At 43.6% G+C, this 144,179-nt stretch overlaps 5 protein-coding genes and 3 long non-coding RNA genes across 15 annotated transcripts in view; 3 read left to right on the top strand and 5 right to left on the bottom strand.

Moving 5' to 3' along the window:
* Positions 1–20,073: 20,073 nt before the first annotated feature.
* LOC121319040 lies at positions 20,074–35,178 on the bottom strand. The gene is made up of 7 exons (XR_005950642.1): positions 35,001–35,178; positions 30,949–30,973; positions 28,686–28,694; positions 27,839–27,874; positions 27,439–27,518; positions 24,584–24,628; positions 20,074–21,705 (listed from the first exon to the last, which is right to left on the bottom strand). It is a non-coding gene; the product is annotated as an uncharacterized LOC121319040 (long non-coding RNA).
* A 4,866-nt stretch (positions 35,179–40,044) lies between these two features.
* LOC121318015 (DCC-interacting protein 13-beta-like) lies at positions 40,045–58,028 on the top strand. 3 transcript variants are annotated; one of them, XM_041254185.1, is made up of 22 exons: positions 40,045–40,305; positions 46,000–46,098; positions 46,572–46,631; positions 47,617–47,688; positions 48,284–48,371; positions 48,860–48,901; positions 49,980–50,038; positions 50,605–50,751; positions 50,962–51,044; positions 51,517–51,675; positions 51,793–51,981; positions 52,077–52,130; positions 52,779–52,821; positions 53,146–53,202; positions 54,268–54,356; positions 55,094–55,243; positions 55,510–55,562; positions 55,653–55,827; positions 56,231–56,267; positions 56,455–56,601; positions 57,114–57,161; positions 57,431–58,028. In XM_041254185.1, the coding sequence occupies exons 1-22, from the start codon at positions 40,252–40,254 to the stop codon at positions 57,560–57,562; spliced, it is 2,037 nt and encodes a 678-aa protein (XP_041110119.1). In that variant the 5' UTR covers positions 40,045–40,251; the 3' UTR covers positions 57,563–58,028. The 3 variants fall into 3 exon arrangements, with proteins under 3 accessions (XP_041110119.1, XP_041110120.1, XP_041110121.1); XM_041254187.1 differs by lacking the exon at positions 40,045–40,305 and adding an exon at positions 44,530–44,771; XM_041254186.1 differs by lacking the exon at positions 52,077–52,130.
* Positions 58,029–60,163: 2,135 nt separating this feature from the next.
* LOC121318014 lies at positions 60,164–61,190 on the bottom strand. The gene is made up of 2 exons (XR_005950567.1): positions 61,106–61,190; positions 60,164–61,025 (listed from the first exon to the last, which is right to left on the bottom strand). It is a non-coding gene; the product is annotated as an uncharacterized LOC121318014 (long non-coding RNA).
* Positions 60,936–83,514, top strand: LOC121318011 (beta-parvin). Of its 4 annotated transcripts, XM_041254182.1 has the most exons (14): positions 63,640–63,728; positions 65,275–65,399; positions 70,178–70,267; positions 71,270–71,340; positions 71,653–71,755; positions 73,993–74,133; positions 76,640–76,755; positions 77,687–77,745; positions 78,384–78,403; positions 78,630–78,691; positions 79,784–79,852; positions 80,902–81,003; positions 81,180–81,252; positions 81,545–83,514. In XM_041254182.1, coding segments are annotated over exons 2-14 (984 nt in total). In that variant the 5' UTR covers positions 63,640–63,728; positions 65,275–65,398; the 3' UTR covers positions 81,622–83,514. The 4 variants fall into 4 exon arrangements, with proteins under 4 accessions (XP_041110113.1, XP_041110116.1, XP_041110114.1 ...); XM_041254179.1 differs by lacking the exons at positions 63,640–63,728; positions 65,275–65,399 and adding an exon at positions 60,936–61,323; XM_041254180.1 differs by lacking the exons at positions 63,640–63,728; positions 65,275–65,399 and adding an exon at positions 67,286–67,392.
* On the bottom strand, positions 63,727–84,697 carry LOC121318013. The gene is made up of 3 exons (XR_005950566.1): positions 84,269–84,697; positions 67,107–67,364; positions 63,727–64,798 (listed from the first exon to the last, which is right to left on the bottom strand). It is a non-coding gene; the product is annotated as an uncharacterized LOC121318013 (long non-coding RNA).
* A 155-nt stretch (positions 84,698–84,852) lies between these two features.
* LOC121318012 (gamma-parvin-like) lies at positions 84,853–112,261 on the top strand. The gene is made up of 13 exons (XM_041254184.1): positions 84,853–84,999; positions 85,949–86,038; positions 86,586–86,650; positions 87,964–88,066; positions 88,489–88,632; positions 103,814–103,929; positions 105,319–105,374; positions 105,538–105,560; positions 106,336–106,391; positions 106,509–106,577; positions 106,771–106,872; positions 107,451–107,523; positions 111,743–112,261. The coding sequence occupies exons 2-13, from the start codon at positions 85,960–85,962 to the stop codon at positions 111,814–111,816; spliced, it is 960 nt and encodes a 319-aa protein (XP_041110118.1). The 5' UTR covers positions 84,853–84,999; positions 85,949–85,959; the 3' UTR covers positions 111,817–112,261.
* Positions 112,262–118,015: 5,754 nt separating this feature from the next.
* Positions 118,016–126,825, bottom strand: LOC121318992 (adenylate cyclase, terminal-differentiation specific-like). The gene is made up of 4 exons (XM_041256229.1): positions 126,818–126,825; positions 118,889–119,113; positions 118,412–118,499; positions 118,016–118,336 (listed from the first exon to the last, which is right to left on the bottom strand). Exons 1-4 carry the CDS (start codon positions 126,823–126,825, stop codon positions 118,016–118,018), a joined length of 642 nt encoding a protein of 213 aa, XP_041112163.1.
* A 234-nt stretch (positions 126,826–127,059) lies between these two features.
* The window catches only part of LOC121318010 (protein shisa-like-1a), an 85,644-nt gene continuing 68,524 nt past the window's right edge, over positions 127,060–144,179 (bottom strand). For 2 of the 3 annotated variants that reach the window (XM_041254177.1, XM_041254176.1), the window contains exon 4: positions 139,435–139,729. In XM_041254177.1, coding sequence (XP_041110111.1) covers positions 139,435–139,729 — 295 coding nt within the window. Of the gene's footprint in view, positions 131,131–139,434; positions 139,730–144,179 lie in introns of those variants that run through there. The other variant, XM_041254178.1, reaches the window with a different exon arrangement.

Genomic DNA, 144,179 nt, shown 5'->3' with positions numbered 1-144,179 from the left:
CTTGATTTTTTTGAGGATGCAACATCGATAATGGATAATTGCAAAGCATATGACATGGTTTATTTAGATTTCCAGAAAGCTTTTGACAAAGTCCCGCACAAAAGATTAATTCTCAAACTGAACGCAGTTGGGATTCAAGGAAACACATGTACATGGATTAGGGAGTGGTTAACATGTAGAAAACAGAAAGTACTGATTAGAGGAAAAACCTCAGAATGGAGTGTGGTAACCAGCGGTGTACCACAGGGATCAGTATTAGGTCCTCTGCTATTCCTAATCTACATTAATGATTTAGATTCTGGTATAGTAAGCAAACTTGTTAAATTTGCAGACGACACAAAAGTAGGAGGAGTGGCAAACACTGTTGCAGCAGCAAAGGTCATTCAAAATGATCTAGACAAGATTCAGAACTGGGCAGACACATGGCAAATGACATTTAATAGAGAAAAGTGTAAGGTACTGCACGCAGGAAATAAAAATGTACATTATAAATATCATATGGGAGATATTGAAATTGGAGAAGGAATCTATGAAAAAGACCTAGGAGTTTTTGTTGACTCAGAAATGTCTTCATCTAGGCAATGTGGGGAAGCTATAAAAAAGGCTAACAAGATGCTCGGATACATTGTGAAAAGTATTGAATTTAAATCAAGGGAAGTAATGTTAAAACTGTACAATGCACTTGTAAGACCTCATCTTGAATATTGTGTGCAGTTCTGGTCACCTCGCTATAAAAAAGATATTGCTGCTCTAGAAAGAGTGCAAAGAAGAGCGACCAGAATTATTCCGGGCTTAAAAGGCATGTCATATGCAGACAGGCTAAAAGAATTGAATCTGTTCAGTCTTGAACAAAGAAGACTACGTGGCGACCTAATTCAAGCATTCAAAATTCTAAAAGGTATTGACAGTGTCGACCCAAGGGACTTTTTCAGCCTGAAAAAAGAAACAAGGACCAGGGGTCACAAATGGAGTTTAGAAAAAGGGGCATTCAGAACAGAAAATAGGAGACACTTTTTTACACAGAGAATTGTGAGGGTCTGGAATCAACTCCCCAGTAATGTTGTTGAAGCTGACACCCTGGGATCCTTCAAGAAGCTGCTTGATGAGATTTTGGGATCAATAAGCTACTAACAACCAAACGAGCAAGATGGGCCGAATGGCCTCCTCTCGTTTGTAAACTTTCTTATGTTCTTTAACTAGTTTCTTGCAAAACTGCCCTAATGAGACCTGGTGTACGTAGAGAACTGACATGCACAGCATAAAATGCAACAGACTTTATCTAAGTTTGTGAATAGGGCCTATTAGTTCTGTTGGAACTTCACTTTGACATGACTAGAATTGAATTAGAAGTGCAGTTCAGACTTGCTCTTAGATTTGACCCACGGCTCTCTTTCCTATGGGACTGTGAGCCATTTAATCAATCACGTTATTTCAGGGCCTGTATTTACCCAGCCCACAGAGATAGGATAAGACATGCCACAGTTCTATCAACGTGGTGTGTACGAGACCACTGTGCTCTGGAAATATAAAGCTGAGTACATTGCAGAAGAAAGATTGCGCTGTATCTGGAGAGCAGAAGCACACACAGCAGCCCAGGTGTGCAATGCCAGACATTCCCGCATCGGAGGAAGAAATACTCTAGAGCAAATCTGTCATTCATGCTCATTGAGAATAAGCAGGCATGATCAAAGTAATGCTTTGAACAGTAGAAGAAGCAGTATCAAATATGAACACATTTGCAACTGAAACAACTGAACTAAAAGCATGGGGTATGTCTGGGTAGAGATAGGGGATGCTGCTACTTGAAATAAAACACAAGTTCACGTACAACCAGGGCCTTTTTCAAGCTCTTGACAATAAAACAACACCCAAAAATCATTCCTGTTCTCCTGCAGACTGATTGTGACACACGCAGCTGCTGTACAGCACAAGAACTGCAGCTGTGATAACCCTGCCAGCACTGCTTACCCAGGCTTTGACCCCCTGACCCTTTGTCAGAGTTACACACGGGCTGCTCGGGTGGGGGGGCTGGGTGGTGCCTTAGAATTCTGCCAGTGTTCGCACAGCCATTGTTCCAAGGGATTCCACGGGCCAAAAGGTCTGCTTGCATAATAAATCTAACAGACAGCAGACTTGCCCATTTAACCATGGCCATCCTGATGCAAACTGAGAGTCCTACTGTCCAAGCTCCTGGAATGATGGAAAGGGAGGTGGGACCCCTGAGCTGAAGAATGGGAAAAGATGTAAGGATAAGGAAACAGAATGATGTCAGCTGGATTATTGAGGCTGATGACTCTTTATAAATGCTTATTTGTTCTTATTAAAACACTGGAGACAACAGGATGAATGCAGATCAGATAAGGTTAGGGTTAGGGTTAGGGTTAGGGTTAGGGTTAGGGTTAGGGTTAGGGTTAGGGTTAGGGTTAGGGTTAGGGTTAGGGTTAGGGTTAGGGTTAGGGTTAGGGTTAGGGTTAGGGTTAGGGTTTGGGTTAGGATTAGGGTTAGGGTTAGATCTGCAGTAGTAAAGTTATAGAAACGCATTTCAGAAGCAGACACAGCCCACTCTGATCTGCAGTAGTAAAGCTGGTAGAAAGGTATTTCAGAAGCAGACACAGTCCACTCTGATCTACAGTAGTAAAGCTAGTAGAAAGGTATTTCAGAAGCAGACACAGTCCACTCTGATCTACAGTAGTAAAGTTATAGAAAGGTATTTCAGAAGCAGACACAGTCCACTCTGATCTACAGTAGTAAAGCTAGTAGAAAGGTATTTCAGAAGCAGACACAGTCCACTCTGATCTACAGTAGTAAAGCTATAGAAAGGTATTTCAGAAGCAGACACTCTCCACTCTGATCTACAGTAGTAAAGCTAGTAGAAAGGTATTTCATAAGCAGACACAGTCCACTCTGATCTACAGTAGTAAAGTTATAGAAAGGTATTTCAGAAGCAGACACAGTCCACTCTGATCTGCAGTAGTAAAGCTAGTAGAAAGGTATTTCAGAAGCAGACACAGTCCACTCTGATCTACAGTAGTAAAGCTATAGAAAGGTATTTCAGAAGCAGACACAGTCCACTCTGATCTGCAGTAGTAAAGTTTGTAGAAAGGTATTTCAGAAGCAGACACAGTCCACGCTGATCTACAGTAGTAAAGCTATAGAAAGGTATTTCAGAAGCAGACACAGTCCAGGCTGATCTACAGTAGTAAAGCTATAGAAAGGTATTTCAGAAGCAGACACAGCCCACTCTGAGCTACAGTAGTAAAGCTAATAGAAAGGTACAGCGTCTTCTATATCCAGCACTTGTGCTCGAAGGCTGCTGCTTGAGGGCATGCTGGATAGACTGAAATTTGTGGGGAATGTCTGGCATGTCAGAGAAACAGGAGGCTTCTCAGAGGAGCCACTTCCTTTTGTAACCAAAGATTTGGAGGGAATGTCTATTAAAACCAATCAGGTCCCGAGCACAAACAATGGATTCTTTGTACTGAAAACTTTTTTTCTAAACCAGGATGCTCTGCCTGGGATAGCACCTCTTAAGCTCAGTGTAGTCAAGCCGGGGGGAGGCTGACACAGCTGCTTGTTGTATTATCCTCAGAAAACAAGACAATGGTGAACCAGGTGACAAGGTGTGCTGTTCCTCTCTGTGTACAGAAGGTCCAGTCACTATCCCCACAAGGTCGCCAAGGTAAAGAGTGTGGAGGTTGGGAATCAGTTTATAGTTTGAAGCACATTAAGCCACCTCCTCGGTACAGCAGGCGCCAGGCATCCTACTCTGGCAGCATAATGTCCCCAGTCAAGTCTAAGGCTAATCAGAGAAATGTAGCAGTCTACCATGCTATACAATGCATGCTTTCCCATGCTATACAATGCATGCTTTCCCATGCTATACAATGCATGCTTTCCCATGCTATACAATGCATGCTTTCCCATGCTATACAATGCATGCTTTCCCATGCTATACAATGCATGCCTTCCCATGCTATACAATGCATGGTTTACCGTGCTTTACAATGCATGCCTTCCCATGCTATACAATGCATGGTTTACCGTGCTTTACAATGCATGTTTTCCCATGCAATACAATTCATGGTTTTCCATGCTATACAATGCATGCTTTTGACTTGCTGTTGTTACTGTGCTTTACCACACTGTTACCACGCATACTGGATATATAGTATACATATGATATCCCTTTAAACTTCAAATGTTACTGTAACTGCAAAGAGGTTTATGAACAAAAGCTCAAGAAACTTAAAGCATGTTATTGTCAGCGATTGATATAATCCAGCCACCTCTCCCAGCCAGGATTTATCTCTTCTACTGCCTGGGAGGTAGAATTGGACATTGAAAAGTGGGTCATCTGGTGAGGCAGCCATCCCTGCTACGAGATTAATGACTCGTTCAGATGTATTCTATTAAAAAGATCACAGCTCACTGACTCAATAAAGGAAAAATGTGCTCTTTGAGGTTTTTTTTTTTTGGTCTTTTTTTCTTTGCACAGTTTCCCGACCTGAATGGATTTGAAAAAGCAAGTGCATTCCATCTCCCTGATTACATCATCCAAAAATTCACTTGGTTTTCATTTTCCTTAAACCATCCTGCGGCTCACCAGTGCTGAGAGTGGGTGTATACATACACTGCTCTTAATCCTCTTAATGCTAGCCAGTCACCACGGCAGAAACCCATTTGTCACATGTAAAATAAAGAACAATATTTGGGTACCACTGCAAATTTTGGGACGTATTGCTTGTTAAATCCTTTGTATTTTTCATTCAAGGATCCCAAGATATGTATTAAGCAATGGATTTGAAACAGGACTCGGCTGCCACACTCTGTCTCAATATCTGTTGCAAGGGTAGCTTACGTCATCTAGTAGTGTGCTCTATGGGGTTCTAGCCATTTGTAATAAATGTTTGTACCAGCCCTTTGGAGACTGCTTTACACCGAGGTTGCATATCACAGGGATTGCATCAACAACCCCATGGTAGATACCTGGATTTCAGAACTAGAAAGCAAATCACAGGATGGTGGGAGAGCTGGGAGCTCTCAGTGGGTCCAGGGCAGGCTGGGACTTGGAGAGGTTGGTTGAACCCAGAACACATTGATGATGGATTTGAATGAGCCCCTGCATTGAAGCACACAGTAATAAAAGGGTCCCAATACAAAGGCATTTGGAAACTCCCAAGCTGCAGTGACGCTGCTTCCAAACCCAAGAATTTGAGACAGTGCAACAAACGTACAGTGTATGTAACTGTTCTCTGTTTTTAGGTCTACTGCCATGCACCTTAGTAATGATTACTGTAACACTCCGCACTCCGCTCTCCAGTACTGTTACCCTGCACTACAGGTAATAGGCTGAAGTTTGCTTTTTTTAGCATTTCTGACTTCACACTGGTTTCATAGACCCTGATGCACTAATCTTGGACTACCTTACCTGAGATAACAGTATCTAGTCCAAGATTAGTGCTGATCAGGCTCTATGAAAACCAGCCAATTGTGTTTAAAGTTTAGGAACAGAATGAATATGATTTAGTTACAGCCTCTCCAGTTTATTCCCATTGCACTGTGGTCTCTAACCAGCAGCACAGAAATGAACCTACATGCTGAACTATACTATGAGGAATGCACAGGAATTCCGTGTGAAATCCAATATGCTTTCCATTGTAACCCATCATGTTAACAATTAAGGAAGTTACCCCCCCTGGAAAAAAAAAAACAAAGAAGAAGAAATTCCAATGATTCACGCAAGCCATTGTCTTGTGCGGTTCCCAGCCTTTGTTAAACCAACATATCTGCCAGATTAATGGGACCTGAGATTCACATCAATTACTGAGGTCAGAATCAACAGGGAGTCGAGTCTCACTCTGCCTTAATAAATATCAGAGTGCACAGCTCCTCTGAAAAATCAATAGGGCTGCATTAAATATCAAAGTGTGCAGCTCCTCCTGCTCTGATCAAATAAAACACTGTAATTGAGCACTCCCTCACCAAACTGCTGCAATTAGATGAGGGGGAAAGAGGGAATACAAAATGTGTTTACTCTAAAAAGAGAATCTCATCTGTAACTAAACCCTGATACTGTCTCTGAGTCAGGCTCTTCTCCAGCATACCTACCTGTAACTGCTCATTGAAGAGTCCTTACCCTAAAACATTGACAGTACAGCCTGTTAAATGCTGTCTTTAAAAGTTTAGCATTTTAGGCTTGTGAACCTAAAGTTCAACCAATAGAAAAACTGTCCCAACACACTTTAGGCACTAAACGTACTGTCATTTTGTTTTTGTAAAGAAGTTGGTTGCCCATATACCAATGCTGCAATGGATGTTCTGTAATAATGATATACAGTTCTTTGGAATAGCTTGCTAAAATCTCTACCAGTGCGTGCTTCTCTTTGGTGTAGCTTTCCACTGTGAAACAGGCAAACCCTTTAGAAGTGGGGGCTGTTTCTCAGTAGACTGCCACTGTGTGCAGTTTTTGTTCAGGTCGAGCAGCTCAGAACTTGACTAATAGATTGGTGAATGAACACATTTATATATAAGCCAGGACAGAGGCTAGAGCACAGAATGATGGACCTCTGTAACCAACCACCCCTAAACTTAGCCATGTAGCTCTGTAGAGACTATCCCCCGTCCACTCAACCCACAGGACCGCTGCGCTACACAGTGAACCCAGTTCTGTGAATCCTCTGCCCGAGCAAAAACCCAAACATCTCTCAATATTCCTCTTTAAGTGGCAAGTCAAAGGGTCTCTTGAGTTTTAATGCATCTTTCCAGTAATAACAAGTCTGAACTTCTTCTGGACTGTAGAGTGTGATTGATTTGTTTGATTTGAGCTGCACGCTGCAGTCTTTATTATTCTGCTGGGTGATCTGCAAGGGTGTGTGCTGATATCCACTTGTGTCTGCTGCTTCCCTGCCAGGACCTCCTTGCACTGTATATGCAATCTAACCCTCTGGCTGAGCACACTTGGAGTGGACTGTAGGTGGTGGAGGTCTGGATGTTAAGCATGGTAGGAGAAGCTTCACCTCATGGTACCCCTGTAGGATGTCACATTGTTAAGGGTTGAATGTACTGTACTGTACGTTGGTGGTAACTTGCAATATAGGTTGGTGGAAATGAAGAGACTTTCATCATATCTCCGACTACTTGAAACATGCCTCTTACTGTAGGGAATGCAGACAACCTGCTTCCCAGGCCCAATGCCCTTCCTTCGGCCCTTCTATCGAGAGTCCTCATCAGACTCTGTGGAGCGGGGGACTGGGTGCATTGGGGATTTGTAAAGACGGTTCACAATATATCAGGAAACAAGCTACTGTAAACCCTGGACCAGTCCAGTGCATTCATTTTGAAATAATGCAAATATGAATACATTAAAAAATGAATAATTTGCTGTTTATTCTCTGTGTATTCTCAGTGTATTTTAAACGCTTCATTAAGCCAATATGATCTTGTTGAAGAGCAGGACCTGTAAATAATGCTGAACTGGCAAATTGTTTCCTGTCGTGCCTCAACGAAAAGCTTTTAATAATTTCCAAATTACATTTTCATGTACAGGCATGAGACACAAACACACACACACACACACACACACACACACACACACACACACACACACACACACACACACACATCAAACCGTTTTCATAAGATCCTACAAGAGAGGTGTTTTAGAACATTTCCACTCAGTTTGGTACCCTCTCCATATCATGAGAGGTGAGGTTTTTATCTGTAAACCTTGTTTATGTACCTTACTCCAAAGCTCGCCCTTTATAAGATGGTTCTTCATACCACAGAAGCAGAGTGTCTGATGCTGTCATTAGCCCCATAATGCCGTCCCGCTAGCACTATCATTCTCGTCAGAAGGCGAAACACAAATAGCGTTATAAAGGGGGAGTCCTGCCTTACCTTTTTTGCCATTGTCCTAAGTTGAGGACAGGCTACTTTGCAGCATTTTTAACTGGCAGCTTCTACCTATCATTTAAATTTTTTCTTTAACTACATTGTGATGATAACTTTCATTTTCCCAACCACAAAAGTTAACTCTAAATGTAACTGTTAATTCTGCAAATTAAGCCCTTTAAATGCTTTAAATAAGAAAATGAAGCTTGAAAAGGATACATTTCTTAGGGTTTCTTTTTACCCACATTGATGATAAAGCTCCATTTCTATGTTGAGCTCCATAGCCCGGGTGAAATGTCACTGTTCAGGACAGGACGCAGCAGTTTGTAGCCAAAATGAAGGATTTATATTTTTCTGTGAAGAAATATTGATTTAGAATGGAGCAAATTACGTAAATACAGCTGGTGTTCTGATGTTTTCAAAGAAAAAAAAAGTTACTTAAGGACAGTGCCGGAGAGCTGATAGTGTATTGCTTTAGTGCTCTTTATAATGCAGTCCAGACCCACGCTTTGAGAATGTATTGCTTTAGTGCTCTTTATAATGTAGTCCAGACCCACGCTTTGAGAATGTATTGCTTTAGTGCTCATTATATTGTAGCCCAGACCCACGCTTTGAGAATGTATTGCTTTAGTGCTCTTTATAATGCAGTCCAGACCCACTCTTCGAGAATGTATTGCTTTAGTGCTCTTTATAATGTAGTCCAGACCCACGCTTTGAGAATGTATTGCTTTAGTGCTCATTATATTGTAGCCCAGACCCACGCTTTGAGAATGTATTGCTTTAGTGCACATTATAATGCAGTCCAGACCCACGCTTTGAGAATGTATTGCTTTAGTGCTCATTATATTGTAGCCCAGACCCACGCTTTGAGAATTTATTGCTTTAGTGCTCATTATAATGTAGTCCAGACCCACGCTTTGAGAATGAATTGCTTTAGTGCTCATTATAATGCAGTCCAGACCCACGCTTTGAGAATGAATTGCTTTAGTGAATATTATATTGTAGCCCAGACCCACGCTTTGAGAATGTATTGCTTTAGTGCTCATTATATTGTAGCCCAGACCCATGCTTTGAGAATTTATTGCTTTAGTGCTCATTATAATGTAGTCCAGACCCACGCTTTGAGATATAAATATAAATGCATTAGTCTGGCTTTGGGTGAGTGATTAAACTGGACTGTAAGAAACACTTTGGGTATTTGTCATTGTCAGAAAAGAATAACAATGTACAATCTTGTGTTTCCTGATATTAGCTCCTTCCAAACAATTCACTGCAAACCACATATTCAACTGTTTAGAATCTCATTACAGAAAACCCACACAGCACTGCTCTCCAATGCTTTATAAACACAGTGCTTCTTCCTGTTTGTATCTGCCTGTTCAACCTACAGCAGGACAGCAGGGGACCTAATAAAAGCATGTGGAATGTGCATTCTGCCCAATGCATTTATACACTACAAGAAAAATCTATCACGAATGCAAACTTAAATGGTAATTCTATTAATAACAATAACTTCAAAAATGAAAGGGAAACAGAACCACCAGCATGCCAGTCTCCGGTGGATATTAACTTAGCTGCCACATTTATAACAACAAGATACAGTTTCTTTTGGCAGCCCGTTCCTGTAATGATTCTGTCTGGGCTCTGGGCTTTAGTTTGTGCTTCTCATTATGCTGTCTGAACATACGGATAAGCTCATATATTTAAACAGTGTAAGAATAATCACTGTTGTATGCTTAATCCTTTCACGCATCCACAGAGTTAGAATATGAGGGTAATCTTACTGAGAATTACTTCTCAGTAAGATTACCCTCGTTTTACTTCTGTTTGCTTCTCCAGATTTTACACTGCCTTAAAAGAGCAAGTAAAACAATACAGAGTTGTATAGGAGGAAAAACAGAAGAGGAGAAGTGCCAGAGCCAACGTGACACTCCCTCCCGAATCCTCAACAAAGACTTTGCACAGCCAGGATGCGAACCTGCACTCCCCTGCCTGCTTGACTCAACCTGCACACCACGTGGCGGTTCCTTTACCAGGGGAGCCCTAGCACTTTGTGTGATTATCTTGTGTAAGTAGGGGGAAGCATCAGAGAGCAGGTTAATGATGTCAGTCAATAGGGGAAGCAGCAGAGAGCTGGTTAATGATGTCAGTCAATAGGGGAAGCAGCAGAGAGCTGGTTAATGATGTCAGTCAATAGGGGAAGCAGCAGAGAGCTGGTTAATGATGTCAGTCAATAGGGGAAGCAGCAGAGAGCTGGTTAATGATGTCAGTCAATAGGGGAAGCAGCAGAGAGCTGGTTAATGATGTCAGTCAATAGGAGAAGCAGCAGAGAGCTGGTTAATGATGTCAGTCAATAGGGGAAGCAGCAGATAGCTGGTTAATGATGTCAGTCAATAGGGGAAGCAGCAGAGAGCTGGTTAATGATGTCAGTCAATAGGGGAAGCAGCAGAGAGCTGGTTAATGATGTCAGTCAATAGGGGAAGCAGCAGAGAGCTGGTTAATGATGTCAGTCAATAGGAGAAGCAGCAGAGAGCTGGTTAATGACAGGGAATAAGCCATTGAGGGGGTGTGGACAAGCTCAACCTCCAGGTGAAATGACCAAACAGGTACAAACCTAACTGAAACCAAGGCTGACTTCTTGAACCAGCAGTACCACACTGTGCTTTAAAATAAAATAACGAATATGTGTTTGCAATAGCAGCAGTGTCTTTCAAACCTGGGCATGAGAGATCTCTGTAACGAGTAGAAAGAAGTGCACAGCAGGTGACATGTATGGAATGATTGTGTTCTCTATAATTGCTTTAAACTGCAATATTAATATTATAGGAGGCCCCTGCAGAACAACTTGTTAACCCTGCCGCCAAAGGATCTGTGTTGATTTAGCCGGCTCCTTGCTGGGAGACGGAATGTAGCCGAACACGGACATATTTTTCGGCATTGTTTCACCTGCTCTAAGTGGGAGCACATGTCTCTTTGCAGCTTTTCTTTTGTCTTTAATGCAAACCACATTGCTGATAACTTACACCAAACCTGAGAAGGATTCCATGCAGTGCTCGGGTGACCTCCGAGGTTGCTCCAGAGAACAAAGGTATTGTTATTTCTAACTAAATCTTTTCCAGCTTATCCTCTTATGCTAAAAATCCGTTCTCAGGATTTTGAGGTTGGAGGGTCCAGTCCCCTCCATCCCAATTTTTAGGGGAAAAATCAGAGTTGTGCTATTTTTCAAAGTTATGTTATTAATTGTTAATATTGGCAAGCTGCAGAAGGTGTCTAAGTAGCGAGCTTACTGTAAATAGAAGACAGCATTCCGCTGTCTGTTCCACCAGATTCTAAGTAAGGCTTTTGCTGTTCGGCCCATCAATGCTCGTCCGGTTCCTAGCAACTGATTAATCCAAGGACTCTGTCTATCAGCTCTGAAAGGATCCCAATAACTCAGCAGCAACAATGAGGCATGGTAACCCAACCCATACCCTCAGTACTCTCTGTGTATGAAAGGGTTTCATTCCCTCTGTCCTGAGTCTCTCTCTGATTAATTCCCAACTGTGATTAAAGCTTGTATTCATTTGTTGTGAATTGTGCATTGATAATTTATTGATAATTCATTGACAATTCATTTGGTATGCATTTCTGCTTAGAGACTATCATGTTTTTACCTTTTTTGCCCTCTTTAATTTTCAGCATTTTAAAGTGCATAGGACAGAGCGAACCACATAAGTGAACAGCATTCTCATTGTTGAATCAAGACTGCCCTCTGGTGCACACAGACCACATTTCAGGCTTATTTCCATCCAGACACTGGGTGATTTCTAACCCTCTGCACTAGTTGGAAGCACAGCGCTCAGAGACAGCGTCACTATAATATTTACATGGAATCCACTTAAAGTAGGAAAAGCTTTTTTGAGAAGGAAAAATTGAGTTCAGTTAGAGCTATAATAAACCCCTCGGTCTGTGGAATGTGAACGTGATCTCTGAGAGCACTGAGATGAGGTGCTGCACTTTACAAGTACAGAACACCAGTTTATATTTCTACACAATTTGAAATGTGTAATTCGATGTCACCTCACAACCCACTGTCACCCTCTTACTGCTCAGGAGGAGTGAAGATCAATGGGCCTGACTAGCGGGGGTCGCTAAAGCAGGAAGAGGTGCACTATGCATAGTATCATTTTAAGATGAGGTGCACTGTGCATTGTATCATTTTAAGATGAGGTGCACTGTGCATTGCATCATTTTAAGACGTGTTTTCCATTAAGAGAAAGCTTCACATGTGTCGCATGGCATGTTGCTTCGATGCAGGACTGTTTCAGTGTATCGTTTTCTATAATTACTTAAGCAGCTCCTCACAAATGTCTTTTTATATCCAGAAACATCACAGACTAGGAACAAGACGTACCTGCCTCTTGCTGTTCACAGGTACCCCCAGCAGGACAGAGCTGAGAGATGTGCTCCCCAGGCAGGTATTAATAACAGGGCCTGTAGAAATTCACACACTGTTATGCACATAGTGTGCTTGTATTGCATTATTAACATTAGGGTTTTAACTGATTAGGACTTATAAAACACAACAGAAACCAAGGAAAGAAAGAAAGAAACCACTGGTTATCCTATAAGCACACCGGAGCCGGTCATTTCCTGTAACGATTTCCATATTTCAATTACAGTGTGAATTGCTTTTTTATTTGTTTTTTTAAATCCTTCATAATATATAAAGGCAGCAACGCCTTACCCTTTAGCTCATCCCCTGCAGGGATGTGCGCCAAAAGAGGTTGAGTGGTTTCCAAAAATGTGTCCCGAGTACTGAAGCATTGGTTGCAGACCCCACAAGAGTGGAAAGGAGGTGAAGCTGCATGCGCTGCGGCTGTGACATCATGGAACACACAGCAGCACAAGCGCAGAAACAATGGCAGTGCAGGAGCTGCCCCATTGAAACGGGACCGGAGTGTATCTGTGGTGAAAGACGCCTCTCTCACATTTCTTCTTTCATAATGTGCTGCTTTCAACACCTCCCACGGGTTGAAAGAGGGCTTACACAGGCCAGGTCATGCAATATTGGAGGCCCAATAGAATCAACTTTACTGCAGCACAAACCTAGCACAATTCATAGGGCTAGATGTACTGTATAAATATGTTTGTGACTTTGCATTGTGTCTCTAATTATTATGTATTTACAAATTAGTTACTTAGTAAATACAAGTGTAATTAAGCCTATTTAGACTATACTTAATGTGTAAATCTTTTTGCACAATATAACCCTAACCCTAACCCTATCCCTATTCCTACCCCTAACCTTAACCCTTTTCTGATACAATTATGTACTTACATATATTGTGCAAGTAACTTAGTAACTACTTTGTAAATACACAGTAATTAGAGACACTTCAAGTAAAGTGCTACCCCATTTTTGTATTGTTTTATTGTTAATAGATTGTAGAGATACAGTATGTTTCAAGACTGTTGGTGAGTAAGATTATTTTTGTCGAAGTGTAGCTGTGTTTCACAAGAGATTATTATTCTCTTTGCACCATTCCCAGATGTTTGTGATTGTAGGCAGTGGATCAGAAAAAGTAACAATACACTTTGTATGAGTGTGACAGAAATACAATGATTCTTGGTATGATTCTCAATGATTCTCCCTCCCGACCTGTGAGGGCGCTAAGCAGCAAGAACAACGTTCCTTGGAAGGGTTGGCCTGACAGTTGTGAGATTCCCTTTGCAATAACGCATTGACCCGGAAGGGGAACAACGTGGCAGCCGCAGATTGGAGAGGTGGTTGCACTCGTTTACCAAGGGGTCATGTGTAACAGCATAAAAGGGGACTGAGAATCGTAATCTGTTCCTTCCCATTGGTTTGTTTGGATAGAACCGAGAAGACTGTGAAAGGCCCCGTAAAAACCTTGAAACAGTGTGTGAGTGTTCTGTGATCGTCTTATTTGTAACACTAAACTAGACGGCTAATACAACTCCGGAGCTGTCGCTGAGGGCCAGCGCTAAAGCCGTCACTGCACTACTGTCACAAACATAAACTGCAACACCCACCACTAGCACTACTGCACTCACTCAACCCACCACGAGCACTACTGCACTCACTCAACCCACCACGAGCACTACTGCACTCACTCAACCCACCACGAGCACTACTACTGCACTCACCCAACCCACCACGAGCGCTACTGCACTCACTCAACCCACCACGAGCACTACTGCACTCACTCAACCCACCACGAGCACTACTGCACTCACTCAACCCACCACGAACACTACTACTGCACTCACCCAACCCACCACGAGCGCTACTGCACTCACTCAACCCACCACGAGCACTACTGCACTCACTCAACCCACCACGAACACTAATACTGCACTCACCCAACCCACCACGAGCACTACTACTGCACTCACTCAACCCACCACGAGCACTACTGCACTCACTCAACCCACCACGAGCACTACTGCACTCACTCAACCCACCACGAGCACTACTACTGCACTCACCCAACCCACCACGAGCACTACTGCACTCACTCAACCCACCACGAACACTACTACTGCACTCACTCAACCCACCACGAGCACTACTGCACTCACTCAACCCACCACGAGCGCTACTGCACTCACTCAACCCACCACGAGCACTACTGCACTCACTGCACTCACTCAACCCACCACGAGCACTACTGCACTCACTCAACCCACCACGAGCGCTACTGCACTCACTCAACCCACCACGAGCACTACTGCACTCACTCAACCCACCACGAGCGCTACTGCACTCACTCAACCCACCACGAGCACTACTGCACTCACTCAACCCACCACGAGCGCTACTGCACTCACTCAACCCACCACGAGCACTACTGCACTCACCCAACCCACCACGAGCACTACTGCACTCACTCAACCCACCACGAGCACTACTGCACTCACTCAACCCACCACGAGCGCTACTGCACTCACTCAACCCACCACGAGCGCTACTGCACTCACTCAACCCACCACGAGCACTACTGCACTCACTCAACCCACCACGAGCACTCACTCAACCCACCACAAGCGCTACTGCACTCACCCAACCCACCACAAGCACTACTACTCACTGCACTCACCACAACCCACCACTCACCCAACCCACCACAAGCACTACTACTCACCCAACCCACCACAAGCACTACTGCACTCACCCAACCCACCACGAGCGCTACTGCACTCACCCAACCCACCACGAGCGCTACTGCACTCACTCAACCCACCACGAGCGCTACTGCACTCACTCAACCCACCACGAGCACTACTGCACTCACCCAACCCACCACGAGCACTACTGCACTCACTCAACCCACCACGAGCGATACTACTCACTCAACCCACCACGAGCGCTACTGCACTCACTCACTCACCACAGCGCCCACCACTCAACCCACCACGAGCTCTACTGCACTCACTACTGCACTCACTACTGCAACCCACCACGAGCGCTACTGCACTACTGCACTCACTCAACCCACCACGAGCTACTACTGCACTCACTCAACCCACCACGAGCGCTACTGCACTCACTCAACCCACCACGAGCACTACTGCACTCACTCAACCCACCACGAGCACTACTGCACTCACTCAACCCACCACGAGCGCTACTGCACTCACTACTGCACTCACCCAACCCACCACGAGCGCTACTGCACTCACTCAACCCACCACGAGCGCTACTGCACTCACTCAACCCACCACCACTACTGCACTCACCCAACCCACCACGAGCGCTACTGCACTCACTCAACCCACCACGAGCACTACTGCACTCACCCAACCCACCCTCACTCAACCCACCACAAGCACTACTACTGCACTCACCCAACCCACCACAAGCACTACTACTGCACTCACCCAACCCACCACGAGCACTACTGCACTCACTCAACCCACCACGAGCACTACTGCACTCACTCAACCCACCACGAGCACTACTGCACTCACCCAACCCACCACGAGCACTACTGCACTCACCCAACCCACCACGAGCACTACTGCACTCACTGCACTACTGCACTCACTCAACCCACCACGAGCACTACTGCACTGCACTCACTCACAACCCACCACGAGCACTACTGCACTCACTCAACCCACCACGAGCACTACTGCACTCACCCAACCCACCCACCACTCACTCAACGCCACGACTGCACTCACTCAACCCACCACGAGCACTACTGCACTCACCCAACCCACCACGAGCGCTACTGCACTCACTCAACCCACCACGAGCGCTACTGCACTCACTCAACCCACCACGAGCACTACTGCACTCACTCAACCCACCACGAGCACTACTGCACTCACTCAACCCACCACGAGCACTACTGCACTCACCCAACCCACCACGAGCACTACTACTCACTCAACCCACCACGCACTCACTCACTCAACCCACCACGAGCACTACTACTGCACTCACTCAACCCACCACGAACACTACTACTGCACTCACTCAACCCACCACGAGCACTGCACTCACTCAACCCACCACGAGCACTACTGCACTCACCCAACCCACCACGAGCGCTACTGCACTCACTCAACCCACCACGAGCACTACTGCACTCACCCAACCCACCACGAGCGCTACTGCACTCACTCAACCCACCACGAGCACTACTACTGCACTCACCCAACCCACCACGAGCGCTACTGCACTCACTCAACCCACCACGAGCACTACTGCACTCACCCACCACCCACCACGAGCCCACTACTACTGCACTCACTCAACCCACCACGAGCACTACTGCACTCACTCAACCCACCACGAGCACTGCACTCACTCAACCCACCACAAGCACTACTGCACTCACTCAACCCACCACGAGCTCTACTGCACTCACTCAACCCACCACGAGCGCTACTGCACTCACTCAACCCACCACGAGCGCTACTGCACTCACTCAACCCACCACGAGCACTACTACTGCACTCACTCAACCTACCACAAGCTCTACTACTGCACTCACTCAACCCACCACGAGCACTACTACTGCACTCACTCAACCCACCACAAGCTCTACTGCACTCACTCAACCCACCACGAGCGCTACTGCACTCACTCAACCCACCACGAGCACTACTGCACTCACTCAACCCACCACGAGCACTACTGCACTCACTCAACCCACCACAAGCACTACTACTGCACTCACTCAACCCACCACAAGCTCTACTGCACTCACCCAGGACTGTGTGTATCATTGTGGGGCGTATACGTGTTGTTTATTGTTATTGCTTGGATCTGCAAACTCATTATTGTTTATTATTATTGTTACTGGTCACTAGACCTGGATTCAAAACAATTTCCGAACTGAATTATACGGCTCTGGTTGTCCACTGCTGCACTGCATCACTCCTGCACCTGTTTCCACTCAGCCACTCTGTCACAATGAGTTTGACACAACTCCTCCGTGTTTACCTCCACTGTCCACAAAGCTCTTATTGCAAACATAACAGATACACAATTATAACAGCTATACAATTATACAGCACAGGGTCTTCTTCTTACTGTAACTGAGACCTGCCCTTGAGAGTGTGTGTGTGCAAGCATGTGTGTGTGTGTGCACGTGTGTGTGTGTGTATGTGTGTGTGAGCGTCTGTGTATGTGTGAGTGTGTGTGTGTGTGTGTGTGTGTGTGCGTGTGTGTGTGTGTGTGTGTGTGTGTGTGTGTGTGTGTGTGTGTGTGTGTGTGTGTGTGTGTGTGTGCGTGTGTGTGTGTGTGTGTGTGTGCGAGTGTGTGTGTGTGTGTGTGTGTGTGTGTGTGTGTGTGTGTGTGTGTGTGTGTGTGTGTGTGCAAGTGTGTGTGTGTGTGTGTGTGTGTGTGTGTGTGTGTGTAGGCGTGTCTGTGCGTGTGTCTGGAAAATGTTCCTTCAATTATTGGTACAAAAAAGGTCAGTTATCCATATTCTTAATTTATTTAGCAGTTAATAAATTAGCATCAGACAGTGAGGAAGGATGAATAAAAATGTGTTTAATCAGAAATATATTTATTTATACTGTATATTTACATAACAGGGTGAACATTTAAAAATCGTGATTGATTATCAAAGCTTTGTGAGAGAAGAGCAATTAACATTGTAAATGTAACATCGATGGAAGTGATAGTAACTCATAATGCATGTGAACTACAGTACCATTGAACAGTGAAAAAGCTGTACTGGATCTGAAGAGTCCTTAGCAGCAAACAGCTATGATAAGAACTGAGTGGGCTGCTTCTGAGACAGACTGGATTACTCTGCCTTTCCTTATAACATAGCACATCTGCACTCTCATTTTGCAGTTATCCCATGCGTTTCATTGGTCATTTACTGTGGTACAGTATATCTTTATTTTTACCACACCTCTGTGCTCTCCAATGCTTACCTATGTTTTACCATGCTTTCACTATGCTTAGTTTATACTAATTCAATGAAAAGGGAATTCTGGATCTTTTTAGGATAATTCAGATTTTAACATTAGAAATTCTTGACAGATACACCCATACTGTGTATCCAAATCCAGGCCAGGATTTCAATGAAAGGTTATGGCACCGCCTTATTTCACTTAATCCAGGCCAGTTAAAGGACTCCAGGTTCTCCTGAAAGTACCAGTTGTTGTGAAATATGGGACCATAACTGGACCTCACCGCTTGCCTGGTTGATAACTATGGAAAACAATGCACTGCTAAGCTGCCACTGGGCTCAATTTGTAGCATTCCCCATTCAAAACATGCCAACAACTGTCATCCTTTAGTGTTAATTGCCAATAGCTGGTAAGGCTATCCTGTGTGAATGCTAAAGAAAGAAACAGCTGTGCAAAACATCAGACAATGCGAGCCGACTGCTGGTGTTAGAATCCCATATTCAGCAGATTATGCTGTACAGTCAATGCTGTGCCAGTAATTATATTAGAAACACTGTACAAAGTGGTGCTTGCTTGTGGATTTATTATCCTTCTTTTACAATTATGATCAAGCAAATACCAGAACATGACAGTCCTGTGTAATAGCAACCTGCTTCTTTAGCAGATCAATGGTAACACTTCCGATGGAGCAGAACTGTCATCATGAATATTAATGGAGGATATTAAATCAGGGGATCAATGACATGCTTATTTATAAAGAAGCCATGCAAAGTGTGGGCAGGATGTATCTTTGGTACATCATGGCCCTTTCCAGAGAAGCCCTGCCAAGTGTGGGCAGGATGTATCTTTGCTGTATACTGGCTGTACAGAAATGTGCTAAACATGAATGAATCTGAACATCTTCAACCAGGTATGCTGTTGTTGTGTGTGAAACAGTAAAAAAATACATTCATGAGAACAAAGACGCGCTCACATTGAGTCTTCATCCCACTATCCTTCTGCAGATGCTGCCATTGCATCCTGTAGCTTTCCTCTGCTTCCTCAAACTGCAGTCAGTTTAACTACTGTCTAGTATTCCTCTCACTGTTAAAACACTTGTTCAGCAAATATCCCAGACTCCACATGGCAGATGTGCTTATATTCTATGAATCACGTGAAGAATAAAGTCTAATTCAGCCCTGTAAGCGATACCTGTGTTAATAAAAAGGCCTCGAAACTGTACAGCGTTTTGCGTTTGGTGTGACACAGATCATACATTTTCCAACATTGCATCTCGTATCTTTAGAGATCTGAAACGCATGAGTGTGTCATATTGATTAGTGAGTTACACTAGTTAATAACTGTATGCAGCTTCATCTGGGTTTTTATCTATTTATTTATTTTTTTTAGAATCTCCAATTATTTTTACCCCCGATTTTCTCCCAATTTGGAATGCCCAATTATTATTATTATTATTATTATTATTATTCTCCTTCACCGCAGTGATTCCCCACACAGCTCAGGGACCAGAGGCTCAGTGGATGTCCTTCGATCCCACAAGCTAATTGGCATCTTTTTACACCGAGAAACTTAAGAGCAGATGTCCGCAGGCTACCAGCCTCTGGAGAACAAAGACCAGCCCAGCAAATCTCCACCCCCAAGCTCACTTGGCCTATGGGGTCATTGCAGAATGGTTAGGCGAAACAGTCTAAGCCTGATCCCAACTCCCCAACACAGGGAGCACCAAAGCCAATACAGTTCCCCCACAGAAACCCCAGTGAGGACCAGCTGCCTCACAAAACCAGGATTGGAACCTGTGATCTCTGGTTGTACGACTCACACTGCACACCACGAGGCAATGCTTTTACAAGGTGAGCCATTTGGGGACCCCCTTCATTTGGGTTCTTAAAATTAGGGTCTTGAGTCAGATTAGATATTTATTTAGTTTAGGATTAGCAAGGCGCTCTGTGCTAGGCTAGGCAATAGTGTTACACTAAGCAACTATTTTGTAGAGCACATTATTCACCAAATATTAGTACAATCCAGGCGCCTCCGTACTCAGTATTAATGATATGGAATTAGAGATATTTACTCTCAATAAGTGGGATGCAGGAAGAATGACTACTTCATATCCTTAAAACAGACTGCAATATAAAAGCCCCCTCATTGCATACTCAGTATTAATGATATGGAATTAGAGATGTTTACTCTCATGAAGTGAGATGCGGGAAGGATTTCTATTTTTGGTTCTTAATGCAGATCCTGCAGGAAAGCCCTCTGCCTCAAGACGTTTCACAGATATAGAATGACACTATTAGCAAAGTTAGAAAAAAAAACTTTGCTCTTTACGATATTACAATAAAAAAAAAAAATGTTCTTGATGGATGTGTAGTGTCCCGTCCGATATGAAGCAGCTCAGTAAGCATGGCATGAATTGTCATGGTGCTGGATTTAATAGGCAGGATTGATGTCATGACCCTAACCTCCATTTCCCCCCCCGTGCCCCAGAAATAAGTATTCTAAACATATCTGTCTTAAACACTACCTCAGAGTTGTAACATCTTGAGAATAAACAAAATGTTAATAGTTGGCTTTTTTCCTATGCGTTTGGTGAATAAATGAGTGTCCAAAGACCACAACACCACTAACCTGAAACTTCAAGTTTGTGTCAAGCTTGTTTGCGATGTGCTTCGCTCCATAGCAATGTGGATTCAGAGATAGAATAACATTGTGATCAAGCTTTATATTACCCAAGCAATAACCAATAGGAGTTAAACAGTAATTAATACAGTAATGACCTGGTTCCTGAGTAATAGATGTTTAAGCCAGGTCTGGGATAATAAACTGAATGAATAGATAACCTTGATTATGTGCTAGTTTAAGAATCCATTTCTAAAATGTCTTGTCATGTTATTACATGTTTTGATGACGTAATAACATGTGAAGAACACATTACTAGAGTAAAGCTTTGTGTCATAAAGCAAGGACATGGTTTCCTTTAAAATGCCTCAGTTAGATGTTCTTATAACCATGTATTGCTTTGGTCTGTTATGCAGTAATTATCAATGTTAATATGAATTTCTAACATCCTTTATAACACATTTATCAATACACTGCTGCATATTTACTGCTAATGGTTTAGTAACTATTATAATAATTGGTGATCATTAAAGCCTTTAAAGTTACTCCTGGGAATTCAATGAAACTCTGCAGTTTCTTTTCATAACTATCAACTACTGAAGCACTCGAACGCATGGCTTCTGGTTTCTGTGTCGTGTTCACGTTTTTAAATCTGCCTATGAGAGCCCTGATGGTTTGTTACAGTTGTGTATGTTCTGTCTGTCTCAGCACCCCCTGCTGGAGGTGGATCTGACTGCAGGGATACCGTCGCGGTTGGAATATCTCCAGTGGACTTGGAACACTCAGGAGAGCAGGATTCTCATTGGACGAGGTCTGGGGGAGAAATAAAAAAAAAAACCATCACATAAGAAACATTGTCATTACAAACACTGAGCACTAACATCCCTCCATCTGTCACACAAACACTGAGCACTAACACTCATTCTCATCCCTGCAGCTCTGTCATTACAAACACTGAGCACTAACACACATTCTCATCCCTGCAGCGCTGTCATTACAAACACTGAGCACTAACACACATTCTCATCCCTGCAGCGCTGTCATTACAAACACTGAGCACTAACACACATTCTCATCCCTGCAGCGCTGTCATTACAAACACTGAGCACTAACACACATTCTCATCCCTGCAGCGCTGTCATTACAAACACTGAGCACTAACACACATTCTCATCCCTGCAGCGCTGTCATTACAAACACTGAGCACTAACACACATTCTCATCCCTGCAGCGCTGTCATTACAAACACTGAGCACTAACACACATTCTCATCCCTGCAGCGCTGTCATTACAAACACTGAGCACTAACACACATTCTCATCCCTGCAGCGCTGTCATTACAAACACTGAGCACTAACACACATTCTCATCCCTGCAGCGCTGTCATTACAAACACTGAGCACTAACACACATTCTCATCCCTGCAGCGCTGTCATTACAAACACTGAGCACTAACACACATTCTCATCCCTGCAGCGCTGTCATTACAAACACTGAGCACTAACACACATTCTCATCCCTGCAGCGCTGTCATTACAAACACTGAGCACTAACACACATTCTCATCCCTGCAGCACTAACACACATTCTCATCCCTGCAGCGCTGTCATTACAAACACTGAGCACTAACACACATTCTCATCCCTGCAGCGCTGTCATTACAAACACTGAGCACTAACACACATTCTCATCCCTGCAGCGCTGTCATTACAAACACTGAGAGCACTAACACACATTCTCATCCCTCCAGCGCTGTCATTACAAACACTGAGCACTAACACACATTCTCATCCCTGCAGCGCTGTCATTACAAACACTGAGCACTAACACACATTCTCATCCCTGCAGCGCTGTCATTACAAACACTGAGCACTAACACACATTCTCATCCCTGCAGCGCTGTCATTACAAACACTGAGCACTAACACACATTCTCATCCCTGCAGCGCTGTCATTACAAACACTGAGCACTAACACACATTCTCATCCCTGCAGCGCTGTCATTACAAACACTGAGCACTAACACACATTCTCATCCCTGCAGCGCTGTCATTACAAACACTGAGCACTAACACACATTCTCATCCCTGCAGCGCTGTCATTACAAACACTGAGCACTAACACACATTCTCATCCCTCATGCACTAACACACATTCTCATCCCTGCAGCGCTGTCATTACAAACACTGAGCACTAGCGCTGTCATTACAAACACTGAGCACTAACACACATTCTCATCCCTGCAGCGCTGTCATTACAAACACTGAGCACTAACACACATTCTCATCCCTCCAGCGCTGTCATTACAAACACTGAGCACTAACACACATTCTCATCCCTGCAGCGCTGTCATTACAAACACTGAGCACTAACACACATTCTCATCCCTCCAGCGCTGTCATTACAAACACTGAGCACTAACACACATTCTCATCCCTGCAGCGCTGTCATTACAAACACTGAGCACTAACACACATTCTCATCCCTGCAGCGCTGTCATTACAAACACTGAGCACTAACACACATTCTCATCCCTGCAGCGCTGTCATTACAAACACTGAGCACTAACACACATTCTCATCCCTGCAGCGCTGTCATTACAAACACTGAGCACTAACACACATTCTCATCCCTGCAGCGCTGTCATTACAAACACTGAGCACTAACACACATTCTCATCCCTGCAGCGCAAACACTGAGCACTAACACACATTCTCATCCCTGCAGCGCTGTCATTACAAACACTGAGCACTAACACACATTCTCATCCCTCCAGCGCTGTCATTACAAACACTGAGCACTAACACACATTCTCATCCCTCCAGCGCTGTCATTACAAACACATGAGCGCTGTCATTACAAACACTAGCACTAACACACATTCTCATCCCTGCAGCGCTGTCATTACAAACACTGAGCACTAACACACATTCTCATCCCTCCAGCGCTGTCATTACAAACACTGAGCACTAACACACATTCTCATCCCTGCATTACAAACACTGAGCACTAACACACATTCTCATCCCTGCAGCGTGTCATTACAAACACTGAGCACTAACACACATTCTCATCCCTGCAGCGCTGTCATTACAAACACTGAGCACTAACACACATTCTCATCCCTGCAGCGCTGTCATTACAAACACTGAGCACTAACACACATTCTCATCCCTGCAGCGCTGTCATTACAAACACTGAGCACTAACACACATTCTCATCCCTCCAGCGCTGTCATTACAAACACTGAGCACTAACACACATTCTCATCCCTGCAGCGCTGTCATTACAAACACTGAGCACTAACACACATTCTCATCCCTGCAGCGCTGTCATTACAAACACTGAGCACTAACACACATTCTCATCCCTGCAGCGCTGTCATAAACACTGAGCACTAACACACATTCTCATCCCTTTGTCATTACAAACACTGAGCACTAACACACATTCTCATCCCTGCAGCGCTGTCATTACAAACACTGAGCACTAACACACATTCTCATCCCTCCAGCGCTGTCATTACAAACACTGAGCACTAACACACATTCTCATCCCTTAGTGTCATTACAAACACTGAGCACTAACACACATTCTCATCCCTGCAGCGCTGTCATTACAAACACTGAGCACTAACACACATTCTCATCCCTGCAGCGCTGTCATTACAAACACATGGTGCTAGTCATACCTTTTCATGTTGAGTACTTCTGTTTATTCTTTATTGTCTTCTAGTCTTTAGGGTGAAAAAAGAAATGCAATTCAAGCAAACTGGTTTGCATGTGTATCAAAGGTGATGTTGTACTGTTGTAATTCCTTGTCTGCAGTGAATGCAAATGCACTTTGCAGTAACACTTAACACTAAGTGTCTCTAATTTAAATAGTAGTTACTTAGTAAATGCATGTGCACTTACACAGTTATAATGTTATTATGTATAGTTCCAATGCACTTAATGTTGCATAATGTAACCCAAATCCTAACCTTAACCCTAAATCTAACCCTTTTCTGATACAATTGTGTACTTGCATATATCGTGCATATAAGTGCAATGTAACTGTGCATAATAACAGTGTATTTATGCGTAGGCACACATATATTTACTTTACTGCTGTTTTACTTTCCAGGCGAAGCAGCTACCAGGCTATTTAAGATCACAAGTTCACAACGGATTGCTTGAAGTGGTTTAAAGGTTCACAGTTGGTTCAGCAGCAGGGTATTATAGAGCTCTTTCATGCTTTGAAAGTGCTGTGCTGTAATAATAATCCCTGTATAGATATTTACATGCACTTGTCGGTATCGTCAATATAGCACAAGAAAGTGAACTGCAAGGTGAAGAAGCTTGCGGTGTTCATCTCCATAGACAGCGGTCCACATGCTTTGCTCTGATAGCTCTGCACTTCATTTGATCTCCAGGTGGGTTTCACCAGTGGTGGCTGGTGGACAAAATTGTTGGGTGTTCACACTTCAGATGCAGGTGAAGGGGTGGGGTCTAGAGGGGTGTGGTCCAGGGGGCCAACCTCAGTGGAAGCACTGTCCAGTGCAGGGTCGCTGGAACTAGGGGTGCTGGGGGGTGCAGCAGCATATACAGGGGTTACTGTTTTATGGCTTTCAGCACCCCCACTTTAAAAATTGTTCCAGCACCTCTGGTCTTGTTGGAAGCGACAAAAAAAGTTTGCTCTGCAATGTCTTAGTTTGCTCTGCTGTGTTTTAGTTTGCTCTGCTGTGTTTTAGTTTGCTGTCCTATGTTTTAGTTTGCTCTGCAATGTCTTAGTTTGCTCTGCTGTGTTTTAGTTTGCTCTGCTGTGTTTTAGTTTGCTGTCCTATGTTTTAGTTTGCTCTGCAATGTCTTAGTTTGCTCTGCTGTGTTTTAGTTTGCTCTGCTGTGTGTTAGTTTGCTCTGCTGTGTATTAGTTTGCTCTGCAATGTTTTAGTTTGCTCTGCAATGTCTTAGTTTGCTCTGCTGTGTTTTAGTTTGCTCTGCAATGTTTTAGTTTGCTCTGCAATGTCTTAGTTTGCTCTGCTGTGTTTTAGTTTGCTCTGCTGTGTGTTAGTTTGCTCTGCTGTGTATTAGTTTGCTCTGCTGTATGTTAGTTTGCTAAAACACTGCAAATTCAAAGACCAAGAACAGGAAAAAATAAGACCTTAAATGGAAGTTATAATTAAGGCCAAAGGAAAAAAAAAAAACAAAACACTGTAAATAACAGTGAAGCAGATTTTTTAAATTTATTTTCATGAACCAGCAGATAATTTATATACACCTAAAAGACTGATCAGCTACAAAACAAAAAGCCTGACGCAGCTATCAACAAGATTAAAAAATAACAACATTAAATATGATTTAAATAATATTAAAATAATACAAATATACTGTATGATATATTTAATAACCGATTACCCCAAACGGGCAGTAGTGGTCGGTAAATTAACAAAAAAATATAAAAGAAAAATTGCCGAATACAGCAAGATATTACTGAGCTTAAGTTAAAGCACTGCTGAAGTTGAACAAATAAGAGAAATATCATTAATGTAAAGCTAGATGAAGCAAGACAAAATTTTACTTGTGAATTTTATTATAATATCTATAATATCTAAACAGCTAAATAACTGAGAAGAGCCGAAGTCACGCTGCTCATATTTACAGCCTTTGAGTTCTTGGCACATGTGCGCTGATCACCTGATCACCGTGTTCACTAACCGGCTGCGCGCCATCCTGACATTTGTAAGCCATTTTTAAGTCAATCATAGCTAGTCCTGGCTGGCGGCTGGCTGCTACTGCGCGTGTGCACGGTGGATTTGGGTGCATTTCTGAGTGAATATTGCCTGGCTTCAGCACATTAAACAGATGGGACGAACAGCATTGTTGATGTGCCAGTGTCATGAAATGAAACCCACATCACCCAGATGAAAAGCACAATTCATTAATAAGAGACTGGGGGTTCGGCGAGCAAGCGCACACTGATAACCGACCGCCCCTGGATTTTACGACACCCTGCTCATTAGGAATTCCCTTTAACACATGGCTTGCATTGTTAAGCCTCCTCATTACCCCCCCCCCCCCCCCTGCTGAGCTGGGAGCTCCCAGCCCAGAGCAGGATCTCCCTGCTCCTGGTCCTCAGCTCAGCCCCCTTGCCTGTGGGGTTAAATGCTAGGCAAAGACTTCAATTATAAAAAAGAAAAGAAGAAACAAACACAAAAACAAGGTTGCTGAGTGGTATGCAGTAATACTACTGGGAAATTAAACGAAGCAGGCCTATTATTTTTACCTATTATTTACAGTTGAACTGCGTTTTACACAACTCCATTACACCGCAGCGCAGGGACCGCAGCGCAGGAACCACAGTAAGGACAGCACTGATCAGCACACCTTCCATAGCAGAGCTGCCGCTGGGTTATTGTTTATTATCATTTTAAAAGATGAGCGGCTATATTCACGAAACGTCAGCTCTGATTGTGATCCCTAGAAACCTAAAATAAGAGTCACTTAAAGACGTTCTATTTGTTTGTGCTGTGCATGTGTTGTTTTTTAATATCTGGCTGTAACCTACCTGTCCCACTTGACTTGGCTTGGCTGGCAGCTACTGTGGCAGGGTCCGCTGGCAGCCCCACATATACCCCGCCGTAATTCCTTCAGCAAGCGAACCGACAACAAAATGTAAAGAATTACATTCACATTATCACTACGTTACTGTACTGAGCATCACTGTTTTGTCAGGATTTGTTGAAATCACATAGCAAAATAACAAGGGGACACACCAGCCTTGTAAATCGCACCCACTTCCCAAGGGGGTGGCTACAGAAATGAGCATTGCTAATGAAAATGTGGTCCGACTAAGTCAACCCCAAATTATCTAGGTAGCAGTGACTGTCCTGGAAGCAGTACCAGTGGTATACCATTGAAAATTCTGGCAGGAAACAACAGCCTGTGAAAAGTTTCATGCCACTAACCTTTTTTTTTCATCATCTGACATGGACTCTTCTGTCCTGTAATGTGCAAAGATGTTACATGTTAACAAATGCAGTACCTGTTGTCTAGAAAAAAAACTGGCTTTAAATATCAAACTCGAGCTGGGAGTATCATGAAAAGAGGGTCATACAGACGGACATACCTCCGCATTCAAGGGAGCCCACTGTATAGAAATAACTTCATAACGTAACAAGACGCTAAAAAGACTGCTGTTCAATGCAGAGGAATACAACACTGCACTTGTATTATTTTATAAAGTATTGCACTTGTATTATTTTATAAAGTATTGCACTTGGATTCTTTTATAAAGTACTGCACTTGTATTATTTTATAAAGTATTGCACTTGTATTATTTTATAAAGTACTGCACTTGGATTATTTTATAAAGTACTGCACTTGGATTATTTTATAAAGTACTGCACTTGAATTATTTTCTCAGTGCATGTCTTGTTTCAGTTTATAATGCATTGAACACAGACAGCTAACACAGGACAAAGACTTGAGCTCATGCTTCAGACACTAACACAGGCACCCTCTTACTCACATGACATTGAAAACATAAAATTCATATTTTATACAAAACAGGTGTTTCATGCAATCATAATTTATCCAAATCAATTTTATAAGTGACATGAACAATTCAGTTGAGTTGGCAGTGCCCTAGCACATTATTCCAGATATTCTTTGATTGCACCCCCTAATTAGTTGTAGAGAATTATGTTTAATCAGCATTCTCTTCTGTGTTAAGACAGGCACTGTTGTTACTCTGCATTTTTCATGAAATTGACATCATCTTGAGATATCATCATAAATCAAAAAATGATTTACCTTTCTTCCCTGTCCGCAAGCAGGAATGCAAAGCAAAAGAAAACACAAGGCAAGCATTAACAGAATATATTCAAATTGCACATCGTGTCCAGGGCCTTGGTTGCAGTTTCTCGTTTTGGTTCCACAGAAATGCCTCTAAAGAGGTACCTTTGAAGCTGCCTTTCTAAAGCACTTGTGTTGGTTTTTTTTGCGGAACTTGATTTCTCCTCACCCACACACTGGGTCCGTGTCTGTGTGGGGAGAGATGGAGTAGGTGGAGGTTATCCCCCCGTACCGACAACACAACACTCTTCATTACCTGATAGAACTAATAGCTGGACTGGCTGCCTGTCAGAGGAGGGTAGAAGAGCAGGCTGGGGCAGGGGGGAGCTCCTGTAGAGGGCCCATTATGCTACCGAGCTCTTAAAGCATTTGTACTGTTGCTAACAAAGTAATTCCATGGAACTAACCTGCTAGTCTCACATGTACAGTGTTGAAACACATTTGATATCGTGACCATGCATTATTATTTAAAAACATGGTATCTGGTACTACACAGGGTTAAATAAATCTGTGTTTGCAAGCCATGCTTTCAGATGGTGTTGCACTTCCTTTTTATAATACAATAAAATAATGCATATGCCTTTAATTGTTTGTGTAATGAAAAACATTCATGTTAAAATAAATAGAAAAGAATTTACTAAACATGTGGTTTACTTCACAGGACAACAATCTGGAACAAATGGCTGTCAGAATATATTATGAGGAAAGAGCAGCAGGCTGTGCATAATGTTATTAGTTGACTAAAGCAAGGACATTGCGCAGGCTGTGTAAACGAGTTTCTGTTCTGTTAGAAGCTTAGTAATACTACCCTCAAACAACAGGAAACAATGAGAGGGTAAAACAAACAATGTGCAGGTCAAACAAACACATATCTAACAATGTGCAGGTCAAACAAACACATATCTAAACAATGTGCAGGTCAAACAAACACATCCAACAATATGCAGGTCAAACAAACACACATCAGGTCAAACAAACACACATCTAAAAATGTGAGGGTCAAACAAACACACATCTAACAATGTGCAGGTCAAACAAACACAAATCTAACAATGTACAGGTCAAACAGACACATCTAACAATGTGCAGGTCAAACAAACACACATCAAACAATGTGAGGGTCAAACAAACACACATCTAACAATGTGCAGGTCAAACAAACACACATCTAACAATGTGCAGGTCAAACAAACACACATCTAACAATGTGCAGGTCAAACAAACACACATCTAACAATCTAACAATGTGCAGGTCAAACAAACACACATCTAACAATGTGCAGGTCAAACAAACACACATCTAACAATGTGCAGGTCAAACAAACACACATCTAACAATGTGCAGGTCAAACAAACACATCTAACAATGTGCAGGTCAAACAAACACACATCTAACAATGTGCAGGTCAAACAAACACACATCTAACAATGTGCAGGTCAAACAAACACACATCTAACAATGTGCAGGTCAAACAAACACACATCTAAAACAAACACACATCTAACAATGTGCAGGTCAAACACACATCTAACAATGTGCAGGTCAACACACATCTAACAATGTGCAGGTCAAACAAACACATCTAACAATGTGCAGGTCAAACAAACACATCTAACAATGTGCAGGTCAAACAAACACACATCTAACAATGTGCAGGTCAAACAAACACATCTAACAATGTGCAGGTCAAACACACACATCTAACAATGTGCAGGTCAAACAGTACACAGACACATCTAACAATGTGCAGGTCAAACAGACACATCTAACAATGTGCAGTTCAAACAAACACACATCTAACAATGTGCAGGTCAAACAGACACATCTAACAATGTGCAGGTCAAACAGACACATCTAACATGCATAAGTGCTACTACAGTGAGATGAATTCATATGGACACCATTCGCCTCAAGGAATGATTCCACCACTGAGTTTACATGAAGAGCTGAACACAGTATTGCTGAGTTTACATGAAGAGCTGAACACAGCATTGCTCACACGGTCACACAATACTCATATGTTTCCAATGCAGACTGGTTATAGTGGTACAGCACTAGCATTCTAAAACCATGGTAAAACACACTGGATAGAGCGCACTGTATAGGCATTGGAAAAGGGACTGTGCAGATTTACCAAGGCAAGCATTATTAATGGCAGCTTCTCATATGCAATGCAATGTTACAACTCACAGCACATCAGTGGAGACCCTGGGTACTTACTCCTCGTTCGCAGCTCCAGCGGGACCTGGAATTAAAAGAAACAAGAGTTTGAGAGGGACAGTAATGCTGGAGTATGTGAAGTCCCCTGAGGTGCAGGGAAGCAGAGTTTGAGAGGGACAGTAATGCTGGAGTATGTGAAGTCCCCTGAGGTGCAGGGAAGCAGAGTTTGAGAGGGACAGTAATGCTGGAGTATGTGAAGTCCCCTGAGGTGCAGGGAAGCAGAGTTTGAGAGGGACAGTAATGCTGGAGTATGTGAAGTCCCCTGAGGTGCAGGGAAGCAGAGTTTGAGAGGGACAGTAATGCTGGAGTATGTGAAGTCCCCTGAGGTGCAGGGAAGCAGAGTTTGAGAGGGACAGTAATGCTGGAGTATGTGAAGTCCCCTGAGGTGCAGGGAAGCAGAGTTTGAGAGGGACAGTAATGCTGGAGTATGTGAAGTCCCCTGAGGTGCAGGGAAGCAGAGTTTGAGAGGGACAGTAATGCTGGAGTATGTGAAGTCCCCTGAGGTGCAGGGAAGCAGAGTTTGAGAGGGACAGTAATGCTGGAGTATGTGAAGTCCCCTGAGGTGCAGGGAAGCAGAGTTTGAGAGGGACAGTAATGCTGGAGTATGTGAAGTCCCCTGAGGTGCAGGGAAGCAGAGTTTGAGAGGGACAGTAATGCTGGAGTATGTGAAGTCCCCTGAGGTGCAGAGAAGCAGAGTTTGAGAGGGACAGTAATGCTGGAGTATGTGAAGTCCCCTGAGGTGCAGAGAAGCAGAAAATCCTCCAGGGCTGTGAGGTCAAACACAGCCCAGAAACAGCTCCACAATGTTCCCTTCATTTTCCTAAGATGTGGTTGTGTACTGTAAAGGGTCATTTTAAAATCCATAAACCCATTCTCTTACCTCTCATTAGCACAAGGAACCTTATCACTGCTTCCCTTTAAAAGATTTTGATCATTCTGATCATTCTTTGCTTGTTTCATTTTATGTAGATATGTATTGTCTGTTCCTTTATTGTACTGAAGGTCAGATGGTCTGATTGCTGCTGGACCATTGATCAGGGAGCTCAGGCAGTGATTTGGTACCCAGAAGCATCATCCAGTTTATGCTAAGTGTATATCTCCAATTCAATTATAACAAACAACAATCAAAGAACCAAACTAATTTAATATACTGTACAGTGACTCCCCATAGTGCTGTCTGATTCAATACACTGTACAGTGACTCCCCACAGTGCTGTCTGATATAATATACTGTACAGTGACTCCCCACAGTGCTGTCTGATTCAATACACTGTACAGTGACTCCCCACAGTGCTGTTTGATTCAATACACTGTACAGTGACTCCCCACAGTCTGACTGATCCAATACACTGTACAGTCACTCCCCACAGTGCTGTCTGATTCAATACACTGTACAGTGACTCCCCACAGTGCTGTCTGATTCAATACACTGTACAGTGACTCCCCACAGTGCTGTCTGATTCAATACACTGTACAGTGACTCCCCACAGTGCTGTCTGATTCAATATACTGTACAGTGACTCCCCACAGTCTGACTGATTCAATACACTGTACAGTGACTCCCCACATGCTGTCTGATTCAATACACTGTACAGTGACTCCCCACAGTGCTGTCTGATACAATATACTGTACAGTCACTCCCCACAGTGCTGTCTGATTCAATACACTGTACAGTGACTCCCCACAGTGCTGTCTGATTCAATACACTGTAGAGTGACTCCCCACAGTCCTGTCTGATTCAATACACTGTACAGTGACTCACCACAGTGCTGTCTGATTCAATACACTGTACAGTGACTCCCCACAGTGCTGTCTGATTCAATATACTGTACAGTGACTCCCCACAGTGCTGTCTGATTCAATACACTGTAGAGTGACTCCCCACAGTCTGACTGATTCAATATACCTTAATAACATGGTAGTTAGCCTTGTAGGCAACATCTTGTTACCTGATGTAATCACACACATGTTGTAAGTCGTTGTCATGTAAGAGCAGGAATGTCAGTAGTTACCCGGTTGTTACCATGGTAGCACAAGGTTATGCACGCCGTTTCTAAACATATTACCTAATTATTAACAATGAAATGTTAGTCAGATCAATTTTACATTTAATTGACTAAAAGAATGAGATCACTAAAGTATGTCTGAGTCTTGAATGTGGACAGTATTGGTAAATAAATTAGGTATCAATTCAAACTCTTAAGCTGGTGTCTCATCTAAGTTTTCTGTAGGCACAGGTTTCACTTTGATTTATAGGATGAAAGCCCTTCCGGTTTTTTATCTCCCTGTCTACTGTCTCGGATAAAATCTCAGATACATCTTTGAAATCCCCCCTGAAACGACTAATTGAACTAATCTCAATGTGAATCAACACAGACCCGGCACGCTGAGAGAGTCGGCTAATCTGACCGCTAAACTGGTTCCTTTGTATCGTTAACTTCTTGCAGACGGCTTCTGTTAGAATATCTCACTGCGCTAATGCTTTATGTTGAGTGGCATGAATACATATTTAATTACGATACAATTCACCATGTGCTGAGGTTTAGTTGCATGTTGATAAACAGTCAAGCTATCATCAGACTGAAATTGGAGCTCATATTTCATATGAACGTTGACTATGTTCTTACTACTTATTAAAAGTTAACTGAAAAGGTGATGAAGTAAAGAGTGATTTTCACAGCCCAAGGCAGCGCACAGGAAGCTGCTCATTGCCGGAAACATCATGATTAAATAAAAGTGACTCCCCACAGTGACTCCCCACAGCAGAGCAGCTATTACTGAATGAGAGCTGCAGTGTCTGAGGACGCTAACAAAGGATTGAAAGCTCTCTGGGGCACTCAAGCTGGTCTCTAATGACACCTGACTAGTTTTTGTTTTTAATTTCCAACACAGATCAGTGTAATGATGTATTGTGCAGCTGTTCCTTTGCACTGACTCATCACCGAAGGGAAGAATCTAACTGAGAAGCGAGCCCCTCGGAGACAGTGCCCAGGTACCCAGGTGCCCCAGTGTCACATTAAGGCCTCATCAGTGACAGGTGGCGTGAGGACGCTTGTGTGGTTCAGGCTGATCTCAGCGCTCTGGTCTGAAGCATGCAGTGGATTCTTCTCTCCGATGGGTTCTATTTATTAATTACGGTCGCTGCTCAACATCAGGAGGGCAGCGTGTGGAGAGCACTGCGGCAGCCAGGTGGCACAGACAGCAGGTTAAACCGCTGCTGTTCTTTGTTCATTTAGCCTAAAACAGAGCATTACTGACTTCATAATCTACTGTATGATTCAGTTAAGGTGATATGCATCACTGCTAATGTACTGCTGTTGCGGGAGCCATAGTTGAGAGACTGCACTCTTTGTGTTCAGCATCAGAGGGGCGATGCAGGTGCAAGCCATGTGCTCATATCATCTTAAAACTGGTTGTGTGATATTAAGGGACAAGATAGCACTGTCTAATTCATTAGGAAGGTGGTTGATAAAGAAAACACACACAATAATTCTTTGCCCTCAAGGGAGAGCACTTCTGTGCACTCAGTCTGTCTAGTTTGTTGGTTATGTTGGTTATGAAAAGGATCACTAAACGCATTCCCTTTAAACAATGCTGTTTAAAACACGGCACACCCTGGCAATACTCCGCGCTGTTAGCGAATAAGGGCAGCACATGATTGGCCTGCAGCTGGATCATGAGAAAGGCACTGGGAATTAAAAAACGCAAAGTGGACGATAAATTTTAAAATGGGTGGAAACACATGACCTCGTCTGCAAATTGTGTGTGTGTGTGTGTGTTTGGGAGAGAGAGAGTGTATGTGTGTGTGTGCGTGTGTAAGAGAGATAGACAGTGTGTGTGTGTGTGTGTGTGTGTGTGTGTGTGAGAGAGAGTGTGTGTCTGTGTTTGTATGTGTGTATGTATGTATGTGTGTATGTATGTATGCAGTTATATGTTTTTTTTCTAGAAGGTCAGGCATGGTTGTGGGGGCCCCTTCACTCACTTCATGAGGATACAGGGAACGAACAAACCACATCACCCAAAAGCATGCTGAAATGAAAAGGACACTTACCCCCACTAGAGGTGGTGGTGGCTGTTGAGTTTCCGCAGCCCATCTGGTGTGCACCTGTCAGTCAGAGAATGAGATTTAGATTCCAGATCGAGGAAGAGTGAGGGACGGAGGGTTAGGATCCCAGACTGATCCCTCTATTTTATAGTCTCTCTGTGTCTCTGCTTCTCTGGTATGGAAGGGTGAGTGCAGCTATGGAGGAGAGAGTGTGAGCGACTGAAAAGGATGATGAGGGCAGACCATCCTTCTCTCCACCCCGGGAGAGTTGCCTAGGTAACGGGACTCAGCCAATGGCGTGTGGCTGCTGCAGCAAGGACCCAGAGAGCCAGTGGCTATTGTACCGAGCGGGAGTTTGAATTCCTCCTCAGATTTAAATGCACACTCAAATGCACAAGAATGAATGCACAGATGCACACAGAACACAAACACAGAGACCCAGAAGCAAACAATCACATCATGCGTTTCTGACATGCCTGAAAAACACAGACAAACTTAAAAAGGCACAGAGTGTTTACATTGCAGTGACCACACACTCAGCCACAGGTATCGGCACACAGAGGAGCTGATTCAATTACCCTTAACTGGAGGAAAAAAGAAAAGACAGCCTACATTAATGCAATTAACACAGCCAATGTAGAGCAATATGTATTCATCTAGAAATTAACAGATACGTTACTAACTCAACACACTTGCTCTGACAAACCCCAAACTATTATTATATAACAATTGGTAACTTTATGAGGTGCTGTTTTTTTTATTAGTCACTAGCAGAGTGAGGTGGGCTTCTCTAAAGTTTCTGATTAGTTTTAGCAGCAATTGTTTGCCTGTTTGTGAGAGTAAGGGAAAATTGTGTCAACATTGAACATTCTCTGTCCCAAAAGCATCATGATTGAAAAAAAACAGGCAGTTATTGGACCAGTTCTGCTGCCAGATTGCCATATCCCAGTAAACATTTCAGTTACATACTGTAGCTACTGCTACATTAAAAACATAGCGACACATGTCATTTTATATATCTTTACAGTACCAGGTAAGGAGATCAGATTACTCTTAATTTCTGATCATTGAAAACAGTGAACGCCATGCATGGGCTTTACAAGAACAGCCAGGGTACGAATGCAGTTTAACTTTATTTTATCCATCTGAATGCATCTCAACAGATTTGATACACACTTACAACCTTGAGTTAAATTTGATGCATTTCACCTGCTTTCCCCAAAGAATGCCATTTTGTGTCAAATATAACCCTATGAACATTAACTGCTAAACAAGCACCACATTGCTGTGAAGGTCAAAAGTTGAACTATGTAGCAGTTTTATATGTTTACTCGGCTAATCACATCTTGCATCTCGCTTTCGTCTTGGCAAAAGTGTCAACACGCCTATATGTTTTTGCTTTTGTCAGGTTGGCTCGCAATAATAACCAAAATATCATTCAATCTCTCATCAACAGTAGCTGTATGCAGGTATGTTTTGACCCTTTCCATGCACGAAAAAAAAACCTTTCATTTGCCTAACTAATACCAACAATTGCATAAGCCAAAAATATGTCAGGAAAATAAATCCATTGATTTTTATGTAGCATTTCCAAATCAGTCTGCACCTGCCCCACAACAAAAGAGAGCCTGTTTAAAAGTAATTTGTAATAAACTGTTCCAGGCAATGCCCAACCCCTTTGACCCCCCCGGAAGCAGGGAGTGAGCAGCGTGGCTGCTAATGCTCCTGCAATCAGCTCCAGTGATGCCTGGCTGTGGAAACAGAACCTCAGCTATAAATACCCCTGTGACCGGGAGAAGCGCGATGTGTCTGTCATTCAGGGATAACATTAAACAGATTGCATCAAGGGGACACAAAAACCTGCTTTCAGCACAGAAACTGCAAGTATGCTAATCACAGCAGCATGCGCTACAATAGTGAGAGTGTCTGTCTTCAGCTGTACACATTGATGAGCTGGCAGTCCTCCACCTGATATTCACTGTAAAGAAACCAAGGAAAAGCGATTGTTAACACCAAATAATTTTAAATGTTCATTTCTTAGCTGCTTAATAGCATCATATTACATGTGCTCTCAATCATTCTCTAGTGCTGTTTCTTACAGCTGAATGCCTGGTAAGGTGTTTAAAATGATCACTCACGCTGTGTTAAAATGATCACCTGATCTGTGTTAAAATGATCACTCACGCTGTGTTAAAATGATCACCTGCACTGTGTTAAAATGATCACTCATGCTGTGTTAAAATGATCACCTGCACTGTGTTAAAATGATCACTCACGCTGTGTTAAAATGATCACCTGCACTGTGTTAAAATGATCACCTGCACTGTGTTAAAATGATCACCTGCACTGTGTTAAAATGATCACTTGCGCTGTGTTAAAATGATCACCTGCACTGTGTTAAAATGATCACCTGCACTGTGTTAAAATGATCACTTGCGCTGTGTTAAAATGATCACCTGCACTGTGTTAAAATGATCACCTGCAAAATGATCACCTGTGTTGTGTTAAAATGATCACCTGCACTGTGTTAAAATGATCACTCACGCTGTGTTAAAATGATCACCTGCACTGTGTTAAAATGATCACCTGCACTGTGTTAAAATGATCACTCACGCTGTGTTAAAATGATCACATCATTGGTGATGTGTTAAAATGATCACCTGCGCTGTGTTAACATTATCACCTGCACTGTGTTAAAATTATCACCTGTGCTGTGTTAAAATGATCACCTGCACTGTGTTAAAATGATCACCTGTGTAAAATGATCACCTGCACTGTGTTAAAATGATCACCTGCACTGTGTTAAAATGATCACCTTGTGTTAAAATGATCACCTGCACTGTGTTAAAATGATCACCTGCGCTGTGTTAAAATGATCACCTGCACTGTGTTAAAATGATCACCTGCGCTGTGTTAAAATGATCACCTGTGTGTTAAAATGATCACCTGCACTGTGTTAAAATGATCACCTGCGCTGTGTTAAAATGATCACCTGTGCTGTGTTAAAATGATCACCTGTGTGTTAAAATGATCACCTGCTGTGTTAAAATGATCACCTGCTGTGTTAAAATGATCACCTGCGCTGTGTTAAAATGATCACCTGCGCTGTGTTAAAATGATCACCTGTGTGTTAAAATGATCAGCTGCACTGTGTTAAAATGATCACCTGCACTGTGTTAAAATGATCACCTGCACTGTGTTAAAATGATCACCTGCGCTGTGTTAAAATGATCACCTGCACTGTGTTAAAATGATCACCTGCGCTGTGTTAAAATGATCACCTGCACTGTGTTAAAATGATCACCTGCACTGTGTTAAAATGATCACCTGCAAAATGATCTGTGTTAAAATGATCACCTGCGCTGTGTTAACATTATCACCTGCTGTGTTAAAATGATCACCTGCACTGTGTTAAAATGATCACCTGTGCTGTGTTAAAATGATCACCTGCACTGTGTTAAAATGATCACCTGCACTGTGTTAAAATGATCACCTGCGCTGTGTTAAAATGATCACCTGCACTGTGTTAAAATGATCACCTGCGCTGTGTTAAAATGATCACATGCACTGTGTTAAAATGATCACCTGCACTGTGTTAAAATGATCACCTGCGCTATGCCTGTTCTTATTAGCCAGCTGAAAGGGGGAAGGGCTGTCTGAAGAGGACTGATATCAGTTCTCTACCAGCAGGGATCACTGGAGTACATAATAATGCTCTTCCATTTCTGCTGGTGACATAGTGGATATGTGACGCTTTTTCAATCAGTACACAGCAGGAGACTGACTGCCGGTGTTTCTCTCATTGCCAGTAGAGGTCCCTGTGGAGTGAAGTCTCCTTAATAAAAAACATGCAAGAGGTTTGCACTCGGGGAATCCACCATGAACTTCATCATTCCTAGGGTAACCCATAGAGGGATAAGGCTTAATCCTCCAGACACTGCAAGCAAATAAACCTGCATTCACAAACTTCCACACTTTCCCATTAGGATCTCTAGGCTGGGTCTTTGTACTGTGCAATGCTTTTAGCCTCTTTACCTCCCTGGGAAGAAACCCCCTCTGTTGCATTCTGGTTTTATTCAGCTGTATAATAATTAACACAAAGCTCCTCTTTTGTTTCCTGTCTTTAATGTGTTTACTGTGCCCTGGTAAAAGCCAATGAGCTGTGCACCCAGCAATGCAAACAGCCCCCCCCCCCATTCACAGAGCAGCAGGGCGTTACACAGAAACAGTGTTTGATAGCAGCACAAGGGAGCCACGCACACACTACAGCCAGCACTGCATCAAACACCATTAAACAACAAATGCACAGAATGCAAAAAGGCTTTTTCAACAACTTCCCTGAAATATATCTTGTTGTGGTCACGGGGTGTTGTCATGTGCAATGTGATTGATGTATACTTGTGTGCTGCTGTAGTTATTGCACCTGTGTCAATTTGTGCTTGGTAGGGTTGCCATTGGAAATGAAATCTCAGACACAGCGTATTATTGTCTGGGCATATAAACCATTACATAAGTACAGGCCCTATGTGATACTGACATGCTATATACACACACACACACACACATTGGTATGAACCCTGGGGGTGCTTTGTTCACAAAAGCTCCAATTTCTAATTTTGAAAGAACGTTTTCACTGAAACGCATGACCATTCGAAGATCATTTATAATCGCTAAATTCTGCCCTTTTTCAGTTCACCACACACTTACTGTGGTTTATATAGGGTTTCACCACACTTCCGCCTAGGTTAGCTCGCTTCTCTATACATAACCAAGCTTTCCTGCGCTGTTCTGCGCTTTATCCAAGGTGTGGTCCAGCACTGGAAACTTTACAGGAGAAAGGGGAGCAAATCAATATCCATTCATTACAGTATATCCAGTGTTTCAAGATTAGTTTAATAAACATTATCATTAGCTGGAAAGCGTAGGGGACTCCATTTAATTGGCCACATCTGGTGATCTGGCATATTCGTGTGCGTACAGCTTTCACAAACACCTTTGCTGTCGCGTTACGACAGTCGTTGTACACGCTGCAGGTGTGGCGGAAGAGAGTAATAAAATAAAAGCGGGTGCTAGAAATGAACGTGTGTGTTTTTGTTGCGCCAGTGTAGGTGCTGTACAGTTGAGAGGCAGGCGGGGTACGCGGGTGTAGCTTGTTGCTGGCACTCAGTGCACTGGGCTGCAGACAGACCGAGTCCTGATACAATACGTGTCGTCCGTTCAGAACATCTAAATAATCAAAGAATCTGTAGTGATCAAGATGCCGGCCGTCCACAGACTGCTGCTGGAAGACGCGTTACAGGACAGTCCTCAGGTAATGGGAGAACAATGCCACGTTTAATATCTGCTTTTTCTTTCATTACATATTAGTTAAAACTTTGGTACCCGCAGTATTGCAGGGCTTACTAACTATAGTCTACCGAGGCTCTGTGCAGCGCCGTGAAGTGTTTTCATTTGTATAGCGTTTTTACAAAGATATCGCGATTGTCACGGTCTGTTCTGTGTTATTGCGGTAAAGGTTATTACTTGCGTTTGTTGTTAACATACATGAGATTTGGAAACCTTGCCTTGTTTCAGTGCTCTGTTTGCATCCATGTTATGCACTAACATGGACTCGTGGAGAAAAAAGGAGTTTAAACACGTCGCCTATCCTTTATTTTTTTGCAACCTAATTATGTTTTACGTCGAATAAAAATGAGTATTAAAACCCAAACATACTATATTTTAAACAAAATCTGTCTGTGTGCTGGAATGCTAGGCCGTGAGAGGAGGGGAATCGTTTTGTAATTACTGACGGAATCCGAAAACGCGTCAGTGCAGTTTCCTGGGAGTGCAGGCCTCTGCCTGACTACAGTACAACTCTCTTCTGATAGAAAAAGTAGCAACTTCAAAAATGATTGTCAACGCTCTTTCAGAAGCGCCTAGCGTTACTTTGTTGCGAATGATCCCACAATCCACACAGCTGCAAAAACATAGCATCCCACTCCCAACGTTTAGGGATAGAATATAGAGTCTATAGTGAAACACACCTTACTGCTGACTCGCAGGAAGATTGCATTGCGCATGATTCATTGCTGTGTTTTTATTTTTATAGACAATTGAATCTTACATACATATGGGACAAAGCAAAAATATTTAGCACATACAATATTGTTTTTAATGCACATATGGGGACAGCATCTCTAGGACACATACAATCTGTAATGTGATACTTTGTATTGGGATATTTTGTAATGTGATACTTTGTATTGGGATATTTTGTAATGTGATACTTTGTATTGGGATATTTTGTAACAACTGTAAGCCACCCTGGATAAGGGTATCTGCTAAGAAATAAATAAATAAATCATTGCCTCTATGCATCAGTTTTCCAAACACACAAATTATGTTCTTATCAGTCTTTTATTGAGCAGTTTATTTGTGGTAAATGGGTTTTAATAATAGGCTACGAATGTTTGTTTATTTTGTAATGTATCACACCCTAATGTAGAAGATTTTATATTCAGTATTATGCTTTGCATGTTTCGCACGGAAACACCTTGGCATTCCTCTGAAGCAGTAGACTGGGTTAAGCCCTTGAAACAACCCTGGGAGTGGTGCTGAGGTTATAGTCCAGGACTAGGTCATCCTCCACAGCAGGGCTGGATTAACCTATATCTCTGAGTCTCTCGCGCAAGCCTGCTAATGTACAATACCAAATTTCCCATGGCCTCTACCTGGGAGAGATCCGTCCCTAGTCCTACTACTACAGTGTGCAGGATAAAATGTATGAATTGGGCTCAATTTACATATTCCTTTATTTCAGTTTTAGGACCCTGCTGTAGCAGCTCCCCCGCTCCACTCCTCTGCTACTCCACTCCCCCGCTCCGCTGCCCTGCTCCACTCCTCTGCTGCTCCGCTCCCCCGCTCCGCTCCCCTGCTCCCTCCACTGCTGCTCCGCTCCCCCGCTCCACTCCCTCTGCTCCACTCCTCTGCTGCTCCGCTCCCCCGCTCCACTCCCCCGCTCCGCTCCCCTGCTCCACTCCTCCTCTGCTGCTCCGCTCCCCTGCTCCGCTCCCCTGCTCTCCGCTGCTCCACTCCCCTGCTGCTCCGCTCCCCTGCTGCTCCGCTCCCCTGCTCCACTCCCCTGCTGCTCCGCTCCCCCGCTCCACTCACTTGCTCCTCTCCCCTGCTGCTCCGCTCCCCCGCTCCACTCACTTGCTCCGCTCCCCTGCTGCTCCGCTCCCCCGCTCCGCTCCCCTGCTGCTCCGCTCCCCTGCTGCTCCGCTCCCCTGCTCCACTCACTTGCTCCACTCCTCTGCTGTTCCGCTCCCCCGCTCCAGCCCCCCCACTCTACTCACCCACTCCAGTCCCCCATTTCGCTCCCCTTCTCCACTCCCCCGTTCCGCTCCCCTTCTTCCCTCTTTCACTCACTCCTCTTCCCTGTTCTGCTCCACCCACTCCACTCCCCCTGCTGCAGACCCCCACTGCTCCCTTGATCCAGTCCCCCGCTCTGCTCCCCCGCTCCCCTGCTCCTGTGCTCCACTCCCCCGCTCCATATACAATTAGCTCACTCCGCTCTGCTCACACTGTCCCCAGCGCAGGGCCGGATTAACCAATATGCCAATAATACCATTCGCCATAATATGCATTGGCCCTCAAAATATGGGTTAGCGTAGGCCCCCAGGTCCTTCAATCCAGCCCTGCTCCACAGAGAGAACAATGAGGTCATGGGAATGGGCATTCACCATATGGGGCTGGAGCTCCACACATGGAAGGACAAAACGGCTTTCTTCATGTGGGGCAGGAGTTCCGCAGCTCCACACCTGGGTGGACACAAGGGCTTTGTTCATCACACGTGGCGTGTGGAAAGATTGTGGAACTCATTCCCCTTTTTCTCCTTGCAAATATAACCATTATATCTTAGAAGGATTATTCTGGTGAAATGTGCATAATGCATACAGTGCTGCCTTGTGAAGAAACAGACTCTTAATATCTTCGGGGGAGGCTGTGTGATGTTTTGCTTTCGTGTTTCTCAGCTATTAAACTGGTATGTAAGTCACACCATGGGTGTGGAAAAATGAACTCCCCAAACTGTTTTTTTTTTTTTTTTTTTTTTTTTTTTTTTTTTAATAGTGGAAACTATGCATTTTACCATCTGTATCACGGAAGATATGCGCATTCTCCTCTCTCTCCTCTAGAACAGTGTGTGTATATACTTCATTACGTCAGTGTCCTTCACATTGAGGCAATGGCCCAAGGCATTGTACATGATGCGAAATGAAAACGATCGGAAACACGTTGTTGTCAGACAGGCAGGTTATACAATGGGATACAGCATCGTTAATATCCCTGAGCTAGGAATCCCAGTAAGAAGGAGCTCAGTAAATAAAGGCACACACTCTCAATATGTGAATTCGGTGTGAGCTGCCCTTCTGCCTCACTGTCCTGGGACAATGGGGGGTGAATCACAGTTAGACACGCTAACCTTGAGGGCGATTCGGTAAGTGAAGGTGAGTAAGATGTATGGAAGCACTGTGCCCTGGAAACTGTACCGATGGAGGAGTGTCTCGCTCACTTAATTAAAACCATTTAATTACAGAGAGTATTAGCTCACCCAGGGCCAAAGCAGAAATACTGTATTCAGACTACCACAATGTTAGCTGTTTGGAGGAAGCAATCTTCCTGCGAGTCCCACTGGCACTTCCGACCCGTGAGGGCTCGGGACGGTACGGGCACAGGTGGTTCTCCACTGGCTATTTGTCGAGTTGAGTGAGAATCAAACCGTGAAACTCCGGCTGTGAGCTGAGCCCAGCTGGGCCAGGGGCCACGAGTGTGAGGAGAGAAAAATACAGCCTTGGGATGCCGAGGAAGTGCAGGCTCTAGTTTCTCTGTGGGCAGGTAGAAATGTTCAGGAAGATCTGCAGTCATGTGTCAGAAACAAGAAAAGTTTATGCATGAATTTCTGATGATTTGAAGCAAATGGGAATAAACCGTGGGTATGGTACACTTAAACAAAACATGGGTTCGGACACACACTGAAACACAAAATTCAGCCAAACTTCTGATCCTTGACCGTTATTGTATTAATAATATAAAGAAAATAAATGTGAAAAATAAAACCATTCTAAACTTATTTATAAAAAGAATAGTCAAAGTACTGTACAGCTGTACCGTGCACACAACTACAGCTCTCTCTACGCTCACTCACGCAGCTGCTTGTTTTTCACCACCTAAACAAAAAACAACTATCCTTAAACGGGATATCTTTGGCAAATCATTTTTTTAAAACCTTCTGTTTTGCCCTTCAACCGAACTAACTGAACGTTAGTAAGCTGATATTATTAGTAAAATATGTGGATTATGTTAGTTTTATAAAGACATTCCTAAATATATTTACAAAATATAGCGACACAAGGTACAGCTGTACCGTTTGTCTATTAATTTATGATTTTATTTATTTTGCGCATCTTTTGGCAAACTGATTTAGTTAGTAACAACTGTGTTTCATTGTGTGTGACATCAGTAACACGGCTCGGCTCTGCAGTGGAAAACCAACCCAGGCTCCCCTTAACCGCACTGTTAGGGCACAGACCCAGCGCGGCTCTGCTGTACAGTGGAAAAGAGGCAAAGGTGTCCTGCAGACAGCATGTCTTCCTCTGAGGTACAACCAGACCTGCCCGACATGCCGAGTAGCACTGGACCTAACGAGCTCCCAATGGACTTTTCATCAGAAATCAGTGAGAAACCTTTGGGGTAAAAACGTTCTGCAAAAAGAAGAGGAAGTGCGCGTGCCCTGCAGTGAGTGCACACTTGTAGCTCAGTGTTAGTAGTGACATGTCAGTTGACCAGTGTGGAAATGCAGTTTGGAATGCTGTTGTCTGGATGCAGTTCAACGTGATGCCCTGCTTGGATTATAGGACAGTTCAGCTTCGTGAGTGCAGAGAGCCTGCTGTACATTACTAGCCATGCTTTTCCTGTTCTTCATTCTGTTTGTGCTCACTGACAGCAGTTTCCTGTATGCAGGTGGTTTGTGTGTAAGCTTAAGCATGCTAATTGTTTTCAGATTGTATGCACAGGCTTTGATTGTGAGGAATAACATGCCAGATTGTTTTCTCACTCCCAACCACAAAGTGGTGTGCATCATAATTCAGGATGACTGATCTAGTATTTGCGTAGTGTGTGTCTCTGCGTGTGTGTCTGTGTGTCTCTGCGTGTGTGTCTGTGGGTGTCTCTGCGTGTGTGTCTCTGCGTGTGTGTCTGTGTCTCTGCGTGTGTGTCTGTGGGTGTCTCTGCGTGTGTGTCTCTGCGTGTGTGTCTGTGTCTCTGCGTGTGTGTCTGTGGGTGTCTCTGCGTGTGTGTCTGTGCGTGTGTGTCTGTGTGTCTCTGCGTGTGTGTCTGTGGGTGTCTCTGCGTGTGTGTCTCTGCGTGTGTGTCTGTGTGTCTCTGCGTGTGTGTCTGTGTGTCTCTGCGTGTGTGTCTGTGTGTGTGTGTCTCTGCGTGTGTGTCTGTGCGTGTGTGTCTGTGTCTCTGCGTGTGTGTCTGTGGGTGTCTGTGTGTGTCTGCGTGTGTGTGTCTCTGCGTGTGTGTCTCTGCGTGTGTGTCTGTGTGTGTCTCTGCGTGTGTGTCTGTGTCTCTGCGTGTGTGTCTGTGGGTGTCTCTGCGTGTGTGTCTGTGTCTCTGCGTGTGTGTCTGTGGGTGTCTCTGCGTGTGTGTCTGTGGGTGTCTCTGCGTGTGTGTCTGTGTGTCTCTGCGTGTGTGTCTGTGGGTGTCTCTGCGTGTGTGTCTCTGCGTGTGTGTCTGTGGGTGTCTGCGTGTGCGTGTGTGTCTGCGTGTGTGTCTGTGTGTCTGCGTGTGTGTCTGTGTGTCTCTGCGTGTGTGTCTGTGTCTCTGCGTGTGTGTCTGTGTGTGTGTGTGTGTGTCTCTGCGTGTGTGTCTGTGGGTGCTTGTATGTCTTCGCACTGTTTTGTGCATATTGAATCTTCTCAGAGAAGTCAAGCCTCTGCTTCCTCTTGTGTTTCCTGGGCAGACTCGCTCCTTGCTCAGCGTGTTTGAAGAGGATGCTGGGACGCTCACTGATTACACCAACCAGCTGCTCCAGTCCTTGCAGCGTGTCTTCGGGGCTCAGGTAAGGAGGGAATGGTCAGACTCTGCAGCTGAGGTGGGACCTCTCGCAGACACTGCTCCTGGGGCTTACCACCAAAATATCTTTTCAGTCTGAAAACAAATAATATACAGAGTTAACATACAGTACCAGACCCAGTCAGTGCTTCTGAACCTGGGCACTGAGCCCACACACTGACCTCAGTCAGTGCCTCTGATGTCTGCACACTGGGACACTACCTCTGATCAGGTAAAGAGCACCCCACCATGACTGCCTGTGTGTGGAAGACAGAAACGGGAACCTGCTGAAGCGAAGACAGGGTGTAACAGCTCCCTCTTAGCAGCTTGAAGGAGTGCTCTGTGTAATGCTCAATTCTGCGCAGTGTGCTGTCATCAAAGGAGACAGCAGCATCGTGCCATGTTTGGGACTGTACGATAGTGTTCTTGACTGCGGTTTTGGAATTTAATCCGACTGTATTGACTTTTGTGTTTTTACAGAATGAGATGAGTTTAGCCACCCAGCAGCTATCGAAGCAGCTTCTGGAGTATGAGAAGCAGGTGAGGGCAAAGCAGGGCAGAGCGCAGAGCAATTCATTATTTCAACACTCTCCATGAGCAGCTGTTTGGACTCCTGTGCGCATGATGTCAGCTGCACCAGCGCAGTGTTACAGGCAGCTGTTTGGACTCCTGTGTGCATGATGTCAGCTGCACCAGCGCAGTGTTACAGGCAGCTGTTTGGACTCCTGTGTGCATGATGTCAGCTGCACCAGCGCAGTGTTACAGGCAGCTGTTTGGACTCCTGTGTGCATGATGTCAGCTGCACCAGCGCAGTGTTACAGGCAGCTGTTTGGACTCCTGTGTGCATGATGTCAGCTGCACCAGCGCAGTGTTACAGGCAGCTGTTTGGACTCCTGTGTGCATGATGTCAGCTGCACCAGCGCAGTGTTACAGGCAGCTGTTTGGACTCCTGTGTGCATGATGTCAGCTGCACCAGCGCAGTGTTGCAGGCAGCTGTTTGGACTCCTGTGTGCATGATGTCAGCTGCACCAGCGCAGTGTTACAGGCATCTGTTTGGACTCCTGTGTGCATGGTGTCAGCTGCACCAGCGCAGTGTTACAGGCAGCTGTTTGGACTCCTGTGTGCATGGTGTCAGCTGCACCAGCGCAGTGTTACAGGCAGCTGTTTGGACTCCTGTGTGCATGGTGTCAGCTGCACCAGCGCAGTGTTACAGGCAGCTGTTTGGACTCCTGTGTGCATGAACCAGCGCAGTGTCAGCTGCACCAGCGCAGTGTTACAGGCAGCTGTTTGTTCTCCTGTGTGCATGATGTCAGCTGCACCAGCGCAGTGTTACAGGCATCTGTTTGGTTCCTTCTAACAGTACTTGAAATGAAAAGTTCCACTTGCTTCCTGAGAGGAATAAAACAACCAGAACACCAGAGATTGTAATATCTGGTTCTGATCTTTGAGAACCATGACACTGTCAAGTATGCTGTGGTCTGGACTCACATAATTAAGCTGTTTTATTTGTTTATTTATTTTTTAGAATTTTGCCCTGGGGAAAGGGGATGAAGAAGTCATTAGCACTCTGCAAAGCTTTTCAAAAGTGGTAGACGAGGTAAAGTATCACACCTCTTGACCTTCTCAGAGAGAACACAGTACTGACAACCGATTCAGCTCCCTGTGGGTTTAAAAGACCTGGTTGAAATTGCAGCTGCACATGTTTGTTCACGATGTTGACAGTTCATTTCATGGTTCCTGTACCTCTCATGAGTTATTTATAGGACACCTTGGCAGGGGAGACCTATTTTATTGCAGTGCTTTGTTTTGAAACTGTTTGCTTTGAAACTTTGTGTACTTTTGTTATCATCAGTAGCCTAGTTCAAGAAAATAATTTTTATTTTAATTAGTTAAGAAACTGACAAAATTCGGGGCCAGTTTTTAATCGATTTCGTCTGCAGTTTGGTAAACTTGTGAATGGAGACAGACTTTGAGAGACAGGCGGTTGAAGATGCATACACTGTTCCTCAGCTCTCTCTCAAATTTTTCATTTAAATGAGCTTTATTGGCACGGCTATTCACGTTTTTACCAAATTAGTTTACTGTCCAGTTAACAAGAACTCACTGCATGTTATCATGCATCATTGCTGTGCTTTTCAGTTTGCAATATTGTTCATCTCTCTTTCTTTTCTCTCCCCCCCTTCTATCATCAGCTGAACACTCTGCACACAGAGCTAGCTCACCAGCTGGCTGACAGGATGGTGTTCCCCATGATCCAGTTCAGGGAGAAGGACCTCACAGGTACTGTCGGGTGTCTGGTTTTATTTCACAAGTAATGTGAGAGTGTCTTCTGGTGAGCACTTTGGTCGGGTACAGAGTGCAAAATGAGAAGGCTTTCTTTAGAGACAGGGTCTAACTGTACATGTTAACTTGGCATAAACAATGTTTTAATTTAACATCAAACAATACAAACGCCACACACACACACACACACACACACACACACACAAACATATCGCGCACGAAAACATAGGTGTTTGAGCAATCTCAAGAACAGTGTCTGAGGGTTGTCTGCAGCGCACAAGAGGACACTTCCAGCAAAACAAGATGTACGGAATGGTGTGGTGTGATCGGCTGAGATTGGCCAAGGACATGGGGTGAACCCCGGCGAGCCCTGCAATTATATTCAGCAGTTTTTTTTGTTTTTTTAAGTTTACTACCTTCAATTGAAATAGAAGATTCTTCTGAATCATTTTTTCTTTTTTTTTTCTTTTTTTTTTGTATTTCAGAAATAAGCACTCTGAAAGACATTTTCGCTATTGCCAGCAATGGTATGTATGTATTCTTTCTTTACAGTATATAACTGATAGAGTAGATTTTATTTTGTAGGTTTTCTAGCTTGAATACAGTTTGTTTTGCGTTATTCCTTTGCGTTTTTTCTACCACAAATGTATACTTGTAGCATGGAGTGGTACTGAAATAAACATTAGAGTAAAAAAGGTTTTCTTCTCTGGTTAATGTAACCAAGTTGTTTTACTTAGTTTCTCCCAGTATAGTTTTCAGTGCAGAAATCTGAAAGTTTCAGGTTGCTGCAAACCAACTGTATTTAAGAATGGTCCCACGCAAGTGAGGTGCTCTCTCATGGAGAGCTGCTGCTTGCACTGCAGCCAGTCCCATCGCCCTCCCTGTCAGTGTAGAGAGAGCTGCTGCTTGCACTGCAGCCAGTCCCATCCCCCTCCCTGTCAGTGTAGAGAGAGCTGCTGCTTGCACTGCAGCCAGTCCCATCCCCTTCCCTGTCAGTGTAGAGAGAGCTGCTGCTTGCACTGCAGCCAGTCCCATCCCCTTCCCTGTCAGTGTAGAGAGAGCTGCTGCTTGCACTGCAGCCAGTCCCATCCCCCTCCCTGTCAGTGTAGAGAGAGCTGCTGCTTGCACTGCAGCCAGTCCCATCCCCCTCCCTGTCAGTGTAGAGAGAGCTGCTGCTTGCACTGCAGCCAGTCCCATCCCCCTCCCTGTCAGTGTAGAGAGAGCTGCTGCTTGCACTGCAGCCAGTCCCATCCCCCTCCCTGTCAGTGTAGAGAGAGCTGCTGCTTGCACTGCAGCCAGTCCCATCCCCCTCCCTGTCAGTGTAGAGAGAGCTGCTGCTTGCACTGCAGCCAGTCCCATCCCCCTCCCTGTCAGTGTAGAGAGAGCTGCTGCTTGCACTGCAGCCAGTCCCATCCCCCTCCCCGTCAGTACAGAGAGCTGCTGCTTGCACTGCAGCCAGTCCCATCCCCCTCCCCGTCAGTACAGAGAGAGCTGCTACTTGCACTGCAGCCAGTCCCATCCCCTTCCCTGTCAGTGTAGGGGGAGCTGCTGCTGCTGCTGAAACCGCTGTAGTGACCCTGTTTCCTGCTGGTCTCTTGCTTGTAGAGCACGACGCTTCTATGGCAAAGTACAGCAGGCTGTCCAAGAGGAGAGAAAATGAGAAGGTAGGCAATTCTTTCACTACTGACAGTCACATGCAGCTCAGCCACAGAGCGATGCTGTAGTAAACACATCATTCATTTATCTCTCCGTTTCTTTCTGTGTTTGTCTGTAATCCTGTATTTAACAAATTGCTTTTCAAGATGTAAAAGAAAAATTGTGGAGAAACCGCAGAGTTACTAAATCCTTTTATTCATCTTCCTTTTTTTATTGCAGTCTTTATATTCCACACAGCTAACATCCCATAAACATTTTGTATTGTGAAAAAAACAATTAGTTCCAAAGTTTCTTCATGGTGGTCTATTCTAGCAACTCGATTGACAATTGGAAATTTGTTGACAACAAAAATTGCTTGTCTATCTCCTGCCTTACGCTAATATGTACTCTAAAGAGACTCCTGCACATTGCTAAAGGTTATCGTTCCCATAACTATGGCAGGTGATAAATAAGCGGATAGGGGATCGTGAAGTAGGTGTGGTAAAGGAGAGGCTGTTGGATAAACAGATGGCTCTCTCTCTTTGCTTGTGTGTCTGTGAATCCTGCTCTGATTCTTCTCCCTGCATGTTTCCAGTTGAAGACAGATGTGGTCGGAGAGGTTGCCTATTCCAGGAGGAAGCAGCACCAGGCCTCCATGCAGTATTACTGTGCTCTGAACGCGCTGCAGTACAGGAAGAGGGTGGCCATGCTGCAACCCATGCTAGGCTACACACAGGCACAGGCAAGTACCTGCTCTCTGATGAATGTGCTCAACCCTGCTTCGGGATAAAAATACCCTTTCTTTCTCAAGCACCGTCTTTAGTACTATGTTTGTGGGTGTTTCAATGGCCCAGTTGCAGCCATGGTTATTTATGGTACGCACTGTGGGCAGCCCGCTTAGAACCATCGTGTGTCCTCTCTGTACTCAGCTTCATATTCTTAATTGTTTCAGGTGAACTTTTTCAAGAAAGGAATGGATATGGCTTCAAAGAAAATGGAGAGCTTTTTAACTTCAGTCACTAGTATGAATCGGAGGTAAAGGATTGCTGGTGTTTGTGTATAATGTTCCTCAGAAGTCTTGGATCTTTCAGTGCAATTTTATTCCCCTGCAAATGGGGTTGTGAGGCGGTCGTGCGCACCTCTGTCATGCCGCACACCTCTCTGTATGTATATGGAGAGCTGCTTCCCAGCGAGGTTATTGAGAATAGCACATTCTGTGGATAGGAGGGGGGCTGTCTGGACATGCATCCAGCTGTGTTCCACAACTACAGTTTTGCTAATTCATGTTAAAAAAGTGCTGCTTTGTTGTCTACAGTGATGCTATTGTAAAATACCAAATTCATTCAGCTTTCCAGAGTAGTCAAGGGACCCAGGGTATACCAAGAAAACACAATCAGTGATGCTATTGCAAAAAAGCCTTTTCAGGATTATTTGATAACATCAGTTCTCTTCATACAGTGTGCACTGTGTTTGGTTACCTGTGCCCCCCCCCCCCCCCCCCCCCCAGTATACAGACCCAGCTGGACTCGGAGGCAGAAGCGATGAGGCAGGCCCAGAGAGAGCTGCTGTCTGTGGAGGACTCGATCTACATGCCAGACCAGGACGCCGCCAACCCCCTCATCAACAGGAACCTTGTGCAGAAGGCTGGCTACCTGAACATCCGGAAGTAAGGACACTTTATCGGCTCTAAACTCAGATTTGTTCAGACACGAAATCTGCCTGCATGTTAATGATGGAAAAGTACTTTTTATTTGTTGTTGCTTTTCTTCATTTGTCTTGCCAGTAAAACGGGCCTGGTGACAACGACCTGGGACCGGCTGTACTTCTTCACCCAGGGAGGGAACCTGATGTGCCAGCCGAGGGGAGCAGTGGCTGGGGGGATGGTCCTGGACCTTGACAACAGCTCTGTGATGGGGGTGGACTGTGAGGACCGGAGATACTGCTTCCAGATCACCTCCCCGGACGGTAAAATGTACGCTGAACCCTGCTGCTCATTCATTCGTTCATTCATTCATTCATTTGTGTATTCATCTATTCATTCACACGTGCGTATTTATTGTCATCCAGGCATGTGTCTTTTGATTGGATCAGTGACTGGAGCTCTGGGCTGCAGTCTGGAAGGTAGTGTGTTTTCAGTGGCTTGGTGGCTGGAACGCTTGGAAGCTGTCATAGAAACTCATTTTAAATGGGCTGATACATTTAAACATGCTTTACGCCTTTGCAAATTTGCTGTTCCTTCAACAGGGTATGTCTCTAAACCTTTCCCCTTACAGACCTCATATCTTCAGTCTTATGGAAGCAAGCAAAATGCCAGTGCTTGAAGCTAGTGTTTTTTTAGTAGCTTAGTGGTTAGTGCTGAGCTGCAGTGTGAAAAGTTGTGGGTTTGAGTAGCTCGGTGGTTTATGTGCTGTGCTGGGATGTGGAAGGGAGTGGGCTGAATGAATGGTGTACCTTGATGTAATGGGAGTAGAAAGTTAATCTTGCCAGTTTGCGATCGTGTACTAGTGGTAATCAGTAACACATGAGACTGCGTGGTTGCACTGATACAACCCAAGTCTGAGATACATTTTGAAGCACAAGGTACCACTTATACAATGGCTTGTGATGTATGAGATATGGAACTGTGATTTTCCTGTTTGGAATGAGAACCGGAATGTCGGCAGCCAATCGGGAATGCTGATTTTATAGTCAGTATTAATTGTTCACTATTAATTCTAGCCAGAAATTTAAAATAAAGGACATTTAAAATCAAATGCTTTTTTATTTCAGGTGTATAACCCTCCAGGCTGAAAGTAAAAAGGAATATGAAGAGGTATCCTTTTTCTTTTTTTCTTTTTATTTTTTTTAACCTGGACAGTAAAGATGTTTCAGATGGGATTTTCCTTTAGAGAAATTCCTATTCCAATAAAAAAATGGTACAGTTTCAAGATAAACTCTAGGAAATAGAGATCTGCTGAACAAGCTTTTTAAAACCAGTTTTCTTACCATATAAGCAAGTTCTTCACATACTCTGAGCAACTCTCATCGTGGAGCATTCCCTTTGGTATAGAGCATGATTAGAGTCTGGTTGTGATCGGGATGCACAGCCATGGACTGATCCCATTGTCTAAACTCTGTGCTGCTTTTCTCTCCACAGTGGATCTGTTCTCTCAACAACATCTCCAGACAGATTTACCTGACAGACAACCCAAAGGTGCGTGTCCTTATCTATACTGCCATGGTCCCTCTGACTGGCTTGAATGCACTTGAGGGTTTATCCTGTTTGCAGAGTGAAATACAGCACTTGGTATTGGTGAAAGCAAGGTTTCTTTAACACAAGAGGAGAATATGGCGCAATCTTTTTGCATGAAGTTGTTTTGAGTAAAGGCTTTGGCTAATCTGAAGTAATACTACCCCCCTAGTGTGTGTTTTTTTCTTTATAAATGTATCTGTTATTAATTTTAATGATTTTTATTTATTTCAACAACTTTTAGTTGTGGAACAGTTAATACTGTGTATTAAAACACACACAGTCATTTAAGTACAACATAAAAAAAGAAATCCAAACATTTTGCACTAAACAGAGCAGGACCAGTTGTCTAGAAATGTTGTATTAAAAGCAAGCTGGACCATTCCAACACGGCAGAACCCTCAAGCAAGCTGGACCATTCCAACACGGCAGAACCCTCAAGCAAGCTGGACCATTCCAACACGGCAGAACCCTCAAGCAAGCTGGACCATTCCAACACGGCAGAACCCTCAAGCAGTCTAGTAAAAATAACTGCCCTCAACACTGCAGACCAGTTAACTGCTCCCAGTGCTGGATAGGCTTCTACTGAGTTTCTGTGTGATATCTTTCCATAAAGACACTGATATTCAGTTATTGTAAGGCTGGCTTTTTGCAAAGTGGTGTAAACAGCTGAATAGTGCCTTTATTGGGAGTGTTTCTCCTTATAATAGTGCCTTTATTGGGAGTGTTTCTCCTTTGTAAAAAAGTTGTGCTAATGAACATGATTGCCCACTTTAACAAACCCTGTGGAAACGGTGTACTGTGGAAATGCTATCCTTGGCAAAACCGCAAATTATCTTCATAAATTGCTAATTACCTCCGATAGTGCATATAATCTTAGATCTCGGTCTGTTCTACGTTTTCTCGGTTCTATACCAGCAAACTTACATGGCCCCTTTTCAGCTTGGATTCTTTCTCTCTCTGTCACAGGAACTTTTCAGGTTTAATAAAGGTTGAATAAATACTAATAACCCATCTCTTGCTCCTTAGGCTGTTGCTATCAGGCTCAATCAAACTGCAATACAGGCAGTTACCCCGATAACCAGCTTTGAGAAGAGACACGACACCTGTGCTGAGAGGTAAGAAACAGACGCAGTATAAACACTGCTTGTAAAGACAGTGCTGTGTGATGCTCTGCCGTTAGAGTCAGTCTCCTGCCGGTGAGATGAGGTTAAAAGCTCTATAACCACTAATGCAGACAAGCCCAGCTCTTTTGCACAGTGATGAAGACGTGGATGCGGTGGATAGCTGGTAGTACAAGTTTACATGGAGGGCACTACAACTGCCCAAGTCAATTGTCTTCTTACATAATATCATTTCCCCAGGATTAAGATGGAAGTTAATTATAATAGGTAATCCTTTGTGTATTCGATGGTTGATGATTGATACAGTAGGATGCCTTTCAACAGCAGTTTCCAAGTCTCCTTCCCTTTGTCACCCTTGAATGTGTTAAATTGCCACTTGTTCAGCACTAAAGCAGGATGTTAACACTTCAGTTTAAATGTTGTCCAAGTTGCAAATGTTTTGAATATGCAGGCCAGGTGCAGGTGTTAGTTAGGCTCAGTGTTTCTGTACAGCAGTACTTCTACACTGTAGGTCAGTTGATGACCTGTTCCACATGTGCTCACTGTCTTTTCCATATAGAAATATGTGTTGCAGTAATTTATAAAAACATTGATGGAGGGCTTCTTCTCATGGCTTGTCTGGCTGGTTACAAACATTCCCCATGTGTTCAAGTTCAAATGTTTAATAAGGGAATTGCATAGAAACTAACAAATGTAGTGTTGAGTTCTCGTGTGTGTCCGTGGTGCGGCAGGGCGAAGCCAGTAGCAGCGGAGCCCTCCGGCGCGGCCCTCCAGGACACCCCTGACTCGCTGGAGATGATCACGCCTGGGACCCCCATCCAGTTTGACATCATGCTGCCAGCCTCCGAGTTCCTGGATCAGAACCGAGCGGGAGGAGGGAGGTACGAAGCTCTGACTCTGGGTTTCTAGACTGAGCGAATCACTGGACTGGATTAGTGTTTTTTTTCCCTTAGACTTTTACAAACAGAACTCTACCCTCCCCCCACACCCCCGTAGCATTGAAGACAAAATATTGTCACAGCATTTTACAGCACGTGCAGAGTTGTTATTATGGTTGTTGTTTATTATTATTATTATTATGTTTAAAGAATGAAATGTAAAGTGTTGTAATGTCTGCTTGTCAGTAAGTGTTCCTTTTTTCCTCCAGGCGCACAAATCCCTTTGGAGAATCTGAAGATGACTACGCTGTGCAATCTGAAGGTCAGCTTCCTTCAGGGCTGATTGTTAGGTTGTCGTCTTGTGTTTAATATGACTTGAAAGAGAAAGAGCCTACTTGCTTTTCTGTTACAGACTCCCTCCTGCACCAGATGTTCATGGTGCGGTTCCTGGGGTCCATGGCGGTCCGCTCGCATCGCTCCACGGAGGTGATATACGAAGCCATGCGGCAGGTACTAGCGGCCCGAGCCATCCACAACATCTTCCGCACAGCGGAGTCGCACCTCGTCGTGACCAGCAAGAGCCTGCAGTAAGGACGGCTCCTCCTTTCATCAGCTCTCTCCTCTCTCCATGCATTTCCATTCAGTTGTATAGTATGGAATGGAAACAAATACGGCACTCTCTAAGGCTAATACTTCACACTACTGTGGAAAGCCTTAACCCTTTTCAACATGCAACATACCTCTTCTTTCATAGCATCCTATTCGCTTAAGTTATTTCTAGGCTGCTGTTAAAGAAACAAACAGTCTAGAACAGTCACATGAGTATCTTCATTTTTGTTGAAATCATCAGGTTTATCATCATCAAAACAGATCTTTAAATAACTCTTGAGTTAAAGGTTTGAGAACGGGGTCCTGAGCCCTTTGTGAATCATATTTAGAAAATCATAACTCTGAATACCTGCTCTTATTTTTCTCCCTTTGTCTTTGTAGCTTGATTGACCCTCAAACACAGGTTACAAGAATAAGTGTAAGTACACAATCTTCCTTGGTCGTGTCATTTTTTCATTAGATGTGCATTGAAATGAATCCTTGCATCAGTGCAGTACAACTCTCCTGCCTCTGGCGTGCTGTGCTCTTTTGTTGATATGAATGCTGGTGTCCTATTGCAGTGTGTGGTGATGCCTGCTAAGAGCAGCCTCTCTCCGTCTCTGCAGTTCCAGCTGAGGGATGTCGTCCAGTTCGCAGCGCACCTGGAAAACAGACGGCTCATTGGCTTCGTGGTGGAGGGACCCGAGATCTCTGAGGAGATGGAGCCGTCGCTGAGCGCCTACGTCTTTGAGAGCAACACGGAGGGGGAGAAGGTGCTGCGCTAGTGACTGAGACTCAGCCCTACTGTACCTCTGTGCACTCTGTACTTGCAAGCCTCGCAGTTCAGTTGTGCATCCTGGCTGTGCAGAGTTCTTCCCTTGGGATTCCACAGGGAACGTCACATTGACTGTGGGCTATATCGGCTGAATCACCTGGCTGTGCGACAGCGGCCTCTACAGGCCAGCTCAAAGTAGACGGCTTTGTCTTTCAGGGTCCGGTAGCTTGTCAGTATGTCAAAAGGCAGTTGGCTTGCTCATGGGAATGGAGGATGCCCGCTGACCTTCAGCTGTCCTGGGCTGTTTTAAGGAGAAACACGTGGGGGGATAAAATAATTGGGTTACACACAAATATAAAGACAAACCAACCTGGAACTTCTTTGAACCTAGACTCCTAGAAAGAGTTTCTGTGGATTCTTGCTGTTGCTGTAGTGAGGTCCCTGTGACTTTGCGACTGTACAGTAAAAAACACTGTATAGTTTTGTAATTCTTTGTTTCATCTTTCACAGATATGTTACACTATAAGCTTGGGGAAGGAACTAATGGAGGCAGAAAAGGTAAAAGACAACGTACTGTATTTGTTTCAGTCCTATCTTCTTGACAATAAATACAGAACCTTTAAGGACAGAGAATGAAAACTGAAAGCAGATCTGCAGTCATTCCAATGGCCCAGCCACAATCGGTGAATGAGCTGGTTTCTGGATTGTTCATTCTAGCTCTGTGTGTGTTTGGGGTGAATGACCTGGTTTCTAGTTTGTTGTTTATTGTTTATTTCTTAGCAGACGCCCTTACCCATTCTCACTCTGTTCTCGCTTTGTGCCTGCAGGACCCGGAGTCCCTGGCTCTGTTGATGAAGTCGATGCCTCTCACCAGTGACGGGAAGTTCCTCGTGCTGGAGAGCGAGACGGTGGGCGCTGCACAGAATGGAGCTGAGGAGGGGCTGGAGTCTGAGGCCTAGTGGAGTAAAGGGGGACTTTACTGCTGGGGTTCACAGCACTGATGCAGGGTACTGGGGGGGGGGGGGGAGGCAGGGAGCAGGGAGCACAACACCATGTAAAGAGAAGGGCAGGGCAGAGGTTCACAGCTGTGTTCTATTTGGGTGCTTCTGGGAATTTCAGTGTCGAGTCTTGTTAGAGTGGTTGAGTGAGTGTGTCTTGAAGGGGGTTGGGAAAGATTATAAAGGCATTCACATAATGATCTGTGCTTCAGAGGCAGTGCTGGTGGTCAGAGATAATCTGGACCTGCCCCACCTACAAGGTCTATAGAATGGTGTGTGAGGCCACTGTGTCTTTTTAGTAATGACTTCAATCCATTTAATCTACCAGCAAGATGTGTGTGCATCGACTTTAATAGAATTTTATATATATATATATATATATATATATATATATATATATATATATATATATATATATATATATATATATATATATATAAAAATATACCCTATGTTATAACCAAACATAAAATAGATTAAATATATATTTTTTGTTTGGTCATTAATTTTAAGCACTACAAAATATTCCCATGATAGTTATGGTACTGCAAAGAAGCAAACTGTTTTGTAAACCCCAGAAGTGAAACAAGCTTACCAGCAATGAAGCCGTCCCTGCTGTTATACCTCCCTCTGGTATAAAAGCACAGGGCTTGTTTTTAGGGAAGAAGAACAGCATGATGATAAGATAACTGTGTTCTGCTATGTCTTACTGTTTACAAGTCACATTGTGGGAGAGCTTTGTTTTCCTAGGGATGTTTGTGGTCTTCTGAAGTAATCTGAACACATGCTGTATAGTTTGGAAACAGATCAAGGATCTTTTTTTATTTTTGGTCATAAATGAACGACTGAAAATGTAACAGCAAAACTCCTTTAAAAGAAAGAGCAGCCCTTTGTGTTTACCCCGTTTACACAAGCTGGAGTGCTGGTGCTAACAATGAAGAGTGCTCGGGTTACATAGGCATCAAGGTGTGGGTGCAGTACAGTAAATGTAGCATGAGGAAAGCTGACACGACAGTGAAGTAAAACAGTAACTCCAGTCAATCCTGTGGTAATGTACTACCTGAGCCGTGTATTTCTGGGTGAGCAGTACGATTAGGAACACTCCCCTGGGCTTCTCTGTGTGTCTTCGGCTCCATTGTGTTTAACTGCAATGAAGGAGGTCCAGCATTTTTTTCAGCACCAAAGCTCAGCAGTCCAGCATTTTGATACATCGAAGAAACAGACCTTTCTCACCCCCAGGTTTCCTCCACTGTGCTCGCTTTTAAAGAGGGTTGGCTGTATTTAATAGGCACTAATTCCATTTTCTGTAAAGCTTTGCACATAAATAAATATTTTCTATTGTCATTAAACTCAATACCTTTAATAAAACTACATTGGACTTTGCATTTTTTTTATTTTCACTTGCATGGACCCATACACTGTGTCAGTGGACTGCATTGTGCATAGTTGTATTTTCTGTACTATCGAAGATGGTTAACAAACGTAAAGGTGTTATAATAACATAAGAACATTTTGGAGCGAGAGGAGGCCATTTGGCCCATCTATGCTGGTCCGGATCCTAGTAGCTCAATGTGCTTGGAGGAACACTATGTCTTTGCCATCTGGTGGGAATTGCATGGTTATAATTCTGTGGCTTCTCACAAGGTTGGTTAGCAAAAACAAAATGAAAACGGTTGTAGAGATTAACTTTAGCAACAAACATGTTATGACCTTTAACATATAAATTAGAGGTTTGCTGCATAATGACCCATGCAATCCCTTTCTAGAGAATGAATTGTGCAGATGTTCATTTTATTAAAGATTCTAAATATAAATCTGTGTAAAGCCAGTAAATCAAAGCAATGTGTTTACAATTTAAAATATAAAACGTCTTTGAACTGGAGCTTCTGAGTGACCTCCTAGACACATTGTTTAAAAGAGGATCTGGCCAATGTGAGACCCATTCTTTAAACAACATAATGTTTCAAAAGAATCAATGAATGTTAGTTTGACCCTGTTCTAATGAAGGTGTCCTCCCATACCAGAGTCAGTTGTAATGTCAAAACCTTTTCTTTATTAAAAAGTAATGTGCAATGTATAGGGAACACTGTTACCAGGGAAGAGGTTTTCCCTTCTGAGCTGCAGGGTTGCGTTTCTGCTCAGGGCAATCTGGAGGTTTTTTAAAGGGACATTTTTAATTTTAGAGGATTTTAGTTTTTTTTTTCTCTGCCTGAAAACATTACTTTCCCTAAGATATGTATTCCTAATGCACAAGTCCTTCCTTTACTAAGAGTGTGGATGTGCTGTGAAATCATGCCTGTTGGCATTCCGGACCACTGATCTCTAGAACTCCTCCAGACTCCAGATCTACTTTAACTGTCACAACATGACAAGATCCTTTCATGTGCAGCTGGCATTGGGGCCCACAGGTCCACAGAGTCTGTGCTGCTTTGAGTCTGAGTGAAGGGCACAAGTGGGGGTCTAATGCCTGTTGCAGAGAAAGTTCATTTAAGTTGAAGAACATTGTTTAGGTGTTGTGCCAGTCAGTGAATAAATATATATACACTGGGAAATGAAGAAACACAACATTTACAGATTTATTTAAATTTTTTACAGTGTATCTGGTGTACCTATATGATATTACTGTAGGTTAATTTTAGAGGATTAAGAATGATAAAAGTACAGTGTATTCCAATCAATTGCATACATGATAAATGCATATTCCTGTTAACTTAAAAAAAAAATCATCAGGTATAAAATTAAATGTATTACATTTTTACTGGTACTTGCACACCCTGGTTAATTGCATACAACTGTTACAGTAGGCACCCGGGCTATGCAATTAACAAGAATCTACTGTAATAGGGCTTCGTTGAATAAGCTTCTGGCGTTATTTAAATGTGGATTTCAGTGTTACTTGCATGAATAGTCTATTAACAAAACCAGCATATATTAAACATTTCACCAGCCTAATTGTTTGTGCAATTTTTTCAGAGGTATTATGGGCAAAAAAACTAGCCATGGTTCTTGAAGTTAAACAGAACATAAATTATAAACACATAATGAAAATGATTTAACAAGTAATCTCTAAATGTCTTTTTTATAAAATAAATTACCGTGCTGTCAAAATGCTGAACACACTGCTACAGTTTCGAACTTAAACAAAATTGCAAAGCTTGAGCGATTCAAACTGGGCAACCCTATTGAAATGATTTCGGATGAACTACAAAGTGTTCCAAACCGCAAGGGACTGTTAGTAATGTGTGTTTGTTATTGGAAAGCACTCATTTAAATGGTTTGAACGATTCATTTGAATCAACTGCGGTGACTCCTGGTTTAGTGTCGTGAGTTTTGCATGGGGTCATCACAAGTCCCTGTGTACTGTTTTCATGCAGACATCCAATCCGGCGGCTGGCGCTATGAGGAAAGCGGGGTGCTTTGTTTCCTGTGGTATATGGAAAGCAATCTTTGTTTTTTTTTCTGCGTCGTTTTTCCCTGTTCTTTAATTCACTTTATTTGTCTTACCTTTGTGGTGTGCGGCATCCTCTTCCTGCCACTCGGGGAGGCTTCTTTACAAAACGGATTTGGTATTATTATTGTTTTGGTTGGGTTGAAACAAGACATGTCGAGTACGAATCCAATACGGTCACCGACCTTGCAGTCTAACAACAAGATGAAAAAGGAGGAGTCGTTCCTGGGCAAGCTGGGAGGCACCTTAGTGAGGAAGAAAAAATACAAAGAAGGTCAGTTTGATATATTAAATACTACTACGACTACACAGCTGCTAACCCTATTCCTGCCCTGTAGATGTGTATTTACTGCTGCGTCTCCGGCTTTACTAATGTGTTCTGATTTAATGAAACATTCAGATTTGGACCTTTGGGGTAGGAGACACAAAAACGTACTACTAATACGTTTGCAATTAGTTACGAATGTTGCTGGTACGAGTTCTGCTATTATTAGAACAGGGTCAGGTTATTTCTTGATGAAAACTGTGTGAAGATGTCAGTTCGTAAAGAGACGTGAAATAAATGCTGTATGATTCATTCATCTTAATTAATAGCTTCAGTGTGTGTGCAGACTATATTTGGTGTAGTTATCGATTTACTCTGCTGTTGTATCTGCTATGTTATGCTATTGTATACACTCAGTGTCTAGTGAATGGGGTTGACTTTTTTATATGCGGGGGGGGGGGGGGGGGATATATACCTGTAAGGCAGTACAGCAGAAGTGGGATAGGTAACGCATACTAAAAATTGTATTTATCGATCGTAATATCCTGCCTGCAATAAACATTTTCTTCAACCTGTTTGCCGATTCATTCATTCGTGTGTAATTGCTATGGCGGAGCATTCAAGTTGTTTTGACAGGTGGATATTCGAGACAGTATGTACATCACGGTATGGATTTTGTTGTTCACGTTGTATCATCGGGTCTGCTCCAGCTGTATTTGCTGCTCTAACGTCCCAGACTGTGTTTGCTGTAGCGGCTGCTCTGACGCCGTGGTGTGTTGGCGATAGCGGCTGCTCTGACGCCGTGGTGTGCTGGCGATAGCGGCTGCTCTGACGCCGTGGTGTGCTGGCGATAGCGGCTGCTCTGACGCCGTGGTGTGCTGGCGATAGCGGCTGCTCTGACGCCGTGGTGTGCTGGCGATAGCGGCTGCTCTGACGCCGTGGTGTGCTGGCGATAGCGGCTGCTCTGACGCCGTGGTGTGCTGGCGATAGCGGCTGCTCTGACGCCGTGGTGTGTTGGCGATAGCGGCTGCTCTGACGCCGTGGTGTGCTGGCGATAGCGGCTGCTCTGACGCCGTGGTGTGCTGGCGATAGCGGCTGCTCTGACGCCGTGGTGTGCTGGCGATAGCGGCTGCTCTGACGCCGTGGTGTGCTGGCGATAGCGGCTGCTCTGACGCCGTGGTGTGCTGGCGATAGCGGCTGCTCTGACGCCGTGGTGTGCTGGCGATAGCGGCTGCTCTGACGCCGTGGTGTGCTGGCGATAGCGGCTGCTCTGACGCCGTGGTGTGCTGGCGATAGCGGCTGCTCTGACGCCGTGGTGTGCTGGCGATAGCGGCTGCTCTGACGCCGTGGTGTGTTGGCGATAGCGGCTGCTCTGACGCCGTGGTGTGTGTCATACTGCTGTATATGGCAGTAGAGGGAGGAGGAGGAGGGTGTGTGCCGGACTAGCAATTACAAAGGATTGTCACTGAGGTTATTTTTACACCTCTGCATGCAGGGCTGATTACAGGAGCAGCCAATGTGTTAGCTTGCCGTCTGAAACACTGCCCCAAATAAGCAGGCGATAGCGGCTGCTCTGTTCGATAGCTGCTCTGACGCCGTGTGTGCTGGCGATTAATGCGGCTGCTCTGACGCCGTGGTGTGCTGGCAATGCTGTAAAAAAAGGGTGTGTGCCGGACTAGCAATTACAAAGGATTGTCACTGAGGTTATTTTTACACCTCTGCATGCAGGGCTGATTACAGGAGCAGCCAATGTGTTAGCTTGCCGTCTGAAACACTGCCCCAAATAAGCAGATGAGTTCACTGCACTGTCGTTAATGTGACTGACAAATTCCTAGAAAAAAAAAAAAAACAACAAAAACAAAAGAAACCCTGCTCCTTAGCAATATAAAATACTGTGGATTTCATGGGTGGAAATAAGACTCCAATAAGACACAGCCAGCCGTGTCCCCTGTACACACGGGGGCTAATCAAGCTCATAGTAAAACCTGTAATGGGTGAAGATGCTATGCAATGGGACACTTATTTCCATCTCTGAACTGAAACTAGTACTTCATTGCTGCTGTTTCAGTTGTGATAACAGTGCAATAAATACATTCCAAAACCAATAATAGTAAGAATTATTAGACCACGTACAAATTGTTTATTTCTGCTTTGGTAACTTTATTGCTGTGTTTTTCCTTTCTGAAACACAATGATTTGGAGTTTGTCATTGAGAATCCAGTGCTGTGTCTTTTTGTTTGCTTTAGATACAGTGCAATGTTTCCTGGAATCGTATCTGTTTATCAACAACAGTTAAATGAAGAAGACAGAAGATCTTTGGTTACATTCCAATCAGACCACACCCATTCCTTCCATTGAAATGGAAATGCAGACTATTGTATGTTTGTTTACAGTGTCATTTCCAACAATTACAGGTTTGTAGGATTCATACTTCAATTTAGAAATGTATTAATTAACTGAATGTTTGGGACGGTGACTGGCAACTGACCCCTCCATAGTGTTTGATTCATTCGCACCCCTCCGCCTCCCCCTGCTGCACCCTCACAGTAAGGTTAAGACGCTAGTCTAAATAAAGTGTGCGTACTCTTCTGCTCACCTGTTCATACCCAGCATCCTCTGTGTACTCCTGCTGTTTCTCCCTGCTCGCTCTCCTCGATTGGGGATTGGATACTCCTGCTGTTTCTCCCTGCTCGCTCTCCTCGATTGGATACTCCTTCTGTTTCTCCCTGCTCGCTCTCCTCGATTGGGGATTGGATACTCCTGCTGTTTCTCCCTGCTGGCTCTCCTCGATTGGGGATTGGATACTCCTGCTGTTTCTCCCTGCTCGCTCTACTCGATTGGGGATTGGATACTCCTGCTGTTTCTCCCTGCTCGCTCTCTTCGATTGGGGATTGGATACTCCTGCTGTTTCTCCCTGCTAGCTCTCCTCGATTGGATACTCCTGCTGTTTCTCCCTGCTCGCTCTCCTCGATTGGGGATTGGATACTCCTGCTGTTTCTCCCTGCTCGCTCTACTCGATTGGGGATTGGATACTCCTGCTGTTTCTCCCTGCTCACTCTCTTCGATTGGGGATTGGATACTCCTGCTGTTTCTCCCTGCTTGCTCTCCTCGATTGGGGATTGGATACTCCTGCTGTTTCTCCCTGCTCGCTCTCCTTGATTGGGTATTCCTGCTGTTTCTCCCTGCTCGCTCGCCTCGATTGGGGATGGGATACTCCTGCTGTTTCTCTCTGCTCGCTCTCTTCGATTGGGGATTGGATACTCCTGCTGTTTCTCCCTGCTCGCTCTCCTCGATTGGGGATTGGATACTTCTGCTGTTTCTCCCTGCTCGCTCTCTTCGATTGGGTATTCCTGCTGTTTCTCCCTGCTCGCTCTCCTCGATTGGGGATTAGGTATTCCTGCTGTTTCTCCCTGCTCGCTCTCCTCGATTGGGGATTGGATACTCCTGCTGTTTCTCCCTGCTCGCTCTCCTCGATTGGGGATGCCTATAATGATAGAGCAATGATGTGCAGAACAGTCTCAGATTGCAATGCACAGGGTGTCGGTAGAGGTTCATGTTGATCCTCAGATCTTCAAGTACAGCAGCTTAAATCTGGATAAGCAGCCTCATGCCAAATGTCTCCCTGTTCATCAACAGCTTGCAGTACTAATCAGTAGGAAACACTTCAAAGCTTGCAATTAGTGCATCTCCTGGTGACTGAACACCACTAAACCCATGATGTCTGCATGACTCTGGTCACAGCGATGCAAAGCACAGTATTTGTTACTGTAGTTTAAATAAATAAAAATAAATGATTGTATAGCTTGTGGATTAGATCCCCTTTTAAAAAATGCATTTTCACTGCTATAACCTTGATAACCTATCTAGGGGGAAATGTGTTTGTAGTGTATTTCCTGGCTGTCACATTAGCGGCAATCTTTAAAGACCAGATCATGACATTGCAAGTCATCATTTTTGCAGCAATGAAGAGGCTATTTGTTATTTTTTCTGCAAACTGGCCAAAGCCCCATCAAAACCTTTTTGAAAGAAGACGGAACACATCCAGTTCATCCACTGAGGAGAAGGCTAATCCCATGCGACTGCAAGTAAGTTCTTTGCTACAACTTTGTGTTGTACATGTAAACAGGGTCACAGAGAGCTTTTGCATTCAATGAGAGGTGGTTTTATAGTACTGTTTAAACCTTGAATTCAATACTGCAGCTGTGTGCTTAAAGCAGTTTAGTTTACAATGTATGCTGACTGGTGCGTTTAAGTTGTGGGTTTTAAAAAGTCACCAGGATGTGATGGCTCTGGTTGTAGCTGACAGACTCGTCACTTTCTATAGTGCTGGTGTTACGTGTCTTAGTCACAGAGGGCAAGTGGACAGCCAGAAATAACCAGGGCTACAACTGTATTTATATCTGGGCTGCAGTAAATCATAGCGGTTACCCAAACAGGGGTAAGCAGCTTTACTGGATTAAAAAAAAGAGACCCAATACAAGCAATGCTTACAAAATGCTGTTTTGTGAAATACTATGTCGGGGTTAGAAACTTCCACTAGTCCTGTGAAATATTATATCGGGGTTAGAAACTTCCACTAGTCCCGCACCCAGCATTTCTGAACTCCCCTTGTTTAGGTATATTATTGAAATCGGCATGTGCCGGGTGTTCAGACCCCTGCTAAATCTGCTCTCAGCTGATCACACTTGATCACTTGCATCTGTAGGTTGACTGTTTACAGTAGGAACTTTCATGCAACTGTAAGGGAAGCAAAACTATGTTTTAAAAGGGGTTGTTCAAACTCCTGGCTGATGAATCGTTTAAATGATATACTTAATTGATGGTAGCTTGCAAGCACAGCACTGGGTGCAGAGCTAGTGTGAGTTTCTAACCCAGCTGTATATATGGTACAGTACGCTATCATAGGTTCTTCCTTTTAATGTTAAAAAGTAAACACATCTTTTACTTTTTAACATGTCATAAGGCTTGTCATAAAGTTCAAACTTGGGGTTAGAAATAGGAAAGCACTGTTGCTTCAGAACTATAGCGACGTGTCTGGAAGCAAAACCTTACTGGAATCGAAGCAAGACGGGCAGTGAAGGCTGTGAATTGGACTTTGTGTCTCAGCTGGGATCCGTACCATTGCCTCTCTCACGTCCTCCTTCACCAGAGCACCAGGCAGTGGTGAGGATCCCTCACTGGCACACAGGCTATGGTATCTGCTTCTTGTAGAATGATGCAGCTGCCCTCCCCATCGGTAATGAAAGTCTACATCGCATTGTCTGCCTGACAGCTCTTGGAATGAACACAATAGCACCGTCAGAAAACCATCCAACTGGAGCTTCTTTGCATCGTTTAACCACAAGACGTTATCATTTAAGAAGCTTCACGTGTCTTTTAGGACCCTGACAGGGACTATATAGTGCATTACCCTATACTGTAGTATGACTTTCCAAGGACCAAGTAAGAGACTTTTTATGACTAAGCTTGCAGTATATTAGGAAAGAACACATATAATAGAACTTGACAAGAACTTGTTTTTTCTATCCCCAGCTAATAGACTTAACATGCCCAACAGCTTAAGCACCCTTACCTTTTCTTTCGTTAGTTATCATGCTAAACCTCAACCCAAGCCTGATGAAGACTTGAAGCCAAAGTTCTGAGTGAGTATCGTAAGATACAGTTCATAGTCGCTGGTATCGAAATACATTTCGAAAGCAATAAAGATACTGGATTCATTCATTACTTTTTTCCTGCAACACATGAAGTATATAAGCTAATATTTTGAAAAACAAAGCTAGAACCACACATACCACTGCAGTTCGGAGAACACAGCCGCTGTTTCAGCCGGTGCTGCTGCGTTCAAGCTCCTCTGGTATCTGTTGGTGGGCTGTCTCCTGTTCCCTTTCCTGAACTGTGGTGTAACTGGACCAGTGCTGTGTCACAAATAGCACGCTTCACAAATAGCATGCCAGCATGCCACGTACACTCCAGCTGCCACCTGGTTTACAGCACCAGAGCCCCTGTCACATTCACTGCTGGAGATCTGCACCAGAGACATGGCAGGCCTGCTGTGTGGGACCAAAAGGAAAAAGCAAGGTACTGTGGGTTAGAGTAACAAGGCAAGACGATGTGGATATGCAACACTGTAGCAGGATCTTTTACTGGATTCATGCCAACGTCGCCACCTCCTGTTCTACCCGATCTCTTCAAAGGTTGCACATTGTGGGTGTGCTATTTACAGAAGGGGCCAGTGGGGTTATCTTTTACAATCCACTGTAGCTAGTGAAAATGGAAAAAGTCTTCTAATTTGTTTTATTTGCTGAAGAAGCGAAATGTGGCAAAGTCGTTGGCATTCATAACTAAGGTTTTGTGGACTACTAAATGTTGCCTTAGGTACGGTGGACCAAGATAAGTGCTAATTGAAGTGGTTTGGAGTGGCTTTAATGCTAAGTTAGGAGATTTCTGGGTGGGTTCACGGCTGTGTGTTGTTGTGGGCGAGTCACATGGACTGTCACTGCGTCAGACCCATTGAGCTGTGACACAGGACGCCAGTGCTGCAGTAACCCAGCCTAAATGACACACTCCATCTCGGCTGTGCAGCTGGTAAGGTCGTTTACATTCACCAGTAATTAGATGCTTAATGAAAGGTTCCTTGGGAACAACAAGGATTAGCTAAATGAAAAGACTTCCATGGTTACGCTGAGTTTATACTTGATGTGCAGAAGCTAAAGGATGTTGTGTTGATTATTAGTTGTCTTATTGTAGTGGAACGCTCCAATTAACACTATTCTTTGACTGCCTACAGTGCTGTACCTTTTTTTTTTTTTTTTGGTAAAGTAGTCCAAGATTAATGCCAGTTCAGGTCTGTGTAACCAGCAAAATGTGTGCGTTATTGAGTTCATTATTGGGTTAAAAGTCTTGCAGATGACAATAGGTAGTGAAGTTCTTTGAGAATCTAGCCCCTAACATTTCCTCCTCACTACCTCTTATGGGAGCTTTGCCACTCTGATGGTACAGTTGGGCTGCTGATGATTTGCATTGAGGTTCATGAGAGCTGCTGGTGTTGAGCTTTGGCAGCTTTATAAGGTAGAGGTGGCAGTGGAGCTGTCTCTATACAGCACGTTTGAACCAGAATAACAGAGAGGGGAAGAACCAAATGTAATAAATGTTAGATAACTTTGCACATGGAATATAAAATATGCACAGACAATTTCTGTAAATGCAACAGCTAAAGCATACAAGATAAAAAGCTGTCAATATTGGTCATAATGGTGGTGAGATTTAAATTCACTGGCCATGCTAATAATGACCTTCCAGATGGACTGTGTTAAGTCAGCGAGCTGTTTTAAGGGTGGGGTTGAAATGAGTGACCCATACAGTTGGGCGTCTTGCTTGTTGGTGAATTGAATCTTCGTGATGCTTCTTCTGTAGATGCCTAGCCAGACCCAGTCATTGAGATTGGCGCCAGAGCTGAGCGTGGCTGCTGGTCTCGCAAGCTCTTCATGGGCAGCTGTTTGTAAACGGTGTTGAACACAGTCTTGTCTTTGTACAGGCCAGGAATTTTTGTATTCAATGTGAATGAGTCTGCTTTGTTTGCTGCTGCGTTGGCTCATTGCAGTTCATGATCTGCTACAGAACATGCACTGTATGCAGTAGCTATATACAGGGTGCTGGGATTTCTGATTGGTGGCACGCATTCCCTGTATGGTAATGTTTAAATGCATTCAATACTAAAGTGTAAATTGAAGGGAAAATACAGTAGCAGCCCTAGTAGAAGTGACTGGTACACTTTGAATATTTACAGTAGATGTTTGTTTTGTTTAATTCGTTATGGCTTTGTGATTGCGTTGAATTACTTCATGGGTGTTGTCTTTATGGGAGTTGCTTTGGTTGAAGTACAGGGCCTCTGTTTGGGTGTGGGGTGTGATTCGTACTGCTGAATAATAATGATTTACAGTCTCATGTCTGAGTGACTACAGTGTTTGTAAGCAGCACTGGATGCCTCATGATACAGAGAGAGAGAGAGATTATCCCTGTTTCATGTAACCCTTTACAGCCTTAGTAATGTTTAAACTGTAACTGAAAATAAAAATGTCACAGTATTTTACTGAACCTTTTATTCAGAAATGTACTGGTTTTAATGAGGATCTTGTTTGTTTTCATTTTTCAAATATATTTTTCAAAGTTTAATCATTTCCAGTATATTCATTCATTGTGAAAACAAGTGTAAAATGTGAAATAATAAATTCAGAAGCAAAATAGAAGAGGTGACTATAAATACTACACCTACTTTTTCATAGAAATCGTGTGACAGGTTAAATGGTTGACAATTTACACAAAAGGATTCCATGTATACTCGAGGTCAGCTTGGTGAATTGACCCCACTGGCTTGGGGTCAAGGTTAGGGATATGGTTTTAATTACCCACTAGGATCCCAAGCTGAAATGTGAGCCGGTCAGCTTGGTGGATTGACACCACTGGCTTGGGGTCAAGGTTAGGGATAGGGTTTTAATTACCCACTAGGATCCCCAAGCTGATGGTGCATGTTTCTCTCTTTGTGCTTTGGTTTACAAATTGCAGGCATGGAATAGATGCATGGAAGTGGAAACATTGAAAACACAAGCGACCATAAAAAAAAAAACAATTCAATTCTACCCTGTTAAATGAGATCTCTTTAGTACGTGTGAATGGTGTGCTGAGAGTGAACCAGCCTTGATGGGCTGAACAGCCTCTTCTCGTTCAAGAACTTCTCGTATGTTCTTATTTAGGTACAGCACACGGAGAAGGTGTGGGTTGTAACCTGTAAGTTAATACATGCAAAGACGTGGTGATAAAATCAATGCATTCTGATTTTTGTCTTTTGTTTCCCCTCTTTGTTTAGTGAGCGACCTGCGCGAAGAGGGGAAGAATGCCATCAACTCTCCTCTCCAGCCCTCCAGCATAGACATCCACCCAGAAGACACCATGCTCGGTACATGCAGCTGTCATCTCCCCTCAGTGCCCTCCTTTAAACCGCTTCACGCAGGCAAAAACACATGCATGGGCTGGGGCCGCGAGACAATGGGTTCAGGTGGCCGCAGAGCATACAAACACGTGCTTATAGTCACTCTCTGGAACAAATGAATTTCAGTATCTTGTTAGAAGACTTTCTGTTCCCTTCAGTCAGTGCATTTTATAACTGTACCATGCAAAGTTTCCTATCCGTGCTCTACTTGGCACACATGGTAGGGCATCTTCACGTACCCCACAGAGTTCACAGAAACAGTCTCATACAATTACCAGGAAAGCAGAGTGTGTTCTTGGTACTGCATTGCACTGTACTGTATGGGTACCGCTAGTATGTGTTCGTCTGTGTGTATTCAGTTTCTGTTTGTATTTGGTGCCATTTAGGATTTGATAATCATGTCAAGTACTGTGTTGAACTGTGCAACAAGATAACATTTCAGTTTGACACTCATGTATGCCTTCATCTGAAAGAGAATTTCATGAACTGTGTGCATAAGGGAGGGAGTGGGTGGAGGAGGAAGGGAGGGAGGTGAATCACTTGATGACTCTCCAGGGATTGTTTCTACTGCAGCAGTTTAAACCGGTTCGGTATTGTTGTTATATTTATTGCCATATTTCAGTTAATTCAAATAATTCCGCTGATCTGTGGACTTAAAAAAATAAAATAAAAGCATTTTCATGATTTAAAGTTATTTAACAAAAATCATGAATCCCGCGAATAAACTATTTGAGTCACGCCTTTTAAATGTTACAGATATAAAGAGACTTGTATATTTAAACAAATATTTTAATAACTAGCTGGAAGTCTCAATATCTTCCCCAAAGCCTATGATACTGGATGCACAGTCCTGTAACGAGTTTGTAAAATAGGAACAGCCTCTTGATCAGCTGATACAGTGTGTCACCCGCATGGTCAGGAGTTTACTTCATCCCAGCTTGTCTCTCAAACCTGGTGTCTTTCTTACAGAAGAGAACGCAGAAAGAAGTATGATTGACCCCACCTCAAAAGAAGATCCCAAGTTTAAAGAACTGCTTCGGGTAATGTCTATTTATTTTATTTATTTATTTACTTATTTATTTATGTACTTTATCTTGTCTTTTCAGTTCTTTGTAATCCATAGTAATTACTATAACTTGTGTTTGTATAAAATATACTCTGTCTATCTGTCTAGTATAGGACTGAGCTGGCATAATATGCATTTTGTCTATTTTCAAACCTGATCTAAATGTATTGTCTACTTTTTTGTGAAACTTCAAACCTGATGGAATGAAACAAGTAAAATACTGGATGTAATGTACAGTGTATGACACATGCTGTCTGACCCTTGCTTGCATTATTACTGTTTCAAGGTTTTGATTGACTGGATTAATAACGAGCTGGAGGAAGACAGAATCATCGTGAAGGACCTGGAGGAGGATCTGTACGATGGGCAGGTGTTGCAGAAGCTGTTTGGTGAGTGCAGTAGAAGGGTGTAGCAGCACTGGTTTGAGTGCAGGAGAAGGGAGGGGAGCAGCACTAGGTGTTTGGTGAGTGCAGTAGAAGGGAGGGGAGCAGCACTAGGTGTTTGGTGAGTGCAGTAGAAGGGAGGGGAGCAGCACTAGGTGTTTGAGTGCAGTAGAAGGGAGGGGAGCAGCACTAGGTGTTTGAGTGCAGTAGAAGGGAGGGGAGCAGCACTAGGTGTTTGAGTGCAGTAGAAGGGAGGGGAGCAGCACTAGGTGTTTGAGTGCAGTAGAAGGGAGGGGAGCAGCACTAGGTGTTTGAGTGCAGTAGAAGGGAGGGGAGCAGCACTAGGTGTTTGGTGAGTGCAGTAGAAGGGAGGGGAGCAGCACTAGGTGTTTGGTGAGTGCAGTAGGCTACCCTGACCTCCTACAGACGGTTGGACCCCTCAAGGAGCCACCAGACACCTGGTCCCGACACGGAACGGCACACCCCTAAAACCGGGGCACCACCGACGGGATGGCTCTTCCCTCCTCCGAACGGCCGCGCACCCCCCGCTCCTTCCAACCTCCACGCTCTTCCCCTTGTCTTTGCCCACCGTCTACGTACGTCCCAGGGGCGACATGCGGTTGTCGTCGGGTCAGAGCGACGTTCCCTCATCTCGGAGTGGTCAGCGGGCTCGTTCACTACTATCGGCGTGGCAGGGGACATAGTTACCCTACGCGACTCCGGTGGCGAGGGTGGAGTGGCCCGTCCCAGTCTCGGTGTCCCCCGCGACGCAGAATGTGCGTGATTGCGGCTCCCTTCATCGAGGCGGTGGTAGGTGGCCGGTACCCATAGTCGTCCCACCGTCACGACTGGACGGTCTTTTTTTTTGTAGGTCGGTGGGAGGTGGCCGTCCCCCTCTCCGTACGTATGAACCCGTACGACGGAGGGTGGTAGGTGGCGTCCCCACTCTCGTAGTCCCTCTGACGGCCAGACGGAGGCGCGTGGAGGGGTTTGCTGTACAACTCTCGTCGTCTCGACGCGCAGACTGAGGCGTGGACAGGTGGCCTCCAGCTCTCTCGTCGTCTAGCAGGAGAGGAGGCGTGGGGCGGCAGTTCAGAAGGGAGGGGAGCAGCACTAGGTGTTTGAGTGCAGTAGAAGGGAGGGGAGCAGCACTAGGTGTTTGAGTGCAGTAGAAGGGAGGGGAGCAGCACTAGGTGTTTGAGTGCAGTAGAAGGGAGGGGAGCAGCACTAGGTGTTTGGTGAGTGCAGTAGAAGGGAGGGGAGCAGCACTAGGTGTTTGAGTGCAGTAGAAGGGAGGGGAGCAGCACTAGGTGTTTGGTGAGTGCAGTAGAAGGGAGGGGAGCAGCACTAGGTGTTTGGTGAGTGCAGTAGAAGGGAGCGGAGCAGCATCGCAGCAGGGAATGGTGGCTGGAGTCCACTGATGCTGTGGCTCCTTTTTAAAACCCGCTAAAGTCATCTGCCTCCGCCACGGCCACCGTTTAGCCCCATGTCTGCTGGGTCCCTGTCTACCAGCAGAGGGTTGCAAGCACTTCACGGCATTGCCTGCTGGTAATATGTGTATTGCACTTTATTGATTCACGTGCCTGTAGGCTGCATGTTAAGGAGTAAGCAGCTTCAAACATCATGTGGTGTGTTGTTATTTATTTATTTAATAAATATGGTTCGAGCAGCAGGAGCTGCTTCGGCCTCCGTCACTGTGACCCATAATATATTCTGATGTTTGCAATAATTGTGAGGGTTCTGCGTTCTATTGCTCCAATATTGAGCTATTCTAAATTTTCACTTAATGTGCCTTTACCTGGCTTTTAATTTGCTTTGAGTTTGTCTGGAGAACCATATATTGTGTTTAAGGGGAAATGTAAAAATGACATTCAAAGATACTTGCTCTGCTAGACTATAGACCTCAATCCTGACTTCTCTGGCTAAGAGTACGTCATTCTTTTTTCTTTTGCAGCTTTATTTTTATCTATTACTGTTTATTATTACTCTAATATTATTACTTATAAAAGTAAACAACATTGTTCTACTTTTCATTTACTGTAGTTTACGCTGGTTTGCCATGTTTCTCAGCATGTTTTACTATACTTCACTGGGTTTTACAGTGCTTACCTGTCCATGCTTTCACCATGCTGGGCTTAAGCTCTGGTAAACCTGTAGAAAGGGGTGTTTTTTGTGTCACTTCTGTTTGTCACACTGCACTGACATGCTCAGTGTGCTTGTATTTATTTTGCCTCCTCCTGCAGAGAAGCTCTCTGGGTGCAGGCTGAATGTAGCTGAAGTGACCCAGTCGGAAATCGGTCAGAAGCAGAAGCTGCAAACGGTTCTGGAGGCTGTGAACGAGCTGCTGCGTCCCAACGGCTGGTGCATCGAGTGGAGCGTGGATTGTGAGTAGAAGCACGTTCGTTCCCCTTAGAAACCCTTCCCACGGTGTGTTTGCAGTTTACCCCCATGATTTACCATAGTTTACAATCTTTAATATGCTTTACCGTACCTCTCCGTGCTTTACAATGCTTCACTATGTTTTACAATTTTTCTGCCCAAGGATGCCAGCCTCGCTACTTCAACCGGCAGGAGAATGCTTCTCCCAAACCGGCGTTTATACCATACTGGCGTACCTATCTCGTGTCCTCGACGAGATGGGGTTGCCATAGAGTGCATCGGCCTCTGCGTGCCCGCCGCTCCCCATCTTGTGGTGTTTTTAATGCTTTTTATATGTTTACCGTGCCGCTACAATCTCGTAATATGCTTACCGTACATCGCCTGGGGTTACAATGCTCTCTATGCCTCTGCCCGGAGACGGGATAGTTGCCATAAAAATCGGAAGTACTTATACTTACCCACAATATGCTTTACGTACCTAGCTGCAGCCGGGTCCCGGTCCACCAGGAGGAGGTGTGGAACCGTATGCTTTACCGGGGGACCTGGTCTGGGTTCCGTGCAACCACCAGCAGCAGTTTCGCTGCCGGAGGAGGGGGATGCTTCCTGCTGCATGCTGTAGACTGCTCCCTTGGGTTTCTTCCCTGCAGGAGAACGGTGTTACAATGCTTCTCTATGCTTTTACCATAGTTTACAATCTTTAATATGCTTTACCGTACCTCTCCGTGCTTTACAATGCTTCACTATGTTTTACAATTTTTAATAATAATACTGCGTTACCATACCTCACAATGCTTCTCTATGCTTTTACCATAGTTTAGGGGGGAAATGCAAAAATGGGATTGCATCTTTAATATGCTTTACCGTACCTCTCCGTGCTTTACAATGCTTCACTATGCTTTTACAATTTTTAATAATGTTTGCGCATACTTTTATTTCGGTAAACCGGCGCAAGCATTGTTACCTGTGTTCTGTACCTCACACATGCTTCTCTATGCTTTTACCATAGTTTACAATCTTTTTTGTGTCTTTACCTGCACCATACAATGCTTTACCGTACCTTTACAATTCTTTACCGTAACCTGCTCAATGCTTTAGAATGCTTTGTGACTATGCTTTTACAATTTTTAATATGCTTTACCGTACCTCTCCGTGCTTTACAATGCTTCTCTATGTTTTTACCGTAGTTTACAATCTTTAATAATATGCTTTACCGTACCTCTCCGTGCTTTACAATGCTTCACTATGCTTTACACTTTATTAATGTGCACGTGCTGGGATGTCAGTGAATGTGCTTTACAATGCTTCACTATGTATTTATAGATGCACCTTGGCACATACTCTGTGGTTGGGTGTTCGGTGAGCTGAGAATGCTTGGACCCTATGAAATTACCATAGTTTACAATCTTTAATATGCTTTACCGTACCTCTCCGTGCTTTACAATGCTGTCGTCCACTATGTTTTACCGTTTTTGTTTGTCTACTTTATTTTGGCTACCAGTGCCGTGTCCTTTTTCTGTTTGCTTGTTCAACCATAGTTTATTTTCAATTAACCGGCGCAAGCAAGTACCATCATCCGTTCTTTTCAATGCTTCACTACAGGATTCTTATTTTAATAAATTTAGATATTATACTGACATACTGACACAAGGCTCTCGATGCTTTTACCACTACCATGCTTTAAAAATATGCTTTACCGTACCTCTCCGTGCTTTACAATGCTTCACTATGCTTTTACAATGGTTTAATAATCACAAGTGATACGACAATGCTTTAATGAGGGTTCTGCGTTCTATTGCTCCAATATTGAGCTATTCTAAATTTTCACTTAATGTGCCTTTACCTGGCTTTTAATTTGCTTTGAGTTTGTCTGGAGAACCATATATTGTGTTTAAGGGGAAATTAAAAATGACATTCCTTTCTGTGCTTTACAATGCTTCTCTATGCTTTTACCGTAATTTACAATCTTTAATATGCTTTACCGTACCTCTCCGTGCTTTACCATGCTTTCACTCTGCTTCAATACACTTCTCATTTTTGTTTTGGATGCTTTGATATTTTACTCTATAGTGTGTTATTTGTAATTTGATAGTGGCCTCGCTTGAGTGCTTGAAGGGTATTTGTGAGACGATTCATCCACTCTTACATTGGTTATGTACTGCACCCCCTTACCCGGGAGATTTTCAATCCAATATAATAAAGGGTTATAGGAAAAGGAACATCAATGTATGCTACTATGCAAGTCGCAGACGCTCTCCATCCTGCACAGGAACATCTGTCATATACATGGCTTACTATTCACAAAGTTTGTGATGAATTGATGGGATACCAGCTCATTGTGGGACTGTAGATGTCATGAATGGGTTAGTTTCTGATATACTAAGGCATACAGGGCACACGCTTGCACTCCATTTAGCTCCTAGCAGTGTTTAATTTAAATAAATCCGTCTCTGAATACAGTTTCATTCATTGCTGCTTGTGTTTTTTTTTTTTTTTTTTTTTTTTTTTTTCCAGCTATCCACTGTAAAAACCTGATCTCTATTGTGTACCTCCTGGTGGGTCTGGCCATGCATTTCCAGGCTCCCATCCGACTCCCAGAGCATGTGTCTGTGCAGCTGGTCGTTGTGAAGGTGAGAGCGTGCGCCTGTGCAGCTGCTCGTTGCGAAGGGGAGAGCGTGCGCCTGTGCAGCTGCTCGTTGCGAAGGGGAGAGCGTGCGCCTGTGCAGCTGCTCGTTGCGAAGGGGAGAGCGTGCGCCTGTGCAGCTGCTCGTTGCGAAGGGGAGAGCGTGCGCCTGTGCAGCTGCTCGTTGCGAAGGGGAGAGCGTGCGCCTGTGCAGCTGCTCGTTGCGAAGGGGAGAGCGTGCGCCTGTGCAGCTGCTCGTTGCGAAGGGGAGAGCGTGCGCCTGTGCAGCTGCTCGTTGCGAAGGGGTGAGCGTGCGCCTGTGCAGCTGCTCGTTGCGAAGGGGTGAGCGTGCGCCTGTGCAGCTGCTCGTTGCGAAGGGGTGAGCGTGCGCCTGTGCAGCTGCTCGTTGCGAAGGGGTGAGCGTGCGCCTGTGCAGCTGCTCGTTGCGAAGGGGAGAGCGTGCGCCTGTGCAGCTGCTCGTTGCGAAGGGGAGAGCGTGCGCCTGTGCAGCTGCTCGTTGCGAAGGGGAGAGCGTGCGCCTGTGCAGCTGCTCGTTGCGAAGGGGAGAGCGTGCGCCTGTGCAGCTGCTCGTTGCGAAGGGGAGAGCGTGCGCCTGTGCAGCTGCTCGTTGCGAAGGGGAGAGCGTGCGCCTGTGCAGCTGCTCGTTGCGAAGGGGAGAGCGTGCGCCTGTGCAGCTGCTCGTTGCGAAGGGGAGAGCGTGCGCCTGTGCAGGTAAGTGTGAGCGCAAGACTGTTATGCAGCTTAATAAGAACATGCAGTCTGTTTCTTCGGTCCAGCCGTTTCAAGGTGCCTCAGTGCCTAATTCAGGGGCATTGCCGGTCCTTGAGGCCCTTCCACCTGGGTAACATGGATTGAGGAAGTCCTTTAGGAGGACAATAGCAGCTAAAGCTAAACGTTTTTCTTTTGTCCTGATGCAGAAGAGAGAAGGCCTGCTTCAGTCATCGCATGTCACCAAGGAGCTCACCACCACTACAGAGTGAGTATTTTATTCTTTTTGTTCACGTTTTCTTTCATCCTGTGTTTTGCATGGTTTTGAAAAGCAGTGTGAAGGCAGTGCTCCTGCACACTAGTGTATTAACTGAGGGATCTTCTGTAAGACACGGTAACACAACCTTTTACCTTTTCGTGAAGCTTTTTATATTGAGGAGGTTCTGGTTCTATCTGCATTGTACAGTACAGTAATAAAAGGGCCTTGCTATGTGCTAGTCTGCCGCTAGGTGTGTCTGTTGGGCTGCAGTGAAAAATAAGAATGCCAATGAAAACTACAGTAAAACTGAAGCTGACCTTCTCTGTGCTGCTGCCCTCTAGTGTTAATATGTTATAATACATTAGGGTTAAGTGCTCTGAGATTCTAATACTTGTACAAAATAGGGAGGTATAGACCTTTCCAAACGGAGCAGTGCAAGACAGGAAGGGAGAGGAGACCAATGAAGAGCAGGTTTCACAGACCCTGATTAACACTAATCTTGGACTACCTTACCTAAGATAACATTAGCTAATCCAGTCCCATCTTGCCAGGCATTCAAACTGCCCTCTGTGCCACCAGTGTTCTTTAGCATACACGCACACTTTATTTCTCTAATAACAAGAGGTTCATGTTTATTTGTTTTATAGGATGATGCTGGGGAGATTTGGTGAGTACTTCATTTCAATTGAATCCAGAAACGCCATGCTGTTTTAGATTCAGACTTTAGCCCAAGTGTTCTGTCTATCTTCTGAAGTGAGCTGAGCTACACCTGCATGGCATTGTTGTCATTCGATTCTTTCAAAGAATTCCCAGGAGGTGAATAAAACAAGCTAACGTTTTGAAACTGCAGCTGATTTTCTTTTTCTTTGTTGTTTCTATGGATCTCTTTTCAGAAAGAGATGCTTTTGATACTCTGCTGGACCATGCTCCTGATAAACTCAGCGTTGTTAAAAAGGTAAAGAAACATCCATTTGTTATTGAGTGTGTTTAGCAGCCCTGTTAAAAACACACTGCGGGTCACAGCCCTGTTAGAAACACACTGCGGGTTTACAGCACAGCCCTGTTAGAAACACACTGCGGGTTTACAGCACAGCCCTGTTAGAAACACACTGCGGGTTTACAGCACAGCCCTGTTAGAAACACACTGCGGGTTTACAGCACAGCCCTGTTAGAAACACACTGGGTTTACAGCACAGCCCTGTTAGAAACACACTGCGGGTTTACAGCACAGCCCTGTTAGAAACACACTGCGGGTTTACAGCACAGCCCTGTTAGAAACACACTACGGGTTTACAGCACAGCCCTGTTAGAAACACACTGCGGGTTTACAGCACAGCCCTGTTAGAAACACACTGCGGGTTTACAGCACAGCCCTGTTAGAAACACACTGCGGGTTTACAGCACAGCCCTGTTAGAAACACACTGCGGGTTTACAGCACAGCCCTGTTAGAAACACACTGCGGGTTTACAGCACAGCCCTGTTAGAAACACACTGCGGGTTTACAGCACAGCCCTGTTAGAAACACACTGCGGGTTTACAGCACAGCCCTGTTAGAAACACACTGCACAGCCCTGTTAGAAACACACTGTGGGGTTACAGCAGAAACACACTGCGGGTTTACAGCACAGCCCTGTTAGAAACACACTGTGGGGCACAGCCCTGTTAGAAACACACTGCGGGGTTACTGCACAGCCCTGTTAGAAACACACTGTGGGGCACAGCCCTGTTAGAAACACACTGCGGGGTTACAGCACAGCCCTGTTAGAAACACACTGTGGGGCACAGCCCTGTTAGAAACACACTGCAGGTTTACTGCACAGCCCTGTTAGAAACACACTGTGGGGTTACATCACAGCCCTGCTAGAAACACACTTTAATGTTTCCATTAAAGTCCTCAATTTGATTAAGAAAAGCTTTAACACTGTGTGTTAAAAGTGACAGTAAGGAATCCTATATACTCCAGTCTGTCTGTTTATCAATCTGGTATTCATTTACAGCACATGTACTTTTGCAGCAATGCCCCTTTCTTTCTTTTAACGTTCGCAGTCTCTTATTACCTTTGTGAACAAGCACCTAAACAAACTGAACCTGGAGGTGACTGAGCTGGAGACACAGGTGAGACTCCGACATGCAGGATGACTCGTGCAGTTTATTAATGCAGCTTCGTTACTGGCTGCAGATCCAGGCTTGTGCAGTTTATTAATGCAGCTTCGTTACTGGCTGCAGATCCAGGCTTGTGCAGTTTATTAATGCAGCTTCGTTACTGGCTGCAGGTCCAGGCTTGTGCAGTTTATTAATGCAGCTTCGTTACTGGCTGCAGATCCAGGCTTGTGCAGTTTATTAATGCAGCTTCGTTACTGGCTGCAGGTCCAGGCTTGTGCAGTTTATTAATGCAGCTTCGTTACTGGCTGCAGGTCCAGGCTTGTGCAGTTTATTAATGCAGCTTCATTACTGGCTGCAGGTCCAGGCTTGTGCAGTTTATTAATGCAGCTTCATTACTGGCTGCAGGTCCAGGCTTGTGCAGTTTATTAATGCAGCTTCATTACTGGCTGCAGGTCCAGGCTTGTGCAGTTTATTAATGCAGCTTCATTACTGGCTGCAGGTCCAGGCTTGTGCAGTTTATTAATGCAGCTTCATTACTGGCTGCAGGTCCAGGCTTGTGCAGTTTATTAATGCAGCTTCATTACTGGCTGCAGGTCCAGGCTTGTGCAGTTTATTAATGCAGCTTCATTACTGGCTGCAGGTCCAGGCTTGTGCAGTTTATTAATGCAGCTTCGTTACTGGCTGCAGATCCAGGCTTGTGCAGTTTATTAATGCAGCTTCGTTACTGGCTGCAGGTCCAGGCTTGTGCAGTTTATTAATGCAGCTTCGTTACTGGCTGCAGATCCAGGCTTGTGCAGTTTATTAATGCAGCTTCGTTACTGGCTGCAGGTCCAGGCTTGTGCAGTTTATTAATGCAGCTTCGTTACTGGCTGCAGATCCAGGCTTGTGCAGTTTATTAATGTCTGGGTGTTTTAAAGCTGTAAAATAAATTTAGATTAGTTAACAGGAATCTGTGCTATGCCAGTGTACTGTGCAAAAACATGAGTCTGGTCTTGAGATGTAGTATAGTCCCCTCATGTGGGTCTGTGCACATGTAATAGATAATTAGAGGCCCTGTCTAGTTTGCAGATGGGGTGTACCTGGTTTTGCTGATGGGATTGCTGGAGGATTACTTTGTTCCCCTGCACAACTTCTTTTTGACCCCGGAGAGTTTTGAGCAGAAGGTAAGTCCTGTGCACGCTCTTTTGCAGGGTTAGCACACAGTAGTAATAATTGCTGTATAACGTAAGGGCTAGATATTCTGGATTTGTTTCCTGGGAATACCAGTGCGCACTTTGACGAGGAGGGACAGATTGAACTGTTGTCTTATTTAATTGTTCCTTATTTTCTGTGTCTGCAGGTTCTTAATGTTTCCTTTGCCTTTGAGCTGATGCAGGATGGAGGGCTGAAGAAACCTAAAGCACGCCCTGAAGGTATGAGAATATTGTCCACTGTCTGTTTAGTGCATCTGATCATTCTGAAATTAACTGGAGTTTTTTTATGACATGTCCTGTTTTAATTCAGTTGTAATGACATTTTTATCCACAAGGTGTTGCTGTAACACTATCATTCAGTTCATGTATTGGAGATTAAAAGCTTTAACATCTATAAAGTAACATTATATTTGTGTTTATGCATTTGCAATGAAAAACAGTAAATCGTAAAAAGGGAAGGGGACTTTAAAAAAATAAATAAATAAAAAGTGTTACCGTTGTGTTTTTGCAGACGTTGTCAATTTGAATCTCAAGTCCACCCTGAGGGTTTTGTATAACCTGTTCACAAACTACAAAAATGCGGAATAACCACTGGAGGGCGCTGTGTACAGCTACAATACAACTCTCAGGAAGACCAGCCATCACCTCAGTACTGCTAATGGAGACAGGAGCAAAGCCACACTGGAATGAAGTTTGAATGAAGGAGCAGACTCATTTTTAGATCTTCAGTTTAAATTAGTAGACTCTCTCTCTCTCTCTCTCTCTCTCTCTCTCTCTCTCTCTCTGACGGGTCTGCTATATCCTGGCACAGTCATGCAAGCATGCTCGGACACGAGTTGTACTGTAGTTTGTACTATATCTTCTCCTTTTTGTACCTTCTCTATGCAGTTGCCTTGGTTTTATTGATGCAAAGGTGTTTTTGTTGAAAGGAGAGTGCTGGAAATGAACTATAATGTTCCTGTTTTTTGTGTTCATTTTTAGTTTCTTTGTGTTGCACCACTGAAGTGTGCTCATAAGCTTTAGTGAGACAGGAGACTAAACATTTGTTTTGTTGCTACATTTAAAACAGGTGCCTTTTCACTAACTCTGCTGCTATAATTGCCTCTTTTAGTTACTACACGTAAGAGAATATGCAGGACTTGCTTTTGTAATGTTAACTGTGTGAGACTAATAACTTTATTTCAGTTATGATGAAACTGAAATTTTGCGGCGTAAAATAATTTATCAAACGTAATTCAAAAAGCAGTATTAAATTGCAGTATTTATTTAAGGAGTGTAATAATGTGGTAGATTTTAAAATGCAAGTGTGTGAGAAACATTAAACCAGGTGTAGCATATACAGTACTGTAAGCACTGTGCTCTTGTGCTATTCGTATGTATTAATCAAACGCACATTTAAAGTGCAGTTTGTCCTGTTCATTACAACATTTGCTTACTTGTAAGATGTCTAGTCAGCATTTCTCTGGTATACACTGTATGAGGATTGCCCATGTGCTTCAACACATAATCCAGGTTCTTTTAAATTGTGCATGAAGCCCATACTGTGAAGTGGATTGGGTTGTTGGTTGCAGCATTTAAGTTATTGGATGTTTTGTTGATTAGAAGAAATGTTGGGTCACTTATGAAACCACTTTATTAATTTGAAATGGAATCCTTGCTTGAATTATGCTGGATATTTATGGATGTTGAAAGGTTATAAAACCCCTAATGAAAGTTTTTAATAATATTACCTTTTTTTTTGTATGTTCATCTCAAGCCTTGATTTGCAATAGTAATTCCCAAGAGAATGTCAGGTTTATGGTCCAGTTGCAAGCTTTTCTAGATAGACTATTTGATCATGTGTAGTTTGCTCTGTTTGTCCAAATGCTGATTGCTTTTAATGAGTGTATGGCCTGATGAATTTCCTGTCCATGCAATATCTTCTGCTTCAGTAACCTGTCTTTCATTTACTATACTGGTTTTGATCAGGTATGGCGTGCCAAGTTACACCTCCAAGTTTTGAAAAAAAAACAAAAAACAAAAAACAAAACAGGGATGGAAGTAAGACTCCCATTGGACAGCAGCTGGATGCATTCCACGTTCAACTGTGAGTTTAATAAGACACACCTGAGCCTGTTACCTGTACCCCGTGGCTCGTCAAGCTCGTGGTAAAATCTGCGAAGGGTGAAACTGCTGTGCACTAGGAGTATTATTTCTATCCCTGCAATACAAATGTTTGTGTTCAGAAGGCTTGATTTATAGTTCTGAAACTGTTATGCTGCCAACAACACTGGCTATTTATATGTCTAAATGACCATTTTACCAAAATATATCCGACAGAGCCATATGTACAGAGGATTCCAATGCATGCTTGCCTTAATACATTATTTAAAACATGCTGGCAGATCTGCTGCCAGAGTACGAAAAAAGAATGTGTAAACTGAGTGGCTTGTGACTACTGTAGTGTGTGTGTGTTCTAATAAAAAGATCTTTTGAAACCAATCACCCGAGTTTTATTTTTCTGGAGGTTTATGTTTAGGTGGTTTAAAGAGTTCTGGGCTGTGTGCTGTATGAGTTACTGATGTTGGAAGAGCTGTTGATACTACAGCTTGGTAGTCCAGCCCACACTGCCCTACAGTATGTCATTGCATGAACTGGGCTTGTCAGTGTAGACACTCTGCGAATACACTGCAGCAAGGAGTCTTGCAACATGATCCGTCAACCAAAGCAACGCATGCCAGTGAAATCCACTCTGCACAGGGCTGTATGCAAATGTGTTGCTTGAAACCTGGATAGGCGAGTGCTGTTCTTTCTCTAGGTGATACGAGTCGAGCATCAGCACTAGGGTTACCCACAAGCCACAAGAGAGAGACTTCATCGCCAGAAACAAAAACAGTGCTGTTTTTATCTTCAGCTGCTGTTCAACAAAATACTGGCCATTCACTTGAGCCAAGTTTAACCAACCTGTACTGTATATTCCCTGACTGACTGAGGCGAGACATTCTAATGCTTGAATCTAGTCAATCAAGAACTGCACAAACAAATGTAGACATTAGAAATGAGATAGATCAGCCTTATACTAGAGGTAAGATGACGAGGCCTTCTGGTTGTCTTGCAACTGTTTATATTAAGATATTGCTTGTAAAAAAAAGAAAATATCCAGTGAGTGTAGACGCACAGGATTTGGCAGCAAAGGAATATATTGTATATTGGAATATATAGTGAATTAAGTTCTTTGAATTGTTGGCTCACTTACCTTTTTCTGTGAAAAGCAGTCACAAGAGTGCCACAGCCTTCCTGAAACCCAGTTCATGTTCCAAGTGCACGAGCCCCCATTGCGCACAGGAAGCTGCTGTTTCAGTGTTTGCTGAGTGTTCCTCTATGTAGACATGCTTGTGGTTTTCCTGATGAATCAGCTGAGCATTGCTTCAGGTCTCTTTCTCTCTTTTTTTGGGGGGGTGGTGGTGCTAAGGTTGTAAAGCAATGCATTCTGACTTTACAAAGTCATCCTAGCTGGACACATGCGGTGTGTGTTCGTTTAAACTCATCACTAGATCGACTGGCTATGATATATTTCATATTGGTTGTTCTGTCTCCTCCCCTTCTTCTCTTTTCAACACGGTGGTATAGTTCCCTTTCAGTCACAAAAACCACACAGCAACACATCGCTGACATTCAGCAGTTTAACTTTTCTGCACAGCTTCCACGTAAAACCGCAAGAGGAAGTCTGTTTTCTACACGGTTTGGTATTTATATGTATCTATATAACTAAGCTCATCCATTCAGAGCATGAGTTTGTCTTGCCTGGCTTCTGTGGCTCTCAAAGTTGCCAGCAAACTGAAATAATTAACTTTTATTGTGGATTTTTTTTTTTCTGTGACTTTGGTTCCTTCTTTTCTGACATCACATTTAACTGTTAGAAGGAAGGAAAGGAATACAAAAACAAAGTTCTCTTTTCTCTGTATACTAGTGTTGTCTTTTAAAAGGGTAAGTCTCTTTATTTGAGTAATGCTGTGTATCTCGGCTTATTTTAACGCAATGCAGGAGCGATTTGTCTGCAGTTCACAAGAAGATAGCTGCTGCATTTGCGTAGAGTGTTGTCCGCCTTGGTCTTGTTTATTGTTGCTTTTGAAAGATTAAACCCTGGATGTCTTTTCAAAGAAATGTACCAGGCAGGTACATGCGATGTGTGGAATGAGTTACCTAGTTATGTTGTTGAGGCAGAATCACCTGGATCCTTTAAGACTCAACTTCATAAAGTTCTGAGATCAATCAGCTACTAGGAACAAGATGAGCTTAGATGGGCTGAATGACCTCTTGTTTTGTTAATTTTATCTTCTGGTGTTGTTAACTAAAGTAAGCTTTTTATAATTGTTTTGCATGAGAAAATTGAATACTCTTACCAAGACAGATGTATTAAAAGTTTATCTGAAACATTATTAGTAAAATCATGCGGCTGCACCGCGTAAGGGTCAGTGTGGATCAGTCCGGCTGCACGCGGAAGGGGCCGTGTGGATCAGTCCGGCTGCACAGCGGAAGGGGCCGTGTGGATCAGTCTGTCAGTTCTGTGTGTGATAAGGCTGTAAGTCCATTGATGGGTTCCGGTAGTCTGCTAATGTCACCAGAGCCCCAGGATGAAACGACTGTTCCAAGTGAAGTTGTGGTGTGTTTATTCATTTTATATACACGCTCACAGAAAACAACAAGTTGCATGATATCAAGTAGAACACATGCATAGACCTTTTTTACTGGAAAATGAACAAGGGACGTGATGGGAAAACTTAACCCACAAACATTTCTTTACAGAAGGTTGTTTTTAGTTTTCAAAAAGAAGATGAAATTGGGTTTGGACACGCCTCAGGTCTCTGCTGAATGCCTTAGGGACACAATGTAATTCACAATGACATGACTATGAATAACCCATTGTGCTTTGTAGTTTCAGAAAGAATGGATCCTGACTATTCTGAAATCTTTGCCCAGGCTTCCTTAGAAACCAACCGTTCAGAAGATATTGAAGGTTTTTTAGGTAAGTTTTCAGTTTGCGTGGCATTTCTTGGTTCTTCAAATAAAAGATTATAACTGTTGTTAAGGGGGGAGGACTGCCCCCTGCGCATTACATCATCTACTAACCAATCAGGAGATTATAAATAAACCAGACACTCCCCCCTCGTGCAGTCAATTCACATCCCTCCACCTCCCCCAGTCCCCACCCCCTTTTGTTTCTTTCACTTACCCATTAGTTAAATCATAGAGGAAGTTGTGGGGTATATTGCCTTATCCAGCCTTCCAGGCTGGTTTGAGGCTGTTTGATTAGTCTATACTGTACTCCATATTCACCAGTAAACAAAAACCATCTGTGTATAAAAACTTGCAATTCTCTTAGATATGCAATGCGAGTGAAGGATAAAGCCACGTGCCTCTGCAGGGTGGGTATTTTGGCAAAATGAGTTTATTTTAATGTTTTAAAAAAGAAAGATGACATACCTGCACATGATAAACAGTGTCTCAATTTTAAATATACCACACAGCACATTGAGAATTACTCTGCAGCAGTATCTGTTTAATTTTCACAGGTGAAAAAAGAAAGATGATTCAGCCCCAGTCCCTCAATGATCCGAAACTTGAAGAACTAAAAACGGTAAAACTAACTTTAGTTCTGGTTTCCTGCTGGACTGCATTGCATTTACTGTTTGATCGGGCTGCAGGAGGACACGCTTCTGTAATGGGAGCGCACTTAAACATGAGGAAAGCATGGGGGCCTGAAGACTATTGTAGAATAGAGTTGAGAGAGAGCAAAATGGGGAAATCCTGTAAAAATCCAATTACAAGAGTTCAGTGTGGTCTTTTATCGAAATTACTGTCACTGCAGCTGATGTATAGAAAAGCAGGTTATTTGTGGAACTAAAGTGTTTTGTAACCAGTCAAATACAACATGTGCATTTTAGATTGAATCGGTCAGTCTATTAATTTTACTGTCCACACGGTATCATCCCAGAGTGAGGAATGGAGACCCTGTACTGAGTGCAGTATAATGAGGGAACTAGGGGCTTGTAGTAGTGATAAAAGGATTGTAAAATAAGCTTGTAAAATAAGTCTTTCTCAAAATGTTTCAGTGTGACAGAAAGATGAGAAAGACGTCTCGTGGAAATGTTTCAGTGTGACAGAACGATGAGAAAGATGTCTCGTGGGAATGTTTCAGCGTGACAGGACATTGAGAAAGGCGTCTCTTAGAAACATTTCAGTGTAATAAAATGATGAGAAAGACGTCTCGTGGAAATGTTTCAGTGTGACAGGACATTGAGAAAGACGTCTCGTAGAAATGTTTCAGTGTGACAGAACATTCAGAAAGACGTCTCGTAGAAATGTTTCAGTGTGACAGAACATTCAGAAAGACGTCTCGTAGAAATGTTTCAGTGTGACAGAACATTCAGAAAGACGTCTCGTAGAAATGTTTCAGTGTGACAGGACATTCAGAAAGACGTCTCGTAGAAATGTTTCAGTGTGACAGGACATTGAGAAAGACGTCTCGTAGAAACGTTTCAGTGTGACAGAACATTCAGAAAGACGTCTCGTGGAAACGTTTCAGTGTGACAGAACGATGAGAAAGACGTCTCGTGGAAACGTTTCAGTGTGACAGAACGATGAGAAAGACGTCTCGTAGAAACGTTTGACATAGAATTTTATTAAAAGTTTATTTTAGCATTACAACAAACATGACCATTGAGTGTATTATTTTTTTAGATGAAAGTAGGATCTGGCACTGATCTGACAAAATATTAGGAACAAGCCAAACCTTTCAAATTATGGCTTTTTTGTCCTTAAAGAAAACTGCTATACAGTGTAAAGTTCAAGTACAGTGCAGTAAGTTAGGCTGCCCGATGTTCTCCTCCCCCCAAGCACCAGGCTGGTCTCCTTGCCCATGTCTCTGTATCTGTTTGTGTGTGTTTGCAGTTTCTGATTGACTGGATCAATGGATCCCTGCACCAGGAGCACATTGTGGTGAAGAGCCTGGAGGAGGATCTTTTCGATGGGCTCATACTGCATCACCTCCTAGGTAGGCATGGTTACTTTTAATGCAAACCTGGAGCCCTAACTCCTTCTCTACCTGCTCTGAGTCACATTGCTGAATGCAGATTTCACTGTCTCCGTGGCTGCACAGTACAGTGTCACTGCACCTTGCTCTGTCATTCACTCGGTTTGCAAAGTGACATTGAGTTGCCTCAGTTCATGAAGAGTGCTGTAGTACTGCATGTAGAGGTTGTGTGGACACTTTCATATTATTTTATCTGTAATGGGCGAAGGGTCTGCCCTCGTTTCCTTAAGTTCTTCCACTCTTGTGTACCCCACCCCTTCAGCACAAACAAACCAAACAGATTTACCTGCTTTTGACACCATTAAAGGTTCAGTAAGTCCTCAACTAATTCACCGCAGGCCTGCATGTCAAGATTGTTGTTTTTTTTCTTTTCTTTTTGCCAGCAAGATTAGGGGATGTTAAATTGGACGTAGAAGAAATAGCCCTGACTGCTGCTGCTCAGAAAAGGAAGCTCCGTGTTGTAATGGACGCCCTGAAGGAGAAGCTTAGGCTGCCAGATGAGGCCCTGCAGAAGTGGAGTGTGGAGCGTGAGTAGAACACAATGAGTCTGTATAGACATGGCACACTGAGAGACACTGTGAGTGGAACACAATGAGTCTGTATAGACATGGCACACTGAGAGGCAGTGTGAGTGGAACACAATGAGTCTGTATAGACATGGCACACTGAGAACACAATGAGTCTGTACAGACATGGCACACTGAGAGGCACTGTGAGTGGAACACAATGAGTCTGTATAGACATGGCACACTGAGAGACACTGTGAGTGGAACACAATGAGTCTGTATAGACATGGCACACTGAGAGACACTGTGAGTGGAACACAATGAGTCTGTATAGACATGGCACACTGAGAGACACTGTGAGTGGAACACAATGAGTCTGTATAGACATGGCACACTGAGAGACACTGTGAGTGGAACACAATGAGTCTGTATAGACATGGCACACTGAGAGACACTGTGAGTGGAACACAATGAGTCTGTATAGACATGGCACACTGAGAGACACTGTGAGTGGAACACAATGAGTCTGTATAGACATGGCACACTGAGAGACACTGTGAGTGGAACACAATGAGTCTGTATAGACATGGCACACTGAGAGACACTGTGAGTGGAACACAATGAGTCTGTATAGACATGGCACACTGAGAGACACTGTGAGTCACAATGTCTGTATAGACATGGCACACTGAGAGGCAGTGTGAGTGGAACACAATGAGTCTGTATAGACATGGCACACTGAGAGACACTGTGAGTGGAACACAATGAGTCTGTATAGACATGGCACACTGAGAGACACTGTGAGTGGAACACAATGAGTCTGTGAGTAGAACACAATGAGTCTGTATGAGTGGAACACAATGAGTCTGATAGACATGGCACACTGAGAGACACTGTGAGTGGAACACAATGAGTCTGTATAGACATGGCACACTGAGAGACACTGTGAGTGGAACACAATGAGTCTGTATAGACATGGCACACTGAGAGACACTGTGAGTAGAACACAATGAGTCTGTATAGACATGGCACACTGAGAGACACTGTGAGTGGAACACAATGAGTCTGTATAGACATGGCACACTGAGAGACACTGTGAGTGGAACACAATGAGTCTGTATAGACATGGCACACTGAGAGACACTGTGAGTGGAACACAATGAGTCTGTATAGACATGGCACACTGAGAGGCAGTGTGAGTGGAACACAATGTCTGTATAGACATGGCACACTGAGAGACACTGTGAGTGAACACAATGAGTCTGTATAGACATGGCACACTGAGAGACACTGTGAGTGGAACACAATGAGTCTGTATAGACATGGCACACTGAGAGACACTGTGAGTGGAACACAATGAGTCTGTATAGACATGGCACACTGAGAGACACTGTGAGTGGAACACAATGAGTCTGTATAGACATGGCACACTGAGAGACACTGTGAGTGGAACACAATGAGTCTGTATAGACATGGCACACTGAGAGACACTGTGAGTGGAACACAATGAGTCTGTATAGACATGGCACACTGAGAGACACTGTGAGTGGAAAGACATGGCACAATGAGAGGCAGTGTGAGTGGAACACAATGAGTCTGTATAGACATGGCACACTGAGAGGCAGTGTGAGTAGAACACAATGAGTCTGTATAGACATGGCACACTGAGAGACACTGTGAGTGGAACACAATGAGTCTGTATAGACATGGCACACTGAGAGACACTGTGAGTGGAACACAATGAGTCTGTATAGACATGGCACACTGAGAGACAGTGTGAGTGGAACACAATGAGTCTGTATAGACATGGCACACTGAGAGACACTGTGAGTGGAACACAATGAGTCTGTATAGACATGGCACACTGAGAGACACTGTGAGTGGAACACAATGAGTCTGTATAGACATGGCACACTGAGAGGCACTGTGAGTGGAACACAATGAGTCTGTATAGACATGGCACACTGAGAGACACTGTGAGTGGAACACAATGAGTCTGTATAGACATGGCACACTGAGAGACACTGTGAGTGGAACACAATGAGTCTGTATAGACATGGCACACTGAGAGACACTGTGAGTGGAACACAATGAGTCTGTATAGACATGGCACACTGAGAGACACTGTGAGTGGAACACAATGAGTCTGTATAGACATGGCACACTGAGAGACACTGTGAGTGGAACACAATGAGTCTGTATAGACATGGCACACTGAGAGACACTGTGAGTGGAACACAATGAGTCTGTATAGACATGGCACACTGAGAGGCAGTGTGAGTGGAACACAATGAGTCTGTATAGACATGGCACACTGAGAGACACTGTGAGTGGAACACAATGAGTCTGTATAGACATGGCACACTGAGAGACACTGTGAGTGGAACACAATGAGTCTGTATAGACATGGCACACTGAGAGACACTGTGAGTGGAACACAATGAGTCTGTATAGACATGGCACACTGAGAGACACTGTGAGTGGAACACAATGAGTCTGTATAGACATGGCACACTGAGAGACACTGTGAGTGGAACACAATGAGTCTGTATAGACATGGCACACTGAGAGACACTGTGAGTGGAACACAATGAGTCTGTATAGACATGGCACACTGAGAGACACTGTGAGTGGAACACAATGAGTCTGTATAGACATGGCACACTGAGAGGCAGTGTGAGTGGAACACAATGAGTCTGTATAGACATGGCACACTGAGAGACACTGTGAGTGGAACACAATGAGTCTGTATAGACATGGCACACTGAGAGACACTGTGAGTGGAACACAATGAGTCTGTATAGACATGGCACACTGAGAGACACTGTGAGTGGAACACAATGAGTCTGTATAGACATGGCACACTGAGAGACACTGTGAGTGGAACACAATGAGTCTGTATAGACATGGCACACTGAGAGACACTGTGAGTGGAACACAATGAGTCTGTATAGACATGGCACACTGAGAGACACTGTGAGTGGAACACAATGAGTCTGTATAGACATGGCACACTGAGAGACACTGTGAGTGGAACACAATGAGTCTGTATAGACATGGCACACTGAGAGACACTGTGAGTGGAACACAATGAGTCTGTATAGACATGGCACACTGAGAGACACTGTGAGTGGAACACAATGAGTCTGTATAGACATGGCACACTGAGAGGCAGTGTGAGTGGAACACAATGAGTCTGTATAGACATGGCACACTGAGAGGCAGTGTGAGTGGAACACAATGAGTCTGTATAGACATGGCACACTGAGAGACACTGTGAGTGGAACACAATGAGTCTGTATAGACATGGCACACTGAGAGACACTGTGAGTGGAACACAATGAGTCTGTATAGACATGGCACACTGAGAGACACTGTGAGTGGAACACAATGAGTCTGTATAGACATGGCACACTGAGAGCACACTGCACTGTGAGTGGAACACAATGAGTCTGTATAGACATGGCACACTGAGAGGCAGTGTGAGTGGAACACAATGAGTCTGTATAGACATGGCACACTGAGAGACACTGTGAGTGGAGTCTGTATAGAACACAATGAGTCTGTATAGACATGGCACACTGAGAGACACTGTGAGTGGAACACAATGAGTCTGTATAGACATGACACACTGAGAGACACTGTGAGTGGAACACAATGAGTCTGTATAGACATGGCACACTGAGAGGCAGTGTGAGTGGAACACAATGAGTCTGTATAGACATGGCACACTGAGAGGCACTGTGAGTGGAACACAATGAGTCTGTATAGACATGGCACACTGAGAGACACTGTGAGTGGAACACAATGAGTCTGTATAGACATGACACACTGAGAGACACTGTGAGTGGAACACAATGAGTCTGTATAGACATGGCACACTGAGAGACACTGTGAGTGGAACACAATGAGTCTGTATAGACATGGCACACTGAGAGGCACTGTGAGTGGAACACAATGAGTCTGTATAGACATGGCACACTGAGAGACACTGTGAGTGGAACACAATGAGTCTGTATAGACATGGCACACTGAGAGACACTGTGAGTGGAACACAATGAGTCTGTATAGACATGGCACACTGAGAGACACTGTGAGTGGAACACAATGAGTCTGTATAGACATGGCACACTGAGAGACACTGTGAGTAGAACACAATGAGTCTGTATAGACATGGCACACTGAGAGACACTGTGAGTGGAACACAATGAGTCTGTATAGACATGGCACACTGAGAGGCAGTGTGAGTGGAACACAATGAGTCTGTATAGACATGGCACACTGAGAGACAGTGTGAGTGGAACACAATGAGTCTGTATAGACATGGCACACTGAGAGACACTGTGAGTGGAACACAATGAGTCTGTATAGACATGGCACACTGAGAGACACTGTGAGTGTGAGAACACAATGAGTCTGTATAGACATGGCACACTGAGAGACACTGTGAGTGGAACACAATGAGTCTGTATAGACATGGCACACTGAGAGACACTGTGAGTGGAACACAATGAGTCTGTATAGACATGGCACACTGAGAGACACTGTGAGTGGAACACAATGAGTCTGTATAGACATGGCACACTGAGAGACACTGTGAGTGGAACACAATGAGTCTGTATAGACATGGCACACTGAGAGACACTGTGAGTGGAACACAATGAGTCTGTATAGACATGGCACACTGAGAGACACTGTGAGTGGAACACAATGAGTCTGTATAGACATGGCACACTGAGAGGCAGTGTGAGTGGAACACAATGAGTCTGTATAGACATGGCACACTGAGAGACACTGTGAGTGGAACACAATGAGTCTGTATAGACATGGCACACTGAGAGACACTGTGAGTGGAACACAATGAGTCTGTATAGACATGGCACACTGAGAGACACTGTGAGTGGAACACAATGAGTCTGTATAGACATGGCACACTGAGAGACACTGTGAGTGGAACACAATGAGTCTGTATAGACATGGCACACTGAGAGGCACTGTGAGTGGAACACAATGAGTCTGTATAGACATGGCACACTGAGAGACACTGTGAGTGGAACACAATGAGTCTGTATAGACATGGCACACTGAGAGACACTGTGAGTGGAACACAATGAGTCTGTATAGACATGGCACACTGAGAGACACTGTGAGTGGAACACAATGAGTCTGTATAGACATGGCACACTGAGAGACACTGTGAGTGGAACACAATGAGTCTGTATAGACATGGCACACTGAGAGACACTGTGAGTGGAACACAATGAGTCTGTATAGACATGGCACACTGAGAGACACTGTGAGTGGAACACAATGAGTCTGTATAGACATGGCACACTGAGAGACACTGTGAGTGGAACACAATGAGTCTGTATAGACATGGCACACTGAGAGACACTGTGAGTGGAACACAATGAGTCTGTATAGACATGGCACACTGAGAGACACTGTGAGTGGAACACAATGAGTCTGTATAGACATGGCACACTGAGAGACACTGTGAGTGGAACACAATGAGTCTGTATAGACATGGCACACTGAGAGACACTGTGAGTGGAACACAATGAGTCTGTATAGACATGGCACACTGAGAGACACTGTGAGTGGAACACAATGAGTCTGTATAGACATGGCACACTGAGAGACACTGTGAGTGGAACACAATGAGTCTGTATAGACATGGCACACTGAGAGGCAGTGTGAGTAGAACACAATGAGTCTGTATAGACATGGCACACTGAGAGACAGTGTGAGTGGAACACAATGAGTCTGTATAGACATGGCACACTGAGAGACACTGTGAGTGGAACACAATGAGTCTGTATAGACATGGCACACTGAGAGACACTGTGAGTGGAACACAATGAGTCTGTATAGACATGGCACACTGAGAGGCAGTGTGAGTGGAACACAATGAGTCTGTATAGACATGGCACACTGAGAGACACTGTGAGTGGAACACAATGAGTCTGTATAGACATGGCACACTGAGAGACACTGTGAGTGGAACACAATGAGTCTGTATAGACATGGCACACTGAGAGACACTGTGAGTGGAACACAATGAGTCTGTATAGACATGGCACACTGAGAGTGTGAACACAATGAGTCTGTATACATGGCACACTGAGAGGCAGTGTGAGTGGAACACAATGAGTCTGTATAGACATGGCACACTGAGAGACACTGTGAGTGGAACACAATGAGTCTGTATAGACATGGCACACTGAGAGACACAGTGGAACACAATGAGTCTGTATAGACATGGCACACTGAGAGACACTGTGAGTGGAACACAATGAGTCTGTATAGACATGGCACACTGAGAGACACTGTGAGTGGAACACAATGAGTCTGTATAGACATGGCACACTGAGAGACACTGTGAGTGGAACACAATGAGTCTGTATAGACATGGCACACTGAGAGGCAGTGTGAGTGGAACACAATGAGTCTGTATAGACATGGCACACTGAGAGGCAGTGTGAGTGGAACACAATGAGTCTGTATAGACATGGCACACTGAGAGGTATAGACACTGTGAGTGGAACACAATGAGTCTGTATAGACATGGCACACTGAGAGACACTGTGAGTAGAACACAATGAGTCTGTATAGACATGGCACACTGAGAGGCAGTGTGAGTGGAACACAATGAGTCTGTATAGACATGGCACACTGAGAGGCACTGTGAGTGGAACACAATGAGTCTGTATAGACATGGCACACTGAGAGACACTGTGAGTGGAACACAATGAGTCTGTATAGACATGGCACACTGAGAGACAGTGTGAGTGGAACACAATGAGTCTGTATAGACATGGCACACTGAGAGGCAGTGTGAGTAGAACACAATGAGTCTGTATAGACATGGCACACTGAGAGGCAGTGTGAGTAGAACACAATGAGTCTGTATAGACATGGCACACTGAGAGACACTGTGAGTGGAACACAATGAGTCTGTATAGACATGGCACACTGAGAGGCAGTGTGAGTGGAACACAATGAGTCTGTATAGACATGGCACACTGAGAGGCAGTGTGAGTAGAACACAATGAGTCTGTATAGACATGGCACACTGAGAGGCAGTGTGAGTAGAACACAATGAGTCTGTATAGACATGGCACACTGAGAGGCACTGTGAGTGGAACACAATGAGTCTGTATAGACATGGCACACTGAGAGACACTGTGAGTGGAACACAATGAGTCTGTATAGACATGGCACACTGAGAGACACTGTGAGTGGAACACAATGAGTCTGTATAGACATGGCACACTGAGAGACACTGTGAGTGGAACACAATGAGTCTGTATAGACATGGCACACTGAGAGGCAGTGTGAGTGGAACACAATGAGTCTGTATAGACATGGCACACTGAGAGACACTGTGAGTTGAACACAATGAGTCTGTATAGACATGGCACACTGAGAGGCACAGTGGAACACAATGAGTCTGTATAGACATGGCACACTGAGAGACACTGTGAGTGGAACACAATGAGTCTGTATAGACATGGCACACTGAGAGACATGGCACACTGAGTAGAACACAATGAGTCTGTATAGACATGGCACACTGAGAGACACTGTGAGTGGAACACAATGAGTCTGTATAGACATGGCACACTGAGAGACACTGTGAGTGGAACACAATGAGTCTGTATAGACATGGCACACTGAGAGACACTGTGAGTGGAACACAATGAGTCTGTATAGACATGGCACACTGAGAGACACTGTGAGTGGAACACAATGAGTCTGTATAGACATGGCACACTGAGAGACACTGTGAGTGGAACACAATGAGTCTGTATAGACATGGCACACTGAGAGACACTGTGAGTGGAACACAATGAGTCTGTATAGACATGGCACACTGAGAGGCAGTGTGAGTGGAACACAATGAGTCTGTATAGACATGGCACACTGAGAGGCAGTGTGAGTGGAACACAATGAGTCTGTATAGACATGGCACACTGAGAGACACTGTGAGTGGAACACAATGAGTCTGTATAGACATGGCACACTGAGAGGCAGTGTGAGTGGAACACAATGAGTCTGTATAGACATGGCACACTGAGAGACACTGTGAGTGGAACACAATGAGTCTGTATAGACATGGCACACTGAGAGACACTGTGAGTGGAACACAATGAGTCTGTATAGACATGGCACACTGAGAGACACTGTGAGTGGAACACAATGAGTCTGTATAGACATGGCACACTGAGAGACACTGTGAGTGGAACACAATGAGTCTGTATAGACATGGCACACTGAGAGACAGTGTGAGTGGAACACAATGAGTCTGTATAGACATGGCACACTGAGAGGCAGTGTGAGTGGAACACAATGAGTCTGTATAGACATGGCACACTGAGAGACACTGTGAGTGGAACACAATGAGTCTGTATAGACATGGCACACTGAGAGACACTGTGAGTGGAACACAATGAGTCTGTATAGACATGGCACACTGAGAGACACTGTGAGTGGAACACAATGAGTCTGTATAGACATGGCACACTGAGAGACAGTGTGAGTGGAACACAATGAGTCTGTATAGACATGGCACACTGAGAGACACTGTGAGTGGAACACAATGAGTCTGTATAGACATGGCACACTGAGAGACACTGTGAGTGGAACACAATGAGTCTGTATAGACATGGCACACTGAGAGACACTGTGAGTGGAACACAATGAGTCTGTATAGACATGGCACACTGAGAGGCAGTGTGAGTGGAACACAATGAGTCTGTATAGACATGGCACACTGAGAGGCAGTGTGAGTGGAACACAATGAGTCTGTATAGACATGGCACACTGAGAGGCACTGTGAGTGGAACACAATGAGTCTGTATAGACATGGCACACTGAGAGACACTGTGAGTGGAACACAATGAGTCTGTATAGACATGGCACACTGAGAGACACTGTGAGTGGAACACAATGAGTCTGTATAGACATGGCACACTGAGAGACACTGTGAGTGGAACACAATGAGTCTGTATAGACATGGCACACTGAGAGACACTGTGAGTGGAACACAATGAGTCTGTATAGACATGGCACACTGAGAGACACTGTGAGTGGAACACAATGAGTCTGTATAGACATGGCACACTGAGAGACACTGTGAGTGGAACACAATGAGTCTGTATAGACATGGCACACTGAGAGACACTGTGAGTGGAACACAATGAGTCTGTATAGACATGGCACACTGAGAGACACTGTGAGTGGAACACAATGAGTCTGTATAGACATGGCACACTGAGAGACACTGTGAGTGGAACACAATGAGTCTGTATAGACATGGCACACTGAGAGACACTGTGAGTGGAACACAATGAGTCTGTATAGACATGGCACACTGAGAGACAGTGTGAGTGGAACACAATGAGTCTGTATAGACATGGCACACTGAGAGACACTGTGAGTGGAACACAATGAACACAATGAGTCTGTATAGACATGGCACACTGAGAGGCACTGTGAGTGGAACACAATGAGTCTGTATAGACATGGCACACTGAGAGACACTGTGAGTGGAACACAATGAGTCTGTATAGACATGGCACACTGAGAGACACTGTGAGTGGAACACAATGAGTCTGTATAGACATGGCACACTGAGAGACACTGTGAGTGGAACACAATGAGTCTGTATAGACATGGCACACTGAGAGACACTGTGAGTGGAACACAATGAGTCTGTATAGACATGGCACACTGAGAGACACTGTGAGTGGAACACAATGAGTCTGTATAGACATGGCACACTGAGAGGCAGTGTGAGTGGAACACAATGAGTCTGTATAGACATGGCACACTGAGAGACACTGTGAGTGGAACACAATGAGTCTGTATAGACATGGCACACTGAGAGACACTGTGAGTGGAACACAATGAGTCTGTATAGACATGGCACACTGAGAGGCAGTGTGAGTGGAACACAATGAGTCTGTATAGACATGGCACACTGAGAGGCACTGTGAGTGGAACACAATGAGTCTGTATAGACATGGCACACTGAGAGGCAGTGTGAGTGGAACACAATGAGTCTGTATAGACATGGCACACTGAGAGACACTGTGAGTGGAACACAATGAGTCTGTATAGACATGGCACACTGAGAGACACTGTGAGTGGAACACAATGAGTCTGTATAGACATGGCACACTGAGAGACACTGTGAGTGGAACACAATGAGTCTGTATAGACATGGCACACTGAGAGACACTGTGAGTGGAACACAATGAGTCTGTATAGACATGGCACACTGAGAGACACTGTGAGTGGAACACAATGAGTCTGTATAGACATGGCACACTGAGAGACACTGTGAGTGGAACACAATGAGTCTGTATAGACATGGCACACTGAGAGACACTGTGAGTAGAACACAATGAGTCTGTATAGACATGGCACACTGAGAGACACTGTGAGTGGAACACAATGAGTCTGTATAGACATGGCACACTGAGAGACACTGTGAGTGGAACACAATGAGTCTGTATAGACATGGCACACTGAGAGGCAGTGTGAGTGGAACACAATGAGTCTGTATAGACATGGCACACTGAGAGACACTGTGAGTGGAACACAATGAGTCTGTATAGACATGGCACACTGAGAGACACTGTGAGTGGAACACAATGAGTCTGTATAGACATGGCACACTGAGAGACAGTGTGAGTGGAACACAATGAGTCTGTATAGACATGGCACACTGAGAGACACTGTGAGTGGAACACAATGAGTCTGTATAGACATGGCACACTGAGAGACACTGTGAGTGGAACACAATGAGTCTGTATAGACATGGCACACTGAGAGGCAGTGTGAGTGGAACACAATGAGTCTGTATAGACATGGCACACTGAGAGACACAGTGGAACACAATGAGTCTGTATAGACATGGCACACTGAGAGACACTGTGAGTGGAACACAATGAGTCTGTATAGACATGGCACACTGAGAGGCAGTGTGAGTGGAACACAATGAGTCTGTATAGACATGGCACACTGAGAGGCAGTGTGAGTGGAACACAATGAGTCTGTATAGACATGGCACACTGAGAGGCAGTGTGAGTGGAACACAATGAGTCTGTATAGACATGGCACACTGAGAGACACTGTGAGTAGAACACAATGAGTCTGTATAGACATGGCACACTGAGAGACACTGTGAGTGGAACACAATGAGTCTGTATAGACATGGCACACTGAGAGGCAGTGTGAGTGGAACACAATGAGTCTGTATAGACATGGCACACTGAGAGGCACTGTGAGTGGAACACAATGAGTCTGTATAGACATGGCACACTGAGAGGCAGTGTGAGTGGAACACAATGAGTCTGTATAGACATGGCACACTGAGAGGCAGTGTGAGTGGAACACAATGAGTCTGTATAGACATGGCACACTGAGAGGCACTGTGAGTGGAACACAATGAGTCTGTATAGACATGGCACACTGAGAGGCAGTGTGAGTGGAACACAATGAGTCTGTATAGACATGGCACACTGAGAGGCAGTGTGAGTGGAACACAATGAGTCTGTATAGACATGGCACACTGAGAGACACTGTGAGTGGAACACAATGAGTCTGTATAGACATGGCACACTGAGAGGCAGTGTGAGTGGAACACAATGAGTCTGTATAGACATGGCACACTGAGAGACACTGTGAGTGGAACACAATGAGTCTGTATAGACATGGCACACTGAGAGGCAGTGTGAGTAGAACACAATGAGTCTGTATAGACATGGCACACTGAGAGACACTGAGAGTGGAACACAATGAGTCTGTATAGACATGGCACAATGAGTCTGTATAGACATGGCACACTGAGAGGCACTGTGAGTGGAACACAATGAGTCTGTATAGACATGGCACACTGAGAGGCAGTGTGAGTAGAACACAATGAGTCTGTATAGACATGGCACACTGAGAGGCAGTGTGAGTAGAACACAATGAGTCTGTATAGACATGGCACACTGAGAGGCAGTGTGAGTAGAACACAATGAGTCTGTATAGACATGGCACACTGAGAGGCAGTGTGAGTGGAACACAATGAGTCTGTATAGACATGGCACACTGAGAGGCAGTGTGAGTGGAACACAATGAGTCTGTATAGACATGGCACACTGAGAGGCAGTGTGAGTGGAACACAATGAGTCTGTATAGACATGGCACACTGAGAGGCACTGTGAGTAGAACACAATGAGTCTGTATAGACATGGCACACTGAGAGGCAGTGTGAGTGGAACACAATGAGTCTGTATAGACATGGCACACTGAGAGGCACTGTGAGTAGAACACAATGAGTCTGTATAGACATGGCACACTGAGAGACACTGTGAGTGGAACACAATGAGTCTGTATAGACATGGCACACTGAGAGACACTGTGAGTGGAACACAATGAGTCTGTATAGACATGGCACACTGAGAGGCACTGTGAGTGGAACACAATGAGTCTGTATAGACATGGCACACTGAGAGGCAGTGTGAGTAGAACACAATGAGTCTGTATAGACATGGCACACTGAGAGGCAGTGTGAGTAGAACACAATGAGTCTGTATAGACATGGCACACTGAGAGACACTGTGAGTGGAACACAATGAGTCTGTATAGACATGGCACACTGAGAGGCAGTGTGAGTGGAACACAATGAGTCTGTATAGACATGGCACACTGAGAGGCAGTGTGAGTGGAACACAATGAGTCTGTATAGACATGGCACACTGAGAGGCAGTGTGAGTGGAACACAATGAGTCTGTATAGACATGGCACACTGAGAGGCAGTGTGAGTGGAACACAATGAGTCTGTATAGACATGGCACACTGAGAGGCAGTGTGAGTGGAACACAATGAGTCTGTATAGACATGGCACACTGAGAGGCAGTGTGAGTAACACAATGAGTCTGTATAGACATGGCACACTGAGAAGTGTGAGTAGAACACAATGAGTCTGTATAGACATGGCACACTGAGAGGCAGTGTGAGTGGAACACAATGAGTCTGTATAGACATGGCACACTGAGAGACACTGTGAGTGGAACACAATGAGTCTGTATAGACATGGCACACTGAGAGGCAGTGTGAGTGGAACACAATGAGTCTGTATAGACATGGCACACTAAGAGGCAGTGTGAGTGGAACACAATGAGTCTGTATAGACATGGCACACTGAGTGGCACTGTAAGTGGAACACAATGAGTCTGTATAGACATGGCACACTGAACAGTTTCACCCATTCCAGGTTTCACTAAGCGCTTGATTAGCCACAGTGTATAGATAACAAGCTCAGGAGTGTCTTGTTAAACTCATAATGAAACCAGGATCAAACTGCTATGCAATGGGAGTCTCATTTCCATCCCTGGAGAGGACTTTATTACTTCAAATTTGTACCTTTTTATTAGGGAAGTAAAAACTAACATTACAAAACTAGCAGCAAGCAGTTGAGACTTATTGCAGTGCATTGAGGTTGTGTGTTACTAGCTGTGTTACAGTGTTGTTATTTTGAAAGAAAGGAGTTGCAGAGATAAAAATAAACACACTCAGAATGCCTTGAATTAAATGCTGGTGTTTATTTCATGTTTTGCAATTTCAATGAGTTTTTTACTTTTCAGAAAACAATGGTGCTGCTAAAGAATGATTAGCTTTGTGACTTAGCTCCTGCACACCGAGGAATATATTTTTAGAGAAACATGAAAAAAAAAAAACAAACATTATTTAATTTCCTGCTTTAGAGGCACTGAACATCTGTGTTGCTTCCTTTTTCATTATTAAACTATATTTGGGTTTCTGCAAACATTAGAATTTCACACAGGGCATTTAGAATATGAAGTGCTAGAATTGTATTTTACTGGACTGAGAGCCAGCACTGCAGATCATTTGTGTACACCGCTCTGCCTCTGTGTGCATGACAGTGTAACACAGGCTTGATCAGACAGAGTGCTGTAGGACTGAGAGCCAGCACTGCAGATCATTTGTGTACACCGCTCTGCCTCTGTGTGCATGACAGTGTAACACAGGCTTGATCAGACAGGGTGCTGTAGGACTGAGAGCCAGCACTGCAGATCATTTGTGTATACCGCTCTGCCTCTGTGTGCATGACAGTGTAACACAGGCTTGATCAGACAGAGTGCTGTAGGACTGAGAGCCAGCACTGCAGATCATTTATGTATACCGCTCTGCCTCTGTGTGCATGACAGTGTAACACAGGCTTGATCAGACAGAGTGCTGTAGGACTGAGAGCCAGCACTGCAGATCATTTGTGTATACCCCTCTGCCTCTGTGTGCATGACAGTGTAACACAGGCTTGATCAGACAGGGTGCTGTAGGACTGAGAGCCAGCACTGCAGATCATTTGTGTATACCCCTCTGCCTCTGTGTGCATGACAGTGTAACACAGGCTTGATCAGACAGGGTGCTGTAGGACTGAGAGCCAGCACTGCAGATCATTTGTGTATACCCCTCTGCCTCTGTGTGCATGACAGTGTAACACAGGCTTGATCAGACAGGGTGCTGTAGGACTGAGAGTCAGCACTGCAGATCATTTGTGTATACCCCTCTGTCTCTGTGTGCATGGCAGTGTAACACAGGCTTGATCAGACAGGGTGCTGTAGGACTGAGAGCCAGCACTGCAGATCATTTGTGTATACCCCTCTGTCTTTGTGTGCATGACAGTGTAACACAGGCTTGATCAGACAGGGTGCTGTAGGACTGAGAGCCAGCACTGCAGATCATTTGTGTATACCGCTCTGCCTCTGTGTGCATGACAGTGTAACACAGGCTTGATCAGACAGAGTGCTGTAGGACTGAGAGCCAGCACTGCAGATCATTTGTGTATACCGCTCTGCCTCTGTGTGCATGACAGTGTAACACAGGCTTGATCAGACAGGGTGCTGTAGGACTGAGAGCCAGCACTGCAGATCATTTGTGTATACCCCTCTGTCTTTGTGTGCATGGCAGTGTAACACAGGCTTGATCAGACAGGGTGCTGTAGGACTGAGAGCCAGCACTGCAGATCATTTGTGTATACCCCTCTGTCTTTGTGTGCATGGCAGTGTAACACAGGCTTGATCAGACAGGGTGCTGTAGGACTGAGAGCCAGCACTGCAGATCATTTGTGTATACCCCTCTGTCTTTGTGTGCATGACAATGTATTTGCTTTTTTCCATACCAGAAATCCATAGCCGGGATTTGCTGGCGACCTTGCATCTCTTGGTTGCCATGGCAAAGCATTTCAAACCCAGCCTGGAGCTGCCGGCCAATGTGTCTGTGGAAGTGCTTCTCCTGGAGGTAACCGTGTTCCTTCTCAATCACACAGGGCTGGATTCTCAGAGCTATTTACACCAAAACATCACAATGAAAACACACCCAATCGAGGTCCCAAACCACAAATAAGCACTGCACATATTTAATGTAGGGGCTTGAAGTGGTTTCTTATTTGACAAAAAATAATGCAAATTACAATTGAGTTGATAGCTTTGAGAATGTAGTACCTAGTCTCTTAATCCTCAGAATGACATGTAGAAACATACAGTACAGAGAAGGCTCTTCATTATTGGAATGTAACATTTTGTTTGCAGGGTCTTGTGCAGACTGGGTTGTGTAGGCCACTTACTATATGCAATAGCTATTTAACACAGTTTATCATGCTGTTAAAGTTATTGTACATACCCAGATACATTGCTGCCCCAGTAACAGCTGTAGTGGACACAATGCACTAGAAAGACATTTACTCCAGATCAGCATCAGTGTTATTTCTGTCTGAAGGCAAACAGCACCATTTCCATTAAAAACCAATAAGAAACAACGTCAGACTACTTGCAGGCTGCTAAATGAAATGCCTGATTGGGTTATTTTTTGTTTGGTAAGATTATCTGGTGCTCATTTGGAGTAAATTGCTCTGAGATGTGTTTCACTTGGATTGTGTCCTGTGTTGATTCCATACCCCAGACCAGTACAAAACATGTCCTGAGAGCCGAGATGCTGCTGGTGCTGCTGGTGCTGTGGCTGTGTTTGACCAAAGCAATGCTTTTATTCACTAGGAATTACAAGATTAAAGTTTCCTGCCTTCTTTTATGTCTGCTTTACCTTTAACTATGGATCACACTAAAAGATCCTGTGATCTGAGAAAGAACAACTCAAAAGGCTTTTAGTTTCTGCCTTCATTTGAAGTTGAATCCCTCCTTGTAAAAGTGCTTGACTTTGTACTGTGGCAAGCACAGCATTGTAAACCACGGCAAAGCACACAGAGAGACTGGCAGTGTGGCAGCTGCATTGTAAGAGCACTGCAAACAACAAGATCTCTGTCCTCATTAACTTGGGTCATTTTATACAAGTATCTTCACTTGTTTCTTTGAATAAGGCTTTTGTTGGTCTGCAACTACATGCTGACACATAGACTAGAGGCAATATGAAATATGAACTAACTTTCTGCATGGACAAGAATACTGTTCACTTTAATATATGCTAATAGAATTTCAGTTTGTTTGTCATGGGCATTGACAATACCTCTGTTGGGAATAGCAGCTGGCACAGTGATAACCCCCAGACTATTACAGACCTCAATATAGTTTGTTGTTGTGTTTAAAAAATGACTGAATAGCCTTAAGATCCATTGAAAAGGATGACACTCACAAAATGAGAAGGTGCCAATTTTAATTTTCATATTATTCTCAACAGGTTAGCAAAAATGGAATCAAGTCAGAAAAAATGATTGAATACATTACAGACCAAGGGTAGGTGACAGTAAGTAACCATTCTGAAATGTGCTGGTACTGTGCATGTACAGTGCTGCTGGGGTACAGTCTATGCAGTGAATGCCAGGGCGCTGCTGTGTGCATGTTATCTGTTTTTCAGCTTGATCTAATATATTGTTTTCTGTTTTTCTGTTTTTCTCAGTGTTGTTGCAGAGGACACGGGTAGTAAGTTTACATTTAAAACACATTTACCATTTAGGCATCACTTTTAAAACCCAGTCATGGAGCACACATGGAAAGCTGTCCCATACATGAGTTTCCTTTTGATTGTCTTTAAGCCACAGTTCCAGGTTAAACATAAAACTGCCCTTCTAAAAGTTCTCCACTGTAATGTTGTGTCTTTCCCACAGTTATACTATGTATTTACCATAGCTTACCCTGGTTTGCCATGTTTATTCATGTAATGCAACATACCTCACTATTCTTGACAATGCCTATTACAGTATGGTTTACCCTGCTTTCACTGTGCTTTATTACACTTTGCTGTGCTTTTACTGTGGGAGACTACTGTGTAGGGTGTGTAGGTGCTATAGCGCCTCTGCAGCTTACCTGTATGAAACCTACAGTGACAGTTGACACTGCAACACTGTGAAGGTCCTCTGCAGTGCATTGTTATTAAATCTGTGCTCCGTGCAGATTACAAGCAGTTTGCAATGCGAAAGTACAGATGACATAAACATGATTGCAGGTAAAAAAATAAAAATAAAAAAACCCAGGGTGGGCGCAACTTCATCTTCAAGGGGTAATGACCAAGGAAGTGCAGCACTATCTAAAAGCATGGCATGCAAACATATTTAAACCTTGTGTGCTACCAAATATCATGTAGCCAGCTACAGCCAATGCAGATCTCACCTGTCTTCAGCGGAACTGCTTGACTGGGATTGTGTTATCTGGGTTGATCTACATCAGTGACACTCTCTTTGTATTTACTTACAATCAGATCCTATGGATGAGCTGCTGAAACTGGGACCACAGAAAGTGAGCGCGGTGAAGCAGGTACTAGAGCAGGGCACAGCATGCTTTGCAACGCCTCGTTTAAATTATAAAGCTTTCACAGCAAACAGCAAGACTGATCGGTTGACCTGTCTGACTCCTTTCTTTTTTTTTTTTAAGGCCATTTTGCATTTTGTGAACAAGAACCTGTCCAACCTGGGTTTATCAGTGAGCAACATGGACAGCCAGGTTGGTGTGCACTCAGACCTTCAGACCCTGGGGTTACAAATGTGGTCATGTCAAGGCTTTCCCTGCATTTGTGTGTGTCTGTGTGTGTGTCTATATATATATATATATATATATGGAGCAGGGCTAATGGCTAATTAATACCTTTTTTTTTTACTATCCACCACTAACATCTGTTCTTCCCCTCTCCCCCCAGTTTTCTGATGGCGTGATTCTGATTTTACTGATCGGGCAGCTGAACGGCTATTTTGTTCATCTCAACGAGTTCTGTTTCAGTCCAACCACCACTGCAGAAATGGTAAAGGAATCATAAAATAGTTTGAGCTGACTGCAACGGAAAACCAATTTCAACCCCATTCCCATATTAGTAGAGACCCAGGCTCCAATGCCAACCTCATTCCCATATTAGTAGAGACCCAGGCTCCAGTGTCTACCCCATTCCCATATTAGTAGAGACCCAGGCTCCAGTGTCTACCCCATTCCCATATTAGTAGAGACCCAGGCTCCAGTGTCTACCCCATTCCCATATTAGTAGAGACCCAGGCTCCAGTGTCTACCCCATTCCCATATTAGTAGAGACCCAGGCTCCAGTGTCTACCCCATTCCCATATTAGTAGAGACCCTGGCTCCAGTGTCTACCCCATTCCCATATTAGTAGAGACCCAGGCTCCAGTGTCTACCCCATTCCCATATTAGTAGAGACCCAGGCTCCAGTGTCTGCCCCATTCCCATATTAGTAGAGACCCAGGCTCCAGTGTCTACTCCATTCCCATATTAGTAGAGACCCAGGCTCCAATGATGTGCCCAGTTGCTACCCTTTGTTTGGTTTAAAGAGTTAGCAGAACAGTTTAACACATGGACGGTTCATTTCCACAGCTCCAGAATGTGTCTCTAGCGCTGGAGCTGTTAAAGGATCAGGGGCTGCTGCAGCATCCCATTGCACCAGAAGGTCAGCAGCTGTTTATTTACATGGTTTTATTTTTTTATGTATTTCCAAAACTACCTTTACCAGTATAGAATATGGTTCAATCATGAAGTCTACACCCCCTTGAACTTTTTTCAGGGTCGCATGTATTTAAATAATGATTTTTTTCCAACTTATCTACACACCATACTTCACACTGTTAAGGGGAAAAAAGTTTTTATTGAGAAAAAAATTATATATTAAAAATGCAAAACTGAAAGATCATAATTGGATAAGTCTCCACCACCCTGAGTTAATACTTGGTGGAAGCAACTTTGGCAGCAATTACAGCCGTGAGTCTGTTGGGATAGGTCTCTACCAACTTTGCACACCTAGATTTGACAATATTTGACCATTCTTCTGTTCAAGCTCTGTCAGGTTCCTTGGGGAGCAATCTTTAAGTCATGCCACAAATTTTCGATTGGATTTAGGTCAGGGCTCTGACTGGGCCATTGAAGGACATTTACCTTTTTGTTCCTTAGCCACTCCAGTGTAGCTTGGCTGTGTGCTTTAGGTCATTGTCATGCTGAAAGGTGAACTTCTGTCCCAGTTTCAGCTTTCTTGCAGAGGGTTTTTCCTCAAGGACTTCTCTATACTTTGCTCCATTCATTTTCCCTTCTATCCTGACAAGTGCCCCAGTCCCTGCTGATGAGAAACATCTCCATAACAGGATGCTGCCACCACCATGCTTCACAGTAGGGATGGTGTTCTTTGGGTGATGCACTGTGTTCGGTTTGCACCAAACATAACACTTTGCATTTAGGCCATAAAGTTCTATTTTAGTTTCGTCAGACCATAAAACCTTTTGCCTCATGGCTACAGAATCTCCTGAGTGTTTTTTTGCATACTTCAAACAGGATTCAAGGTGGGCTTTCTTGAGTAATGGTTTCCTTCTTGCCACCCTCCCATATAGTCCAGATTTGCGGAGTGCTTGGGATATTGTTGTCACATGCACACTTTGACCAGTCTTGGCATAAAAGCCTGTAGCTCTTGCAAAGTTGCCATTGGCCTCTTGGAAGCCTCTCTTATCAGTATCCTTCTTGCTCAGTCATCCAATTTGGAGGGACAGCCTGATCTAGGCAGGGTCTTGGTGGTGCCATACACCTTCCACTTCTTAACAATTGTCTTGACTGTGCTCCAAGGGATATTCAAGGCCTTTGATATTTTTTTATACCCATCCCCTGATCTGTGCCTTTCAACAACTTTGTCCCGGAGTTCTTTTGAAAGTGCCTTGGTGCTCATGGTTGAGTCTTTGCTTTGAAATGCACTACCCAGCAGAGGGAACCTATAGGAACTGCTGTATTTATCTTGAAATCATGTGAATCACTACAATTTAACACAGGTGGAGGCCACATCTTGGTGTGCAATTTTGAAGGCGATTGGTTACACCTGAGCTCATTTAGGATTGCTATTACTTATGGGGTGGACACTTATCCAACCAAGCTATTTCAGTTTTTATTTTTAATTAATTTTCTACAAATTTATGGGGTAGGATGTGTAGATAAATGGAAAAAACCAACAACTATTTTAATGCATTTTAATTCCAGGCTATAAGGCAACATAAGTTTAACATTTTTAAAGGGGGTGTAGACTTTCTATAGGCACTGTGTGTGTGTATGTGTGTGTGTGTCTATATATATATTGCAGAACTGACTGACTTTCACATCCCTGAAGGTAAAGTCTATTTTTATTAGTAGCCCTGCAGGACGTGGTGACAAGCTAATTAACTAGATTTATTGATCGGGGAAAAAAGTAAGTCTTGCCACCATATACTGTATATACAGTATGAATAAGAGTTAGCAGCGTAATTACAGTTCTACATCTTGTCCTGCAATATTTTACATAAAATAGAAATGTGCTATATTAAAATATGCAAAAGAAGTCCCTTCTTTAAGTGATGAATATGGTAATGATTCCTCAAAGCGACGGCGATGGCAGGGAACTCAAATCTCGTAAATATTAAGAACATAAGAACTTAAGAAAGGTTACAAACGAGAGGAGGCCATTTGGCCCATCTTGCTCGTTTGGTTGTTAGTAGCTTATTGATCCCAGAATCTCATCAAGCAGCTTCTTGAAGGATCCCAAGGTGCCAGCTTCAACAATATTACTGGGGAGTTGATTCCAGACCCTCACTATTCTCTATGTAAAAAAGTGCCTCCTATTTTCTGTTCTGAACGCCCCTCTGTCTAATCTCCATTTGTGACCCCTGGTCCTTGTTTCTTTTTTCAGGTCGAAAAAGTCCCTTGGGTTGACATTGTCAATACCTTTTAGTATTTTGAAGGCTTGAATTAGGTCGCCGCACAGTATTCTTTGTTCAAGACTGAACAGATTCAATTCTTTTAGCCTGTCTGCATATGACATGCCTTTTAAGCCCGGAATAATTCTGGTTGCTCTTCTTTGCACTCTTTCTAGAGCAGTGTGGCAAAGTGGTTGGTAAGGGGAACAGGTGTAGCGGTGATGCGATGCAGGAGTGATGAACAGACAACACTGATTCAGTGAACAAGTGTTTATTTGTGCTGTTTCCAGGTCTGGCGACCGTCAAATAATAAATCCCCGGCAGTACATAACAATGTGTAAAGCACGGGGATGGTGAACACAGTACAGTCTCACACACAAACAAAGGCACGGTCACCAATCCTGGGTGATATTCAAACGTGCAGGTGCTCCGGATAGTGCTTTACATGGCGACAGCTCCGGAGGTGTGCGTTAACTGTCTAGTGGTGCAAAAAAGACAGACAATTATAAACAAACAAAGACAACACACAACACGCAATACACTCTGAGAGCTCCTCTCTCAGTCCTTCTCTCCTCACGTTACCCAAACGAAGGAAAAGATCAGCGTTACCCTGGCCCCTATATGTAATCCCGCATGATATCTAGGTAAACGGTTGCAGCTGCCTTATTACTTGCAGCTGCTTCTCGTTTACCTTTCAAATCAATACGGTCTTGCAACAGAGTCTTGCTTCTTTCCAGGCTGACCCACTTCCCTGACCCGGAAATGAACTGTCAGACCAGCCCTTCCAGATACTTCTCCTCTCGTTCTTTAGCGCCCTCACATGTCGGGAGGAAGATTCATCACCAGAACTCATGTTTCCGTCACAAGCAGCAAAATCTTTTTTATAGCGAGGTGACCAAAACTGAACACAATATTCAAGAAGAGGTCTTACTAATGCATTGTACAGTTTTAACATTACTTCCCTTGATTTAAATTCAACACTTTTCACAATGTATCCGAGCATCTTGTTAGCCTTTTTTATAGCTTCCCCACATTGTCTAGATGAAGACATTTCTGAGTCAACAAAAACTCCTAGGTCTTTTTTTATAGATTCCTTCTCCAATTTCAGTATCTCCCATATGATATTTATAATGCACATTTTTATTTCCTGCGTGCAGTACCTTACACTTTTCTCTATTAAATGTCATTTGCCATGTGTCTGCCCAGTTCTGAATCTTGTCTAGATCATTTTGAATGACCTTTGCTGCTGCAACAGTGTTTGCCACTCCTCCTATTTTTGTGTCATCTGCAAAGTTAACAAGTTTGCTTACTATACCAGAATCTAAATCATTAATGTAGATTAGCAATAGCAGAGGACCTAGTACAGATCCCTGTGGTTCTGAGGTTTTTCCTCTAATCAGTAGTTTCTGTTTTCTACAAGTTAACCACTCCCTAATCCATGTACATGTGTTTCCTTGAATCCCTACTGCGTTCAGTTTGAGAATTAATCTTTTGTGAGGGACTTTGTCAAAAGCTTTCTGGAAATCTAAATAAACCATGTCATATGCTTTGCAATTATCCATTATCGATGTTGCATCCTCAAGCATATTTTAGGCACTTCCAATATCAGACTAAATCTTCAACTGAATAGGTAGTTTCTTATTTGTTCCTTGATAAACAATATGTCCAATGATCAGCAATGAAAGGATTTATATATTGCCTCAGTCCATTACATCCCCTCTGTGTGTCAGAGTTCTCCTCCTCCTCCCCAGCCTCCGCCTGCTTTTTGGCTTCGTCTAAAGGGGAGGGCAGCTATCCTGCCCCCTGCCCATGGCTTCGTTACAGTCAGCCTCTCCACTTCTCTGCAAGCTCATTTATGGGCAGGGTTGCCTCGAAAGTGTAAAATCTGTATATTGTAGTTGTGTTGTCTAGTGTGCTTTTAATAAATAATCTATTTCCTGACCGAACTGCTTTTCTTCTTTTCAATAGATATCGTTTCCCAGGATGTGAAAGCAACTCTGAGTGTTCTGTACGCTTTGTTTAAAAAATACAAGAACAAGTGATGAGCTGAGGATTCATGATACAGTCATAGAAGTGCTCCAGTCACACCGGATCAGAAACACGTTGAGAAACATTTTAAACACTGGTACGTTGGGTCCTCAGAAAACGAACTGCTCCAGTGAAGCAACGCCATAGCTTACCAAGATCAGGAAAACATGCACAAAGCTGCACTGGGAGCCAAGATGTCCCTGGAAATAATCACTGCACATTCTATATACACTGAACAAAAATATAAACGCAACATGCAACAATTTCAAAGATTTTACTGAGTTACAGTTCATATAAGGAAATCAGTCAATTGAAATACATTCATTAGGCCCTAATCTATGGATTTCACATGACTGGGAACACAGATATGCGTCTGTTGGTCAAAGATACCTTAAAAAAAGAAAAGGTAGGGGCGTGGATCAGAAAACCAGTCAGTATCTGGTGTGACCACCATTTGCCTCATGCAGCACGACACACCTCCTTCGCATAGAGTTGATCAGGTTGTTGATTGTGGCCTGTGGAATGTTGTCCCACTCCTTTGCAATGGCTGTGCGAAGTTGCTGGATATTGGCGGGAACTGGAACACGCTGTCGTACACGTCAATCCAGAGCACCCGAAACATGCTCAATGGGTGACATGTCTGGTGAGTATACAGGCCATGGAAGAATTGGGACATTTTCAGCTTCCAGGAATTGTGTACAGATCCTTGCTACATGGGGCCGTGCATTATCATGCTGAAACATGAGGTGATGGCGGTGGATGAATGGCACGACCGTGGTCCTCAGAATCTCGTCACGGTATCTCTGTGCATTCAAATTGCCATCGATAAAATGCAATTGTGTTAGTTGTCCATAGCTTATGCCTGCCCATACTATGATCCCACTGCACTCTGTTCACAACGTTGACATCAGTAAACCACTCGCCCACATGACGGCATACACGCTGTCTGTCATCTGCCTGATACAGTTGAAACTGGGATTCATCCATGAAGAGCACACTTCTCCAGCGTGCCAATGGCCATCGAAGATGAGCATTTGCACACTGAAGTCGGTTACGACGCCAAACTGCAGTCAGGTCAAGACCCTGTTGAGGACGACGAGCACGCAGATGAGCTATCCTGAGACGGTTTCTGACAGTTTGTGCAGAAATTCTTCGGTTGTGCAAACCCACAGTTTCATCAGCTGTCCGTGTGGCTGGTCTCAGACGATCCCGCAGGTGAAGAAGCTGGATGTGGAGGTCCTGGGCTGGCGTGGTTACACGTGGTCTGCGGTTGTGAGGCTGGTTGGACGTACTGCCAAATTCATTGGAGATGGCTTATGGTAGAGAAATGAACATTCAATTCTCTGGCAACAGCTCTGGTGAACATTCCTGCAGTCAGCATGGCAATTGCACACTCCCTCAGAACTTGAGACATCTGTGGCATTGTGTTGTGTGACAAAACTACACATTTTAGAGTGGCCTTTTATTGTCCCAAGCACAAGGTGCACCAGTGTAATGATCACGCTGTTTAATCATCTTCTTGATATGCCACACCTGTCAGGTGGATAGATTATCTTGGCAAAGGAGAAATGCTCACTAACAGGGATGTAAACAAATTTGTGCACAAAATTTGAGAGAAATAAGCTTTTTGTGTGTAAGGAAAATTTCTGGGATCTTTTATTTCAGCTCATGAAACCAAGCACCAACACTTTACAAGTTGCGTTTATATTTTTGATCAGTGTATGTATAAAAGAGTCCTTACCTGATTGGAATGGATTAGATTCAAGAGCACTCTTGCTATCATAAGCCAAGCTTTTTATTTCTATTTACCTATGGTAATTGTGCAGTCTTTTTAAATGTAATACCTGTATATACATTTTGCAGATATTAAAAAAAATAAAATAAAAAAAATAAAACTTTTAAATATAAACATTGTTTCTATTTATGTTTTAATGTATTATTTATTATTATTATTATTATTATTACTCCAGCTGTCTATGCATTGTGTAGTGCAGTGACATGTACAAATCCACTAATCATAACATGGTGATCTGAACTTCTTAATGCATGATGTGAAAGGGCTGAAACACATGCACAGCACTATGAGGGGGGGCAGTCTGGAGTATGATGCACGAAGGTCAGATAGTTCCTACTGTCCTCAGCCTGTGTTTATGTGCATACATTTTAACTATGGCAATGCAACGTTTAAAAAAAGTACCAATTGTTTTGTTATTTAGTCATTTCTAAACTCAGCAGTGCCGTGGTTAAAATGTAATCCTAGGGTTTGTTTTTGAAGCTTTACAGCTTTACACGCGATATCGAGTTATGTTTTCTGTATTAATTGTGTGTTTTAGTACTATTGTTTTTTGAAGTTGAACACATTTAACACTAGGAGGCATAATTAGGGTTCTGCTTTAGCAATCAAAACAAACCCAGTAACCTGTGTATATAAGCTGTTTGACCTAATTCACAGCACAGTCACTGCATAGCGGGCTATTAATTTTAATTTGCACATATTGTTTTAAGAAAGCAATGACACACAATGGGTCATTTCAATATAAAGTAGCACACTACCCCTGCCAGAGTGATTGTATCAGAGTGGTTGGCAATGCTAAACCAGCCTCGCACCTTTACAAATTCTTTCTACTGGACCCCGATTAGCCTAATCTTGACCTCTCCAATGCTGCTTTAGGTAAAGCAGTTTGAGATTAGTGCTAACTGGGGTCTGTGAAACCAGCTTTTAGTGTCTCATGTGATTTTAAGATGTTGTCTCCTTGAAAGGCCAGTAGAAAATTGATTGCTTTTCCACTGTTCCCCGTCATGCATATGCAATGTGTTTGTTTCATCTCTGAATGGCCTTAAAGGAAGACTGAACGATTTGCTCAGCTCTGAGCCAGACTGAGTGGGGATGAGCTCCTATGGTCCTTGAGAACGGGTCTACTCGTCTTTATTGCAGGCATTCTTCCAGTGGCAGACAGAACATCTCCGCAGGGTAGTGACTGCAGCATTTCATTCTGAGACCTGATTGTTCTCATCATTCCCATTTCATTCTGAGACCTAATTGTTCTGCTCATCATTTCTGTTTCATTCTGAGATCTAATTGTTCTGCTCATCATTCCTATTTCATTCTGAGATCTAATTGTTCTGCTCATCATTCCCCCATTTCATTCTGAGATCTAATTGTTCTTCTCATCATTCGCATTTCATTCTGAGATCTAATTGTTCTTCGCATGTATGAGCTGCTCTATGAAGTGTAATAGCTTCTGATGAATTGAAAAGAAAATCTCCAAGCCCAAGTGGTATTAAAAGCTTTTCATTTGCAATTTTGAATTTGCTAAAGGGGTGTCCCTGAGTGACTCTGGACTTGTTTACTGTAGAAGTGCAGATCAGATCAGCGCAGCTTTGCTCAACACTCGGAGCCACAGGCTCTATCATTAGAAATACAAGCTGAGCAGCTGTTCTTGTAACTAAAAAACTTCTAAAAATTATGGAAATGAAGCCACTGTCGTTAGTCTGATACCTGAGTGCCCAGGCAGGAATTGAACAAAGGAATAGAGCAGTGCAGCCACAACTTAAACATGCAATCCTAAATCCAAGAAAAAACATTCTGTTTCATTTGAAAGGGGACTTGCTTATTAACTGTTAATAACTAGCTTACTAATTACTAATGGGGTTCCCTGTGGGTGCTTTACTCAAGCTCTTGGTTTAGATCTCAGGGAACACTTAAGGAACCTGCGCCCTGTGTGACCCTAACCCTCTAGCGGGTGTAAGAATTACCTCAATAATAAATACTACATAGGAATGGCTTATTGTTTCAAGGTAAGGACCAGGTATCTCTGAAGAACTATACTTTCATTTCACTGGGATCTTCCTGCTTGAAAAAAGGTTAAATAAAGGGGTGTTCATTGTTTATAGAGTGTGAAGAGCCAAATGTTAAGCAGACCAGATACAGGTGTTAGTGTTCACATAGCAGTAAGTGCACATTACAAATACAGGTGTTAGTGTTCACATAGCAATAAGTGCGCATTATCAGGTATAGGTGTGTAACAGCGGTAGGAAAGCCCTGCTGTTTGATCATATTGTTTGTTTTTTTTTAGAACGGGGTCCTGTGTTATTTTGTATTTGTTTATTGTTTTATATTTGTGTATTTTGTATATAGATGACGGCGAACTGCCGTGCGTTTTGTTCTGTTTTATATTGTTTTGCAGCGTGGATGGGAAGCCCCATCCATTTTTTAAAAACTTGTGCAGAAGGTGGCCAATCCTGAATAAATTAAGTGATTAATTTGTTGCTAAATGGGAGATGGTCACCTGCATAAATACCTGCAGCTCTCTACAATTCGGGTGGGGTGTTCGAGAGAGGAATTGAGTGAGAAGAGAGATTCATTTAGAAACTTAAAGAATCCGTGAAGGCTACTGGCCAGCCGAATCTTAGTGTTTTGTATTCGTGTTTTTGTTTCTGTTTAAATTATTTATTTTTGCTCTGTGAGCAAGTGTTTATTTTTGTTTAAACATTTTATTTATTTTTGTAAACTGCAGCTACCTGACCTGTGTGTGCTTCCTTCTTCTGGTCTGACATCCATTGCCTCCTGGACTCAGACCAGAAGAGGTACTGCACAAGGGTACTGCAGTTTTGTTTTTTAAATTATAATTTTTTTTTTTGGAGGAAAGATGGGAGGAAAAAGAAGGTTGGGAAGGAGACAGCAGCCATTGCAACAGTCACAGCAAGTCTACCTCACCTGTCTGTGGGGGGAGGAGTGGTGCTTTAACTGTAGGGAGCCCTGGCACATATCCCCTGGCACCTTCCCCATATGGCAGGAGGAAGAAACTGAAGGAGAGGTGAGGAGAAGGAGACAGAGAGGAAGGAAGGCACGAGAAGTGGTGCACAAACTGCATGCGCTACGGTTATGAGGTCTTCCAGGACACGTACCTGGAGTGAGAGGAGCCCGAACATCCTGCGCCTGAGTGGGAGGAGCCTGAACGTCCTGCGCCTGAGTGGGAGGAGCCCGAATGTCTTGCGCCTGAGTGGGAGGAGCCCGAACATCCTGCGCCTGAGTGGGAGGAGCCCGAACGTCTTGCGCCTGAGTGGGAGGAGCCGAACATCCTGCGCCTGAGTGGGAGGAAACAGAATGTCCTGCGCTTGAGTGGGAGGAGCCCGAATGTCCTGCGCCTGATTGGGAGGAGCCCGAACGTCCTGCGCCTGAGTGGGAGGAGCCCGAACGTCCTGCGCCTGAGTGGGAGGGGCCAAAACGTCCTGCGCCTGAGTGGGAGGAGCCCGAATGTCCTGCGCCTGAGTGGGAGGAGCCCGAACGTCCTGCGCCTGAGTGGGAGGAGCCTGACTGTCCACCGCCCAAGAGGGTGGAGTCGATACGTCCACAGCCCAGGTACCCACCAACAGAGGGAGAATACCTGCTGGTTCCACCTCCACCTCAATGAGAGGACTGCTTGCCACTCCCACCTCCACCAGCAGAGGGAGAATACCTGCTAGTTCCACCTCCACCTCCATGGGAGGACTGCTTGTCACTCCCACCTCCACCAGCAGAGGGAGTATGCCTGCTGGTTTCCCCACTGCAGCCAGAAGGGGAGGAGCCCCTGCTGCCTTCACCGTCAGAAGGGGAGTAGCCCCTGCCGCCTTCGCCAGGAGCAGAGCAGCAGGAGCTGCCTCTGTCTCCAACCCTGCTAGAGGGAGAGAAGCAGGAGCTGCCTCTCCCTTCAGCACTGGAGGGACCAGGGCAGGATGCTGCCGGACCTCAGCAGCCCCTGCATAGGTTGCTGAGGAGAGCATGGGGGAAAAACACCCGGCTGCAGAGGCTGCAAAGAGGACCAACCCCCGCACCACAGCTAGGCCTGGCTCTCCTCCTGCCGTCGCCTCCCAAGGGTCTGATGCTGTCCTGTCTCACATCGCCCAAGGATGCCTGCCTCGCACCGCCCAAGGATGCCACATCTGCATCGCCTGGGGCTATCTGTTGCTCTGCGTCGCCTGGGGCTGCCTGTTTCTCTACATCGCCTGGGACTGCCTGTTTCTCTACATCGCCTGGGGCTGCCTGTTTCTCTACATCGCCTGGGGCTGCCTGTTTCTCCGCATTGCATGGGGCTACTTGTGTCTCTCCCTTATCCCCTAAGGTTGCCTAGGGTCCCGCTTCGCCTGGTGTTGCCTGTCTCTCCTCTGCTTCTCCTGGGGTTGCTGCTGGTCCTGCTTCACCTGGGATCACTGAGGGCTCTGTTTTGCTCGGGTTCACTGAGGGTTCTGCTTCACCTGGTGTCGCTGAAGGCTCTGCTTCGCCTGGGGTTGCTGCGGGCTCTGCTTTGCCTTGGGTCGCTGCAGGCTCTGCTTCGCTTGGGGTCGCTGCCGACTCTGCTTCTCTTGGGGCCGCTGCCGACTCTGCTTCTCTTGGGGCCGCTGCCGACTCTGCTTCTCTTGGGGTCGCTGCCGGCTCTGCTTCTCTTGGGGTCGCTGCCGGCTCTGCTTCTCTTGGGGTCGCTGCCGGCTCTGCTTCTCTTGGGGTCGCTGCCGACTCTGCTTCTCTTGGGGTCGCTGCCGGCTCTGCTTCTCTTGGGGTCGCTGCCGGCTCTGCTTCTCTTGGGGTCGCTGCCGGCTCTGCTTCTCTTGGGGTCGCTGCCGGCTCTGCTTCTCTTGGGGTCGCTGCCGGCTCTGCTTCTCTTGGGGTCGCTGCCGACTCTGCTTCTCTTGGGGTCGCTGCCGGCTCTGCTTCTCTTGGGGTCGCTGCCGGCTCTGCTTCTCTTGGGGTCGCTGCCGGCTCTGCTTCTCTTGGGGTCGCTGCCGGCTCTGCTTCTCTTGGGGTCGCTGCCGGCTCTGCTTCTCTTGGGGTCGCTGCCGGCTCTGCTTCTCTTGGGGTCGCTGCCGGCTCTGCTTCTCTTGGGGTCGCTGCCGGCTCTGCTTCTCTTGGGGTCGCTGCCGACTCTGCTTCTCTTGGGGTCGCTGCCGACTCTGCTTCTCTTGGGGTCGCTGCCGGCTCTGCTTCTCTTGGGGTCGCTGCCGGCTCTGCTTCTCTTGGGGTCGCTGCCGGCTCTGCTTCTCTTGGGGTCGCTGCCGACTCTGCTTCTCTTGGGGCCTCTGCCGACTCTGCTTCTCTTGGGGTCTTATTACTGCCGACTCTGCTTCTCTTGGGGCCGCTGCCGGCTCTGCTTCTCTTGGGGTCGCTGCCGACTCTGCTTCTCTTGGGGTCGCTGCCGACTCTGCTTCTCTTGGGGTCGCTGCCGACTCTGCTTCTCTTGGGGTCGCTGCCGGCTCTGCTTCTCTTGGGGTCGCTGCCGGAGTCTGCTTCGTCTTGGGGCTTTTGCCGGCTCTGCTTCGCTTGGGGTCGCTAGTTTCCTTGGAAATAATAACAACTTCGAGAAATTTCAATCAGGATTTCGTGCTAACCATTGTGGTGGGAAAATTACAATGTTGCTACTGCTATGATTGTTCAAGGTTTCCATGCTCAGGTTTAAATGCTATTACGGGTATTAAGATTTAGGTATCATATAATAATAATGTATTATGTACTGGTAGTTGTCTTTGAGCATACTTCTTCTTTCTTGCTGCAGGGCAAGCAGCCCCTATAAGGGATGGAAAAATACTGACTACCAGCTAGAAAGAGGAAGTCCTCTTTATTTAGCAACCGCAAGCTGCACCCGTGTCAGTTCTCAGAAATGTCACCAACTTGGTTAGAATAGGGTTAATTTTAGGATGCTTGCAATTTAGATAAGTTGTTACTGTTGCATATTATTGGTCTCATTTTAATCTTCCAAGTTGTTGCTATCCAACATATACTGAGTTAAGCTCCTGTGATTGGCTTGCAATAACTGCAGGTTACAAGGTATATATTATGCTTACTGGCTCTGTGTAGTCATAACATTGCTCGGTTTTCTAACACTTGTGTGTTGAATGTGTTCTCAGGTTTGCAAGCCTTGAGTAATAAACTTTGTTCAATTTGACCTTGTTTGTCTCACTGAGTCTCTTTCAGAGTTGAGTGAAAAACTTCCACGCACCATAGCACTGAGCCTGCACTTGTCAAAGTGGTAAATGATCTGCGTGTAAGTACAGATTCTAAGTGTTTATCTGTACTGATCGTTTTAGATCTGAGTGCTGCTTCTGATACTGTGGATCACAACATTTTAATTAATCGTCTTAGAGGTTGGGTAGGTCTTTCTGGTAGTGTCCTGAACTGGTTTATATCCTATTTAATGAATAGGCAGTATTTTGTTGCCTTAGGAGAATCTGCATCTGGACTAGTTAATATTACACGTGGTGTTCCGCAGGGCTCCATTCTTGGTCCCATGTTATTCTCTTTATACATGCTGCCACTCGGGGAGGTTATTCGTAAACATGGGGTGAATTTCCACAGCTATGCAGATGACACACAGATTTATACACATGTTAAACCAGGTGACACAACAGCTATCAATGCCCTTTTCAAATGCCTAGCCGATATTAGAAACTGGATGTCTCAGAATTTTTTACAGTTAAATTCCAATAAGACAGAAGTCTTACTTTTAGGCTGTAATCAACAGATGGACTTGAGAAATATTGATATAAGTATGCTAAAATCAAATATAAAATCTGAAGTGAAAAACCTGGGGGTTATTTTTGGTTTAAAATTCTAATACCAGTTTTTAAAGCCCTGAATGGACTATCTCCATGAGGTCTAAATGATATGCTAATTCCTTATCAGCCTGAACGCACTCTGAGATCTGCAAATGCTGGCCTTTTATGTATTCCGAGGGTGAATGGTAAAAGGATGGGAGAGGCTGCTTTCTGTTTTAATGCCCCCACACTCTAAAACTGCTTACCCCCTTTTATCAGAGATTCACCTTCAATTGCAATCTTCAAATCTCGATTAAAAACATACCTTTTGAATATAGCTTTTTCATAACATTTTTATGTTTTATTCTGAATTTTATTGTTACTTCTGTTTTTAATGAGTGTACTCTTTTCTTACTGTTTATTATTGTATTGTTGTATTTTTTTTTCTGTATGTAAAGCGCTTTGAATTGTAGTGTACATGAATTGCGCTATATAAATAAAGGTTTATTATTATTATTATTATTATTATTATTATTATTATTATTATTATACATACAGTAAGTGATACAGTACATTATACAGTCAGTGATACAGTAAGTGATACAGTACATTATACAGTAAGTCAGTTATACAGTCAATTCTGTAAATGCACAGGGCGTCTGTAAAAGAAAAGGCAGTTCAGCTCTTCACTCTACATTGTAATCTAAATAACACCCAGGATTGTAGGGAGGCTAATTCATTACATTAATAATGACACCACATTCTTACTGATTAGTCTGAAGTTTGAAACATTTTAGAGGTAGGGCTATAGCTAGGGTTAGGGTTAGGGTTAGGGTTAGGGTTAGGGTTAGGGTTAGATTAGAGTTAGTGTTAGGGTTAGGTTTAGTTAGGGATCAGGTTAGGGTTATGGAGGCGCATATAATATTTTTTTCTGTGTCACATAACCATCCTTTAAAATAATATTCTTACACCCAGTTTGCATGTTTTTATTTTTATTTTGTTTAATCTGATCTACAATATTAGGAGTTCTGAATGTGACTAACAAGGCTCCAATTAGAAGCAGCAAGAGTACAGATCCTGTGGTAATGCAGTGCACTAATTCATTTTGCCGGGGTTCCTGCGTCATGTGAAATCAAGGCGGCTGTTCAGAGCGCAATGGTCTTGAGATTTAATGTGACTGTAACAGAGGAGGATTCTCAGGAGACACTGCTGCTACGTGCTCATCTCTTCCAGGGGAACAGCTGCTTGCTGGCCTGCTGCACTGTAAAGCTCAATATGGTCTAAAAAGGGCTGGTTTGTTTATACGATTTAACAACGACGTCCAGAGAGACACAAACACATTAGATAAACATCGAGTCCTTCTCATTGTAAAGCAGAAAGACTGAATTTTATTGTTGCTTCTGTTTTATTATTATTATTATTATTATTATTATTATTATTATTATTATTATTATTATTATCATTATTGTTATTAATATCATGTTTTCGATTGCATCACCTACCAGCCCTGACCCTACCCTCATGCATGTTGCACTATATTTTAATAATGATCCCTGTTGTACTGTAATTGCAAAAGGAGCTCAGCATCTCTGCCCAAGTGTACATTATAATAGAGTTATGCTACGTTCACTTAGGACAACTACTTAAGATGAACTGCATTTCCTGTTAAAAGGTCTTTCCCTTCAATATACACACATACATAAAACTACAGGCAATCTGGGCTGTCTAGGTCTACATTCATTTTCACCACAGTGGTAACTATTTGTTTTCTTGAAAAACAATACATAAACAATTCTTTACCATAGTGTGCTGCATATTCAAATGATTAGGGGTGATTTGATCAACCTGTCCTTCTGTGATAAGCCTGGTTGATTTCCCCAGTGCTTTAAAATGCTTTAAGAACATCCAGATGTGACTTGTCCCAGCGGGGAAAAGGATGATCAATTGATCCCTTTATCTAGGCGTGGATGTAGAGAGGTTGCTTTTTCATTGTGCAGTCAGATTAGTTTAAGGGAGTGTTTTAATGGAGTGATTGATCTTTTAATGGAATGAAATAATGCATTTTGTTTTGCTCATTTCCCGTTTCTACATACTGACTGTTGCTATTTAAAGAAACTAAAAGGTCTTCAAGACAACAATCATTCAATAAGCTGGAGGCCGGTAGACCTATAGTACTCTACAGTAGTCTGCTATTCAATTATTAAAAGTTTTAAATCCCATCTTGATTGCACAGACCGTTTTGTGTACCTTGGACCTTTTCGCAGTGATATCCCATTATGTTTATTGCCACTGATCCTGAACTCATTGCTTCACACACTGAACGCTACTTACAGAGAATTTGATGTAGGCATTTTGTGGCTGGATGTATTGTTTACAGGTAGGTAAGCTTTGAATACGTTTCCTGGGTAACCATTGGCTTTTGACTGCTCCTGGGTTCAGCAGAATGGATTCGTGGGATAGCGGTGGTTAAATATCTGCCCATGATAAGCGTTTCAATTTTGTGCACAGTCTTCCAGATAAATAACACAAGCTGCAGTAGAACCTTACACTTGCAATCATAACAGGCACTAAAATGAACCCATATGGTGTTTTATTGAACCTTGGTTAATCTGACAGGAGTTGAGAATCTTAAATTCTGGAATCAATCACTTGCAAGTTATACTGTATGCGGTATACTGAGACGTTTCTTATCTTTTTCCAGGTCAATAACCTGTTATGCGACTGTTGTGAGAGTTGTAAAGAGCCACCCCCTTATACAGCCATCTCCCTGGCTTATGTAGAATTTACCTGCCTTGTCTTGTATGAAAGCTATTTGGCAGATAAAGCTAAACTCTAATGATTACTGACATGGTGCAGTGACCAGTTCAGGCAACTGGAGCAGGACGTAACCGAGTTCTGGCTGTCTGAAATCTAATTGCCAAACCATAGGAGGTAAAGCAGAGGCAGTCGTCAAGCCCGGAAGAACAAAAGAACAAACATGACCGATCAAACAGAGCTCGACTGTGCAGCACTGGATTCAAATCCATATCCTCTTGTCATGCAGTTCCAATATTACTCTTTGAACTGTTTCATAACTTAATAGAGTGAGTGCAAGAGATCTCTAGTATAAAAGATTACTCTCATGCAGTTTGGTTTGCTCAAACGTTGCTAAATTTAAATTATAAATCATAAAATAGAAGATTGTACTCCTCAGGAACAATTCTTAAAAAACTATTAAAAAAAAAAAAAAAAAACACTACAAAAAAAAATAAAACATTTAAATAAATTTAGAGTGCCCAGTTATTTTACCCCCAGTTTTCGCCCCGGTTTAGAATGTGCTTTCCCTCCACAGAGCTATTAGGTTTTCCCATCCCAACACTAAAATGTCCCTGGTTGCAATGGAACAAGTTGGGGGAGTGGCTAACAAAATCCCCCCCCGGCAACACTCTTGTGCTCGTAGGCTAATTGTATTAGCATCTCAGTATTGTGCATCCAAAAACAGACACACACAAAAAACACAAATAACATTTTTATTGATATTGTAAAAAAATACAGCGAAAAGCTTCTCTTTGTTCGCTGTTGCTCATCTCCTGTTCACCCTGCATCTCAGTGATTTTGTATATTTCTAACCCTTTTGTTACTTTCTTCTTTGTCTTTTGTAGTCCCTGTCACCCTCTTTCAGTTCCTGGGTCCCTGCTGTTTTCATAATTACTATTTCTTTCTTTCTTTGCTGCTTTTGATTCTCCAACCACTGTCATTTTTAAATGCATTTGCATAAAATTGGTATAGTTTTGTCTTTCAGACAGGTTTTTATGCTTTTTTGTTCAAAATACCACAAGCTTGTTTTATTTGCGCACATGGATTATATCATTTTAAAAAGGCATGTGAGATAAAATAGATTATCACCATTTTAATGGGTTTAACCAACTGTAAAACTTAAACAGCATTTCAAATTATGACTAATAAATCAATTCTTCACAAAGCCATTAGATCCTCCCCCACACTTATGGTAAGGATGTCTGTAGCTCAGCATAGAAACAGCCACAAAATCACCTCACTGAACCCAAACCAAATTTACAAACCAAATAGGGTTTAGGCTCACAAAGGACAGACACCACTTTCACAGATACAACCCAGCTACATACGACAGCACAGCCCACAGATACAACCCAGCTACATACGACAGCACAGCCCATAGATACAACCCAGCTACATACGACAGCACAGCCCATAGATACAACCCAGCTACATACGACAGCACAGCCCATAGATACAACCCAGCTACATACGACAGCACAGCCCATAGATACAACCCAGCTACATACGACAGCACAGCCCATAGATACAACCCAGCTACATACGACAGCACAGCCCATAGATACAACCCAGCTACATACAACAGCACAGCCTATAGCCCCTGACTGGGCTTTCTGCACCCTTTTATCTACACCTTACCCAAAGTGAATAATTGATTAATTAATTGGCCCATCAATAAAGGCCACAATCTCCTCCATTCCAGCCACATTCTCACTTGCCTGGGATTCAGAGACCAATTTACATGCATTCTGAAGGCAAATAAATATGAATGATCCAATCCGAGCTGTACCGTATTCTAGCACACAGACTGTTTAATAAATTCAGGGGTATCCAATCCCGGTCCTGGAGGGTCATTCCACTCCAGGTTTAACAGGTAATATGGTATAATGAACTACTTCAGGGTCTGGATCAGGGGTGTCAAACTCCAGCCCTCGAGGGCTGCAGGGTCTTCTGGTTTTCATTCAATTAACATAATTGATCTAATTATTTGTTGAATTTGACACATTTAATATTTTTCAAGGTCTTTTACAGTTGATGGTTTTAAAAATGCATTTGATTCAAGGTACACTCCCTATGAAACATTTTGAGGCCTGAAGAGAAGTGTTGAATGTGTTCAGTTAATCAAATAATTAGACCAATTAAGTAATTGAGAGCTCGGGCAGAACGAAAGCCAGAAGACACTGCGGCTCTCCAGGAGCTGGGTTTGACACCTCTGGTCCGGATGGATGTTTAATTGGTTCCATTAAACAATTTAAAACAGGTTGGGAACAAAGACCAGGACCACCCCTGAATCAATTGAATTGTGCAGATAGGGTTTCTAATTGCCACTGCCCTGCATCTCTAAAACTATTAATCATGATGACTTGTAATATAATTGCAAGCTTCTCAAATAGAAAAGGCTCAGGTTGAGGCTGCTGCATGCAATGTATTAGTGTACATTTTTATTACATTATCCGGAAAGACAGTATCAATCAAAGCAATTACTCCTTTTAAAATGAATTAGGCCCAGAAATGAGTGTTTTGCGTTGCTGTGTATGTTTCTAGCAGAAGCATTATTAGAAGAGGTTTTCAGGGTGAGGCTGCCAGCGCCGTCATGGAGGTCTGCTTGGCTGGCTGCCTGTGGAGATGTAATGCGTGCAGGGGAAGAACAGCATTAAAGAATGCAAGACTAATGGAAAATGGAGGGGGTGGCGACAGCCTCGTTCCTGAGTCTACACAAGTGAACAAAAGAAAAAGGTTCTGGACAGTTTCAAGTGGTGAATAGATATTTAAACAGGGAGTTAGAACATTGTCAGGAGGATCAAATGCTCTCGACTAAGCTTTTCTCATTTGTTAAAGTTTCAGTAAAACAACCCCCACGTTGTCATTACTGCGAGACGTGTTTTCTCTATTTGCTGTGTATGGTGTCAGTGTGTATGAGTGGCAGGTTGCTCTATCCAGGACGCTCTTGGAAACAAGCTATTGCAGCTCAGGAGTCTGTCCTGACTACAGAAGTTTTAAATGCAACTTCAATAAAGCAATGCCTCTTTAAGACAGGTCTCATACTGGTTAAACAATAGCAAATCAAACTGCATCTATTCATTTTTTCTTTTTATGTGTTATTTTTCTAAGAGATAACGATTGCTTTTTGTGGTCCATTTTCAGTGCAGACTTGATGAAGTGTTTTTCCCCTTGTGGCACCAGCTGTCACTTTATGTCTGTCTTGACGTGTGTGCTCCATGCAGGCCTCTTTTGTTTTGCTATGGCTTGTCTTTGTTTAAACGACAATGCCTCTACCTTCCATCTCTGTCAGCAGTTCTTATCTTCCACACTCACCTGCTTTCATCCAGTCCAGGTGTTGCACAGCTTCTTTTGCCTCATATGCTGATATTGACCTCCCATTATGCCTCTGTCCCTTCAGTAACAAAGAGACTGACAGCCCGCTTGACAGATTTGCAAGGACTTGCACGGGAATTGTTTGCCAGCAAAAAATGCACATGCTGTTAGCACACAATACCCTGGGATTATGAGAGAGACACTGAGCAGATTTAGTGTTCTTTTGGTGGTGATGTTAAACAGACAACACTTGTTGCTATTAACAAAATACTAGATATTTGAAAGTTTGTACATGTGACTGGAAACCCCTTGAAAACATTGAGGTTTTGTCACATGACAACAGCAAGGGTAAGACTGATTTGAGTCACAGCTGGTGGGCTGATGTCACAGCAGGCTCACATCGTCATTCTGTGAGAACTGAAAGCTGATTGGCTGATGGTACTGAATCGTTTGATATCCCACAAAGCACTGGGTAAAGAAATAGCAATTGATCCATTTTATATCCCTTGTACTCTCTCTTTTCATTAGGGTAGGCCAGTCACAGTTTACTAACAACAGATAAAAGGTGACCAGGAACTTTTTTCAATGTGACTACAGAGAAAGATATACAGAGAGAGACAGAGAGACTCCAAGCATTTAAGCACAATGGAAAAGATATATACTTTATTTCTCCCTATTGTAACAATACAAATGTAACAAGTGCAATTACAATTAAACTTGAACTGTACATTCTATCTAGTAATAAATCATATATAGTATTAGACTTGTATTAACAATGTACCCGGAACATGTACTGTAGCAGCCACTACAAAGCTATTGGGTACAGATGTAGATCAGCTGTAAGGCAACTGTTAACATTGCAACTTCCCTATCAATATCAATACAGTGCGCCCCCACTCTTAAGATAAGCATTACAATTTACTACATGTATAGTATAGCAGAATTGAAGAGCAGATTCAAGGAAAGGAGCAAGTTTAAAATTGTGCATTTTTACACAATGAGGAACTGTGGTGATTTACAAGTGATGGGCTCTTTTTCCTTGGTCTGTTTGTTATCATGTGCGACTGGTAGGTGCATATCAACATGGTACATGCACATACTATGCTTCTGAGCTCAACAATAAATACAATAAATAGTAGCATCTAAAGCACGCGTATGTGTATGTATGTGTGTGTGTGTGTGTATGCGTGCTTCGGTGTGTTTGCAAGGGGAATTCGAGGTGTGCACCAATAGGAGTGCTCCTCTATATAGGACACTGTGAAGTTGGTTGGTTAACCTACTGTATAGCGCATTGGAATAAACCACAGCTGGACTTTGACCTGAGCATTTTAAAGCATCAAGGATTCCACCGGGATTGCATCAATGACGTTCAGTTCTGTACAGTCAGAAACAGGCGGCTGATGCAATGCAGGGATTTCCTCCAGTGCTGTAAAATGCTCTAAACAGAATCCAGCTGTGGCTCATCAGAGTACAGGCAAATCAAATCAAGCTATAGGCACATAAATGCTGCAGGGGTTTGGCACGTGGACTCTTTAAACTTCAGTTCTTTGCCTGCCATGTAAGCTTCTTACTCGCAAGATAACAGAAGGCAACATGCATGAGAAATATTTCACTGACAGCATGGATGCCCTTGAAACAGCATGAATTACTGCAGTTTCTTGGATTCCTTTGAATTATCCCTTTTGTAGCTATTTAGTCACCTGGCACTGCTACAGTATGCATATCTAAGACACTGTGCTGGAAGCAGGGTTAGACATGTTGAAAGAGCTCAGGAATTCTCATTACATTACATCTCATTTATTTATATTTTTCAATGGCCCTGCATACACTTAATTTTTCTATGATGCTGTAGCCTGTAGCTCTGCACAAACATTTGTGATTATTACTTATCCACAGGGATCTCCGGCAATAACAGCAGCTTGTGCTGAACCTTTATCTTTTCCACCTAATAAGCCAGCTCTGCACTGCACCATGATGAAAGCCCCCACCTGTGCATGCATGAACAGCTCCAATAATTGGAAATTGCTCTTAATTAGGGTGATGCCTTCTCTGCCTGGGATCAGAACTAAAGACCATGAAAGATTTCCTGATCTTAAATGCCAACAGTAAATGAGCAAGTGAGAAAAACTTTTGTCTTGCATGTTGCTGAAAGCATCTCAACCAGTCAGGGTCCAGTATCTTTTACCTGGCTGTAACTGAGCTCAGATCATTCTCTCATTAGAAAGCAACAGCATTCGAGCATCATGGTCCAAAATGTGGAACTCCTTGCAAACCTGACCAACAGCACATGACGAGTGACAACCCCACTGAAACGGTTTGTGCCAGCCCTCATACCTTGCTCTGCTTTGTTATGCCCTTGGGTGTACAATTGCCACGCCCTCTGGTGCAAAACTGGACGCAAGGACAATAACTCTATAGTCAACTACAGTACGAGGCACCACCCCACTCTTTATTTAGTAATTTCTCCTCCTAACAAGCAGGGGCAAATGTGACATCTTGTGCAAGGTAGGATTGTAAAGAGATCTGTGCTGCACTGGATTGGAGCTGTGCATTGGAAATGAACTATATGTTACTATATAGAAAAGAGTTCACTGGGTTCCTTTCTACATTGGTTCTTCTCTATTTGCATGTTGTCAGTATAACCACTGTATCATCACTAATAACAGTTTTACAAACAGGGGCAGAGAGGGGGGAGCACACAACAGTTTGCTTCATCACATTCCTCTTAAACACCACTAGCTTGCTGAGAGATGCAGAGCTACATTGACTCTCCCGGGAGCATGCTCTAGCAGAGTAGAGCTTGTAACTCCAAGACAATCAGACAATGAATTCATCTTTGGAAAATAACCTTTTACAAGTATCAAAGAAGTTTCCATCTCCCTTTACAACAGAGCTTTTCCAAGTTGCATGAACCTTGCTAACTCAACGCAGAGGAGGCTGCAGCATTACATTTACTGATTGAGCAAACAATTCCAAATATCTCCCTTCACGAGGTTGCTTTCACTGGCTCCAGTCAGGGTTCACCTGGTACCCAGATGCTGCTCTGCATTTTATTTAATGGTAAGAAAAACAAAGTTTGCATGTTGGAGCGCTTGAAATAGGAAGGCTGTATACGCAAGCCTCACTGAATAGATCTAAAGTTGAGAGCAGCTGCTATACAGACTGCGAGTTCCATTTTCCCTTACCTTGTGTATAGCATTGCTGATCAGCCATAAGGAATAGGTCAGGCTGATGTTATGAAGGACACATTACTAAATTCATATTAATAATACTTGCTTACTTACTGCATCTGGAAAACCGCCATAGAAGAGGAAAGTAACGCAGGTGCTGCATTTCTTGATTCACGGCAATAGCAGTGTAATTAACAATGGCGTCTGCTCTAACACGGTAACTACTCCTGCAAGGCTGAGCTCAATCACTCCTCAAACCCGAGTCTGAAGACTTTCTCTAAAGGCCTTTATGTTTGCAAATGCATGGGAATACGAAGCAAGGCTCGTCTTGATTGTCTACTCTGGTAATGTTTCTTTAACAACCCTGGGGAAATAATGACATGTTTAATCAGGAGTCTCGGTATAGGGTCTATATCTACCCAACTCCAATTTTCAAATCATTCGTTTGGCGTAGGATTTGACTAAAAAAGTATGTCATGGATAAATACTGCATGTTAACCTGGATGTTTTAGGTGGCTCATATCTATCTGCTGTGAAGCCTACATAATGTTGACTGACTGACAGGCAAAGACCTGGGTGCCCACATACAGGACAACTAAAAGAGCTGCTTGGTAATGTAATCAGTGATTGAAATGACAGCAACTCTTGCTTGCTAGTTGTAATATCATTAAAAGGTTCAGACAACAACCTAAAAAATATAGTTTCTCAATGAAATCTGAATTTTAATTCCACAAACACTCAATACTGCTGTCCAATGTTAGAATTACTACTGTTTGGAGCATTATGGCATAATCTGCACACTATTACATAATTTGGGTACACATAATGTTACAAATGAAGGGTTATGCTTTGCAAATACAAGTTAAGTTAATATGCTACCTCCAGATGTTTTACTGTGTTTTAGCTACCGGTATATCTAATCAGTGATTCCAGTAGTTAACGCATTTCAATTCATTTCATAAGCAACTATATGACTGAGCTACACTGCCCTAAACTAACTACACCAGAGGGATGCATTACACCCATTACTGCTGCTGGGATTCATCCTCAAGATTGGTCCCAGGTGCAGCTTTCCTGACCAGTTCACATTAATCTAGAAATAAATACAAATTAAACTAAATGGATTTGTGTGCAGGAGTGCAATTCTAAAATGAAATATTGATGATGATGTCTGATAGTGTTTTTGTTTCATGGCCTGATTGCAGAAGCAGCTTCTTCTATAAATATCCACAGAACAGGCATTTGCAGCCTCTACTCTCTAACGCTGATTGTCTTGTCTGTGATGGGGCACAGATTCGATAAGACCACATGATGGTAACAGCACACAGGTATTTCATCTACACAAACTCTATTGCTCACACACCACATTCACATTGATTACAGGTTGTACTCGTGATGCTGCAGTCACAGTAATCCACTGGACGTCTCCACCGGCATCTACAAGCTGTAGCTTCTTCTAATCTCCTACACTGCATTCCACTCCTCACACAGGCATCCTAGAACAGCTTTTGCTGTCCATTTTCATTGCTGTGCTTGGTCTTTCTGCAAAACAAACAAAACAAAAGTGAACGCTGTAGTTTTGAGTTTTGTAGACCCAGTGATGGGAGGTGTTCAGAGCACTTAGTGACATTCTGTGTCGACACATACCATGGCTATGCTACAGCAGTAAATACTGGTCAAGAATCCCTCAAAGTTTATACATGTAACAATATACTCTCAGTCTGAATCAACTCAGTATACATATGCCCTTTGAAGGATAAACATAACATCCTGTGAAACATGGACATCGGACAGTATGCTCTTTTAACAAAAGCTCAGGGAGAATGTATCAAATGTAGGTAAACGACTTCAATGGCACAGTGTTATGATCCCTTTAATGGATGTCACTTATTAAGCCCCGCCCTTTAGATTGTTCAGGACTGGCTGGTGCAGTTCCTCTCAGTCTGAGAGAGCGAGAGTGAAGCATTGCAGTGATACTGCTCCCAGGTAAGGACAGTGGAGAAGGTAAAACAACAGCTGGACTATAACACACCTTGCTAGGTTGAGGTTTAAACGCAACATGTGTATTGCATGAAACCGGAAAAAAATGCTGAACTATATGTATGTACATGAATGTTACAATCCTAAACCTATTAGTTTATTATAGTGGGAATCAGTAAGCCTACCCTTGCACCTCCAGCCACAGAAAAGACAGCTTGCAATAGATTCAGCAGCATACCTTCGAGCTGAGTACATGATGGTCACAGAACACAGACACCATCACCATCCGCCCACAGAGGTGCCAAGGATCGCTAGGCTTTGCATTGCTATCAATAAATACTTGCCATATGGTCTTTCTTGTACATCTCATTAGAAATGCCTGCGATGTGAAACGTCACACTCTTAATCGAGGGACGTTAATGACATGGGCATCTCCCCTTTAGTGTTTGTTTAATGCCTTCATCAGCATAACCAATCAAGCAGGCAGGTAAGTAAACTGGTTCATACAGCAAAGGCATGTCTACGCACACATACATTGCACGTGTGTGTTTGCTTGCCTTTTTTGTACATCTAATTAGAAATTTGTGAAACAGAACAACTCAAGCGATATTAATACCGTGGGAGTCTCCTGCCTTTCAATGAATTCAGAACAAAGAGGGAGCTTCATCAGGGGTGCCAAAAACACACACAAATGTGTCACTTTATAGTAAGTGTCTCTGATTACTTGAATATTAATTACCTAGTAAATACATGTATACTTACACACACTTACAATGTGATTATGCATGCTTGCCTACTTAACATGTCTTTTTGCACAATATACAGCTCTGGTTTTACTATTTATAGGTATGTGTTTGGGTAAAATGAACATTTTTGTTTTGTTCTATAAACTACTGACAACATTTCTCCCAAATTCCAAATAAAAATATTGTCATTTAGAGCATTTATTTGCAGAAAATGACAACTGGTCAAAATAACAAAAACGATGCAGTGTTGTCAGACCTCGAATAATGCAAAGAAAATAAGTTCATATTCATTTTTAAACAACATAATACTAATGTTTTAAATTAGGAAGAGTTCAGAAATCAATATTTGGTGGAATAACCCTGATTTTCAAGCACAGCTTTCATGCGTCTTGGCATGCTGTCCACCAGTCTTTCACATTGATGTTGTAAAGAGACTCAGTACATTGTGATTAACATTGTTGATCTAGTTCCTCAAGTACCAAGGGGGCATTGGCATCCCCAAAACAGATGGTACCTGATCTAGCATCTCATCTACGCAAAGGCATCTCTGACATTCCGGCAAGCCACACATCACTGTGGAGCTGCTTGATCTGGACGTGACTGAATCCTTCGACATGCAGCCAATGAATCTGCTGTACGTGCTGCTTCAGAGTAAAGGAGCTCCCTCTCTGCTGAAATGCACATTTTCACAAAGTTTTAACTCATTCAGTGTTGAGGAACATTTTGGGCTTTTTTTTCTAAAGGAAGAATAAAGATTGATATGCATGAAACTGTTCTGGGAAAGATTATTAAATGGCAGGCTGGGCTTTGAAAAGGTTCTGAATCAATTTCAGGCTTTAATTAAGAACCCTTGATGTTTACTTCATTACACACAGTAAATCAAATGTAACAGTTCCTCTGAGACACTGTTCCCATTCATCTTCATGTTTCAAATATGTGAGAAGCTTTCTTCTCTCTAGGAGTGCGCATGCATTTGAGATGTGCGTGCGATCAAATAATTAACTTAACAATGAAAGATTATCAGCTTGTAATGATCCTTTACAGACGTGTACCAGAACCTTAACCCCAACCTTAACCCTAGCCCCAACCCTAACCCTAACCCCTAACCCTTAACCTTAAACCCAAGCACTAACCCTAGCTCCAATACTAGCCCTGACTCCAAAGAAAGAAAGAAAGAAAGAAAGAAAGAAAGAAAGAAAGACTATTTTGCACTGCCAGATTCTCAAAGCTATTTACCCCAAACTGTCACAACATTATTTCTGGAAGATAAACGTTCCATACACAATTGTAAATCAAATAAGACTTGAGATGTATTTTAAGCCCCCGAAATAAAATGCCTGAGTTGTTTATTTATGGACTATTTGGAGTACAAAGCTTTGAGTATCTAGCCCGATGTGTTAATAAGGGACTTTCATGGGGGGGATGACTTTATAAACAACATAAAATGAAATGGAATGATACATATTTTGTATCAATGAAAAATAAATACATCAAACGTTTCCCTTATTGCCGCACTACATGCACCTGTTACACTGCGTTTCATATGATTGAGAGGCAAATGCAGCTTCATGATTTTCTCAGGAGGAATGAAAGTAATACATTATGTAAATCCTATAATCAGTCACACTGACATCCTGACCCTGCAACATTTTACACAGCACATCCCTTCTTTTTGTAGCTCTCTTGCCCTCAGTTTTGACCCAAAGCAATTTTTGGGACATTCATCACATTGTTAATAACCCAATTTATTTTCCATATTGTCCACAGGCTTTGAGAAGTTCAGCCGAGTAAATAAAACAGTCCAGGTGCTTCTATAGATACCCTGATCGGTTTGATATCATTCACTGCACCTAACCCTAACCCTAACACTAACCCTGATCGATGAGATATCATTCACTGCACCTAACCCTAACCCTAACACTAACCCTGATCGATGTGATATCATTCACTGCACCTAACCCTAACCGATGAGATGTCATTCACTGACCTAACCCTAACCCTAACACTAACCCTGCTCGACATTCATGGATAACCCTAACCCTAACACATTGATTGGATATCTACTACTGCACCTAACCCTATTGGGGATGGTGATTGGACTAGCTACCTGGTAAGGACCGAGATAGCACCCTAACCCTAACCCTAACACTACTAACCCTGATCGATGTGATATCATTCACTGCACCTAACCCTAACCCTAACACTAACCCTAACTCTAACACTAACCCTAACCCTAACCCTAACCCTAACCCTGATCGATGAGATAACCCTGAACACTGCACCTAACCCTAACCCTAACACTAACCCTGATCGATGTGATATCATTCACTGCACCTAACCCTAACCCTAACACTAACCCTGATCGATGTGATATCATTCACTGCACCTAACCCTAACCCTAACACTAACCCTGATCGATGTGATATCTAACCCTAACCCTAACACTAACCCTGAACATTCACTGCTAACCCTAACACTAACACTAACACTATGTGATATCATTCACTGCACCTAACCCTAACCCTAACTCTAACACTAACCCTGATCGATGTGATATCATTCACTGCACCTAACCCTAACCCTAACTCTAACATTAACCCTGATCGATGTGATATCATTCACTGCACCTAACCCTAACCCTAACTTGTAAGCACAGGGGAGAGGGCTGAATGTCTGGTGCAATTTACACTAGTAAATATTTATTAGTTTGGTTTTATATTTCACGGATAACTAACACTAAGCTAAAAGACACATCCACCAGCTCAGATTAGCTGCTAGCCTGCAGTTTTGGCATTAAACCCTGTTGAAAAATAAATGAATCAATAAAACTGCATGTCAAAGGCTTTTACACTCACACAATGACAAAATACAGTTGCCTGTACAATACTGTTAAACACAGATGCAGGTATTTGATTTCAAAACCACAGCATCTGGCTTTCTGGACTAAAGGATGTTGCCAGATCCCCCTGTGCAGCGGCCTTGTCATCCCAGGGTTACAGCTCATCTCGCATTGACAGGATTCTTTTGAACATTCAATTTGTTTCTCATTCGCTGGTTTTCACTTTGCCTTTGATTTGTAACAGCTGATTAAGATATGTTGGAAATGTAAACCCAGCTGTTTCATTTGTCTGGTTTAATTGCATGGCAGACTTTATTGAAATGAATTGTGAGAATAAAAAACAGGCAACTCCAATATAAACTACCCTGCAATGAATAACAATACTGGGCTGTTCTAATACTATTAACTACCCTGCAGTGAGTAACAGTACTGGGCTGTTCTAATACTATAAACTACCCTGCAATGAGTAACAATACTGGACCGTTCTAATACCATAAACTACCCAGCAATGAGTAACAATACTGGGCTGTTCTAATACCATAAGCTACCCTGCACTGAGTAACAATACTGGGCTGTTCTACTACTATAAACTACCCTGCAATGAGTAACAATACTGGTTGAAAACACATGATTCAGTAATACAGTGGACATCACACAGCGTACTGCTGTCATAGAAAGTGGAGGTGTTAGGATGTTATTGTACATTACGTGACAAGTGAAATCTACCTGCCATTCACGTTCATTGGGATTCTTGCAATAAGAGGACACAATACTGTTTGAATTAACAAACATCACTACGGATCCATGGAAACAACAGAGGAATGAATGGAAACTTCTGAGATTGTGTTTCCTCAGTTCACTAATGAAACCTGTGGTATAGCGGTGTGACAGAAATATGAGTTCTGGTGATGAATCTTCCTCCCGACCTGTGAGGGCGCTAAAGAACGAGAGGAGAAGTATCTGGAAGGGCTGGCCTGACAGTTCGTTTCCGGGTCAGGGAAGTGGGTCAGCCTGGAATGAAGCGAGACTCTGTTGTAAGTCCGTATTGATTTGAAAGGTAAACGAGAGGCAGCTGCAAGTAATAAGGCAGCTGCAACCGTTTACCTAGATGTCATGCGGGATTACATGTAGGGGCCAGGGTAACGCTGATCTTTTCCTTCGTTTGGGTTAAACGATTAGAGAGAGAGAAGGACTGACAGAGGAGCTCTCACAGTGGATTGTGTTCGTGTTTTGTATTGTTGTGTCTGTCCATGTAACTGTCTGTTTTTGTATTCAGCACTAGACTGTTAAGCACACCTCCGGAGCTCTCGCCAGGGTCAACACGATCCAGACCACCACTACACACCACACTACCTGTGTCTGCACCGAGCACCTGCATGTCTGCACACACCCAGGACTGGTGACCGCGTCTTGTGTTTTGCTTCGGGATTGTGCCCTGCTTTGTTATCCCCGCGCTTTACACATTGTTGTGTATAGCCGGGGATTTATTATTTAACGGTCACCAGACCTGGATTATATTTAAAGCACCTTTTTCACTGAAATACCGTTGTCTGCCTGTCACTCCTGCATCGTATCACCGCTACACTTGTTCCCCTTACCAGCCACTTTGCCACAAGCGGTCATAGTCATGCTGTGCTTTCTACCTACTGCTGAAATGAAGAGCACTGGATATACACAATAAGCGCACATGAAAAACAAGCATAAGGAGTGAAGTATGCACGACTATACAATAGTATTCACTGTTTCAATGAGTAGATTAGTGAGTGAAGTATGCACGACTGTACACTAGTATTCACTGCAAAAAATATTTGTTTTACAAAAATGCAACCTATTATTAGTCTAGTTGCATTTTCCCCCCAGTTCACAGTTTCATCAGAAAACTACACAATTGCATTCACACTCATGTATTAAACTCTTACACAGAGCTCTGCTCTCTGCCACACCAAAGTCACATCTAACTCCATTCTGCCAGTCTGGTTGCATATATACCTGCCAGGAACCATGTGACCAATGTTGGCAAAGGCAATCTGAGACAATGGAGATCAAACAGATTCTATGGTAATCCTTTCAGCATTCATGGTGGAATTCCCTGTAATACAGCCCACTCTGCCACAGCTGCTTCAGAACACATGAGGTGCAGCTATATGAAGATAACCAGCTGCATGGAAATCCAGCCTGAAATCCAGGATTCACAAGGATCACATTCCCACAAGGGCTGTATTCATTTAGGGTATTGTCGTCTGGTCTATCTAATGGTTTTGCATGTTAATGTTGTACAGTGTGGTTTGATAAATAAAAAGCCGCCACTGCTGTTCCTCACTTCCTTACTTTAATCTGTTAAGGTTTTTTTTAATTTTTTTTTTTTTAGTATTTCTTAATATAACACTAGTGAGTGTTTAATAGTTAGAGATGATAGAAGAACAAATCATGAGACAGTGTTCTTTTAGTATGTTAGAATAAATTCTCTCACAGCAGGGGATTCAACTGTGCAGAACACTGCGTTGCGCCACACAGGGGTTTGGAGAACTCTACAATAAGAATGCTGCAGGTACTCTTATAAACCTTTACCACAGTATTTTTTGCATGATATTTTTTCCCATGCTTTTTCCATGGTTATGCCACGTTTGTTTATTAATATGGTTATGTTATTTGCTTCACCAGAATCCTCTTCTACTATAAAAAATAGAAATCTTTATAAAACTGAAAATAAATAATTAATGATAAAATGGAATGGAAATGATGATTTAATGGAAATGATAAAAGAGATATAAAGCATCAGAGAAATTGCATTTTCACTTAACAGTCTCTCTGTCCTCGCATACTTCCTCTGTCATCCCGCTTACAGTATTGTACCTCAGGCCAACAATAACAAGTGATATTTACACACACAGCCTCCGAATCCTCCAGAGCAGCATGAATCATTAAAGAGCAAGGAGAGAGCAGGGTTGGGTCAGAGGCATAAACACTGAAATCAAGAGAGCGCAGGGTTGCACTAGAGACACAAGCACTGAAATCAGGAGAGCGAAGGGTTGCACTAGAGACACAAACACTGAAAACAGGAGAGCGCAGGGTTGCAATAGAGACACAAACACTGAAAACAGGAGAGCGCAGGGTTGCATTAGAGACACAAACACTGAAAACAGGAGAGCGCAGGGTTGCATTAGAGACACAAACACTGAAAACAGGAGAGCGCAGGGTTGCATTAGAGACACAAACACTGAAATCAGGAGAGCGCAGGGTTGCATTAGAGACACAAACACTGAAAACAGGAGAGCGCAGGGTTGCACTAGAGACACAAACACTGAAATCAGGAGAGCGAAGGGTTGCATTAGAGACACAAACACTGAAATCAGGAGAGCGCAGAGTTGCATTGGAGACACAAACACTGAAAATAGGAGAGCGCAGGGTTGCGTTAGAGACACAAACACTGAAATCAGGAGAGCGCAGGGTTGCATTAGAGACACAAACACTGAAATCAGGAGAGCGCAGGGTTGCATTAGAGACACAAACACTGAAATCAGGAGAGCGCAGGGTTGCATTAGAGACACAAACACTGAAAACAGGAGAGCGCAGGGTTGCACTAGAGACACAAACACTGAAATCAGGAGAGCGAAGGGTTGCATTAGAGACACAAACACTGAAAATAGGAGAGCGCAGGGTTGCGTTAGAGACACAAACACTGAAATCAGGAGAGCGCAGGGTTGCATTAGAGACACAAACACTGAAATCAGGAGAGTGCAGGGTTGGGTTGGAGGCATAAACACTGAAAACAGGAGAGCACAGGGTTGGGTCAGAGGCGTAAACACTGAAATCAGGAGAGGGCAAGGTTGCAAGTTCTCCTGAAGCCCTGGTTTTCAGCGCCAGTCCTCACTCCTGCTGGTATTTTTCATCTCTGTCTATTTCAAGTGAAACAACAGAGTAAAATATTCTCAGAGGCGTCCTTTCCACAGGGCACGCTTTCTATTAACTGGGCGCTCGTTCCCAGGATTTACTAAGGGCACTCTGCAGTGGGCTGTTTGACCAGTTGCTTGATTTGCTTTGGATGTTTTTTTTTTTCAATTCAATTAATTTTCAACATTTGTAAGAACGTACAAACCATACTCCTTTTTGATTACCTGTATAAAAATTAGCACAGTCAAAGGCTTATGTAACAAAGTATGGTAAAGCACACAGAAGTATTGTAAAGCGTGGTAAATGATAGTGTAGGATAACCATGTGAAAGGTTTGGGAAAACTGCAAAATGTATAAACGTTTGTAAGGGCCCTACAGTGAGCGGTGTGCTTACCAGGCTGTGGAGCTCTGGAAGGACATGAGGGTGGGGCTCTGTGCTTCTGGCTTCAGGCTGTGCCTCACCTGTGAGGCTTGAGGGGGCTGTGAGGGGGGCTGGCTGGACCCCTGGACCGGGCTGCTCCACTGGCTCTGCCCCTGCTTCAGCCACCGGCCCCCGAACCCCCACTTCACTAAGTAGTACCTGCACAGCTCATAGTTCATAGCAGAGTAGTAGAGAAAGTCCAAGGCAAGCAGCACCATGATGAAAAAGCCATAGATCCACACTCCAACCAGGGCGCTGTAGTTACTAGAAAAGGGAAAACAAAACAAAAAAGGGGAGCAGGTTTCAGAAACTCATGGTGGTGTCTTTCTTCCAACCCTGTTCTAAACTTTAACTGAACCAATTAAGTCTCCACCCAGACCCTTTAGGGGTTCATTACCTCATTATACCTGTAAAACCTGGAATGGAATAGACCTCCAGGACAGGGATTGGACACACCTGCTTTGGGACATCAAGGTCTTTTCACCAAAATGTATTTATTTTTATTTATTTTTGTGAAAGAAAAAACAAGGCTGCTAATGATATATAACTAGCAACAAGCAATGTATTAGAGACACCATTTGAATCCTTAAATTAGTATTTTGACTTTTGAATTACTTGGAAAATACTGAATTACTTGTAAGGTACTTTTGGTGCTAGGCCCTCTCTTCTTGTTCTAAGAAACCAAGGCTATGAAATCCCGTCCCAACCCCACTGTAGAGAACAGCTACAGTGGCTTGCGAAAGTATTGACCCCCCTTGGCATTTTTACTATTTTGTTGCCTTACAACCTGGAATTAAAATGGATTTTTATTTGGATTTCATGTAATGGACATACACAAAATAGTCCAAATTGGTGAAGAGAAATGAAAAAAACAACTTGTTTCAAAAAATTCTAAAAAATAAATAACGGAAAAGTGGTGCGTGCATATGTATTCACCCCCTTTGCTATTAAGCCTCTAAATAAGATCTGGTGCAACCAATTACCTTCAGAAGTCACATAATTAGTTAAATAAAGTCCACCTGTGTGCAATCTAAGTGTCACATGATCTCAGTATATGTACACCTGTTCTGAAAGGCCCCAGAGTCTGCAACACCACTAAGCAAGGGGCACCACCAAGCAAGCGGCACCATGAAGACCAAGGAGCTCGCCAAACAGGTCAGGGACAAAGTTGTGGAGAAGAACAGATCAGGGTTGGGTTATAAAAAAATATCTGAAACTTGGAACATCACTATTAACAAAATAGGAAAAACGCCAAGGGGGGTCAATATTTTCGCAAGCCACTGTACCTGGTGTGAACTGGATGAAGCTCAAAGCAGGCTGGTGAGTCACTTGCCGTGTCATTCTGCTGGTGTGCCATGTGGCTAATGAAAGTAAGAGTCTCTGCCCATACTGCAGATAGAGACTTGTGTTGCTTTGTGTCAGGAGTGGCAATAGTTTACATGACAGAAAGTATTTGATTAAACGGCTCTAGATGTTTATTTTGGATTACAAATTGAACAGAGTTGTGTAAACTAGCACACACAGTTTGTTTCCCAAGACAGGCTAGGTTTTAAAGATAAGATGGGGCGACTATGCTTCTCAGACAGAGCACTCTGAAGCAGGATCATTGTAAATCATAGCTGTACTACAGTAACCTGAAGAGGTCAGATTCAATGATACACCGTTGTTGTTCCGCAATGTAATCCACTGCTGTGACGAGCCAGACTGTGGGATTTCAAAGCATAACAATAGCGGAAGCAATCCTGAGAGAATGCCTGTGATGTTTGGTACAGGCTTGCACAGGACCGGTATGGGAAACAGCTTATTGATTTCATGAGAGGGAAATCATTTATCCCAGACTCATGCTTCTTGAAGTGACATGTTAAGGATTAGAGAGTTGCCTTGGACTTAATTAAAGGCCACAGATTCTACCAGCCTCTCTAATACACAAGGATTCATTCCCCTCACAACATGACCAGGTCTGTGCCTTGATTGCAGCATCTTAAATAGAGAGCAGAGTTTTGCCACTAGCTTGGAATGCTGCTCTGATCTTTGGTTCCTCATTCTATTCCACAGAACTGTGCATTCTTCAGGAGCTGGAGTTATTGTGACTGAATTGTATATACATCTTTAATTTAAAAAATGTCAATGTCAACAGCTGCTATTGAAAAGGTTGGAGAGGTTGAGTATTGTGCTGGCTAAATCACACATATTTCCAAAAAGCTAATTCTATTATTACAGCTGCTGCATCAAATCAATGACATCTTGCCCCCTGCAACTCTCATTAAAGAGAGCTGTCATTTACCTTAAAAAAAAAAAAAAAAAATATATATATACACGAATCTAGTACACAATATCGCTCAGCAACCAGTGTGAAAACGTTTCCCACCTAAAAGGCTTAAAATGAAAAGGAAATATATATAACCCTAGAAATAAACCACAGGGGGATAGTAAAAAGACTACAAATTGTAGATCGAGAACATCTATATTAACCCTTTACTGGAACAAATGCAATATTGCATTCAGTGGCAAAAATGGACTTGTTTGTATTCATTTGTGTTCAACAGAAAGATATCTTTAACACTTTACATGAAGTGTCTCTAATTACTGAGTGTTTGCATAGTAGTTACTTAATAAATACATGTGCACTTACACATAATTACAATGTTATTATGCATAGTTACAATGTACTTCAGGTGTAAATCTTTATGCACAATATATGTAAGTACACAATTGTATCAGAAAAGGGTTAGAGTAGGGAGGTTAGGGTTAGAGTTACAGTATATCATTTAAAACTGAAATAAATCTAAACATTTGCATCACTAAGGACACAGAATAACAACGTGTATTATATAAATAACCTTTATTTTACCCTTAGATTACGAAATGCAAATTAGAAACAAACCCAGAAAGAAGAGCATCTGAACAGCACTAGTGTAAGACTGGTAAAAGCTTTTGACTTGCGAGTTATTTCAGGAGGAAGGGAATAATAACAGCGTTTGAATCCTTGCTAGGTTCAGAGCTTCTTTACAGGACACAAGGCTTTCATGAGAAACACCCCCTCCGCAGTGTAGCCTCCTCAATACGCACCCTGACAGGGAAGCTTCCTGTTCATAATGAACTCCATGCTACATGCCAGCAGAGCCATATTTAATGAAATGAGGGGACATTTAACAAACAGAATTAGGCTGACAGCGCCAATTACTGCACTAAAATAGAAATGCGCCAACACCGGACACTGTGAGCAATTTGATGACTGTGAAATCCCGTCATGGAATTAACCTCACCATTACTGCATTTTACTTTTCATTGAATTCTATAATTCAGCCCTTTGAGCGGCAGGTATTCACAAGCACTCGGGTATCAACACTGGGATTGGAAACTCTTTACGAGGAGTAGGATTGAATATGGTTGATACCAGAGTTTTCACCTCCTTAATACACTGTGACAAGAGTGACTTTACTAATATAATACAATATGAAACAAAGCACATAACAGCAGTGGTATCAGGTGATTAGATTTTAACAATAATTCTCTCTTAACTGCAATTAAAAAAAGATATATATATAGCTTTTAGTACCAAATCATAACAGTTGTCAATATTTTAGGAATATATATATATATATATATATATATATATATATATATATATATATTAATTCGTCAATTCTCTTATAATAAAATCTTAGATAATTATTAATATTATTATATTCTAAAGGTTTTCCACAATGCTTTTTCTACCTGAAGAAAGAAACAAGGACCAGGGGTCACACTTTTTTACATAGAGAATTGTGGGAGTCTGGAACCAACTCCCCTGTAATGTTGTTGAAGATGACACCCTGGGATCCTTCAAGAAGCTGCTTGATGAGATTCTGAGATTAATAAGCTACTAACAACCAAACGAGCAAGATGGTACGAATGGCCTCCTCTCATTAATACATGTTCTCGTATCTTATGCTCTTATATCAGGTCTTTGTTCAGACTCCACACCTGTATCTGGTCCAGTGGGTGTTGTTCAGGCCAGTGGCTGCCCAACACAATCTCTGACTTGGTTTGTTGTTTTCACATCCCAATGAACTAGTGAATTAGTGCCTGAGTAAAGGTTACAATGAATACTCTTAATTAGAAATGATCTCTGCATTAATAACTCCCAGGTGCTCTAGAAGAGGGAGTTAGAGACAAATACTCTTTGTGTGAATCTCAACAAGTTTCATGCTCTCTGGCCCATGATTTTTATAAGGTTGACAAAAAATCGGACTGCAAAATTGTTAAAAGCATAACAATGTATAAGAAAGCATGGTAAAGCACAAATAAGTAATCTTCATCAAATCTGTTTCCCACTAGGAATGTTAACAGAGAAGGATCAGTGAGTTGCATCCTCAGCAAGCCCTTACTGGGTGATAATTCTAAAACCACACATTTACCCTGGTCTTAGCCATGAACCTGTATACACTGTGCATTTACCCTGGTCTTAGCCATGAACCTGTGTACACTGTGCATTTACCCTGGTCTTAGCCATGAACCTGTGTACACTGTGCATTTACCCTGGTCTTAGCCATGAACCTGTGTACACTGTGCATTTACCCTGGTCTTAGCCATGAACCTGTATACACTGTGAATTTACCCTGGTCTTAGCCATGAACCTTATACACTGTGCATTTACCCTGGTCTTAGCCATGAACCTGTATACACTGTGCATTTACCCTGGTCTTAGCCATGAACCTGTATACACTGT

This window comes from Polyodon spathula, chromosome 7, assembly GCF_017654505.1.
Source record: "Polyodon spathula isolate WHYD16114869_AA chromosome 7, ASM1765450v1, whole genome shotgun sequence".
NCBI lineage: Eukaryota > Metazoa > Chordata > Actinopteri > Acipenseriformes > Polyodontidae > Polyodon > Polyodon spathula.
The sequence above is the reverse complement of the archived record's forward strand: the minus strand, read 5'-3'. Positions and strand labels throughout refer to the sequence as shown.

Coding starts and splice junctions, on each gene's coding strand:
- LOC121318012 (XM_041254184.1), top strand. CDS start 85,960: ATGGATCCTGACTATTCTGAAATCTTTGCCCAGGCTTCCTTAGAAACC. Junction 88,067..88,488: donor CATACTGCATCACCTCCTAG/GTAGGCATGGTT, acceptor TCTTTTTGCCAG/CAAGATTAGGGGATGTTAAA. Junction 88,633..103,813: donor GCAGAAGTGGAGTGTGGAGC/GTGAGTAGAACA, acceptor TTTCCATACCAG/AAATCCATAGCCGGGATTTG.
- LOC121318011 (XM_041254179.1), top strand. CDS start 60,936: ATGGGGTCATCACAAGTCCCTGTGTACTGTTTTCATGCAGACATCCAA. Junction 77,746..78,383: donor GAGCTCACCACCACTACAGA/GTGAGTATTTTA, acceptor TTTGTTTTATAG/GATGATGCTGGGGAGATTTG. Junction 78,692..79,783: donor AACTCAGCGTTGTTAAAAAG/GTAAAGAAACAT, acceptor TAACGTTCGCAG/TCTCTTATTACCTTTGTGAA.
- LOC121318015 (XM_041254185.1), top strand. CDS start 40,252: ATGCCGGCCGTCCACAGACTGCTGCTGGAAGACGCGTTACAGGACAGT. Junction 46,099..46,571: donor AGCGTGTCTTCGGGGCTCAG/GTAAGGAGGGAA, acceptor GTGTTTTTACAG/AATGAGATGAGTTTAGCCAC. Junction 47,689..48,283: donor TTTCAAAAGTGGTAGACGAG/GTAAAGTATCAC, acceptor TTCTATCATCAG/CTGAACACTCTGCACACAGA.
- LOC121318992 (XM_041256229.1), bottom strand. Junction 118,500..118,888: donor CAAGAGAAGCAGAGTCGGCA/GTAATAAGACCC, acceptor CCGGCAGCGACC/CCAAGAGAAGCAGAGCCGGC. Junction 118,337..118,411: donor GCCGGCAGCGACCCCAAGAG/AAGCAGAGCCGG, acceptor CGGCAGCGACCC/CAAGAGAAGCAGAGCCGGCA.